The sequence below is a fragment of the Platichthys flesus genome, chromosome 18 (genome assembly GCF_949316205.1).
Source record: "Platichthys flesus chromosome 18, fPlaFle2.1, whole genome shotgun sequence".
In the NCBI taxonomy this organism is placed as follows: domain Eukaryota; kingdom Metazoa; phylum Chordata; class Actinopteri; order Pleuronectiformes; family Pleuronectidae; genus Platichthys; species Platichthys flesus.
The window spans coordinates 10,239,366-10,340,764 of NC_084962.1; the positions used below are offsets into that span (position 1 = coordinate 10,239,366).

The following is a 101,399-nucleotide window of genomic DNA, read 5'->3' on the forward strand; positions in this document are numbered from 1 at the left end:
AACAGTGGTGCATAAGAGGAAGCAATTACTGACATAATTACTGTTCTGTGCACAGTGATTAGGATTACCCTATGGAAAATCACAGCGCTGGCAGTAGCATCTCCGCTTAGCTGAACTGAGAGAGAAGCTCAATGTTGTGCATCTAACAGACGTGAAAAGTTGATATCGAACACATGTTTTGAACTTTCAATTGAGCATTGAATAAATTTGGATGAGTCTCTTTTTGTGTTTGAGTCGGCTAAACCTGAAATTACCCGAATGACCGCAAACGGCGCTTCGTAGTACAGGATAACAAGTGGTCAGCGGGAAGTTCTCTGGTCATACCTGGATTTAAAATGGGTCCTGAATCCGTCTCCTGCTTTGCGGCTACAATTTAAATAAAACACTATATTTGAGAATGAAAGTGAGGCTTAGTTTTCAATGGGCACCATCTAGAACACAGTGCTCAGCAAAGGATGAAAGAGAGTTAGTCAGGGCTCCATCATGTCAGAGCTACAGAGCAATTTCTGTGACTGTAAAGCCTTTAAAATTCACTTTGAAGTCTCCTGCAGCGTGTGTGAGTGTGCGTGTGTGTTTGTGTGGACTTCATCCTCATCTTCATCACTGAGGAGTGGAAAACAGCCCTGTCCTCATTCATCCTCTGATGCTGTAGGTGTAGAGGCCGAAAGCTGCCAAAGGACAAGTTGTACATAAGGATCAATAGAAATTGCTGAATTGCAGGGCAGAGATTTCCTGTGTTTATTATTGAGTGTTAAGTCAGATACAGAAACAGTGGAGAATCATCATTTTTGTCACTCACCAATTCCCCTTCCCCCCAAAAAAAATGAAATGATAAAACTTTATGACTGTGAGCAATTTGGTTACGATCCAAATACAACTCTGCATCTAGTATCTAACGATCTAAGTGTTAAATTAATTGTTTAACAATTAATTGTTAAATTAAGTTAATAATTTAACTTAGGTTCAGGAGCTGGACCACGCCTCGACCACTCCAATTACCCATCAGCCCTTCCTATACCTGGTCAACCCCTCCTGCTCCGTTTGTCTCAGATCTCTCGACCCACCTTCCCTTCCCCTCATCCAATTACATCCCTCCCTCATCCTCCCCTACTTCATCCCTTTATCCTCCCGACTATATTCTCATCCCTTCCAATTCAATCTGGTGCATATGTCTCTTGTGTCTCTCCGTAGCTCCTGAGGGGGGGTCAGACATCAGCCCCACACTGAGTCGCCATCCGCCCAGTCCGTGACACATCCTCCCAGACCAGCCTGACAGAGACTTCCTTCATCCATCTTCATCCTTTCCCTTCACATCCATTCATCCCTCCGCAAAAAATCCTATACAGCCTGGATTTCCATTCAAACGATGCAGTGATGTGGTCCATGCTGGTAAATGTGGTTTCATAAGAGGCTTGTTGGGCGTTGTGGGAGGTATGAGCTCACTCATGTACCCACACACACACACTCACAGACGGGCCTGGTCAATAACACGACGCACTCTGAGAACGTTCACGGAGCCATTTGCTGGTGACATTTCCCTGCTGTGTAAATAGCGGTGGTTATTAACACACAGACACGACATGAATGGGAGTTTGAGGCAGGTGGGACCGAGACCAGGCAGACACACACACTAACAACAGTGCAAAGTGCATCGTCAATAAATCTTTTTCTTTTCACGGTGTTTGTATGTCACCGTGCACATCTGCACGACCCCATGTTTAAAAAACGCACACAACAAAATGCTGCTGTCGTCTGCACCCATTGGCTTTGAATAATTTTCAATTAAAAAACACTTGTTTACATTTCTGACACTTATTTTTCCAAAGCATGCAGCAGCTTTTTAATGAGTTTTCCACCTTCGGGGTAACAGCATTAAAAATTACCATTTACAACCTCCTTCAAATATTAACATACATCATCTTGAGTATTCTGGCAGTGTTGCATAACCGTGATTAGATGACGTAGCTACAGGGACTGTTTCCAAACTTGGTTGTGGTGGATACACTTGGAAGTCGGCCAAACACGTTTTTAGGTTTGTTTGATATCTTTATAAACAATGTCTCCTCTAGTCGAGTGCCCTATAAACCGGTGTCTGTAAAGAGGCCCACAACCGATGGGTTACTTTGGAATCCGAGCTGTTGTCCTGCTTTGCCCTCCTGAGGGAGTTAACCAAAATTAGATAATTCATTTGTTTTGCAGACTTAGAATTAGTCATCCGAGCTTTGATCTCATGACTGCAATGTACTTAACTTTGGTATTAGTGAGGGACACATACAAATATTACATCCCACATACAAAACCCTGCTGCCAGGCATTTAACACCCTGAGGCTCCTGCCTATATCTGGGATCTGCGAACCCCCCTGTGAGCCTGATCGGGTAAATTAAGCGTCTTCTTTCAGATATCTTCCTTTTCTTTTTTGAATCGTGTATTCTTAACTACAGTATTTGAATGGTTCAAACTATTTTAGTTGAGTTGGTATTGTTATTTTTCCCGAAGATGAAAGGATTTAGCCACCTACCTCTTGAAACGTGAATGTCAGAGCTGAACACGGCACCAGGGAAGTACATTTTAAAGTAAAACTAAATATTCTCTTTAATGGATGATCCCGAACACGACTCAAGTGTCTGCAAGTTGAGAATGTATCGCCGCCGTGAGCTGAAGCCAACGCTGCCCTAAGGATAGAAAAGCAATGAAGTGATGTTAAGTGTTCTCCGTTTGTAGTTAATGGACTAAAACAATGGCTCCATTATGGGCCTTTAATCTGTCTCGGTGTGTTCACATATTCTCCAATTAACCAGTCGTCATTGGAAAAAGCTAATAAAAAAGCCGTAATGGTGGCATTTGCCTATTGTCTTAGTCCAACTCGGTGTGGTTGGTGGAGCTGAGGCAGTGAGTCAGGTGACTCTGTCCTGGTTCCATTCTGCTTTCAGAGAGCACTTCCACAAAGGTCAGGCTGTCTCAGATTATTTATTAACAGCAGCTGCATGAGCACACTACAGTTTCTGCTGCTTTCAGGGACAGAGAACAAGCATCTCTGCTTTTATTCAAATGTGCAAAGAAAACTTCTCCTTTAAGAAACCACCAAACCTATTAATAGTGAATATAAACAATGAATATTTGTCTTGTTGCTAACCACATTTTGGCGGCGTAGATGAGTGTGATGATTGTGATGAGTTCACAGGCAGAGTGCCTGCAGGTTAGGGTTAATGAATTGAGTGGATGAGCTTTTTACATCCAGCTCCATCACATTGGCTCCTTCTGCACTGGTCAAAAACCCACTAACTTATATTGGTCTGCAATGGGAAGCCATACAATTCATCCCAGAGGCAAATGACTCGGCAGTCCCCTCAGGTTTTCATTCGGCACTGATTGAATTATGACACCCAGGGGAATGCGATCATTTCTTCTTTATTTTGGCAGTAGATCCTCATGCCTCAGTTTCTCTCACCGTCGTTAAGATGTGTATTGAACTTCTGGGCCTTGGTGCATAAACCGACACGAACGTTTGTGTACTTCTTGTTTTTTACATCTTGGGAAAACGTTTAACAGCATTGTTTTTCTTCACAGTGTGCAACACTGTTGTTTTCGGCACATTCATGACGTTGAACATGACTCACACCAGCGGATAAGAAATAGAAAAGCAAACTCACTAATACTGGCAATGTGTAAGGCGTCAATTACCATACAGACCCTTGACCCTACGGCGAGTCAGTCTCAGCTGTAAATCAAGACACTTCACCTTTTTAATATCAAACAAAACAAAACCTTGAACATACAACAGAAATACCTAAAAGTGTGTGTTGACGTGTACTTTCACTTTTTAGTTTGGCCCATGTCCCGTCTTCTAACATGGAAGAGGCAGGGTTTATGAGCTATACTACAGCCAGCCACCAGGGGGCGATCAAGATGATTTGGCGTCACTTTGGGGAGCCGTCGTGTCTTTCATCTTTACATTTATTTCAAAGTTTTCTGTGCTGGTTGATTCGGTTACTCTTGTGGTTACTGGTTTTAAATGGTTTTTTAATCATTACAGGTTGTAAAGTTCAGTTGCTAATTAACTGTTAGTTGCAACTGGGGGAAATAGAGACACTCCCTGGGAGGCTTTAATATAAAATGTGCAACACAAGAGCAACTGTGTCTGTGCAACTATTTCAATTGTGCACATATAAAGAAACCAAACACCATCTATCCACAGAAACACAAATTAACCACTGACACAAAATGACCGTCACAGACACCAGACTCTCCTCACACAAACCTCCTCCTCCTCCTCCTCCTCCTCCTCCTCCTCCTCCTCCTCCTCCTCCTCCTCCTCCTCCGGTGTTTCCGTCACTGGGAGCAGCCTCGCGTCCTCTGAAAGGGTTGAACACAGGAGCAGACTCACTCCTGACCCCTGTCCCCCTGTCCCCCTGTCCCCCTGTCCCCCTGTCCCCCTGTCCCCCTGTCCCCCTGTCCTCCTGTCCTCCTGTCCTCCTGCTCACACCTCCATGTGCACCTCCCTCAGCCCACACACACAACCTGCTCCACACAAACAGCCCTCACCACAGTTCATTCAAACCAAAGCTGCCTGTCAATACCCACAGTAACACTTAATTGACAGTGTGTGTGTTGGACTGCTAGTGTGTATCAGGTGTTTGTGTGATGGAAGTTGAGCACCAGAAAATGGCACCAGCTGCTGTGCGTAGAGACAAAATGCTGAGACTGTGGTTTGTCCCCTAACCAGAAGGTCGGTGGTTTGATCCCCAAGGGTGGAAATGTCCTTAGGCAAGATACTGATCCCCTCGAAGAAGGAAAGAGAGAGAAAGTGCTGCACTTAGGTGCTAGGATGCACTGCATGAATGGGTGAATGGTAATGTGCTGAATAACAGACCACTTACAAAACCCAAGCGTAGACTGTGATGCTGATTACAAAGACAAGGAACACTGAGGTCTGGATTATAAAATGTGTACTTGCATCCGAGGGGAACATTTGCAGATAAACAAAATACACTCCTCTGCTGTGATGAGAAAACCACAGAGTGCAAAGCAGCCGCAGTTGCAGAGCTCACGTGGACGTGCACAGAGATTAATGTTTTCAAAACCGGAGCAGCACCACGCTCACTGTTCACATACAGTCATTTGTTTAGCTTTGTTCCCAAAACATCACCCGAAGCATGAACTCCCAACCATGAATCAGCGTCGGTGCGTTACGCCCACGGGCAGCAGGTGTTTGTCACGGCGAACCATCAGAACGTGGCATGTGAGGTCATTTACAGAGTGTTATTACGGATGGAGCTGACAGCAGTGGATCACAGGCTGTGGGAAAACAACTCGGGCTGTAAATCAACTGTAAAAATGTAAAAACATGTTAACATCCTGCATTTAAAATGTCAGTCAGGTCAAAATACATAAGAACTGACCTTTATTCAGTGTATGCAGGGTGCTGATTGTGCAGCAGAATGAGTCGTGGTGAGGTAAATACATATTGATCATTACATTCATGTGTGAGGAGTGTTTTAATTATGATGATGATCAATATTATCATATACCAACACTGCATACTCTTAAACCAATAAGTTGCATATTGACATATTCACTCTCTTAGAACAAAGTCTAGCTGCTCATCAAAGATATTAACTAATGAACGTGTAACTATAGATGTTGGAAATGAATGATTAAAACAAGTATACAACTATAAACCTCTGAAATTGAGTAGCGCCATAACATGGAAATACTCACTTGCAAATTACACATTAAATATATATGTATATTCATGTTTAAAAACAGTGGGCTGAAGAAATGATGAAACAAGACGATGTAGCACATTAAAGTAAAGTTGGTCTTTTTTTTTTATCTATTTATAACTATTTATGCATGTCCAGTCTATTACTGCTTCTTTGTGTTCACTTCAGTGTTCGAATTGGATTTCCGGAGCCACGCTTTTTCTATAAACTTTCCTCCAGGGAGAAAAGCCCATTACTCAGATAAATGGTTTTAAGGCCAGGATACATAAACAAAAATGTGAGTCTCACTCAAGCAGTGATTACCTTGTTATATTATTATACCAGCCGTGTGTGCAGGTGTCGGTGCGAGGAGGAAATATCGTGTTCCTGCCGGCGTTAAAACGAGCTGTAATTTGTATTTTTCTTGGTGTATGACAGGGAGAGGGAGAGTGAGTGTGTGTTGGTGATTATCACTAAAAGATTGTGTAGCTGTATGTGTGTGAGTCAGAGGGAGAAAAGGGAGGGGGGGGGGGTAGCTTCTTCATTTTCCAGTGGTGTTTGAGTCACCTGGCAGTCGAGGCTCTTCATCACAAACACGCTGCTCCTCCTCCCACCCTCCACCTGCCCCTTCGCTTTCTTCAAATTATTGTTGTGCTAATTGGCCTCTTTCAGCCCACTGCCCCTGAGAGAGGGTTTTTCTATTCTCATTATTCTATTAATTATATATTTATGTATGTGTATGTGAGTGTGTGAGTGTGTGAGTGGATTTAGCTCTCGCTGTGTCCTGTGGGGTGATGTGTAGAGTGAAGCTGGAACATACAGTCGAGTCAACTTACGCAAACACTCTTTCTGCACTCTTCAGACTTCAGAGCACATAATATTGTCTTACATTACAATCCTACTGTAACTAACATACTGTCTTTCTAACCACAGCATAAACCTTAACCTAACTTTATCTCAACCTTAACACATTAAAGGTTACTGGTAAACATAAATTGGTTGATTGAAACTGAGAATGCCCCTATTATGATGTCCGGCTGGACCTGCAGGGATCTGGATGTGGAGCTTATTAAGTTATCCATTATAATGAACAAAAAAAAAATAATATTGTATTTTCTATATTTAAATGTATTAGTATATATATGCATGTCAATTATTTATTCAAATTGCCATCTTGACCAGGGACCGAACAGGGGGAAGGGGGTAGATAATGATGAAGTGTTAATAACAGGATATATGTATCTTTATTTCAATATGTCTTTAAAAATAATCCTTTATTAGTCCCATCATGTGAACATTTGCTTAAAATAAGTAAAAAATAAACATGTCTTCATCGTAGAATGATGATTAATGCTCTGCGTTTTGTAGGAGGCGTATTGTCAATGGAATTCTGTCCTCACAACAAGAGAAATACCTGGATCACACACACACACGCGCACACACAAACACAAAAATGCATGTGTTTTAGGCAGCTGGAGCCATGAACTGAGATTAAAATAGAAAAAGATGGCATTTTTTTCTATGAGAGCTAAAGTAAAGAACAAACCTGTGGGCTTCAAAGCACACACAAACACACAACACACACACACATACAGACACACAAACACATAAGAAACACACTGTTGTGTGTGGACGCCGGCCAAGTTTTGTTTTGGTCATTCTTTTATGCTAGAACTCCCACAATGTTTAAAATAATCCCATCCCGTTAGCCTGATTCTTGACAACGAGCCAGTGTGTATTCCTGTCTGTCTATTTTCTGTCAGATGAAAGTGTGTGTTCGATACATAGTGGTTGTGTTGTGTTATCAGCTGCCATGAGTGTGTCCCTACTTACCGGAGAATACAAAAATAAAGACGTGTAAACTAAAGAAGAAGAAAGTTCTGGCAATGCCTGAACATGTGACTGTGTGCAAAATAAAAAATGTCCTTTTATGGGTCACGTGCCAAAACCTCCCACAATGCAACTCTCTAGTATCTCCCTGCCTGGTAAAGAGAGAGAGAGAGGACCATGAAAAATGCTAAAAGGTCGCTGATGCTTTCATATATTATTTATCATAGTATTACGTTATTTTTTAGAAGTTTTATATATTTGGGGTTTTCGAATAAGTCAGTGGAGATAATAGCGACAAGCAACCTTCATTCCTTTTTGACATTTTCTGAACAGTCACTTTATTTAAGAAAATAATTCAGAGTCAGATATATTGAGAGAGAATCCTCTGTAATGGACTACTAGTGCTCGGCCTGAGATTTCCTGTGTGTTCATGCGACATAAATACATAAATTAAAACACAACTTTAAAAAAGGCATTCTCAGTTCAAACTAAAGTAATGAAACCCCTAAACTGTTGCCAGTCATCACCACAAGGCTTCAAGATCACTAACGTCTTACTATAACTGATATTATACAAACAACTGATATATTCTACTTTCATAAACATGAGCAGGTTCTTATTCACAGTATTAATGTGAAGGGATGACAGCTTGCATAAGATGCCCTTCTTGACCTTGTGTATGGTGATGAGTCATAATGTGAAACATAAGACCAACAGCCCATAGAAACAAACAAACCTATAGAACAAACCTCAACAGTCGTGAAATCGTGGATCATATGGTGAAAAATGTAACATGATTGATTTCGGAGGCCGGGAATGATTCTCTGAGTTGCTTTGATGTCCTCTGTCTCCGTTAAGCTGCTTTCAGACAAGCCCTGATACTCCCACGTGTGAGATAAACTCCAGAAAACTGTCCCCGACCAAATTGTCAATTGCGTTCATGTCTGAAAACGGCTTTAGTCTCCTGTTGACGCGATTAACATGCAGATGATTCCTGTCAGGATTTGAGATTCCGACCGGGGCCGAGTGTTTGTCATGAAGCCGTCACGGTGCTGAGTCACACGCAGGTCGGCCTGTGGCTCAATCCCAGCATCAGACATGCAGCGTTACTCCCGGTGATTCAATAGCTTCCCACATTAGGAGGAGAGCTGTGAAATAAAAGAGCTCGGTAACTCCCCAGTGACCCCGTTTCACAGAGCTGCCTTTTCATTAAAGAATAATCTTGGTATGAGAAACAAAGGTAAAAACAGCTGATATAAAGGCTGTGTGCTCCACCGCTGTTTGTTTACTTCTCAGTGCAGCAGGTATGAGGCTGCGGTCTTCACTTCCGCTGTTTACCTGGCAAATGTCAAACAGAAGGACGATGCAGGTCATTACTGTTTTTCAAAGGGCTCATTATACTGGATGCCACCATCTTGCACAGTCTGGGTACTAGTGAAGCCACGATAATGAAGTCCCACCGAAAGAACCTCTCAACCAATCACGAGTCATCCCCCCCCCCCCCCCCCCGTTTTTATCGCACTAAACAAATAATTGTCAACAAACTACTGCACATTGTTGCTAAGTGGTGCAGGTATAAAAACATTCATGCAGTCGAGGAAAATTGTTTATTTTTTTTAAATACTGCCTCGTCAATTCAATGTACTGCTGTAGCCTCATAATGGATATGACATTTAGGAAACAAGCGCTTCCTGGAAAATGTCTATTTTTCGTTTTGGCTTTTGAATCCGTGGAAAAAGAAGAAGACATGGCCACTTTACAGTATGAGTCACACCGTCTACGATGCTGTGTTAGGAGGCGTGTGGAGGCAACACCGTCCTTTAAATACATGGCAGCCTGGATTTGTGTGTCGTTGTAAACACACTGTGGATATACAACACACATACTGTACATGTATAATCTGTAACCACTGTGAATGTCCACATCGGGGCTAAAATCAACAGACAGGGAGACAAGGATATTGGTTTTGAATCTCATATCCTGTTTTATTGTTCACTGTGGCAGAACATGATAAACCACACGGCATAAACAACACGCCCTCGCACTCAGACGTACACACGAGGACGAAAGGGGAAGACAAACAGAGAAGACAAATTTGTAGAGGCGTTCACACACTCGGCTCCGAGTTGTCATGACTTATAGTGACAAGGTTTTTCTCTAGGGAACCACTGATCAAACAACCAACAGCCACACACACACACACACACACACACAAGGACTTACACACACACATGTGCTCAGAGACAGATGAACAGTGTAATCACACAGAAAAACAGGACAAGTTGTGTATTAAAGGGGATTTTTAAGGAGATTAAGGATCTGGTGACAATAGTAAGATCAAAACAAGAACGATCAAAGTCCACCTTAAGACAGAATTCACCTTCTTCATCGATGGTTCAGTGGAGACAGGATTGAAGTGGATTTCAGGGATGAGAGAACACCTGTTTGCGGTGGAGGGAACTAAACCTCAGATGGCTGAGTCTCTCTGTCTGTGTGTCCCTGTGTCTGCACACACACAAATTGATAAATCCGACAATAGAAACAATGTGAATTCTGTCTTTTGGCTGATAAACATTTATCATCAATGTGTTGAATGACATTTTACCGACGCGTTATCACCTTAAGCACGTACAGTCAAACAAAAATTCACATTGATTAGTTTCAGTGACTAAAGGCCACTTTGAACAGGATCTCTATATCCGCCCCCCATCTGGAAACCAGATGATGTAAAACAGATGATCTGTATAAATGTTGTGCTTTTTTTTTTTTTTTTTTTTTTTTTCTTCTTCTTTTAAACCTTCAAATGCAAACTGGGTGCAATTTTTTTTACAAATCAGCTCTTTTCATTTACTTACTTGCGAATCATTCTTCTTACAGCAAAGAAAATAAATAAAACATAAAAAAAAAAAAAAAAAAAATAGATTACATTTAACGTCTTAGTCAACCACCTTTTATCGCCGTTATCGTGTCTGCATCAGCACCACACTGCTGTCAGTGGAAAACCATCTCCTTTGAGAGTTTCCTAATGGATTTCATGAGCTGTGGGGTGGACCGCTTAACACGAAAGGCAAATATATGCGTATATATGTACGGATGGAAGACACTGGAATTAAGAGCCGGAGGGTTTTTCAGCTGACAGCAGCGATTGACAACCACCTAAAACTGTTTGGCTGCAATCGAGGACAAAAGCTCCTCAGATCAGCGCAAATACACCGAGACTCAAGGAGCCCGGTGTCCATCTGTGGCGCACACCGGCACAAACAATTCATAGATGGATTTAAAAGACTAAACTGAAAAAACAAGTCATCTGTACGCTCTTTCGTCAGAATCATTCGACAGAAGAAAAAATTATTAATATTTATATATGATGATGAGAAAAGAAGTGGTGCTATGAAATGAATGCCAGTGTCTAATAGGAATAATGACAGCCTGTTACATAGAGGTCATTCATGTAATGAGAACAAATGCATTCTTGGCAGCTTGTAGTGTGTCTTTACGTAGTGGTAATTATTTTTTAAGCAAATCCCCAATTTAGTGTCTCCCACTGGACCTCACGTGATTTGAAAAGGTAGCATCATTAGAGGAGATTATTGTGATTGAGAGATCACAGATTTATTCTGTTTGTGCAGACTGTAAACGGACCGGTCCAGATTTTTTTTAAATCGAGCCGCTATCACTTTAGCGGAATTTATCTCAACCCGATGATTGTCTTAGTGTCGCCTCGGCAGGAGGGTAGTCGTGTGTAATACTTAGAGCTGAGCTGGGGCCACATTCCATAAACAACTTAGAGTGAAGACAGAACTGCACTTCGGTTTTGCAGATACACTCCTGAAGTGAAACGTAAAATAAGATGCTGGAAGTTTAAAGGAGATCCGTTCCTGAAGTGGATACAGAGAAAGTGCTTTGAACCGAGGCTCGCTGCAGAACACTACAAAAGGAACTCGCCTGGTCCAACATACATCTCACACTTAACGCTGGAAAGATCCAACCAGTCACAACTTCGTCCATCGCTGATTTTTTTTTAAAGAAAATTATGCTCAAAGAAAAGTAGAATCCTTTTTCTTCCACCTGAAGCGATCCAGTGAAGGGTAAAGGAGGGGTTGTCGTCAGAGGGGAGGAACGCATACGGAGTGTTTTACATTTTTTTCTAAGTGCAGGTGCGATTCATCCTCTTCTACCAGGAGGTTGAGCGAGTGAGCGAGAGGTCACCGTGAACCCAACACATGTCTCTCTAGACGAGGAGAGCTTCACATTTGTGTTGACGTGCAAACGCGGAACCTCAGATGAGTGCGGGTCGAGGGGCAGCATCCTCACCGCTGTGGTGTGATCAGACCAAACGTGGAGCAAAGATTAGCCTAGTGTGCGATTATGGCCTCTGGAATGTTTTGGAGTGACTGGATAACTAACTAACTAACTAGCAGGTGGCCGTAGTTAGTTCGTGCTCTATTTCTTATTCAAACATTTTGAACTTGCATGGACTCATATTGTCGTCTCTTTGTGTTGTGTAGTGCAATTTTGTTGGTGCTTGTTTCCTTTCATTGATTTAGTATGTAATCACATTGTAATATTTGCCCCATGTTTGGTCTAAACACATAAATAGATAGTAGGACACCAGAGATAGAGTTCATTACCAGGCTTAGCTAGACGACCTGTTGTGATGGTCACCTAGTAGCACTGATCTTAAGCTACATTATCTATTTAACTAGCGCTGTGTCGAGCTAGATCAGGTGGGCAGGTAGCTAGCATGACTGGCTAGCCATCGTGGCTGTCTAGCTGGTTTGGTTGGTCAGCAAACTGGGCTGACTGGTTGGCTGGTTCAGGCGTTCCTCACCAGGGCTTCCTGACGCTTCTCCTCGTTAGCCAGACCCGGCTAATGTTTTGTGGGCGGCTGGTTTTTCAGTCTGTGTACCTTGGCCCCGATGATGTCACTTCCTGTTGTCTGCGGTGGAGTTGGATGTAGTGTCCGTCTTTGTAGCAGCTTCCTCAGTGTTCCCAGGGACCTGCGTGGCCGTGGCATTAGGCCCGCCCCCATTTTGAAGTGTTTCCTGTTTGTACTGTTGCAAGGCACGATTGACGGCGTCCTCGACCAACTTCCTGCTGACCCTCAGAAGCTCTGCCTCGTCAGGCTCAGACCGGCGACGCCCACCTGGGGAGAACAAGCACGCCAAACATTACATCCAGTTTTTTCATCAGTCACTTACTTAAAACAACCTTATGGTGGGAGATTAGTCACTTTCTATTAGATCTCGCTTTCTCACAAACACAATGTGGTCCTTAAACCTGCATCCTTTGCATTTTCAACAGCTCGGAGCCAGTGAAATGTTTAAATCTCAACATTGACATATTATCCCATTAAAAAACAATATAACAAACACAACCAGCAGACATAGAGCAATGTTTTTATTTGGAGATGAGTCTATGGTCTGTATGGATTAGAAATAAAACCTGATATATATACTATAGACAGCACACTTACTAAAAAGGCTATTTTGAGTGTTGATCTTTTGAAGTTGTACTTAAAGTAAACCAATGTACATTTTCATTTTCGAGAGCCATCATCCACCACCACCAACTGTTGTTTATCTACTGAAGTCCTGCCACCCGCTGGTAGTCTACTCTACTGTGGGTGATAGGAATGACATATCCAGATTCTTAGCTACTGTGACATTTAACGGTATGAACTCTACACTAGATTCGATTCCAGCTCTAATCTGCTTCCTGTGGCGTTGAGTGTCTTTTCATATAACGGAGACAATTTCATTCCCATTCCACTTTGCTCAGAATGAAAGAAGAGAGTTTCAAGCTGACAATAGTGATTGACTATACAATCACTCATCGTGGGGTGAAGACAGCCAAAGTATATTGGATATGACAACAATAGAAAACATACGAGATAAGATAATGACGGATGAGGTAAACTGCAGGCAGGCAGGCAGGGGACCAAGCGGCATAGTGGCGCAGTGGTGAGCACCTGCTGTGTTTTTCTGTTTGGAGTTTGCATGATCTCAGGATGTCTGCATGTGTTTATACCATACTTTGCTCCCACCGGCCACAGACTTGCAGCGCAGGTTAAATGGAGCCTCTACAAAGCCTGTAGGCGTGAATGGAGCATAGATGGTAATTTGTCTCTATGGCGACCTGCCCAGGGTCCTGTCCACGCCTCCCGCCCCGCGTCTGCCGGGATTAGCCCCAGCTCCCAGTCGACCTTCAAGGATAAGTGGCATTTTTGATGGACTGCTGCAAAACCGTGATCTATCAACGCTTCCATATGCATGATGATATTTAATCTACCTCCTGAGGCATCATGAAAAGATAATTCATCAACAAGTAAAGCTCTTTAGCACGCTGCTGATTCTGCTTGTGCTATGGACAAGATGGCAGACAAAAATCGGACAGACATAGAGCCAGAGAGATAAAGAAAAGAAAAAAATGAACGACAGGAAGAGAGTCAATAATTCTTGTAGGAAGACGGGCAGGCAGGCAAGCTGTAAGATGGACAGAAAGTCATTCAGAAAGTAATAGAAACTCACTGAAGCATCCAGTCTAACAAACAAACACTCACACACACACACTCACACACATACACTAACAGTGAAAACATACAGTAACCACCTAAATGGTTGAATTCAAAGGCAAACATAAAATCCCCAGAGCTAATCTTCTATACCACACTGTCCAACTGGGACCAATGGTTTGTTTGTATTTGAAAACATTGTGGTGCTCATTATATATTCATTACAGAAACAAGTCGCTTTAGGGCTGACTTGAGTCGACGGTCAGAATCTCATCCATACGTGAATATGTAGATAGATCTTCCGTTCTCTTGTAAATCCTCTTCCAACCTGGTGTGACTGCAAATGTTTGCCCTTTATTTTTATATTGCTTTTGCATAACCCCACGTAGCACTCCACAGCGATGTGTCAGAGCTGGGTCTATGTTTGACTTGCACAAGCACACGGGAAAAGGACAGACATTCCTGTAGCAACACACGCCAAGTGATTCGGTGACTAGCACAGAGTATAAACACATCAAATTTGAAGGTATTTTGGCAAATTAACTCTTAAACTAGAACGTAGAGCACATACAACTGTCCCTGGCCCAACAGGTCCATTAAATGCAATCAAGACAGATAGATATCGTCGCCTACATTTTTCAAGATCCATGAGTAATTCCCTAAGAAATCAATAAAAATGCCCCAAAAAAAAAAAGAAACAATGTGAAAAAAAAGTCCTGTTTGTCTGGATCCATGCCAAAATTTGTAAGCCCCCTATCCCGTCTTTCCACCAGTTGTGACAAACACACAAACCAAGCAACAAACAAACAAACACGGGTGAAAACCTCCTTGTCGAAGGTAGATTAGAATCCCCATGGTTATAAAGTTAAAAAAATAAAGCATAGGATCATTCTTCACTGTATGCATTTGTATTTACGTCAGCCAAGGACATTATATTTTCCTTGCCGTATCTTTACGTCGGTAAGAGGGATGACCCAACAGCAACTCAACTGATTTACATGAAACCTTGTGGAGCTGTGGGACATGACCCTCGGATGAACCCATTCACAGGTTATTCAAAACACGGTGGTAAATTGTCCAGGTAGCCTTCGCAGAGGCATGCTCTCTCTCTGAATTGAATAGGCTGAAATAAAACTGTTCTGCAGGTGTCTCAGTCCAAGACATCTTGCTCTCCTCTCACCAGCCCACCCCTGTCTTCCTCCTCTGGTTGTTCTGCTGGGCTGACACCAGCTGAGCAGACCACGGGCTTCATCATTATCATCATTATTAATCAAAATCACTGTCGTATGCGTGTCGCTGCACCGTTTCACCACCGCTGCCAGCTTGTTGTGTGCTGTGATGCATTATGCATCCATGGATTTGTGTTGTTTATGCAAAATATTCCGCCTGCAACCACAGCTTGACAAACAGGAATCAGCCCTCACCAGACCAGGGCACATGTAAACACTCATTCAGTGACGTTCACCATGTGCTCACATCATCTTATTTTTGCTAAATTGATTTGTATCTAAAACAATGTTCTGTTGTAGGTGGTTTATTGAGTTGCTCTGCCTGTGAAGCCCCGCTGTGCTATTCCATTAGCCGTGGCCGGTGTCAGTTTAGGACAACCACACGTCTAGCTGCTCTCTGATAGAGTATTTTACCCTCACCACTTCAGGTTCAGACCGAATTCATTCTCACTCTGCGTTTCTCAGTAAAGTGCAGACACTCACATGTGGGGCTCCTCACATGCTGGCCATTTCTGAGTAACTGGAGATATTGATCAGATGTTCGGTCACATGACTTAAATCAAGTGAGCAGACCATTATACAGGCTTGGCATTGTTTGTTCACCGGTCTTAAAAAAAGTCTGTCTCGTCTGCAGGCACTAACCTTCATACCAGCTCTTAACTGGTGACTATTCCCAAACAGTCATCAGTCGGTGGTTGTCTTTTATGCAAACATAATCCTCCCATTAACTAACTTCAATATTTGCAGAGGCATTTTTTTCCACACCTGCAGGGATGTATGTGCAGACTAGATTTCATATTATGAATCAACTGTAAAATAAATACTTTTATCTACAGCAAAATGCCTGAGTGCAACAGCAGCTGAAATAAAGACTGTGTGGTGGAGGAAGTTATCACAGCATCAGTACTAAAACTTTGGTTTGCAAATACTAAAAGGTAAATAAAAGCAAGTACAACTTCTGGGGCTGTGGTCACAAGCTCATTAGTTCAACATAAAATGTATAAAGGAGATACTTAATGTTTGTAATAAACTTCTTGTAATTCACAGTCAATAATCAGCTACTGAAAAAGCCCCCTATGGTGTGCCTTGCTCAAGGAGTCTACAGCGGCGGGGGGGCTGGTTGCTAACACAAGGGCGCCATGCATCCAGGCAGTGCGGCTAATGGACACTCTTGTTCATTACTTCCTGCTCTAATGCCTTTAACCGGACAGAAGCAGATTTTTGTCAAGCAAGCAAAGCTTAATTTGTAAAGCACATGTCATTCCAGGTGGAAGCACAATGTGCTTCACGAAGCACGAGCTACCACAGCAGTTGTAACCACGCATACAGTATATGCGGAAGGTGTAAAGATAAACATAGGACGCAGATGGAAACGAACAAAGAAATTAAAAGCATGAATAAAATGTGATTAAACAAAACAAGAATTATGCCAATGAAATATCCACGGTGAGTAAAGACCTCCTACATTGTTAATATATTATTTATTTTAGGTCCAAATCCGACTCTGCCCTTACCTGGACCGCAAACACTACACATGCAAAGTGTGAAGCTGATAAGATGAATGGTTCTGGAGATATGCGAAACCACAATCAGAGAGACAGACAAATTATGGAATTACTAGATAGATTTGATAGATGAATTTGAACTGAGGTACATGAAGCGATCGCACATGAGAAACCTGATATCGGCAGAAAGAAGATAAAAGCAGATTTTACTTTTCTCCGAGTGTTGATTAACAATTCATGGATTCACGATTAAACGTGTACTGAGTAAAAAAACGTACAATGATTCATCTTTAATTATACATGCTCTAAGAGGTCATTAAGAAGGAGATTACACTGTGTTGTGTTTTCAATATGATTAGAGGTAGTTGTGGAAGTTCCTGAACTCAATCACATCATGACTCATCCTGAACCTGATTGGTCAAGGCGGGGCTCATATTATGGAGAGCAATTTCAGCCCATAATCAGATGGAGATTAGGTGTCAAATGAACCTTCCTGACTCTCATACATACTTGAGCGTTTGGCATGGAGCGGACTCTGAACCAAATCTGCAAGACAAACACAAATATTAAAAATAAACAAACACAAAAACACACACAAACACCTCCTTACTTTAGTGTCTCGTGGATTTCACGCACTAATGAAGCAGTAAAGTTCATGAAAGCCTGTTTGTCTCACTTACACAAGGGAGATACTTTTTTTGCATTTTGATTTTAGAAGATTGGTTTCGACCCCCGGGCTACTTGACGGCTTAAATGGATCCGCAAATATTCTGAAGAATTATTGTTGTCTGAACTCACTGACTCTCATGCTGCCAGGAGCTGCAAGACCCCGTGGCGCTGAAAATAGGGTACAAGAACCTTTTATTTCAAGCAGGGTAAGAAACTTAAGGGAAAAGCACCATCCAATGTGTGTTTTTCAGATGAGGCAACAGAGAGTAAGCTCTCAGTTGATTTTAAAATGAGAAGATTAATGGCATATGTGGACTAAATTAAATCCCTCATCTCATCTCCTCTCTTCATCAGATCAGTTCCTGCCTAGAAAATGATTAACATGTAATTCCGGGCCAAAATCCACAGACTTCTCCTCGGTATATAACCTTGTGTGTTTCTGACTGTGAGAAAAGCCTTTCTATCCGCCTGTTTGATGCCTTTATGATCGCAGTAAAGCCGCCCTCTGTAACTATAGCACACACACACACACACACAAAAACACACACAGATAAGCCTTTCTCACTGTGGACTGACAGAATCCACAGCAACAAGGTTGACAGACACAAAGGTATCTCGTACTTATTTCAGCATTTATCTCTGTCACACACTCACAAACACACAAATCTGCAATCTTACAAACACTTCCATACAACCACACATTTTTCAAAGCCAATGTCCTCAAACTCATTTATCTCTCCTCTGTTCTTCCTTCATACTCCTTCCATCTCTACCACTCTCTTCTACTCTTTACTTTTCCAAACCTCTCTCACTCTCTTTTTCTAAATATTCGTCTCCTTTCCGTCTATCTCTCTCTACCTTTTTTTTCTTCTTTGCTGACTAATGTTGTCATGGTTACAGGACGAGAACCACTTCAACTTTTACCAACACAGGAGGCTGAGCCGAATTCCATCGAATTTTTGGCAGGTTTAGTCCTCTCTGGTCTCTGAGTATCCTCTTCTTTCAACTTTTTTCATCCTTCTCTCTTCTTTCTCTTTGTAGCTCATGTTTACCCTGATTTATCCAATGTCACGTCTTTGGACCTGTTACCAAACACGGTTTTTGAAGTTTGTCTGTCGACTGACTTGTTCATTTATGATAACTCATAAACAGACAGATTAAATCTCTTAGCCCATTTGCAGTAAACCAAGCCAATTACTCTCCCTAACTGGTAAGTAGTGGTAATGAGGACAGCTTAACGTGGAAACTGGTATCTTGCCCAAGAGATTCTGGTTAAACCTTTAATGAAATGAGATTAGTTCAGGAGGCTGTTGTCCGTCGGACGGTAAATGCCGTCCAGGTTGTGTTGACATGACTTTCTTACAGTTGTGGCCATGCTGAAGAAATTTCCAGGAAACTTGGTTGAGGGATGGCATCGGGGCCTCTGAGGAACCCACAAGATGTAGGTGTGTAACCAGGAGTTTTCATCGTTACGGTTATCAAACTGCCTTTTTTCTTTTACATTTCTTCTGCTTTCAGACATGCACTGAATTCCAGATAATCTCCCGAAACTATCCTGAGGGGCTTTATGACAGAATGCGAAAGTCCTAAGCCTATGTCATCCTATGTGAGCGAACACAAGGAGATTATCTAGAAGATTCAGCGCTAGCAGTTTGGCGCTTTGATGAGGTTTCTAACATTGGACAGATGCAAATCTGAGAAAATATAAAAACATTTTAGCATTAAAAAGAGGCGCCATACATGAAGAGGATGTCACAGAAGATGTTAACTTAGAAAGACAACGGGATGGGAAAGCATTTGGTGATAAATAAGAAAAACGCACGATCTCCGCAGTGGAATGAATACTCTACGTCCTGCCTATCGCATGCTGTGCCACCACCCTCCCGAACACAGGATATTTTTGTTTTAGGCTTCTTCATATTATGCGAACACTCTCTGAATTTCATTTCTGTAAAGAGGTTTAGGATTGTTCCGTGCAATTACTTTCTAGATTTATCAGATTGCTTGGTCCTCGGTTTTCTTGAAATCGAAGGGATGTAATCTGATCCAAGAACTGAAGACATTACATTATTAATGAAAACTGAAAAAAGCAACAAACTCCCTAAAGTGAAACTGAAGCTGGAAGAAGAGACCAGTTGAAAGTTACCAAAGACATCTATAATTAAAATAGCATGAACATTTTTTATTTTAGCTTTTTATCTACCACTGAACATTTTACTTTGTCCTGTGCTTTGGTTGATAATTAGCAAATGTTGGCATGCTATCTGCTAAACAAAGATGGCAAACATTAAAGTCAGCAAAATAGCACTGTAATTGTGACCACGATGTGGAAGTTGACATAACTCAGAGCACAGCTGTGGCCTAATTTTGAAAATAGACTCAGACTACAAGTTAATAATCGTAAGTCAAAACCCTAATTCTAAAGAGTTACATTCATCAATAATTTCCCATTGTTCACTATATCTCATAGTTACGCTGCTGTGAGACATACGTGTCATATTTAAGCTCAAAGTGCAACAGCTGCTTTGTTCCTGTTTCACACGTCCCTTCTTGCCGGTTTGTAGTCATTCAGAAACGTTAAAAGGCTGTCGATGAACCTATGCTGTGTTTTGCATGATGAATTTACGCTGTTACCGAGCTGCCAGTCTGCACAACTTCAAGTGAAAGCTACCGCGTGTCTGCTTTGCTTTCATTTCATTCCCAGCATCACCGCTGTGCCCTGTGCTTTCTGTTGTTTCTCCCGGGCGCCACTCTGCTGTGATTACTTTTGTGCTGTGTGAGAACCTCTTAACACCATAACTTCAAACTTCCCTGTCCACCGATTTGACTTGTTCTGTCACAACACCTTCCTCCAAATAACTCTGAGGCACTTTTGATATACACCGCACTTTCTGTGATGGAGGGAGGACTTTCTGTTCCATGCTGATAGCAGTTTCTCCGGTGATATGACCCATTCACAAGAGCTTCACATCTTCATGCATTATCGAAGGGATTCAAAATAATCCCATAAAAAGGCCTGAATCAAATTCACTGGACAGAGCAGCCAAACTGATTATGTTTAAATCCAGCCTAATAATCTGCTGCTATGACAAATTTTTTCTTGTTCAAAATCAAAAGAATCCCTGAAAGCTCTCAGAGAGGCCTGAGCAGAATTCACTGCAGCATATCTGGTGAGAGGAAGAGGATAAATGAAGAGAGAGCAACGGGCAGATGAGGAGGAGGAGGGACAGAGAAGGACAAAGAGGAAGAGGACTACAGTACGTGATGTGAGGAAGAAGAGGGTTGAGGATGTTTGTGTTTCGCAAGAACCTCCTTAATGGTAATGCGAATGAGGAACGAAAACACAAAGAAAGGAGCGAGAAAAGAAAGGAGCGGGTGCATACGAGGACAGCAGAGGAGGAGGAGGAGGAGTGGGAACTGGGTAAGGACAAGCCTTGAAAAAGGAGAAGCGGACGAGGACAACGGGGGTAAATCTGAGGCTGTGGAGCTGCGGGGTAGGTGGGAGTAAAACCCTGATGGTGGAATGGTTTCCTCAGGAAATACCAGAGACTCTCTCAGACATGAGAGACTGACTGCAGTGCAAATTCACTTTACAGGACAATAAATACGCCTGTATTTGACTTATTGATAGACCTGTTTATGGATTATTAATGTTCAACACCACATAGACAATGCTAATACATACGCACGCCATGAATAAATGAAGAACGTTGGGGGTTTGTGCTGAAAAGTGAACTCAATGAAGATTATTCCAGTAAATTAAACATTCGGCTGGATGTAGGGAAATTAAATCAATAAACCAAAGCTGGTTACTCTTGAAGACTGGCCGAGAGACACTAAAGTGCCTTATGTCTTCATCAAACGGCCTTTAAGTAAAGCACTTACGCCATAAATTCACTTAAACACTGCATTGAACTGTATTTAAAGTAAAATAAGACATTTGAAGCATAAGATAAACACTCAACGAAGATTCTAGGATTAAAATCCTGCAGCTCTGTTATCTCCGATACTCAACATTTCCCAAAGTGTGGCTTAATTCACCTGCATTCCAGTTAATTCAGCAATCAATGAAGAATAATATCATTTCTGACAAGCTCTCCCATGTTCCGCAGCAATGAACCACAGCATGTTGGTGCCCACAAGTGTTGTGAGTCTCATTCTCTCTTCCAGTGCACTGAGTGACAATTTCATGGCTGATAAATTCCCTCCAATGAGACGGGGAACGCCATCAGAGCTCTATTTTCCCACCTTTTCAAAACGACACAGTGAGGACGGACGGAGGCTGGATGTGAAATAGCGAGCGGTGGCGAGGGTGACCCTGACGCTGTGACTCCACAGACTGGCAACAACAACAGGGTAAACTAATTTGATAATAACGAAAATTGCAGATGGAAAGAGTTCATTTTCATTTTCTCTCCCTAAATTGAACAGGATGACAAAAAGCTGAACATTTCAGGCATAGAGAAACAGCTTTAGGCAGATTGTGTGCAATTTGGTGCAGCTTGATTGAATTGTAAGGGGACTTTGGGGAAGATACACATTCTATTCATTGTCATTCTGGTTCAGTCTGGATTTAATGCCATTGACATCCAGACAGCCAAGTGGATGGAATGGCTAAAAATAAGTCATTATTGATTTTCATAGCAATCAGTGGTACAGCATCTCTATGGATTTGGTCCACAGGTGTGAAAGGGGACACAGACATTACAGCCGTACAGCCGGACGTGGGTGTGGCGCCCTGTGAACGCTGCTTGACCGTAGATCTAACAAACAGCCTGGTCTTGCTAGCGTGGCGGTACTTTGCTTCGATACGACACCTTTCATTTCCGCAGCCTGGTGTCAAAGCACAACTGATCACAACCCGCTCTGGTCGCCCAACACACCACATCATAAACACACCGTGACGGGGCTCTATCAGCTCAGCACGGCCCCATCATGACCGAATGTGATTTAGTGTGGTTCCTGCGGGGGGGGGGGGGGGGGGGCAGTTTATAAATCACAACAGTTTCTTAAGGCATATGACACAGGGGCATATGACACAGGGACACAGGGTAAAGCAAGAACTCATTGGCTGGGAAACCAACGTGATGGATTTTTATCAATTAAATCCATAAATGTTGCCGACTGCTGCTTTTATAATGTTTTCTAATATTGACATAAAGAGCAGTGACAGATTTAGCCTCTTCCTGCTTAAACAGACTGTGAACCAGTGAGACCCAGACACAATCAGACAGCGGGGAGACAGAGCAATGAGGATGTTAACATCTCTTATTGATTGCACCTTAAAAAAAAGCAGACACTGATCTGTTTCTATTTGCCTTCACAGAACAAAAGCTCCGTGGCTTATTCCCTCGGGCGTAGCTTCAGAGCATGTGTGCGTTGAAACGTGAACCCAGCTGTGCCTTCCCCTCCCCGCTGTGTCACAACCCGGGTGTGCGCAAAAATCACTCAGTCACTGTTTTCAGGGATGTCTTTTTCTGCTCGCTGACCCGGCTCACTGAGCTGTCGTTGGCTGTCAGGCTCATTCTGATGCAAAGAAGGTGCACGGTGGCGGAGCGAGAAAGAGTTAACACGGAGAGGCACTGGAAGGAAAAGAAGAAAACTTGGCAGAGAGTAATGAATGGGAGGCAGAAAAAAAAAAAGAAGGAATCAAGCACTGCTGCATGCATCCCTTCCGCTCTCTCTCCCTGCGCCTTCTAATCCCCCGCCCGGTTCTCCTCTCATCTTGCTCCCCCTCTTCCTCACATGTGGTCTCTGCTGTCTTCAGCAGCACTCCCTTTCCTCTATGTGAGAGGCTCATGACAACAACCGCATGGCAGAATTTGTAACCATTTTGTGTTGGCAAACCTTGACAGCTATCAAGAGCAGAAAGGATGCAGGTGATCAGCTCATGCAGTGGCCGACTAGAGGCTTGTGTCCCTCTGTGAGGAGGAATGCTGCCTTTATTACCTCAATCCAGGAGGTTACATTTTGATCTGTGTTTGTACGTCAGGGAGCAGCATTGCTAGAATTCAGATTGGGTGAATGGGTGAGAAAAGAAGGCATTCAATTTGGTGCAGAGCCAGGATTTGTTTTCACTTTCTTTAGAATTGAAAGATAGGGAATTTTTTAATAGCTAGATTGATTTCTCAGAGAATAATTCATGGATCTTGATTCAAAAAATAATCAGCCACTGATATCTATGAGTGTGTACAACTGGGTGTAGCTTGATTGAATATGGGACTTCGCCGATTCGTGCCTTGTTCTTGTTCGACATCATTTTCATTTCCCTACTAATGCTGAATCAGAAGAAGTGTGATAAGAGAAATAAACCTGAAGGAAGTTTGTGATTTGAGCCATTTTATGTATTTGTCTGACTTTCAGCAATATGTCTACAGGTATATCTCTCAATGGTATATTACTGTATCTCAGAGGTTATAAAAGTTAATGCAATACATTTTGTTCAAGAAAGATACACACGCACTTTCCTCCAGTTTCATTGTCTGCACGTTTAGGACACTTATATATATGAGTGTGGGTGCGATTTTGTGCAAATGCAATTATCCAGAAAATCCAGATCTAGTGAATTTAAATGTGGTTTCCTAAGGGGTCTGTTGGGCCTTGGTGGAGGTCTATACGGTCTGGCTGCCATTCAAGTCTGGCTGTGAAGTACAAACCAAACCAAAGCTATGAGGGCAGTGGTGCTGTTTGTGCTTAAAATATCACATGTGTGCAAACTTAAGAAAAAAGACAGGAAATATTTAATTTGTTCAGTGACCTCCAGCTCAATAAGTAAATATGAGGAGAGCTTAACAAGAAAAGAGAGGCGGCAAAAACAAGCATCACCTACTTATTATTGTACCAATTATAGACTCTACTTTCTAATGCAGCTTCATGCTGGAACAGAATAACTATCATGCGTTGAGTCCTGTTTGTCACTTTGTCTGACGGTTGCCAGGAAATCTTAAAAAAACATTTAATCACTTCAATGGAATCTGGTGGAAACTTGGACAAATGCCTATAGGGAGGACTGACTCGATGCAGATCACATCCCCATGTGGCCATTTGGAAAGTACGCTATAGTTTCCTATTTAACAGATTGACTTGGCCGACAGAAAATCAATCAGGAGAAAGTTTTTAAGTGGGATCAATCATTACAGCTGATAGATCAAGCATAACAGCAAATATCCCCTCAAATATGATAAATGTTGCATTAACAGGCTCTTTATTTAACAATAACTGAATGTTTGTGGGTTTTTCAGCTTCTGGTGGGACAAAATAAGACAACTGAAGACAGAATATTGTCCTCAGAGCTTTTGATCAACTTTAAAGACAATGTTTCTGGAATTTTACAGATGTAATATTACCTGGAACAATCAACACAAAATAATCAATTATGGAAATAGGTGTTACTTCCTTTCGGGTGGGTTTAGACCTTGGTCAAACCCCGCTGTCATCTAAACTGTGAAATATCTATAGATCTATGTCCAACAGCTAATTATTTATTTCTGAATTCATTTATTTTCTCTTTAACACATTCTGGTTGACTTGAAAACTTTTGTCATAGTTTCAATAAAGGTACCGAACTGTTACATATTTAGATTTCAGATTTTGATGGTCAAAGATCAAAAGTCACTCTCGCTGTCACTCATTAAGCTTAATGAGCTTAATATTATGGTGTTAATATGATGAAATGATGATATTTTAACAACACTGTGTGACGCCTTGTCATATTAGTCAAGGTTGATTCACACGTAGGCGCACTGCAAGCTCACATGCGCACGCACACGCACACACACACAGTACACACACAGGGAATGCACGTGTCTTGCTGTGCTCACGAGGGAGACTGTCACCACATCACAGGGGTAGCATCTGACCTACAGTGCACACACCCCCTCTGCCTTTGTCTCAATATCACGATTTCTCTTAAAAGTCCGTTCCGTGCTTTTCCCCTCATTAGTCTTCATTCCCTGCATCACTCTTTCCCCCTCTCCCAGCATCCCTCTCTCTCTGCTCAGAAGTAGGGCACAGTGGCCTCGACTGTTTATAGCAAAGCAGCTGCAAGCGTGGAGAGAGAGAGAGAGAGAGAGAGAGAGAGAGAGAGAGAGAGAGAGAGAGAGAGAGAGAGAGAGAGAGAGAGAGAGAGAGAGAGAGAGAGAGAGAGAGAGAGAGAGAGAGAGAGACACAGGGGGGGAACACTGGAGAGGATGAGAAAGACAAGCTGGAACAGAGAGCATGCAGTTAAGTGTGTAGATGACGCCACAATATTCTTTATCTGTGCTGCAAAATACGTATGCACACACACACACACACATGCACAAACATTATCTTTATGAAATTGCCATTTCAGCCACAGTATCAAAGTCTGCATTTATGACAGGATCATCAGCAGGATCAAGATCTTACACAAAGTTCACACACACACAGTTTATGACTTTGTACCGCAATTTATATAATCATTAATCCAACCAACATGTTGGCAGCAATATAAATAAATGTAATTTCCACTATCCACATCATCCATCTGTTATCTATACCATGAGGATTGCATGGGGAGCTGGAGCCAATCATAGCTGGGCGAGAGGCAAGGTACATTTTAGTTTGTAGCTAAAAAACTGCAAAAGTGTTTGTTTGCCGACAGAATCTTTTTTAAATAAGTATCCAAATAATCAATTTCTTGCACTAGACTGAAAACGGGAACAACAAAGTAATCAATCCAAATTACCGCTCTGGATATCCAAAGCTCCTTTAGTCAATCCCTATTTCAAGATGTATTCATTTTGTTTGTAAGCGAAATCGGCTATTTATAAATAGCTTCCTGTTACTAGTCTGTTTATTCCACATGATGACCTTTCACCTGTGATCATCTGTAACCTGCCCTGAGGTTGCATCTGGACGTTCAGGGAAATGTTGGGATTTTGTTTCACACACTGACTTTTCAGAAAATATTTTGAGTATCGGAGTTGAGCTTGAGACTTTTCAATGAAGGAGAATGTGTAAATTGAAGATTTTTTTTTTTCTCTGTCACTAAAAGATGACCAGAGGAATGCTAATGATGGTGACAAATACAATGTAGAAACTACTACTACTATCATACACACAGTCAGACTAAGAAAATGCACAACACTGGATAGAAAGCTGCTTGTCAACGTCCCTTGAAACCAATTGGACATGTCCACTGTGTCCACTGATGAGTGATTTAGTTACCATCTGGATTTTTCGGCCACTAGTGGTTCTGCAAAAGTGATTATATACACGAGCGGCTTTGTAACGTTCACACGGGACAGTTGGTGGCAGTAATGCACACAGAGGCATAGCGATGTATCCAAAACAGCCGAAGAAGAAAACTGCAGAGCTAGCATATATTGGTTAAGAACGTCTAAAATGATTGGGTCTGCAAATGTCTCACGAGAAACCATCCGGTTATTTAGACCTCCAGGCTGCCCAGTGTGTTTTTGTGATTAACACTGAATAATGACACCCAAGAAAACTCCACACAGCGCCTTTAAGTTTCTATTCTCTGCAGGAATAAACCAAATCTAATCAGTGCAAAGTGTGAGAACATACTGTAACTTTTGTTGCTCTCAGTAGATGTTTGCACGTTGTACTTTCTTATCAGTATAGCTTAACTGTATAATCTTGTTGCAGAAGCCTTTAAATCTCCAGACCATTACTCCACAAACACCCAATACCAGACTGCACACAATGGGAATTGCACGGTCACGCTCTCTTACACACACATGTACTCCTTGTCCATCTCTAGGTTAAACACAATTGATGTAACCGTGTGCACAGACACACACACACTCACACAGTGTATATGATATTCAAACACTACAGGCACACAGTATCTGCCACAACACACACCCACGCATGGAGCCAGGAGACACTTACTGATTTTCTCCTCGGCTTGGGAGAAAGGGAAGCAGCACAGTTGACCCATGGCGCCTCCTTCCCTCTCCTCCTGTTCCCCTCTCCCTGCAGTTATCCCTCTTTCTCTTGTTCTGAGATAGATAGAAGGAACGAGGGTCCTGCTTCTTCCCGTCTTTCCCCACTGTTTATCTCCCTGGCTGTTCCCTTCTTTGTCACTCTTTATCCCCTCTCGATCACTCAGACGTTCTCGGTGAGGATGGAGGTAACAAAAAAAAAAAGAGACACCCTCCCTTTCCCTCTGTGCCGCCCCGGTGAAGACGGCGCAAGGCAGGAGACGATGGGGAAAAAAATGAACGAGTGGCTCCTTGCTCTCGCTCTACTTTGCACTGACACAGGGAGGAGGGGTGTGTGAGTGTGTGCAGCAGAGAGGGACAGAAGGAGAGGGAGAAGAGTGGGAGAGGGAGGGAGGAAAGAGAGAATGGGAGGGTGTGTGCCTGCAGGAGACAATAAGATAATTTTTTAACACGTGTAAATGTGTGCAGAGTGGAGGACTGCATGTGTGTAAGATAAAAAGTGTGTGTCTGAGATCGGATGCAGACCCAGGAGGAGGGGTGTGTGAGCGAGCTTGAAAAAATGATATATGTTCAGGAGAACAGACAGTGAGCCCCCCTTAGAAGTGTGGCAAGTGTACGGATGGGGAAAAGCCAGCGGTGCACATGAGGAGACAGTAGACTCTACTGTGCGTGTGTGTGTGTGTGTGTGTGTGTATGTGGAGGGGGAGGGGGCTACAGGCTCCACCTACACTTGTCACTGTAGCTTGAATAATGGTTGTCGAGTAGCTGGCCCGCTGCAGCCTCCTACTGCATGCATCTGTGTTATTTATGGGACCTTATGGTTTTTTAAGGGGCTTAACATCTTCCCAAATAAGGAGAAGAAAATATTTTAAATCATCGTTTAAAAATAGGTCAGTTCCAAGGTCAAGAATGGATTACAGTAAATGATCAGTAGCAAAGACAGTGTCACAGGAATATGGGAAAGGGATGAGCAGATTATCGGCTATCTGCCGTATATATTACAATTATTTCATATCATCTTTGCTGCAGTCCTTCAAAATGAGGGCTCATGTGACGTACAACAGCCTGGATTTCTTTGAACCAATTTAAGCAGGACCTGATTGAGTCAGATGAAGTTATTTCTTTAATACCACATGCCTTAGATGAGCTAACACTTTCTTTTACTCACTTACTTACTGTGCTTTTTAAACTACTGAAACTGAATTTAAGGAGCATGAAATCACATTGCAATGTATACATATATCTATATCTATGAGAGGCTGTATGCATCGATTTTCATTTTTATAACGTCAAAACAAACGTCTCACAGAAGGTATTTTACAGTATTTTTAAACTACTGAATACAAAACACATATTTTAATAGCGAAAATATGCATAAATTATAATCAAACCTATCAAATACAGCATATGCTAATTTGTATCATAAGTACTGCCCATCCCTGCACCAAAGGTCGTCTCTAGAGTCAGTGTTTGTTTTTTCTGTTCTGGGCAACTGTAGAAACATGGCAGTGCAGCAAGGTGAACTCAACCCAGCTAAAGGTGGCCCAGAACAAGGGTGGGTCTGACACACTGCGAAACAGCAATAGAGTGCAAGCTTTAAAAGGGAGAGTGAGGGAGTCCCTCTCTATCGGTTTGTACAAGTAATCCAACTTTGTATTATGGTCTGTCCTTGATATCTTGATGGCCTGTAGTACATTCTACCATAAGCCCCAAAGGCCTAATCCACACAAGTCCCTGAGGGTTTTCTATTGGCTATCCCAACTACGGGTTTGCCCACAGAAAACCCTCATAGGGGTCCCAAATTATCCACAAAAACAGTAACCATGTTGGTTTTCTGCATTACAACCAGAAAAGCAACAAAAAAAGAGGAAAAAGGAAAAGTTTCTTGGCCACACAGTGGTACAAAGAGAAGGAGAATGACTTGGACTGGCTGCACAAAGCCTGCTGGTCATCCTCCAACAAACCAGCACGTCATCACCTGCAGCTCAAACTCCGGTAGCTCCTCAACATACTAAATGTGGTCAGTCATTTTCCCAGTGTTGAATTTGACCGAAACCCCCCTTACTGTCAGTCTCCCTCAACACAGAGAGGGGTCATGCCAAGCAGCAGCCGACTCGGGCAGGACTTCCCCAACAAATGCTACGTTTACTACGTAATCCCATTGCACAAGATTTGCATTGCCTGAAAAGTTGCATAATTCTAAAACCAGCTGAGGAAGTTAAAGGTAATATATATGTTGTGGAGCCTAAAAGGCAGAAATTCCTGCTCTCACAAAGCTCAGCCTGTCACTGATGGAATGATCTCAAACAAGCACTCACAGCCAGAGGTAAGAATAGTTCAGCAGCATGATTTACAGAAATCCTGATTCTGCTGCTGCCATCACCATTATTCTCTATTGATGAAATTACAATTCAGTTAGATGAGTGCTAGCTGCCAATGAAGAAGCGGCAGACAATCAGCCTCTGCATGAATTAAAGAATGATGTAAAACTTAGCTAGATAAATCTAAAGGAAAGAAAAGTTTCCTAACCATGTATCTGAATGTTTATCCATGTCCAATTTGTAGCAGGTGTGAGGACGCAGGTAGTGAGGTAATAAGCCTTTCAACCACAAGGCCTCAGTTCAAGCCCTTTCAGCATCCCCTCCATCAGCTCTGCTGATGCGTCCTTAAGTAGAACAATGAATCTTAACCAGTCTCAGGGCTGCTTCTTTCTGTTGCTCCCCGAGCGAAAACCCACACGCAGGGTCAAGTCAAAAGCACATCTCCACTCTGAAGGATTAACAGTGGGATTACAAACAAAAAGAGGATGTTAAATAACCAAACACACTCACACACATGCATACTACTGCATTGTAGTGCATGGTGCACTGAGCTCAGCAGTGTGAATAGACAGAGGAGCCCAGTCTTTAACAGTAGCATTCAGCTCACAGCTGCCACTTAACACACAACACAGGCATGCACACACGCACGCACGCACGCACACACACAATACATTTACATGCAAAGCGATTGTATTTGATTTGAAAGAGTAAACCAAAAACTAACTTCTGCTTCAAATTATTTTATCACGATATCCTGATCGAGTATTAATTAATCAATTATTTAATATTAGGCATCTACTAATATTTAAGATCCATGTCCGTTAGCTAGAAGTTAAGTGAAATTGCTCATAAAATATGAATGAAAGTTCAGTCGGGAGAATACGACCTCTGAGAATGATGTTACACGACTGACTAGAAGAAAAGGTGTCTCACTTTGTTGGAACTGCAGAAACACTCAGTTCACGCGTGGTTGTCCACCAGTGTCACAAAGTGGCAGCTCTTCTCTCACAAACTATCTTCGACAAGAACTGACAACAGCCAAGTTCATTTAGTGAGAGCTGATATGAAGTACCGCCGGCAACATTTGTTATTTTAACCCGAGACATCTTCATTGGAACTCGTTGAACTTGTGAATCTTTCCAACCTCGGGCTCTGAAATCAGTCAAATACCACTATGCCGAAACAATATGTCACGGTTACGCTCATTTTCAGTGGAGTGTGCAGAATATTCTGTATAAACAGTATGAACAGCAATATAATAAAGTTATTGTTGTTTCTTAACACCAAAAAGTCTGCTCAGACCGAAGAAAGGTCTTCTTGTTTGTTTTGAGCTCAGCCAGAGTCCACGTGAAAACGAATGATTGCGGGTTCAACGGATAATGGTAGATTGCAGTGACTGTGTCATCATCAACACCGTGTTATCAACTTTCTGTGGAATAATAAAAGATGTGGTGCCTCAGTACTTAGTCAGCCGTGCTACCAGGTGAGGTAGAGTCCTGCAGCAGCCACAGGTTCGGCTCCGACCCGGAGCTTTGCTGTGGGTCTCGCCTGCTCTCTTTCCCCATTTCACATTCATTGTCCAAAAGGCAAAACGCTCAAAAATACCTGGGGGAAAAAAGTAGCGTCTTAAATTTTTAATACATGTTATTCGCACACAAGCTCCTAAGTACATGTTACATTCTGCGAGAGCTCTCACTGTCGAGCCCTGGGTCAGGTTCAGAATGTGTTCGCGGAGAGGTCAACTACACAACAGCTTTGAGATTATATGAGTACCTGTTTAAATGCCACAATAAATATGCTTCCTATTATGCCTTCCAGTGCAGAGAGAGAGAGAGAGAGAGAGAGAGACAGAGAGTGCAAAAGAACACACAGCAACAGTGCTGACTTTGTTAAGCTGAGGGTTGGCTCATGGTGCCTCAGTGCTCAGTCACAAGACGGGTTAGACACACAGAGAAAACCACTGCTTGCTGCAGATAACAGGGACTCTGTGAAAATGGCTGCTTACTGTTTATCTTAACACTTATTTGAACAATTAACGCAAGACAAGCTTACTTGAACAGACAAAAAGTAAAATCCAGCAACAACTGGACGACCTGGTGTGGGACAACAAAAACAAGCACGTGCTGAGAATACTGTCGAGCTTGTGTGTGACATGTCTGGTATTTTTGCGTTTCCACGAGAAATTCTCTTCAGACATGACACGGTGCGAGGGCCAATTTAATCAGGTGTAGCCACAGAGTACTGCAAGTCCAAAGGTCGTCTGTTATGTTTGCTACATTAAATGTACTTAGTGCTTTTATAAACATCTGGTTATATATTTCAGCGGAAGTGTTGGATGAGGGCTGAAGAAGAACCTATCACCTACTGCAGCAGATTTGATTAAAGGGCTGAATCCTGGCCATTTCTTTAACTTTATCATTGTGAGATGATACATGGAGTCCAATCGATGAAAGAAGAGTGTAGGTGTGGGTTATATTTATGAGAAGAAAAAAAAAATTGAACATTTTCCGTTGATTAGTCACAAGAGAAACCAACGAAAAAAAGATCTCAGTGGATTTAAGAGGCTGATTTGCATAAAGCTGAAAAGAGTTAAAGAGGCATAAGAAAGACTTTAAATATTCATCAGTCCACAGCTGGACCATCCATCTCTAAATGGAGACAATTTTGTTCTGTGGGCATAGAGCTAAGAGGACTCCAGAGGCATAATGGAGATACTCAGTGAGGTAAATAAAACAAGCCTGGAGTAACAGATAGCAGCGTAGAGGAATAAAAGGAGCTCATGAGCATTATACTGTATTACTGGTTGCATGGAGGGGCCCCTTAGGACTCCAAGAGATGCGAGAACACAAATGTCAGAGTCAGTTGATTTTATGACATTGTCTGGAACTTTTCCAGCCAGACCCCAAGTAAAATATCTGGAGGAAAAAGTCTGAGTGAGCTGAAGCAGCTCTGCAGCCGGTTTGGACTCTTAAACATTGTGCAGGCCTGAGCCATGGCTACCACAAGTGCTTATTTGATGTAATAGATGCCAATATCATTAAATCCAAGGGCCACAAATGATTGCTATTTGAAGTGTTGACCTTAATGAGGCAATCATTTCTAGAAAGTTTGGATTTAAATAGTTAATTTTATTCTGCTTAAAAAATTGGTCGAGCATGTGTTTTGGCAGGACCTCAAAGCCCTGTCATCATAATTACTACTGTGCAGACTCTCATCCAAATAAAGTCAAAATGGCAACCTGTCGTCAACCATATCTTGATGATTTATCTTTGTTTTTGTGCAAAAGGAGGAAATGGAAAGGTGTCGTACATATTTATATACAGTCTTGATCTAAAGTAATTCTGCAGGTGGTGCTTTCACAAACAAACTGAAAAGGTACGTGGTGTGGTGCAGTATATTTAGTGTGTGAGAACCTGTTTAACTACCAGATTAAATACGGTTTCTTTAGAGCCTTTCAATACGCAGAGAGATCGTGACGGCAAAAGAAAAACACTGCAACAGTGTTGACTTTGTGTCGCTCAAGGTCGACACGTTGCCTCAGTCACAAAAGCCAACAAAGCGATGAAGACAACTGCATGCTACGACTAACTCTGTGATATTGCTGTCTATCACAGTGCGTCTGTGAATAATGAACATACGACATGTTAACATGCATTGCCTGTGTGCTGTCAGTGAAGTGTCATGCTGAAAACCCCAGGCTCACCAACTTAACGTGTCGAATCCGTTCGGTGAAGTTAATGTAAAGCTGCATTTGTCACATGCACTCCTGCTACTTTAGCATTCCCTCACGCTCCAATAAAAAAATGACCAGTCAGCCACTTTGGGTTGAAAATGGCTGCTCTCTGGTAATTTTAGTAGCCCAATCAGACTGTTGAGGTTGTCCAAGATTTTCTGACTTACTCACATCTTAAATGGCGATGGGATTTTTCAGGTACTTTCTTTGCATTGCATAATTTACAAAACCTACTTAGATTTGTTTGCTATTAAAACTTGATGCTATCAAGTGTGGCAGTTTGGTTTGTTATTATTATATTTTAACTATTTTGCAGGACTAAAACAACAGATTTTTAAAAATGCAGTGATCTTCTGAACTCAAAAAATGTATGTTACATAAACAGATGGAATATTTTAATTGGTTGTAGCTGACCCATCACATCTGATCATATCTGATGCAGAAATCTTAAGGCACTCCATTAATATCTAACTCTAGCTTGCACATCTGTTTCATGTCACCTTCATGACTTGTTTCTTCTTCCTCTTCTCCTCATCATTCATTATTCTGGTTAAATCTCCTTTATTCCTTGCTTCATCCTCTTTTATCAGCCACACATGTCCTTCTGTCCGCCTGTCTACTACACTCACTGCTTTTATTTGCCTCCTTTCTCCTCGGTTTCCAGACCACCTCTATCTCTGCTTAATCTCACTCAATCCCGTCTTCTATCCTCTTAACATTCACTACAGCAAGCTCTAGGTTTCAGGTCCTGATTGTTTGGTGCACTCAATCCAGATTTAGATACCAAGGTGAGATATTATGTACAAGCTTTAATGTTCTTGCTTTACCAAGATTTGAAAAGCACTAGCAGAGTATTGAGTGTAAAAAAAATGATGACGTGATTGTTACTAGGCAATCCACATCAGACCCTCCCGTACCACTCGTGAGAGGCCTTTTGTTACAATGCACATTTAATCAAGGATTTTTTATTTTGGTCTATAAATAGCTTTCTTGCTGATGGATAACCATTATCATCACCTCCCCACAAAGAATATTTTGTAAAGTGTATTATTGGGTCCTGTGGTGCCTTTCAGTGCATGAAATTACTAGAGCCTCAGACGTGTGAGAATGAAACGCGGCTATGGTCAAACAACTTTGGCAATGCTGAGATGGAAAGACAAAACACAACACTTATTCAGATGCTTTCTCATTCTGATGAATCGGAGGGGAGGGATATGTGTGAGAGAGCGATGATAGATAACGTGTTCATGGTTTTTAGTTTTTACTCGTTATGTTCTGATGTGAATGAGCTTCCTGCTGCTAGAAAAATTGGTACAAAATCCGTATGAGCTGCTGAGTCTCAAGAAACAATTAACTGTGACACCACAAGTGCCTGAAGTTAAAATGGTCTCATAAAAATATTATTTCCCCCACTGACTGGTTAATTTACTTTTATTTCAATTTTCTGCTGTTGTGGGGGAAAAGATGTGAAATGCATTCCAATCTAAGGGATTGTCATTTTTTCTATGATTAAGAACGGAGCAAATCTATTTAGTTGCGGCCTGGAAGGTGGACACTGCTGTTCCGATTCAAGACATCAAATATCCCAGACTACAGTTTAACAAAGGCTGAACTCATCATTCAAATCTTGCTCTTCCCTGATTCAGTATTTCTGCAGAGACATTAGCCCACTTACATGCAAATTAGCAAACTCCATCATCTGGCACACATGGCTGGCAAATGAGCACAGCCAGTGACTCCCTTTATTGGAACACAGTAGCAGCAAAGACTGAAGAGTGAGGTACCTCATCTCAATGAAATGCCAGAAGGTCACAGAGCAATGATCCACCGTCACGTGTCCATGAGCATGTGCTGTTTTGAGTGCTTTGCATTTTTGATTACGCATAATTGTGTCCGAGGGCATCTCTAAATTGATGTATTTACATACTGCAAATGTGTTTCTGGATGCAAAGCTGTTGCTGTAAAACTGTAAACACGAACAGGTCGAGGCAGGAGCTGCAGACAAGTCGCCTGAAAGAATTATTTTTCACTTCACACGTCACACTGAGCATATGTGTGTGCACATAAGAACGTTAACATGTAAAGATCTGTTTCTAAGAGCACAACGGTTTGGAATTTCACCCATGCAAAACTATTTCCAGGCAAACTAAAAGGAAAAAGATTTAAGCGTTCCTCACGATGTTCCAAAGAAATATCTTCTGAAGTGATGATGTGAGTGATGACAATCGTCCATCTTGCACACTTCTTGAACTGTCGACGTTCCTATGCAAACATCTATGTCAGATTCCAAAAGGGCTGAGAGAGACTCAAATATATGTGTGTGTTTGACAACTGTTTTGGAATCACTGAACTTTCGCCCCAAAAAATAATTTTAGTATATCAAACCACAATAACCATAGAACTAAATGTGTTGCACATGGTGCACCTGCACCTGAATCCGCAGCTCCCCTTGACTTTATGGAGATTTGTGAGTTTTTAGATTTGCAGATTTGAGCTGCTCTCACTGTGTCACCGCCGGTGCAGCTGTTTTCATCCCTGCTGAGCACGCAGCAGCACACAGACCCAGTTAACAAAGAGCTGGCAGACATAATGGAGTTTTTAATCAGCTACAGAACAAGATCTTTTTCAATAGAGTTGGCTGGGACATAAAAAATAAGCTATAAGAGAATAACAATTTAACTTTCTCGGTATGGTTACTTGTAAATAATAATTATGTCAATATATTGCGAACAACCGAGCCCCTCTACTGTCTGTATTTTCTGGCCTCCCTCCTCATCTTCACACACAATCTCCCCCGTATTGGGTTGTGTATCATTGGGTTGTGTATCAGTGGGGATTATGTTGTGCTGTGGATTAAGGGATTATCGTATACAACCAGACAATCACTGACCAACACGGAGCACACTGTAGCTCAGCTGCACCATGTGTTTGTGTAGCAGGGATGTAGACGATCATAAACAAGCCGCCAATGTTTTCTCTGGTGTAACTTACACAGCAGGACAGGATGGTGTCATGTGAACAGCAGCATTACAAATCGGAGGTGAAAAATATGACTTTCCCAACCACAATTGGTCTTGGCGAGGAAATGGCCGACATGTGATGTGAATTAGGTGTCGGAACACATGGAAATTGAACATCATGTGATCAAACCACTTACTAATTTCAATGATTTATTTGATTTCTATGTCAGAACTGGTCAAATTACAGAAACTACAGCTGGGTCGATGACGACAGGAGTTTCGGGCCCATTTACCTCAACCTCGATCAGCATCAGTGTTTGATTCAGGTTACTTTCCGAGCAGAACTACAACAGCTAATAAGAGAGACAGAGAGGCCAGAGCAGCTGGTGGTGCTATAAAGCAATGGTTAAGGTCAGCTCGCCTGCCACTGTTGACAGTTATTAGAACTGACTGTTAAAAAATCTCACCTGAAGAATGGATAACCTGTGACTGCATCTCTCTGACTTGTTAAGTCTTTTGCTTCTCTTCAGGAACATTGGAGCAAGTGATCTAAACTACAAGGTTTCAAGAAGAAGAGAAGAATATCTTGACGATTATCCTTATTTATGTGATACAACATAAATATCGCCTTGACGAAAACATAAGCTTCTTGATGATGAGAAGTGTGAGGTGAACATCCCCCTGCTCCGTCTCTGACTCCCACACACACTGTCACTCTTTGTCTCTCTCAGAGGACTCAGTGACATTGTGACAGTCGAGTTCAACTCGAGCTGACAGCTCACACACACACACACACACACACACACACACACACACACACACACACACACACACACACACACACACACACACACACACACACACACACACACACACACACACACACACACACACACACACACACACACACACACACACACACACACACACACACACGCACACGCACACACACAAGCTGCTTCACAGTGGGACTAGGGGAGTCCCCGTCAATCCATTATATACTGCATACTGTAAATGTGCCTATGAGTACCACATATCGTTATCCTGTCATTGTAACAATGTCACTGTTGTCATTGACTGTTTCTATGGTTGTTATCTTTATAACACTGGTTTAGATATAACCACAGACTGCACTAGTTAGTAGTTCGAAGCAGGAATTCAGAAAGTTGGAGGTTTTGTTTTGAGCCTAGACACATCTACTGAAGTCACGCCATTACATTCATTTTAAATAGACGGCATGGTTTCTATTAAATAACTGCCAATCATTTTTGGCTCATGAAGCTTAATAACTGTTGCTTCTCTAATCTGTGGTGGCACATCTGAATCTGATCACAGACAGAGAAATATGATTACGAAAATCAGTTGTATCTGTGGACTACAAAATGGATGCGATCGTAAAATAATCCTCCAAACCTTTGTTTGCTTTAAGATATCCAATTCCCTGTTAGCTTCGGGCATGTTGCTTTGAGGCCCCACCCTTAGTTAGACACTGGCAGAACACATTTATTGCTACATCTCGAGTCCGACAATATTCAACAGCGCCAACTATGGTCCACATGGGGACATGCAGTAAACTTCTCAACGACAAGGCAGCGCAAAAGACACAACACAAAAATCTGCTGATCTAATTATGCAACATATACTGACCTGATCTAGGACATGTTTTAAACCACTGTAAACTGACGATTGCTTTGTTCATTTAGAAAAAATCGACTGTATCAACCTCATGCGAGGAAATGTATTCTGTGTACATGTATGCATGTGTTCCACTTAAATCAACGGTTAAACATGTCAGCCCATTACTGTGACCTCTCATCTATCATCAGTGTGTTTACTCAGAAGCCATTCGTGCTGCCTTTCCAGCGTTTCAGAGAGCTGCCACAGTGTTTAAATCTAAAATGGAAATGAGCTCTCGAGAGTTCATAGAGTGTTTTATTAATTTTTCTCTTTAGCTCCTGCGAAGCACATTAAGTTAGATGGTGTTACATGAACCTGCATAAAAAAAATGAACTCTCAGTTACCAAACCTGCAATCCAATCTTTTTAACTGGTATAAAATATACCATTTATACCAATATACACGAAAGGAAACAGCCCAGCGAATGTCCCTTGTAAATCCACATTGGTTTCAGACATCCTACAACATAACAAAGACTCAAAGTAGTGGAATGAATACATGACTCTGCCACAACTTCAACAACAAAGACTAAAAATGCAGTTATTTCAATTTATTTCCATAAAATTAAGATTGCTGCCCATTTGCCAAACTGCTTAAGTAAAACTCATTATCCTGTGTGCAGACAGCTCCCCCTAGTGGCTCGATATTGTTTGTGTGTGTGTGTGTGTGCGCTAACCAAGTTGTAGTGATGTCTCGGTGTGGTAATATCCGTCTTGCTGCTTCTTTTGCAACATGGAGCAAAGGTCCACCCGTTCCACCGTCTGATCTCCGAAAAACCTGAGTGTGGCATTGACACGGACAAAGTAAGTGAGGATGAGAAAAGTATAAGACAAAAAACAGATGGTTGATGAGAGGAATTAGAGGATTAATATGGATTTAATTATAAATCTATAAGTTCATGTTCAATTTCAAAACACAGGTGAAGCAAAATTTTAGAAAGAATTTGATTTGTAGTATTGTAATTTTATTATGCATACATTATATTGGTTAAAGTCTTGTGCTTACATCTTTATGAAGCCTGAGGTGTGGATACACATTACAGCCTGTGTCACTGCGCTTATTGTAAAGTACTGACACTGAAACATTTGTCACTGTCAGTCAGTTGCTAAAATACTTTATGAAAACCAAGCACCTACTTGTTATTGTAGTTGGAGTAAAGGGTGGGGTCCACACGCTTGATACCCTAAGAGACACAGGAAAGATGCTGTTTATGTCACATACACACACACACACACACACACACAGACACACACACACTCACAGACTGGGGGACAAGAATGCCGCCCAGCAGGCACCAGGCAGGATCCTGTCAGGTGTTGAAAAAAATAAAGACAGATGCTCTCCTTCCTCTGACTATCCCCTCCTGACGTCTACTCTTCTCTCCTTATCTCCTCTCCACCCTTCACCCCCACTTCCCTCTTATTCATATATTCTATACTATTACTTATACAGGCGCTGGGGACAGAGGAGCAACACTGCAGCTCTCTGGGATTTTTCTCAAGTCATTTTGCAATGAGAAAACAAACTAAAGTTAAACTGTGTATGAGAACAAAAATATACACAATATATATACTTCAGCAAAGAATAAAATTGTGATATTTGAGAAAATGAAACTTCTGAAACTTTGTTTGTTAAAAGCAAAATGGATATTAACTACTTAAGATAGTCACAAATAGTGAAAATTATGTCAGTGTGAGACATTTCTTCATACTTGTGTCTGTACAATGCAGAGGCCTGATGTCAGTGTATATTCCTGACATTAGTTTGGAGTCACATACTGTTTTTTTCTTTACACAGGAAATCTGGAGCTCTGAAGAACGTTAGCACTCAGCAGTCTTAGTACAAATGACAGTAATGCATGGGTTAAGATATTTTATAAAACTATATTTTGGGCGCTGATGCAGAATGATACTATATCTTTGCCCATATATACATAAGAAAATTAGACTTCTAGACTAGGATGTCATTATCACACCCTTATGACAAAGAGATGCAATTGGGGATCGATGTTAAACAGTTTAAGCATAAACTTTATGATAAATAGCTATAAATACAAATATATGTAACTTGAATTAAGAAAATTAATATCTGTGAAAGGCTCGTATTGGCTGATATTATGGGCCAACTGATAAATACTACCATTCTCTATAAACCTTTTCACAACATAGCTGTACGGATAATGTGTTAAAACCTGAGCTCGTAGTTTTGATGCTCTGGACAGCTTCATAATGGTGAGGTGAGGTTCAAACCCACGACTGTCTCCTTGCAGCAGTCCCTGCTCTTCGAAACGTCTGCGCAGCAACCCTGCAACAAACATACACAATGATAAGCACTAATGGAAAAAGCCAAAGAGGAAGGCTGTAAGTTGACATAATGTAAAGTGCTATCATACATAGGAAGTGGCTGCATTAGATTGATTCAAACCCACAACAGCATGAGTATCCTGTAAATCCAGCCCTACTTCCTCCCAATCAACCATCTCAATCTGCTTGATGCACTTTTTCTTAAAAGCCGTAATGGACGACACAGACAGTTTGACGCAGATGGACGAGAATCTGCGTCAGAGAAACGGAAAAAGGCCTTTTGCTGGTGTATCATTTGACCCTGCAGACAGAGACTGACACACAAAAACGAATACACAGCCGAGCTCCAGGGACAGACACGCATGGACGGAGACGCACACATCCAGCGATGAGGTTCAGTGGGAAACAATAGAGGTATTTTTAGAAGAGGAGCTGAACAGGGAGGGAAAGGTTAGAAGATAATCAATAACAGTGACAGAGAGCCCAGACGAGAGGACCCGAGAGTAGGACTCCAGGCCTCTTGTTATTTCACTCTTACAACAACAACAACAAGTGGATTTCCTTGCGATCTTCAGATTTTGATTGTAAATGGAAAATTGATGAATCATCAGTGATGAAGGATTAACTGTCTCGACAATAGCAGTTGATTATGATACTAATATTGGAAATGTTAAGACTTCATATGATCTTCTTGAAAGCCACAATTGTCATTTATTTTATATAACTAAATTAGGAGTATGTAATCCTCTAAAGTGTTTAAGATAAATACATTTAACAAGAATGGATCTCAGTAGAGAGCATACTTCTGCCAAGACACAACATTCCCTTTTTGAAGCAACATTCCAATTTAATTTTAATTTGTACCTCATTTCACACACTCACATTACTTTTTATATTAGATCAAATTAAGGAATTTTTATCTAACAAATTAAAAGGAAAATGTCGACAAAAGCCCTATCTGTTCATAACATTTGGATCTGCTCCCTGATCCAGATCAAATTATATTGGAGTCCTCCCAGATCAATACCAGACACTTCCACCAAGTTTTGTGGAAATCCGTTCAGCTGTTTATGTGTTATCTTGAAAACAAACAAACATATAAATGAATGGACAGGGTTGAAAATATAATATTAAAAATAAGGTCATAAATTGAAGTAGTAGTCCTCAAATCTGTTTAAGTGCCATATTAAAAAGGTGAAAACTAAACATCACAGTTAGGAATATGTGTTTGATTAAATATTGTATTATGTAAGAGCAGGTAAATACATTTTATACTGAAGTACACAGACATGATATGTCATGGGACGTATTTTGTAGTTTGAAGTAGTAGTTTGGATAAGTGAGCTTCATTTTTTTTTTCAAACACCCATATTGCCAGTTCCCTGTTGCATGTGTTCAGCTGTTCAGAGAGGTGTTCAGACCAAACAGATTTGCCATTTTTTAAATGAGCACCTGAGCAAACAGTATAACAGTTTCTATTAATACTCTCCGCACACACTTAATCACTCCAGGGGGAAGCTTTGTTATGTCTGACTGCGCTAATTATGGAGGGTCTGCCTCTTATGCCTGCTGAGGGGCATGGGAAGTTCGATGTTGGAATTGAAATCTAATCAGATGCTGCAAAAAATCCTTGTCTTTAAGTGGGAGTACCTACCCACCTCTACTTCAGCCCTCTCTGGCAATTTGAAATGAAAAGTTAATAACAGTCATGATAGCAGACGGAACATTTCCATGCCGCTGATGACTTTAAGATATTTCCAAGAGAAAGACCGGATGGGATTAAAAACAAAACCGTCCAACTCCGATTACAGACATCTTTGTGTAGAACCTCAGGGCTTACATCTCAATTTCTCTGAAAGATTAATTCATTGCATGTTGCGTCAAACAGAAATGAAATGTGTTTTGGGATTTGTCTCAGCTTGTCGGTTACTAATATGCCAAATGTAGAATTTGCTTGGATCTGAACGGTTAATACAGTGGATGAGCAGCTAGGATATCTGCACTAAACCAAGCCTGCTGCTCCAAATTCTGAGAATTGAATTAATATTTATGAACAACCTTCCAACACCTTGCGGATCAGAAGCATATTAATGAAGCCCCTTAAATCCTGATGTGGTTGTCTGCACGGGTGCATATTTTCGGATTTAGGAACATTTTCATCTGCAGATGGACACTATTGAAGGTTCACTGTGTAGATTGTAGAAATTAGTGGTGAATTTGCATGTTGCACCTGAACACCCCTCACCTCACCCTCCCCTTCCAGACATAAAAGAGGGTTAGGGTTAGGGTTAGGTTTAATGACAACCTTCAGTTGTCATAAAGACTCAGAGGTGTTTAGTTTGTCCAGTCTGGGCTACTGTAAAGGAAAAAACATGGTGGTTTAATTACTGCCAATAGATAATTTTCACCTAAATCTTACACACTGGACCTTTAAGCAAATGCAAGCTCATTTTCTGTCAATGTGTGTGTGCTTGTTTGTGCGTGTGTGTTGGTGTCACAAGAGCAACGAGGGCGAGAATCCTCTTTGAAATGTTGGCTTAATGTTGTTGCCTGAGGGGACAACACCAGAACATACACGCAAACGCGTGTATGTGATGTAAAGAGACAAAGTACACAAATCTCTCTTGCATGCACGCACAGACAGACAGACAGACAGACAGACACACACACAAACACACCTAGATACACACACATACGTGAAGTGAAAATAAATTGAATGCAGTGACAGAGAGAGAGACTGCATATACCACATTATTTCAGCAAATCCACTTTACCTGGTTTAAAAAAGATAGTGTACTTGCACAGAATAACAAATTAGTGCATGTTGTTGACTTACTTACATAAATGTGTTTTTAAATAAACTCTTCAACTAGTTGCTTGTTTCAAGACTTCTACTGTTAAACCTGATCTACAGGCCACTCCAGGACAAGAGTCAGACTTAGGTCACCTATTGACCATGAATGGGAAAGCGTCTGGAAGTTCACCTCACAGTTTAAAGGTTTCTAATCTTTGACCACCCGTAGCAAAGCCCCCCCCCCCTCCCACACACACACACACACAAACAGTAAGCATCCACCCAGTTCAAGTGTCCTAAAGAAAGATACTACACACTCCTACCAGCTGTGGGTCTCCTGAGCTTCAACTCAAACTTCCCTCAAACAGACAAATACGGCACATTAATAAATGTCCATAACATTATTTATCTTAAAACCAAAACATAGCACGATAACAACCAATTAATTAATTTAACGGACTTACAGATGCAGTTGAGTTCAAAACATTTGTCACTGACCTGCCAGGCTATCCAGTGTGTGTCTGTGTTGTCCCGGGGCCAGCCCAACAAACACCACCTCCTTCCTGAAGTGACCGATGCCTGAGAAGGGCAGCACCAGATCCCGCCCATCCAGCAGCTCAGCCAATGACGGCTTGACCCGGGCCAGCACGGTTGTGGCTCTGAAAGGAAATATACACAACACACATCCACAGGCACACACACACACACACACACACACACACACACACACACACACACACACACACACACACACACACACACACACACACACACACACACACACACACACACACACACACACACACACACACACACACACACACACACACACACACACACACACACACACACACACACACACACACACCAAGTCACAATTTAATCCTCTTCCTCCCTCCCACTCATATTACATAACGAGAGAATCAAGTGATTACTAATGACACAATCTTTTACTTCATGTAGATTAAGCATCTATCATCAAATGAATAACACACAATAATGTCTGCGTCATTTTCAGCACTCCATTAGGAAAAGTAATAACTGCACTCACTGAGATGTGAGTTTTACTGCAGCATGTATTAGCACTCAGTGTAGATACTGTTTATTTCAGTTGCCTTAAACCACAGATATTAGAGGGATTTTCCCACTTAGCTGGCACCAGTTTCGTTAGAGATGTGTGGGGAAATTAGAGAAATTACAACAACACTCTGATTAATTCAAATGGAACAAGTGTAAATAATCCAGATCATGAATTTAGATGAAAAAACGTTTTTTGAGTCAAATGTGAACAGAAATGTGCATCTCTTCTACATTGTTTATCATAGAAAATAAAAGTTTTTCATAATTGTGCATATTGACAAACATAAACACGCCAACGATTTAATGCGTCAGCTATAGTGTGCATCACTTATCATCTGCATCCTATTGGATAATAGTTAGTATCAGGTTGTGGTTAATGGCTCACATGACTTCACAATATAGGAAAGAAGCAATCATTGGTGTCACACGTGTGCTTTTCACTCATTTATTGTTTTGTGGCTTGTAACGCTTGAACTTTCTCCACTTTGCTTCACAAATGTTGAGACTACATCACTATCTGCAGTCATTGTCCTGTTCTGCATTTATACAGTAGCACAGTCAACATGGGACTGACCTGTGTATATAACACACTATATGTCTGCTGGGTTAGTTTGTATGTTTGTGTTTATGCTTGCATGTGCATCCACTCACAGGTCTATTTGCTCCTGATTGGCGAGATGCATGACCAACAGCGTGATGTGCAGAGTTGGGACAGGGATCATGGCTTTGGCTAATAGGGGCTCCTGCTGAAGCACTGCCTCTTGGACCTCTGCCACAGCTGAGCTTATCTGTCATTGGACACGTTTACTTTCAATCGTCAGCAGTTACAAAGAGGTAGATATTGTCATATATGATAATAACTCATTCCCACTATATTCCTCTCTGATACAGCTTGTTTAGCTTCTCTAATACTGCTAACCAAAGAGGAGAGTCCGCTTCTCAAGGATAAGGACAGAAATTGGTTTCATTAGCTTAAAAAAAACATCATCTCTCACTCATATTATTTCTGGAAAAATGCAGGAACTAGATGACGATTTATACAAGTTAAAAAAAATGTAGTCTTGATCAGTTTTTAATATACCTCGTGTACACTCCAACATGATCTTCAAACACTTAAGTATGTAAACAATACAGTAAATCCTTACCTGTGTGTTAGTAATGGGGATGGAGACAAAGTAGTTGGGTCGTTGATTCTCCTTCTTCTTTTTCTTCTTGTCTCCATCCTCCTCACTGTCCACTCGCCCTCCAATGCCTCCTCCTCTCTTCCTCTTATTCTTGGTTGACTCTGGGTTGGGGACTACAGACGATGTGCATGAATTGAAACTGAGCAAAGTCAGGGAGTCAATAATACAAGCAGCACAACTTTTGTTGGTCAGTAAGTCAGACTTACTAGCCTATATCCTTGTATTGGTTAAAAAAAAAAAAAAAAACGTAGCTTTTTAATCAAAGATAAATAAATAAATAATATTCATGATGTACATACATGCTAGCTCTTTCCACGTGGTGGGACTGGACAAAGCAAATGGGAGCTCCGACATTGGATTGTCCACAGTATGGGCGGGCTTGAGTTTTTTCTTCATGAACTTCTTCTTCTCCCTCTTTATCTTCCCCTTTGTATTCTTCTCATTTGATTTAGTAGCAGCTGCCAAGAAAATATTCAATAACAATATGACAAACACAACTACTGTATATGTATAAACATGAATATAAAAAGACTAGTCTAACCGGTGCTGTCTGACAACCATGATGGGATTTTTTTATTTAAATATGATTTTTTTTTTTTCCTATGGCAGTGGGGCTCACAAACAAGCCCCCTGCATCACACTCTGCTGACCCCCCCCCCCCGCACATCATTTATAACTATATATCATTGACACTATCACCAATCTCTGCACCTTAGAACCGCACGTGCCCATAACTCTCTTACTGTATATATTGTTGTTCTATATTGTTGTTGTCATATTGTTGTTTTATGTACAGTGAACCAACCACACCAAGGCAATCTCCTGTATGTGCAAATATACATGGCAATAAAAAGAATTCTGATTCTGATTCCGATTATTACAGATTCTTATATTATATAAATATTTTAGTTGTTTGCTCACATTAGTTTTATTTCTTTTAAACATTTATAATTTGTTGTTGAGCCTTGCTAAAAGCCTTATAAATACATCAATAATAATTGTTGTCGTTGTTATATTATCTCAGACAGTCACGTCTACTCACCAGACACAGTGGAGGCTCCAGTGTAAGGCGTCCCTACTTTCTCCTGGACTCCTGCGGTCATCAATACTTTGATCGATCCCTCATCTCCTCTCCCACTCTGCTGTCCCACCACCCCTTCATCGCCTCCCTCATCATCATCACCACCATTTGAGCCAATCGCAGGGGCCTCTTTGCCACAGGAGACACCGACTACCGGCTGCATGTCGCACACTGTGAGCGGACACAGGCAGGTGTGTGGCAGCGGGGTCTTGACCAGAGATGGGAAAGACGTCCCGTTATATGTCCTGGGCACTCAGGTGAGAACCGATGTCACTTATCTCATGACCTTACCTCAGCGCTTCCCAGCCGCGGGGCAGAGGATCGAAACCCGCCGACGCGTTGACAGTGAGCGGAGGAGACGCGATGCAACTCCTCATTGACGAAACTCCTCAGCAAATCGACACTTAGTGAACACGTCCACCTGAGGCTCAGCGGGACGCGGCCGAGGAGCATGACACGCGTCACAAACTTTGGCTAACGAGCAAAACTGACGTTAACAGACATGACGAGCTAACACAGGCCCACACACATTAGCTAGTATCATTGACTCTCTCCGGGACAGTTGCCGATGGAGACACTTTCTCTGCCCGTGGCTGACACCTGTTGAGATGAGTCAAACTGTCATGCTGCATGAACTGCGCTGTTGGGCTAGCTAACTATAAGCTAACGGAGTTCTGCTGCCAATTAGCTAGACTTACCGAAACATAATCAAATAACTAAGCCTAATGTTGCTGATGTACCAAGCTCGCTAGTGGACATATTTATCAGAAAGAAAAGTCCAAACAAGCGACTACATTACACATTTAGGAGTTCAGCGCTAATTTGGAATCCCAACCGGAAGCAGCATGTTAGTAAACAATGTCAACTTCCGGTATGGTTTTTCAGGGTAAAAAAAAAGTATTCTCTTTTCGCAATAAAAGCACATGGCGCTGGAGTTATTGATTTAGTGTAAATGAATTGTTTTGTATCATCATTATTATAATTATAATGCTGTATTGTTGCATTGTACTCTGCTGATGTATTCTGACTCATTTGTAAAGCGTCTGCTTTTGCAACTTTGCAGTAAATGTGCCAGATAAATATAGTCTGGTTTGATTGGCTGAAATGAACGATAGATTTATATATTATTTAAATTGAGTGAATTAGAAATTCAACATGATACACTTCACAAAAGCTATCCTGATGTACTGATTGGCTTCATTTAAGGGCACTGCTGTAAATTTCTGTGTCACTGTTTTTTGTGTCTAATTGCTCCCATATAGTTCTATTTTATTATTATTATTACCTCTATTTATTTTGTACTTGTGCTGCCAAATAACTGATAATTTTATATTTTTCTTGCACTGTTTTCATTTTTTTTTTAACTACACTTCCATCTGCTGTACCATAATTTGACAGGCTGTTAGTCTAAAGCACAACTTTGTATAGCTTTAGTTATTAATCTTGAAATCTGTATTTATATTTTACTTAATACTCTGCCTTGGTTACTTGTGTCTTTCAATCACCTTTTACATAAAATATTTGTATTGTCAGTATCTCCATTAGCACTTACTTCCTACAGTGACAGCTTTGTAGTAGTTCTGGTGGAGAGACTTTCATCTCACCACAGTGGACCTATTCTTGACTCATTTTGAACTTTTATTATTCTTATGCTCTTGTGTGTATTGACATACACCACATATATTTATTGACATACGCCGCATACATTCCTTATACCTTATTATTATAGTCTGCAGAACAGTCAACACTTTATATCACACATCCCAGCTCCCGGTTTCAATTCACACAACAACGGATTTCACGTACGATATCTTCATCACGCGACATTCCAAGAGGATGAGGCACTGCCCCGTCTAGATGCACCGGCTTCCGTCTAATCTCGACCAATCCAAGAACCTCTGTCACGCCCAGTATATCGATATATAAACGATGTGCGCACTTTGTCTCAGCGCCTTTTTCTTCCGTGTAGCCTTCTGCATAGAATTAGAGGCCCATGCATGTTCAATTGCTGGACACCGCAGTTTCCTGACCTGTGACCTCTGAATAAACCTGCTTAATTTTAACTTGAGAACGACGACTCCTGCCTTTGATTTCCACCCGCAACATGTGCTACTGGATGACTAAATTTCCCTCGGGATCAACAAAGCATCCATCGATCCTTATATAATCTAATCTAACCTTATATAATTTAGAGCCTAGTGGTGTAAATCCAATTGAAGGCACTAGTAATCCCCAATACAGAAAAATTTGCTACGCATGCATATTACCACACAGTAATGCAAGTATGCATGTCTTTTAGTACATTTATTAAACATTATGTCAGGTGAACATCAAAGCCTTAAATGAGTTGCACGTAATACGAAACAAATACATTCTTGTACAGTAATTACACATGTATTCTGAAGCATTCCATTGTAAGCAGTTACAGCAAAATGTACATTAACACAAACTTTATTTGCGTATCTATTCATTGTTTTGTCTCTTGTAGGTCAACACACAAAGTTGTCTGATTACTGAATGTGTAGCCTCTTACTTCAAATCCATGACTGGTACAAAGACACAACACATTAAATTATGGCAGCTTTAGAAAATTAACAGCAGACATGGAAAAAAAACTTTTAATATCATAATATCATCTTCTCCTCTGAGATTTTACATACCAATGTTTAACATACTGTTAATATATATTTGGTTATTATACATTTTCTCTGTTTGTTTCTGATGTTGGAGCTGATACCATAATTTACCTCCATCAAAGTGGTTATGTATTCACCTTGTTGTTTGTAAACAAGATTGTTATCTTAACCCAGTGGTTCTCAAACTTTCATGCCAAACTTTGGAGCTAGAATTTGTTTCATGCATTCAATTATAATCACTTTGTTACAAAGATGATAAAGCTCAGCCAAAAAGAACACATGCACGTGACTGGGGTGTTATGTTTCTAAGGGTCTTCATAATTTGTTGGGTCATGTAGAGTTTTCAGACATAAAATACACACTGGTCTCTCCTCATGTCCTACCGCATTGACTGTGATTTGTTCACTGCTCCCTAAAGTGATAGGGCCGCTCGACCCACCTGTTGTGCCTCCAAGCCCCAGCTATTTTGCCCCCAAGCTCCACGACCAGGTACGAGGGTCAGAAATTTGCCAACTTGAAGGACCCTGACCAGAAGTACTTGCCCTGGTATCTGTACTTCTATGATCACTGAGCTTCAGTAATTCTTGTTTGATATCGTAGACAGCCGTGTCATTTAATTCGCACTGCAGTAACCCACGTAAGCTCTCATGGTAGAAAACATTGACCTGCAACACAATATTCCTGTCATCAATCGATGTATTTAAACACAGTGAGGACTTGGACTCACATACATGGTGCATTTTCACCAGAATGACGGGTTTGTCACCTGTGGTGGGGGGGGGGGGGAAGGATACATATTTTATTCACACAGTATATAATCAAGACATTTATATTTCTTTGAATTCTGAATTAAAAAGGCTGTGTTAGTAATATATACATATCTTAGCAACTAAATGTTGATTGCGTACATCTCACATTTCAAACAAATTATATTGAGCTTCTTGAAAAAAGGCCCTTACCTGGGACACCAGTCATCGCTGCCTTCACGTCTGACTCAACGCGTGACGTGATTGGACAGAAGACAATAATAATCTGGCTGTCCTGAGAGTTTTCCAAAAGCCGAACGTCGCCCTTAGTGGCGCACTTCACTTGATCCATCAGCTGTGTATGGGCGCCAAAGGTTTCACCTCGCACAACCATCTTGTACTTCACTGTGGCTATAGGAAGAAAAAAGGTTGTGAAGCTCACACATGTACAATGACAAGAATCAAGTGATCTTGCTATGAGAGAAGTATAAATTGTAAGCTCCCATTTTTATAAATAAGACCCAGTTAATCAGACCTTTTTACTGCTTCTACTACAAGTAGTACTGTGCTGCTACTGCTGATTGTTTAATTATTCAACTTACCTTCCTGATAGTAGTGTGGTGACATCCCGGCATTTGTGTCTCCTAATTGGAAAGACAGAACCACAGTTGGTTGTATTCTTTTTACCAATTGTACTAAGGTTTGTTTATATTAAACAAATGCTCCCAAGATGTTGAATTTTTAGGTTCTGAAATAATACCACACACACACACACACACACACAAACAAACACACACTTTAACCCCATTTTGTCGCCTATTCACTTTCTTGAATTCTCCATATTTGGCCACAAGTGAAGGAGTTTAATTATCTCAGGATCTGGTTCAGGAGTGAGGGTAAAGTGGGGCATGAGATTGACAGGTGGGTCGGTGTAGCATCAGCAGTAGTGCATCCGGTGTACAGGTGTAGAAGGAGCTGAGCCGCAGGGCAAAGCTTTTGATTTGAACAGTCGATCTACATTCCATCCTTCACCTGCGCTCACAAGCTCTGAGCAGTGATTGAAAAATGTAGGTTGTGAATACAACACGCCACAATTAGTTTCCCCGGTAGGTTAGCTGCGGTTCAGCCATAGAGATATAGGATGAAGAGTTTAGACATCTGAAGCTCAGAGTTGAACTGCAGCTGCAGAGGACAGTTGAGGTGGTTCAGACATCTGGTCAGGATGCCTACTGGGCACCTTCCACTGAAGGTTTACTAGGCACAGCCAACTGGGAGTATAACCTAGGGTAGATCCAGAACTCACTGTGTCACACCGCGGTGAGATCATGTCTTATTTTTTGTCTCGTCATTTCCGGTTTTATTTTGAAAAGGTAACTCCTCTCGTTTCAGGTCACTTGCCCTTCCTCATGTATCACCGGTCTGATCGGCTCCCCTGATTACTGATTGTGTCCACCTGTTCCCTTTTCCCCCATGTGTCCATATAGTCTGTGTCTCCCTTTGTCTTGTGCCAGTGTGTCGTCTTTTGTCGTCATTCAAGCCCGAGCCATAGATACCAGAATCATAGTTTAAGTTTTGCTTAGCCTCGTGCTTATAGTTTTACCTCAGTAGAGTGATTATTCTTTGTAGCCTTTTTTGTTTCGGTGTTTAGTCTTAGTTAGGTTCATTTGAATGAAGCCTGGTTTTTCCTCCCTTTGGAGCGCTTTGTTTTTGTACCATAGTTTACTCTGTGTGGAAGATAAATAAAACATTCTCCGAACACATCCGCTCTGCGTCTGTGTCCTGTCCTTCGCCCGGCCTGACACACTGGAGGAATTGCATGTCCCATCTGACCCGGGAGCATCTTGGGATCCCTCCAATTGAGGGCTAGAATCCCTGGTTGGGGAGGGGGACGTCTGGGGGGGCCTCAACTTTTTGCAATTCTTCTATAAGCTAAAGACATTGGATGGATGGATGAATTCATAGTATCAACAAGTCAGTCAGACAACTGCAGTGATCAATCAAATGACGCACATCACCTAGGTGTGCCTGCACCACTCATTTAAACATCACAAGAGTGGGTCACGAAATAAACAGAGATGTACCTTGTTCTCCTTGTGGATGGTCTTCTCTAGTTAGCAAAGAACGTATTGGTTACAAACTTATCTGTTATATATTAATAACTATATCACAGTGGGTAGAGACGGTGGACTAGTGGCAGAATAATTGGACTATGGGCAGAAAGTTACGGACATCAGACTGGAAGGTTGCTGGTTTGACTCCTCGCGGTGACAATACAACATACCTGCCAGGACAACACCTGGATCTGTTCCAAAGTCCAAAGAGCACTCTCCCTACCCCCACTGTCTAAGTGCCCCTGAGCAAGGCACCTTACTCCCCCAACATCTGCTCCCCGGGCCAAAAGATGGGACAAAAGCAGAGGACAAATTTCCCTTATCTGAGGACAAATTTCTCAAATTTGCCTAATCTGCATGTCGTGTGACTGTGCATGTGTTTGGGATCAATAAATATATCTTATAAATATAATACAATGTTCAAAATACTTAATATGAAAACGAAATATTGCTGCTTCCTGTTGATGATGAGTTTTCTCACGCACTTAAGATACAATGACAACAAAATAAAACAGAAGTATTACCTTTGTCAGCTTTTGAGTCCAGCTGACTTGTGCTGATGGTCTTCAGTAGGTAAACATTATCATTAAGGAGGAGCTGCACATTTACCAATTGTTCATTAATGAAACGGATGTGGTCCATAGAGACCCCAGGGGCAATTTGGGCAGCTGGAGGGAGAGTAACAGGTTGAGGGTGTTAGAATTTGAAAGGCAACATAGTTACTTTACACACCACACAGGCCAAAACAAAAGTGAAAGTGTTAGAAATGCAATGTATACTTACAGATGGCCAAATTACTTTGCAGCTCTTCCAGTTCTTTTAGCGGCATAATTGGTGGCCTCTGAAACGCGAACAATATAACAGAAATTATACTAATCGAGCATTCTACTCTTCATTATTATTCCTGGTTACTAGTTCCATAGTCATGTATCTCTACTTAGCTGTTCTTAATCACAACTTCTTATAACCTGTTAACTCACCGATTTTTGAATCATCTCAAACACGTTCTTTCTCAGTCTGAGATCCTTGCGTCCGGGTAACAGCTCGTTAAGGTCCAGTCGATTCAGTGACTGGATGTCACTGTCGGTTTTAAAACCTGCTTCTATATATAAATACAGTACGCAGGTGTTGAGCAGGTTGTTTTGTTGATTATGTTACAAAATCAGTCCATTTGAATTTCCCTTGCAGGTGTTCAAGTGTCTCTGAGGGAGGACTAAACCCTGACTGGTGCTTGTACAATAAAGCTAAAGTGAGGGAGCTACTTCCAGCTTCACTATATATTGTGGTCAAGTCCTGACTATAAGGTGGAGCTGTTCTACCTTTAATTACCATGATTGCTGTGGCAACCTGTATTAGTTTTGTGTCTTAGAAATGTGGCAGAAGAAGCAGCAGACTATTTAATGTACTGTCTTCATCATTAGCATAATCTTCAGAAGTGACTTCGTTAGCAAGCTCAAGTCTACACTATTAAATATTATTTAGCACGTGTGTTGTTATATGGTGCTATGTCACTTTTACTTCTAATAAATATATTGGGTTACTTGCATCTGCTACAATTTCTGGACTTATTAACAAAATATTGATAATATCATTTTGGTCAGTATGGTGGTGGTGTGTGTGTTTCCTGTGGATATGCATGTTTGAAAAGTTCACGCACGTTTCAGGGCGTCTGCTGCCTCTGGGGACATGTTCTTTATTTCCTTCAGTAAATCTCCCATGACTGCACCTGAAGGAAAAACAACAAAAAACAAACGGATAAATAACAAGAACAGGACTTTTAGAATAATGAACCTCTCTGTTCACGTTTTCCACCCCCATCTCTTCCTCCCTCCCTATTTCTCTCTGACTTTCTCTTTCTACCTCAACCTACACCATCTCTTCCTCCCTCCCCCTAACCCCTCCCTTTTGCTCTCTTTTCCTCCCTCCTTCTCTCTCTCCCTCTTTCCTTACTTTCTCCCCCTCTTCCTCCCTTCATTAATTCCCCCTCTGTCTTCCCCCCTTTCTCTTTCTCCCTCTTTCCCCCTTCTCCAACCCTCTTCCTCTCTCTTTTTCTCTCCCCCTGTATCTTTCTCTCTCTGTCTTTCTTCCCCCTCTACCCCCCCTACCGTTCCTCCCTGTTTTTCTGTCCCGCTTACCCATCTGCCTCTCTCTTTGACTTGATGTTTTTTTATAACATATTACAAAAAAAAAGACATAAACCAGTTGTGATGACATCCCATCTGACCTGGGAACACATTGGGATCCCGAACAGTAAGATCTAGAGACCGTGGCTGGGGAGAGGGACGTCTGGAATGCCTCAATTGCGACCCAACCTCCCATAAGGTAAAGACATTGGATGGATGGATGAATTCATAGTATCAAAAAGTCAACCAGACAACTACAGTGCTCAATCAAATGACGCACATCGACTAGTTGTGCCTGCACGACTCATTTACCACGTCACAAGAGTGGGTCACGGAATAAATAGATGTACCTTGTGCTCCTTGTTGATGGCCACCTCTTGTTTCTGACAAATAAAATACTGGGTACAAACTTAACTGTGATGTAGTAATAACTACACATTCTATATTAAATACATAATGTTTAAAAACATGAAACTGAAATATTGCTTCTTCCTGTTAATGATGAGGTTTCTCACGAACTTGAGATACAAAGACACCAAAATAAAACGGAGAATGACCTTGTCAGGTTTTGAGTCCGGCTGCCTTCTATTTTTGCTCTTCAGTGGGTCAACATTATCATTAGGGAGGATCTCCCAACATTTCAAATGTGACTTCAAAACAAAAGTGAAAGTGTTAGAAATGCCATGTATACTTACAGCTGGCCAAATCATTTTGCTGATCTCCGAGTTCTTTTAGCAGCATATTTGGTGGCCTCTGAAACGCAAACAATACAACAGATATAGTACTAATCGAGCATTCTACTCATTATTATTATTCCTGGTTACTAGTTCCCAAGTCATGTATCTCTACTTAGCTCTTCTTCATCACAACTTCTTATAACCTGTTAACTCACCGATTTTTGAATCATCTCAAACACGTTCTTTCTCAGTTTGAAATCCCCGGCTCTGGGTAACAGCTGGGTCAGATCCTCTCGAGTCAGTGACTGGATTTCACTGTCGGTTTCATAACCTGCTTCTACATATAAATACAGTACGCAGGTGTTGAGCAGGTAGTTTTGTTGATAATGTTACAAAATCAGTCCATTTGAATTTCCCTTTCAAGTGTTCAAGTGTCTCTGAGGGAGGACTAAACCCTTACTGGTGCTTGAACAATAAAGCTACAGCGGGGGAGCTGCTTCCAGCTTCACTATATACTGTGGTCAAGTTCTGACTATAAGGTGGAGCTGTTCTACCTTTAATTATCATGATTGCCGTGGCAACCTGTATTAGTTTTGTGTCTTAGAAATGTGGCAGAAGAAGCAGCAGGCTATTTAATGTACCGTCTTCAGCATTAGCATAATCTTCAGAAGTGACTTCCTTAGCAAGCTCAAGTCTACACTATTAAATGTTAATTTAGCATGTGTGCTGTTAAATGGTGCTATGTTATTTTTACTTCTAATAAATATATTGGGTTACTTGCATCTTCTACTTTTTCTTGACTTATTAACAAAATGTTGATAATATCATTTTGGTCAGTCTGGTGGTGGTGCATGTGTTTCCTGTGGATATGCATGTTAGAAAGGTTCACTCACGTTTCAGGACGTCTGCTGCCTCTGGGGACATGATCTGTATTTCCTTCAGTAAATCTCCCATGACTGCACCTGAAGAAAAAACAAACAAAAAACAAACGGATAATAACAAGAACACTTTTAGAAAAATGAACCTCTCTGTTCACGTCTTCCTCCCCCATCTCTTCCTCCCTCCCTCTTTCTCTCTGACTTTCTCTTTCTACCTCAACCTACCCCATCTCTTCTTCCCTCCCCCTAACTCCTCCCTTTCGCTCTCCTTTCTTCCCTCCTTCTCTCTCTCCCTCTTCCTCTCTCCTTACTTTCTCCTCCTCTTCCTCCCTTCGTTAATCGCCTCTCTCTCTTTCTACCCCCTTCTCTTTCTCCCTCCCCCTCCCCCCCCCTCCAACCCTCTCTCCCCCTGTATCTTTCCCCTCTACCCCCCCACCCCTTTCTCCCTGTCCTTCTGCCCCCCTTCCCCCCCTGCCTCTCTCTTTGACTTGATGATTTTGATAACATATCACAAAAACAAGACATAAACCAGTTGTGACGACAGAATGAACCTCACGACGTTAAACTGGAGAAAATGATGGACGGAAAATAAAATAAAAATAAACACTGACCTTTTTTATCCGAGTCACGCGACAGATTATTGACTCTAATAATCAATATATATTTAATATAAGAATAATCAATGACTGTCCAATAATTTTAAGGCATCAAGGTTCGTCTCGTTGGCGATCAAGTGAGTCCGACCATGAAAGTCAAGACAGAAGAGAAAGTGAAAGTTAGAATGTCGACTTGCGTCATGTGTTAACGACGCTGCGAACGATCATTGGTCAATGGGGGTGCGTTCACTTCATGGTGAACCTCCGTTGACGTATTATTATCATTATAACTAATCATTAATTCATTTGATTATTATGATTATTATTGTTATTATAAACACTGTCATGGTTTACCCAGATATATATCATCTTCAGTAACATGTTTATGTTCCCATGTCGAGTTTAACCAGCAGAGGGCGGCATTGTACAACTTTTCAAGGCAGAGGCCAAGTCAACTTTACTGTCAATTCTGCCAAATGTACATGATGTATATACCGCATATTACAACAAAGTATGCAGTCATACGGCACATTGTGGATTATAGGATAAGAGAAGTGCAAACAGGAATAGTCCAAAAACTGAAAAAAGACTTCATGTAAAGTAATGTAATATTATTCATAATATTGCACTGCTGCATTTTGTTAGGCTTTTGGAAATGATATCCTTCTTTCTCTTAACAGACTCATAGTGTGAGGATGCAGTGACAAAACAAGACATAAACCAGTTGTGACGACAGAATGAACCTCACAACGTTACACTGGAGAAAATGGTGGACGGAAAAGAAAAGGAAAAAGAAACACTGACCTTTTTGATCCGAGTCACGCGACAGATGATTGACCTCAATAATCAATATATATATATATATATAACTATAATCAATAACTGTCCAATAATTTTAAAGCATCAAGGGTTCGTCTCGTTGGCGATCAAGTGAGTCTGATCATGACAGGCAAGACAGAAGAGAAAGTGAAAGTTATAATGTCGACTTACGTCATGTGTTAACGACGCTGCGAACGATCATTGGTCAATGGGGCAGAGATCAGCTGCGTCCACTCTCTTTATGACTTCGATGTGTGTGTGTGTGTGTGTATGTGTGTGTGTGTGTGTGTGTGTGTACGTGATGACATACACCACTGAACATGTGCGACTGCTCCTTCAACGGCTTAGCGTTGTTCCTGTGCAGCTCACATGCTTTTGATATTTCGCTTCAGTCTTTGTACCCTCTCTACATTGGAACAAAACTCAAACGTTAATTGTGTCAAAAGAAGAGATTAATGCTTCATTTACAACGAGAACAACAGAAGCTCTTTGATATTCTCCGTCCTTTTGGGAAAACATGCATACAAAAAGAAAGTCACTTAGTCAAACATTTCACTGCAAAGCTTGTTCAGCAGAGTGGTTTCTTTTTTAAAAGCAGTGGCAATCTTTGGCTGGAAGATGATAATTGGGTACCAGGAGTCTATGTGTTTGATCCAGTGGGCAGGAATCTTAACAGGCTGGTTTGGCCTCCATTCTAACTGTTCACTGCAGATTGAAGGCTGGAGTCAGGATTTCAAACAAACATGTTTCATTCTTACTTGCTGGTCGTGTTTATGAGTGACAGGATCACATGACTGGTTGGGCAGCATGGTGAAGTGGTGGCTGGCACTGTTGCCTCACAGCTAGATGGTTCCTGGTCCGAATCCCAGTGTCTTATTCTTTGTGGAGTTTGCATGTTCTCCTTGAGTCTGAGTGGAATTTCTCCATCTTCATCCCACAGTTCAAAGGTGTGAATGTTAATAATTATTAAAATTTTGTGAATTAGAAATTCAACATGATACTTCATTTAAGGGCACTGCTGTGAATGTCTGTGTCATTGTTTTTTTGTGTACAATTGCTCCAATATAGTTCTGTCATTATATGTTATTTTGTACTTGTGCTGCCAAATACTTCAAATAATCTTTTTTTTAAATACACTTCTATCTGCTGTACCATAATTTTACAGGCTGTTAGTCTAATGCACAACTTTGTATAGCTGTCGTTATTTATCTTGAAATCTGTATTTATATTTTACTTAATACTCTGCCTTGGTTACTTGTGTCTTTCAATCACCTTTTACTTAAAATATTTGTATTGTCAGTATCTCCATTAGCACGTACTTCTCTACAGTGAAAGCTTTGTAGTAGTTCTGGTTGCGAGACTTTCATCTCACCGCAGTAAACCTATTCTTGACTCATTTTCAACTTTTATTATTCTTATGCTCTTGTGTGTGCTACTGGATGACAACATTTCCCTCGGGATCAACAAAGCATCCATCCATCCTTATTTTATCTTATCTTATCTAATTTGATATAATTCTGAGCCTAGTGGTTTAAATCCAATAGAAGGTCCTAATAATCACCAATTCTTAAAAACATTAGCTACACATATGCATATTGTCACACAGTAATAGAGTATGCATGTATTTAAGTACATTTATTAAACATGATGTAAGGTGAACTTCTCAAAGTCTTAAATGAGTTGCACGTAATACGAAACAAATACATTCTGAAGATAAACACTAAAGAATCATTCAGCCATTATGGTCACACCCATACTTGAAGTTTATTTTTGTTATCATGTACAGTAATTACACATCATGCATTCTGAGGCATTCCATTGTAAGCAGTCACCGCAAAATGTACATTAAAACACACTTTATTTGCGAATCTATTCATTGTTTTGTCTCTCGTAGGTCAATACACAAAGTTGTCTGATTACTGGTTGTGCAGCCTCTGCATTGTTAAATCTCTTACTTAAAAACCATGACTGGTACAAAGACACAACACATTCAAATTATGGCAGCTTTAGAAAATGAACAGTAGACATGGAAAAAAAACTCAATTAATGTCATCTCCTTCTCTGTGATTTTATAGTTATTCCAATGTTTAACATACTTATAATATATATTTAGCTCAAGATCAATTAATAATATTTTTTTTAATTTTGTTTCTGATTTTGGAGCTAATACCATCCAGTGCTTTTTTTGCCTGATTTTCAGGAACCTGACCAGAAGTACATCGGCTGGTATCTCTACTTCTATGATCTCTGTGCTTCAGTAATTCTTGTTTGATCTCAGAGACAGCTGTGCCATTTAGTCGGCACTGCAGTAACCCACGTAAGCTCTCATGATAGAAAACATTGACCTGCAACACGTCATTCCTGTCATCAATCGATGTATTGAAACAGAGTGAGGACTTGGACTCACATACATGGTGCATTTTCACCAGAATGATGGGTTTGTCACCTGTTGGGGAGGGGGTGGGGGGGAAAGATGCATATTTTATGTACACAGTACATAATCAAGACATTTATATCTATTTGAATTCTGAATTAAAAGACTATGTTAGTAATATATCCATATCTTAGCAACTAAATGTTAAATGCGTACATCTCACATTTCAAACAAATTATATTGAGCTTCTTGTTCAAATGAATTTGGCTGCAAAAAGGCCCTTACCTGGGACACCAGTCATCGCTGCCTTCACGTCTGACTCAACGCGTGACGTGATTGGACAGAAGACAATAATAATCTGGCTGTCCTGAGAGTTTTCCAAAAGCCGAACGTCGCCCTTAGTGGCGCACTTCACTTGATCCATCAGCTGTGTATGGGCGCCAAAGGTTTCACCTCGCACAACCATCTTGTACTTCACTGTGGCTATAGGAAGAAAAAAGGTTGTGAAGCTCACACATGTACAATTACAAGAATCGAGTGATCTTGCTATGAGAGAAGTATAAATTCTTAGCTCCCATTTTTATAAATAAGACCCAGTTAATCAGACCTTTTTACTGCTTCTACTACAAGTAGTACTGTGCTGCTACTGCTGATTGTTTAATTATTCAACTTACCTTCCTGATGGTAGTGTGGTGACATCCCGGCAATTGAGTCTCCTAATTGGAAAGACAGAACCACAGTTGGTTGTATTCTTTTTACCAATTGTACTAAGGTTTGTTTATATTAAACAAATGCTCCTAAGATGTTGAATTTGAGGTTCTGAAATAATACCACACACACACACACACACAAACAAACACACACTTTAACCCCATTTTGTCGCCTATTCACTTTCTTGAATTCTCCATATTTGGCCACAAGTGAAGGAGTTTAATTATCTCAGGGTCTGGTTCAGGAGTGAGGGTAAGGTGGGGCATGAGATTGACAGGTGGGTCGGTGTAGCATCAGCAGTAGTGCAGCCGGTGTACAGGTGAAGAAGGAGCTGAGCTGCAGGGCAAAGCTCTTGATTTACCAGTCGATCTACATTCCAACCTAACCTGCGCTCACAAGCTCTGAGCAGTGATTGAAAAATTTAGGTTGTGAATACAACACGCCACAATTAGTTTCCCCGGTAGGTTAGCTGCGGTTCAGCCATAGAGATGAAGAGTTTAGACATCTGGAGCTCGGAGTAGAACTGCAGCTGCAGGGGACAGTTGATGTGGTTCACACATCTGGTCAGGAGGCCTACTGGACACCTTCCGCTGGAGGTTTACTGGGCACAGCCAACTGGGAGTATAACCTAGAGTAGATCCAGAACTCACTGGAGGGATTGCATGTCCCATGTGACTTGGGATCACTTTGGTGTCCATCCAAACCAGGTCTAGAGCCCATGGCAGGGGAGGGGGACGTCTCCGATTTCTCAATTAGGACAAAATCTCTTATAAGGTAAAGATATGGGATGGATGGATGAATTCATACTATCAAAAAGTCAGTCAGACAACTGCAGTGCTCAATCAATCAAATGACGCACATCGACTAGTTGGGCCTGCACGACTCATTTACAACACCACAAGAGTGGGTCACGAAATAGACAGAGATGTACCTTGTGCTCCTTGTGGATGGTCCTCTCTTGTTGAAAAAGAACCTTTTGGGTACAAACTTAACTGTGATATAGTAATAACTATAATACACATTATATATTAAAAAAATAATGTTTATAAACATGAAACGGAAATAATGCTTCTTCCTGTTAATGATGAGGTTTCTCACGCACTTAAGATACAATGACACCAAAATAAAACAGAAGTATTACCTTTGTCAGCTTTTGAGTCCAGCTGCATTTTTACCAATAGTTCAATAATTAAATTGAGTTTGTCCATTAAGACCTCAGGGTCAAATTGGGCAGCTGGAGGGAGAGTAACAGGTTGAGGGCGTTAGAAATTGAAAGGCAACATAGTTACTTTACACAACACACAGGCCAACAAAATAGTGAGAGTGTTAGAAATGCCATGTATACTTACAGCTGGCCAATTTTTTTTGCAGCTCGCTCAGTTCTTCTAGCGGCATATTTGGTGGCCTCTGAAACACAAACAATATAACAGAAATAATATTAATCCAGCATTCTACTCATCATTATTATTCCTGGTTTATATTTCCCAAGTAATGTATCTCTACTTAGCTCTTCTTCATCACAACTTCTTATAACCTGTTAACTCACCGATTTTTGAATCATCTCAAACACGTCCTTTCTCAGTCTGAGATCCTCAACTCCGGGTAACAGCTCGTTCAGATCCTCTCGATTCAGTGACTGGATGTCACTGTCGGTTACAAAACCTGCTTCTATATATAAATACAGTATGCAGGTGTTGAGCAGGTAGTTTTGTTGATAATGTTACAAAATCAGTCCATTTGAATTTCCCTTTCAGGTGTTCAAGTGTCTCTGAGGGAGGACTAAACCCTGACTGGTGCTTGTACAATAAAGCTAAAGTGAGGGAGCTGCTTCCAGCTTCACTATATACTGTGGTCAAGTTCTGACTATAAGGTGGAGCTGTTCTACCTTTAATTACCATGATTGCCGTGGCAACCTGTATTAGTTTTGTGTCTTAAAAATGTGGCAGAAGAAGCAGCAGGCTATTTAATGTACTGTCTTCATCATTAGCATAATCCTGAGAAGTGACTTCCTTAGCAAGCTCAAGTCTACACTCTTAAATGTTAATTTAGCACGTGTGTTGTTATATGGTGCTATCTTATTTGTACTTCTAATAAATATATTGGGTTACTTGCATCTGCTACATTTTCTGTACTTATTAACAAAATATTGATCATATCATTTTGGTCAGTATGGTGGTGGTGCGTGTGTTTCCTGTGGATATGCATATTAGAAAAGGTCTCTCACGTTTCAGGGCGTCTGCTGCCTCTGGGAACTTGATCTGTATTTCCTTCAGTAAATCTCCTATGACTGCACCTGAAGGAAAAACAAACAAAAAACAAATAGATAAATAACAAGAACAGGACTTTTAGAACAATGAACCAGCTGTTCACGTCTTCCTCCCTCTCTCTTTCTCTCTCCCTCACCCCTCCCTTTCTCTCTCTCTTCCTCCCTTCTTCTCTATCTCCCTCCCCCTCACCCCTCCCTTTCTCTCTCCCTCTTCCTCCCTTCTTACTTTCTCCCCTACTTCCTCCCTTCATTAATCCCCCCTCTCTCTTTCCCACCCCCCTTTCACTTTCTCCATCTTTCCCCCTTCTCCAACCCTCTTCCTCTCTCATTTTCTCTCCCCCTGTATCTTTCTCTCTCTACGTCTTTCTGAAAAAATACCTTAGTACACACACAAACACACACACACTCTTCAACCCCATTTTTGTCGCCTATTCACTTTCTTGAATTCTCCAGACTTGGCCACAAGTGAAGGAGTTTAAGTATCTCAGGGTCTCGTTCAGTGAGGGTGAGGTGGAGCATGAGATTGACAGGTGGGTCGGTGTAGCATCAGCAGTAGTGCAGCCGGTGTACCGGACTGTTTGTGGTGAAGAAGGAACTGAGCCGCAGGGCAAAGCTTTTGATTTACCAGTCGATCTACATTCCAACCTTCACCTGCGCTCACAAGCTCTGAGCAGTGACTGAAAAAATTAGGTTGTGAATACAAGAAAAAATGAGTTTCCCCGGTAGGTTAGCTGTGGTTCAGCCATAGAGATATAGGATGAAGAGTTTAGACATCTTGAGCTCAGAGCAGAACTGCAGCCGCAGGGGACAGTGGAGGTGGTTCAGACAACTGGTCAGGATGCCTCCTGGGCACCTTCCACTGGAGGTTTACTGGGCACAGCTAACTGGGAGTATAACCTAGAGTAGATCCAGAACTCACTGGAGGAATTGCATATCCCATTTGACCCGGGAGCATCTTGGGATCCCTCCAGGTGAGGGTTAGAGTCCATTGCTGTGGAGGGGGACGTCTGGGGTGCCTCAACTGTTTCCCAATCTCCTATAAGGTAAAGACATTGGATGGATGGATGAATTCGTAGTATCAACAAGTCAATCAGACAACTGCAGAGCTATAGTTGGGCTAGTTGGGTCTGCACGACTCATTTACCACATCACAAGAGTGGGTCACGGAATAAATAGATGTACCTTGTTCTCCTTGTGGATGGTCTTCTCTTGTTGACAAAGATCTTATTGGGTACAAACTAAACTGTGATATAGTAATAAATATAATACACATTATATATTAAAAACATATCTGCCTCTCTATTTGACTTGATGATTTTGATAAAATATCACAAAAAGAAATAAACCAGTTGTGACGACAGAGTGAACCTCAAGACGTTACACTGGAGAAAATGGTGGACGGAAAAGAAAAGGAAAAGAAACACTTACCTTTTTGATCCAAGTCACGAGACAGATGATTGACTCTAATAATCAATATACATTTAATATAAGAATAATCAATAACTGTCCAATAATTTTAAAGCATCAAGGGTTCGTCTCGTTGGCGATCAAGTGTTTCAGCAGAATGTGAGTCTGACCACGACAGTCAAGACAGAAGAGAAAGTGAAAGTTAGAATGTCGACTTGCGTCATGTGTTAACGACGCTGCGAACGATCATTGGTCAATGGGGCAGAGATCAGCTGCGTTCACTCTCTTTATGACTTCGATGTGTGTGTGTGTGTGTGCGTGTGTTTTTTGTGCGTGTATCATATAGTGAACCTCCGGGTGACATATTAGTATCATTATTACTACTAATTTATTATTGTTATTATTATTATTATTATTATTATTTGTATTATTATCATCATTATTATTATTATAAACACTGTCATTGTTTACCAAGATGTGCGTCCCAGACTTAATGTGGCCTCATATATCATCTTCAGTAACACGTTTATGTTCCCATGTCGAGTGTAACCAGCAGAGGGCAGCACTGCACAACTTTTCAAGTAAACTTTATTGTCAATTCTGCCAAATGTACACGATGTATATACCGCCTCTCTCTGATCCCCGGTGTACAGAACATATAAGCTAGTACATAGTACAACAATGTATGCAGTCATACAGCACATGATAGATTATAGGATGAGAGAAGTGCAAACAGGAATAGTGAAAAAACTGAAAAAATACTTCATGGGAAGTAACGTAGTATTATTAATAATATTGCACTGCTGCATTTTGTTAGGCTTTTGGAAAAATATATCCTTTTTTCTCTTAACAGGCGTGTGAATGAATATTGATAAACTGCTGCAAGACTTAATATTTATATTATATACTATGTATCATAATAAATAATGACTTACTCTCCACTCTATTAACTTTGTGCTGCTTTAAAATGTGATTATATGATTGCTTGTAAAAATCAAGATCATAAATGGGAGCATGACAAAGACCAAACTGTGTGTTGGAGACATTTTCCGCAAAGGGATCACATGCTGGTTTTACTGGTTAGTACAGATTAAAGCTTCTGGTTCCAAACCTGCTGGCCGATCAGGGTCTTTGGGGAGTGCAGACATGGGGAGAACATCCATTAATTGGAGATCCAAAATTGCCCATAGGTGTGAATCTGAGTTTGTCTCATATGTCTGTCCTGTCATGGGTGTACCCTGTCTCTTGTGTGTGCACTGTGTGTATTTATCTGTTTCTCCCTGAAATGAGTGAGTCTATAGTTCAGTCAGTTTATCTTCTAAGACGAGCTTTCTGTTCTTTCCAAACACACAGCATCGCAGATGACGATGCTGAAGAATAAAGAAAAGCGAGGAGCGATGTAGAATCCAAGTCTAATGTCACTCAGCAGTTTGTCTGCAAGTGTTGGAAGCTGAGTGTTTTTCCCCTCGAAGCTGTGACACTGTCAGTGAGTGAAGGGCTTTTCTCTCCTGTGTCAGACTTTCCTCAGGGGGCCCGACAGCTCCCGGTGGTGCTTCTTAGTCTCCGTCATGTATGTTGATGGAATATGAGACAGTTTTGTGCAGATCGCTCTGCGTCGCTTGCTCTGTACGTGATGACATGCACCACTGAACATGTGCTACTGCTCCTTCAACGGCTTAGCGTTGGTCCTGTGCAGCTCACATGCTTTTGATATTTCACTTCAGTCTTTGAACCCTCTACAGTGGAACAAAACACAAACGTTAATTGTGTCAAAAGAAGAGATTAATGCTTTATTTACAACGAAAACAACAGAAGCTCTTTGATATTCTCCGTCCTTTTTGGGAATACATACATACAAAAAGAAAGTTACTTAGTCAAACATTTCACTGCAAAGCTTGTTCAGCAGAGTGGTTTCTTTTTTACAAGCAGTGGCAATGTTTGGCTGGAAGATGATAATTGGGTACCAGGAGTCTATGTGTTTGATCCAGTCGGCAGGAATCTCAACAGGCTGGTTTGGCCTCCAGTCTAACTGTTCACTGCAGATTTAAGGCTGGACCCAGGATTTAAAACAAACATGTTTCATTCTTACTTGCTGGTCGTGTTTATGAGTGACAGGATCACATGACTGGTTGGGCAGCATGGTGAAGTGGTGGCTGGCGCTGTTGCCTCACAGCTAGATGGTTCCTGGTCCAAATCCCAGTGTCTTATACTTTGTGGAGTTTGCATGTTCACCTTGAGTCTGAGTGGAATTTCTCCCAGTACACTAGCTTCATCCCACAGTTCAAAGGTGTGAATGTGATGGTAGTTTGTTGGACTAGCAACCTGCTCAGGGTGATTTATTTATCGAGTACAAATGTCACATTTATAATAATTTAGAAATGTATCATAATACATTTCAAAAAAGCTATCCTGCACTCTGATGTACTGATTGGCTTCATTTAAGGGCACTGCTGTACATTTCTGTGTCATTGTTCTTTTGTGTCTAATTGTTCCAATATATTTCTGTCATTATATTTTATTTTGTACTTGTGCTGCCAAATACTCGAATAACTGACAATTTTATATTTTTCTTGCAGTTTTCACTTTTCATTTTAAAAACACTTCTATCTGCTGTACCACAATTTTACAGGCTTTTAGTCTAATGCACAACTTTGTATAGCTGTCGTTATTTATCTTGAAATCTGTATTTATATTTTACTTAATACTCTGCCTTGGTTACTTGTGTCTTTCAATCACCTTTTACTTAAAATATTTGTATTGTCAGTATCTCCATTAGCACGTACTTCTCTACAGTGAAGGCTTTTTAGTAATTCTGTTGGCGAGACTTTCATCTCACCGCAGTGAACCTATTCTTGACTCATTTTCAACTTTTATTATTCTTATGCTCTTGTGTGTGCTACTGGATGACAACATTTCTCTCGGGATCAACAAAGCATGCATCCATCCTCATTTTATCTTATCTTATCTAATCTGATATAATTTGGACCCTAGTGTTTAAATCCAATTGAAGGCCTTAATAATCCACAATTCTTAAAAACATTCGCTACACATATGCATATAACCACACAGTAATGCAAGTATGCATGTATTTAAGTACATTTATTAAACATTAAACATTCAAAGTCTTAAATGAGTTGCACGTAATACGAAACAAATACATTCTGAAGATAAACACTGTAGAATCATTCAAGCCATTATGGTCATACCCATACTTGAAGTTTATTTGTGTTATCATGTACAGTAATTACACATCATGCATTCTGAGGCATTTCATTGTAAGCAGTTACAGCTAAATGTACACATTAAATTATGGCAGCTTTAGAAAATGAACAGCAGACATGGAAAAAAAACTGATCAATTAATGTCATCTTCTCCTCTGTGATTTTAAAGTTATACCAATGTTTAACATACTTATAATATATATTTAGCTCAAGATCCAATAATAATAATATTTTTCATTTTGTTTCTGATGTTGGAGCTGATACCATCCATTGCATTGTTTATTTTTTTACCTCCATAAAAGGGGTTATGTATTCACCCTGTTGTTTGTTTGTGAACAAGATTGTTGTCCTTGTCCAAAAAAGTCCATTACGCATTTTTTTTAGCTTTTTTTGCCTGATTTTCAGGAACCTGACCAGAAGTACTTCGGCTGGTAACTTTACTTCTATGAACACTGTGCTTCAGTAATTCTTGTTGGATCTCATAGACAGCATTTTCATTTAGTTGGCACTTCAATAACCCAGGAAAGTTCTCATGGTAGAAAACATTGACCTGCAACACGTCATTCCTGTCATCAATCGATGTATTGAAACACAGTGAGGACTTGGACTCACATACATGGTGCATTTTCACCAGAATGATGGGTCTGTCACCTGTTGGGGGGGAAGATACATATTTTATGTACACAGTATATAATCAAGACATTTATATTTCTTTGAATTCTGAATTAAAAAGACTATGTTAGTAATATATCAATATCTTAGCAGCTAAATGTTGATTGCGTACATCTCACATTTCAAACAAATTATATTGAGCTTTTTGTTCAAATGAATTTGGCTGCAAAAAGGCCCTTACCTGGGACACCAGTCATTGCTGCCTTCACGTCGGACTCAACGCGTGACGTGATTGGACAGAAGACAATAATAATCTGGCTGTCCTGAGAGTTTTCCAAAAGCTCAACGTTGCCCTTAGTGGCGCGATTCACTTGATCCATCAGCTGTGTATGGGCGCCAAAGGTTTGACCTGCGACAACCATCTTGTACTTCACTGTGACTATAGGAAGAAAAAAGGTTGTGAAGCTCACAAGTGTACAATTACAAGAATCGAGTGATCTTGCTATGAGTGAAGGACAAAATTGTAAGCTCCCATTTTGATAAATAAAGCCCGGTTAATCAGACCTTTTTACTGCTTCTACTACGAGTAGTACTGTGCTGCTACTGCTGATTGTTTAATTATTCAACTTACCTTCCTGAGAGTAGTGTGCTGACGTCCTGGCATTTGAGTCTCCTAATTGGAAAGACAGAACCACAGTTGGTTGTATTCTTTTTATCAATTGGAGTCTTTATATTAAACAAATGCTCCCAAGATGTTGAATTTGAGGTTCTGAAATAATACCATAGTACACAAACACACACACACACACACACACGCACACAGAGACACACATACTTTAACACCATTTTGTCGCCTATTCACTTTCTTGAATTCTCCAGATTTGGCCACAAGTGATGAAGTTTAAGTATCTCAGGGTCTTGTTCACATGTGAGAGTAAGGTGGGGCATGAGATTTACAGGTGGGTGGTGTAGCATCAGCAGTAGTGCAGCCGGTGTACCGGAATGTTTGTGGTGAAGAAGAAGCTGAGCCACAGGGCAAAGCTTTTGATTTACCAGTCGATCTACATTCCAACCTTCACCTGCGCTCAAAAGCTCTTGAGTCTGATTTATAACCGTTGCGTACGCCACTTCTCACTCAAACGTTGGGATTTATAAAAGCTATTTGTTGCGTATTTCCACTCAAACTCTGACCCATGCATACTAACGTTTTGAAGAGGGGAAAGTGGCAGACGTGAGGTGGTGAACTGCAGCCAGATTATTGATCCAGTTCATCATTTGCATTAAAACCAACAGCTTAGTTTTGCTCGCGCGACATTTTAAATATAGAAAACAACTTACAGCAAATTACGTTCAGATTCGATTTAACAGCGGAGTTAAAGAGCCGAGTCATTAATAGGTTTTATTAATAATATCTTCTAGCACTGTGCGTGTATCATTAAATCACTGCAGTGAACTTGACTGTGTCATCATGCGCACAGAGCACAGAGCGCACAAGAGATCACTTACAATAAAGGAAGAAACTTTCCAAATAATATCCCGGATTGGAGCTGAGGATCCACTGATATGAGGGAATCGGTCCGATGCTCTAAATAAATAAATACTGCCTCGACAGTGGTGCGGGGTTCTGCGTGATGTGTGCATGCGAATGGAAGGACGAGGAGGAAGCGAGGGTTCAGCGATTTCTGATCTCACACATTGTGTTATCCACAGCAGCAGCGGCAGAGTACCAGTGTATTTTCTTTATAAGTGACATCACTGCTGTCCAATAAAGTCGCTCATCACCTCCACCTCAATAACAAACACTTCGATGTCGGTGTCAGAAAGTTTCACATCCTCTTCACATCGCTTGATGCCGTGACCCCGTCAGGACTCACGGTGGAAACCCATTGGTCAGCAGCATAATTTGATATTCACGCCGTGCTTTGCATTGACCATTTATGGTTGAAAGTGGGTGTGTGGAGGACGGATATGGAGGCAGATCCACGTACGAACGTCATCAGGTGGACTGAACTATCTTTTGTGTAAGCCATTTCCGGCTTTTGTACGTACGTACATTTTTAAGTATGAATCCTGCGGAATCTTTTATAAATGAGACCACTGAGCAGTGACTGAAAAATGTAGGTTGTGAATGCAAGAAGCCAAAATTAGTTTCCCTGGTAGGTTAGCTGCGGTTCAGCCATAGAGATATAGTATGAAGAGTTTAGACATCTGGAGCTCAGAGTAGAACTGCAGCTGCAGGGGACAGTTGAGGTGGTTCAGACATCTGGTCAGGATGCCTCATGGGCACCTTCCACTGGAGGTTTACTGGGCACAGCCAACTGGGAGGATAAGCTAGGGTAGATCCATAATTCACTTGAGGAATTGCATAGCCCATCTGGCCTGGGAAAACCTTTGGATCCCCGTCAGTAAGAGCTAGAGACCGTGGCTTGAGACGGGGACGTCTGGAATGCCCCATTACCGGCCCAACCTCCAATAAGGTAAAGACATTGGATGGATGGATGAATTCAAAGTATCAAAAAGTCAGTCAGACAACTGCAGTGATCGATCAAATGACGCACATCGACCAGTTTAGGATACAATGACACCAAAATAAAGCAGAAGTATGACCTTTTTCAGCTTTTGAGTCCAGCTTCCTTTTGTTGTTGTTCTTCGGTGGGTCAACATTATCATTAGGGAGGATCTCTGAACTTGTCAATTGTGACTGCAAAACAAAAGTGAAAGTGTTAGAAATGCCATGTTTACTTACAGATGGCCAAATTATTTTGCAGCTCTCCCAGTTCTTTTAGCGACATAACTGCTGGCCTCTGAAACACAAACAATACAACAGATATAATACTAATTGAGCATTCTACTCATTATTATTATTCCTGGTTACTAGTTCCCAAGTTATGTATCTCTACTTAGCTCTTCTTCATCACAACTTCTTATAACCTGTTAACTCACCGATTTTTTTATCTTATCAAGCAAGTCTTTTCTCAGTCTGAGATCCTTGCGTCCGGGTAACAGCTCATGCAGGTCCAGTCGAGTCAGTGACTGGATGTCACTGTCGGTTACAAAACCTGCTTCTATAAATAAATACAGTACGCAGGTGTTGAGCAGGTAGTTTTGTTGATAATGTTACAAAATCAGTCCATTTGAATTTCCCTTTCAGGTGTTCAAGTGTCTCTGAGGGAGGACTAAGCCCTGACTGGTGCTTGTACAATAAAGCTACAGCGGGGGAGCTGCTTCCAGCTTCACTATATACTGTGGTCAAGTTCTGACTATAAGGTGGAGCTGTTCTACCTTTAATTACCATGATTGCCGTGGCAACCTGTATTAATTTTGTGTCTTAAAATGTGTCAGAAGAAGCAGCAGACAATTTAATGTACCGTCTTCAGCATTAGCATAATCCTCAGAAGTGACTTCCTTAGCAAGCTCAAGTCTACACTCTTAAATGTTAATTTAGCAAGTGTGTTGTTATATGGTGCTATGTTATTTCTACTTCTAATAAATATATTGAGTTACTTGCATCTGCTAAATTTACTGGACTTATTAACAAAATATTGATCATATCATTTTGGTCAGTATGGTGGTGGTGTGTGTGTTTCCTGTGGATATGTGTGTCAGAAAAGTTCACTCACGTTTCAGGGCGTCTGCTGCCTCTGGGGACATGATCTGTATTTCCTTCAGTAAATCTCCCATGACTGCACCTGAAGAAAAAACAAACAAAAAACAAACAGATAAATAACTACAAGAGGACTTTTAGAACAATGAACCTCTCTGTTCATGTCTTCCTCCTTCTTTCTTTCTGACTTTCTCTTTCTACCTCCACCTACCCCATCTCTTCCTCCCTCCCCCTAACCCCTCTCTTTCTCTCACCCTCTTCCTCCCTCCTTCTCTCTCTCCCTCTTCCTCCCTCCTTACTTCTCTCCCCCAGTATCTTTCCCCTCTACCCCTCTACCCCCCCCCGCCCCCGTTTCTCCCTGTTTTTCTGTCCCCCCTCCCCCTCTGCCTCTCTCTTTGACTTGATGATTTTGATAACATATCACAAAAACAAGACATAAACCCGTTGTGACGACAGAATGAACCTCAAGACGTTACACTGGAGAAAATGGTGGAAGGAAAAGAAAAGTAAAAAGAAACACTGACCTTTTTGATCCGAGTCACGCGATAGATGATTGACTCTAATAATCAATATATATTTAATATAAGAATAATCAATAACTGTCCAAAATTTTAAGGCATCAAGGGTTCGTCTCGTTGGCGATCAAGTGCGTCTGACCATAACAGTCAAGACAGAAGAGAAAGTGAAAGTTAGAATGTCATCTGTTAACGACACTGCGAACATGGGTCAACGGGGGTGCGTCCATTTCATGCTGGTCCTCCGGCGACATATTATGTAATTATTACTAACAATTTATTATTTTGATTATTATGATTATTATTGTTATTATAAGCACTGTCATCGTTTAGCCAGATATATATCATCTTCAGTAACATGTTTATGTTCCCATGTCGAGTGTAACCAGCAGAGGGTAGCACTGCACAAGCTTTCAAGTAAAAGGGAAAGTTAACTTTATTGTCATTTCTTCAAATGCACACGATGTGTATACCGCCTCTCTCTGATTCCCGGTGTACAGAACATATATGCATGTACCTAGTACAACAATTTATGCAGTCATACGGCACATGGTGGATTATAGGATGAGAGAAGTGCAAACAGGAATAGTGCAACAACTGAAAAAATACCTCATGGGAAGTAATGTAATATTATGATAATATTGCGCTGCGGCATTTTGTTAGGCTTTTGGAAATAATATCCTTCTTTCTCTTAACAGACTCTGTGTGTGGATGCAGTGATAAACTACTGCAAGACTTAATATTTATGTTATATTTTATTTATCATATTATCTAATGACTTACTCTCAAATCTATTAACTTTGTTCTGCTTTAAAATGTGACTAAATGATTGCTTGTAAAAATCAAGATAAATGGGAGCATGACAAAGACCAAACTGTGTGTTGGAGACATTTTCTGCAAAGGGATCACATGCTGGTTTTACTGGTTAGTACAGATTAAAGCTTCTGGTTCCAAACCTGCTGGCCGATCAGGGTCTTTGGGGAGTGCAGACATGGGGAGGACATCCATTAATTGGAGACACAAAATTGCCCATAGCTGTGAATCTGAGTTTGTCTCATATGTCTGTCCTGTCATGGGTGTACCCTGTCTCTTGTGTGTGCACTGTGTGTATTTATCTGTTTCTCCATGAAATGAGTGAGTCGAGCTTTCTGTTCTTTCCAACAAACACACAGCATTGCAGATGACGGTGCTGAAGAATAAAGAAAAGCGAGGAGCGATGTAGAATCCAAGTCTAATGTCACTCAGCAGTTTGTCTGCAAGTGTTGGAAGCTGAGTGTTTTTCCCCTCGAAGCTGTGACACTGTCAGTGAGTGAAGGGCTTTTCTCTCCTGTGTCAGACTTTCCTCAGGGGGCCCGACAGCTCCCGGTGGTGCTTCTTAGTCTCCGTCATGTATGTTGATGGAATATGAGACAGTTTTGTGCAGATCGCTCTGTGTCGCTTGCTCTGTACGTGATGACATGCACCACTGAACATGTGCTACTGCTCCTTCAACGGCTTGGCGTTGTTCCTATCCTGTGCAGCTCACATGCTTTTAATATTTCACTTCAGGCTTTGAAACCTCTACAGTGGAACCCAACACAAACGTTAATTGTGTCAAAAGAAGAGATTAATGCTTTATTTACAACGAAAACAACAGAAGCTCTTTGATATTCTCCGTCCTTTTGGGAAAACATGCATACAAAAAGAAAGTTACTTAGTCAAACATTTCACTGCAAAGCTTGTTCAGCAGAGTGGTTTCTTTTTTACAAGCAGTGGCAATCTTTGGCTGGAAGATGATAATTGAGTACAAGGAGTCTATGTGTTTGATCCAGTCGGCAGGAATCTCAACAGGATGGTTTGGCCTCCAGTCTAACTGTTCACTGCAGATTTAAGGCTGGAGCCAGGATTTACAACAAACATGTGTCATTCTTACTTGCTGGTCTTGTTTATGAGTGACAGGATTTCATGACTGGTTGGGCAGCATGGTGAAGTGATGGCTGGCACTGTTGCCTCTCAGCTAGATGGTTCCTGGTTCGAATCCCATTGTCTTATACTTTGTGGAGTTTGCATTTTCTCCAATGTGATTATGTTTGTAGTTTGCTTTTCTGGCAACATGCTCAGGGTACTTTATTTATCGAGTACAAATGTCTTTTACAATAAATACACCCAGCACAAATTATTAAGTGAGCAGGATGGCAACACAAATCATTTCAATCAGTGGAGATGTACAGAGAAACTCACGAGAACGATTAAATAAGAAGGAAAATTAATTTCTTGCTCACAAAGAAATCTGGCGTTTCGACTCTTACAGGAAGTAGACCACCATTGCACAATTCCTGTGAATGAAGAGTTTCTCTTCCCCAGGGCCCAGAAACTGGTGGCGGTTGGGGGGTGAAGCACGAAGTTGGGACCTGAATGAGGTTGCCTCTGCTCGGACGGTTTGAGCGGATGACCGGGACACCAGAGTTGAGGTGGTGCAAGGTGCATGGGGAGAGTGTGGCCTAGGGGATAGAGCGGGTGTTCTGCAACAAGAAGGTTGCCAGTTCGAATCCCACTCTATCCCATCTGCATGCCTAAGTGTCCTTGGCACGATACTGAACCCCTAAAAATGGCCCCTCATAAATGCTGAGTGCTCTAACGATGTAAATTGCTCTGGACAAAAGCGTCAGCATGTGACATATGAAGCTTTTCTGATTCATTTAAATTGGATTATAGTGTAACTTTATTTTTATAAACCACATGATTACAACATGACAACAAACCACATGACAGCCACAGACTGTGATTCTGGTTTAAAAAGCCTCCCTGTTGACTTGTGTAAGATCTAGAACCAATCAATAGCTCTTTGCTTCAGACGGTTAATAAAGGCTGTTGCAGTAATCAAGAGATAAAAGCATGTTAAACATTCTCTGTGTCTTTATAACTTAAGTAGATTTATTTTCATTAATGTTGTTCCCAAAAGGCATAAAGATACATTTCTATATTCTGCCCACAACTTCAATTACTATTGAGCAAAACACAGAATAACCAATTTCCTGAAGGGCAAAGACACCGACTGTGCAATCTGTCTTCATTTTAATCCAAGCTCTGGGATCATCCAGTAAACACCAAGGTTCTATGAGATGCGGCCAAAAAGCAGGAATGCATGGAGCCTCCCTGAGGAGCTGGTTAGTTCATCATTAAGATGATCAAGACTCACGTTGGCTCAAATCTGCTCAAACTCTCTAATTGCCTCAGAGAGCACAGTTCTCCGAGCACAAAGTCCTCTGGTCTTAGGTGTTTGCTCGGTTGACGATGAACCCTCTGTCTGCTCCATCATCTCTCGCCTCAGGATTAACTCCAGATGCTGGAACACGAAAAGGTGAACTCAAAGCAGACTGACATCAGTGGACATGTTTGCAAATGAGCTCAGACTTCTTATGTTGTATCTGACCTGTTGAGTTCTCATTGAGTTATGATCACAGGATGACGTGCATCCAGAAGCCCCTTGTATGCACTTCAGTTACTTTTTGCAGTGATGTGAAAGCATGTACCTCCAGTCATTTGGAAACAACAGATGGGTTGACAAGCTGGAGTAATGTCTTCCTGATAATATTCCTTCAGGGAGGTGGAATTGACTCACATGTATCGAACCAGTTGCTTTGATGGAAGAAGTCTTATATTTCCGTGCATAAAATCCATATACTTTTGTAAAGTAGCAGAAGAAAACGCTGCCACTCGGGTACTGTCACTAAAAACCAAAGGATAATCAAAAATGGGACATACAGCCCATAATTGTTGTCACTGTCCACAGAGAACGCCTCGCATGTTCTTCTGCACAGCTGCCACAAAGAGAGGAAACACCTTGAAGCACCGGTTACAGACACAAATCCTCTTAATATCCGTGTATACCGGATAGAGCAGATGTCAACCTTTCTTCAGACAAAGTCTTCATTCAGAAACTGTGAATGCCTACAAAACGAACTATGTCAAGTGGAGAGAGGACATCCTTCGGTGTCCAGTGCTTTCAAACAAACGGCCGCAAGATAAGGAAAGATGAGAGGCTGCTGTAAAAACGCGGAACCGATGATGCAACTGGCTGTGCGCCTTCACGACTCTGATCTTTCCTTTTTAACACGGTCAATTATTGTAAGAATGTGATTTTTCTCTCATCTCGGCAGAAGCAACATGTTCGATTAAAAGTCAAGGCTTCGTTGACGCAGACAGACACACACACAAAAACACACACACACACACAAACACACACACACACACACACACACACACACACACACACAAATACACTCACTCTCTCTCTCACAGTCACAGACATTGCCCTCAGTTATTATGCATTCATAAATCAAAGGGTTGTGACGGGAATTAATCTAAAACGATGGCGAGTGTAAGTCACAGGATGCAAATATGACAGCTTTATTAGAAAACTAGATTGCTTAAATTTGTCTGAATTAATGTGACACTCTTTTTTGATTAAACAGCCCCCCCCCCCCCCCCCACCACACATTTTCTCCGGGCACTGACTGAATTGGGCTGATGGGGGTGGCTTACGTAACAGCAGTAAAATAGATGTGGCTCATTCCCACTCAAATTTGTCCCCGTTTCTATCCATTCACAGGGTGATGCACAATGCGACAAAACATTTTAATTATGTTAAACTATTTTTAAAGAATGAGTAAGAATGTGAAACCCAAACCCCACACAATGTCAATAAGAAGATCGCGCCGAGAAAAGTTCCTAACAAGCTCATTTTAGCGTTCTAATCAGTAAAGCTAATGTCAATGCGAATAATGTCAATAATGAGCTTTAAATACATGAACATTTTAGTTAATAAAGATTAGACTGCAGTTTTGAATTTGGGGCAGTTTGGACGCACATAATGCAGCTGTACGAGCAGCGGCTGGGACTCATCAATGTAAGTGAAATTGGCAATCACAACAACAGTGTGTTTGCGACAAAACAACAACTCATTATAGTAAAAGCTTCAGCTCGAGTAAAGCTTCAATGAACTTTGAATAAAAAGATGAACAGCTCTTTGTGCAGCAGCTGTGGTGCAGCTTTAGGTTCTGTGGACTGAGTCCTACTGCCTGATTCACCCACGGCTCAATTGCTGCAAGTCACTTTTACAGTTACAAAAGAAAGTGGCAACCGGCATCACCACAAGACAAGCAAATGGCACATTCCAACCACACATGTTAAGAACAAGTCACAATTGACACAAAATACCCTACGGATTGGATTGTAACTTACAGAGGTATTTATAAAATTATATAAAATGTTTTAAATTTGAATTGACTTAAAATCATATAAAATTGTAATGATTTATCCCAAGAGAACCAACAATACCTTCACAACTTATCATAGCAACCCAATCAGTGCATTTCTAGACATTTCAGTCTGGACCAAAGCAGTGACTGACACCAAAAATGTTAACTATTGTGTTTCTCCTTGACTCAACCTGTTGATTTCTTCATTTTGTATGACTGAACATTTAAAATTCTCCACCTTGGGCTGTGGGAAACAGTGATGGACATTTTTTATTTCAATTAAAATTGATTTAAAAACACATAGTAACAGAAAACTTAGTTGCCGTCCTAACTCATCCCTGACACGAGAGGATTTGTTTCATTTACATATCTTGAATCTTAATTTATTGAATATATATACAATGAGTGTTTTACCTGACGACGTCTACCAGCTTCTATGTGAGCTGTTCGGGCGCCGAGTTGCTGAGACGGAACACCAAGCTGCTCGGTCTGTACAGTTCTGGCAATTTATCTTACTCAATGTCTTCTCCACTGTCTCAGTGTTGCCCCTCCTCATTATCTCTCTCTCCCTCTCGTGCTTTTCCCCCCGTTCTCTTTGGTGCTCGCTCGCTCGCCCTGTAGCATCCTCTGACTGAAGTCCCCAGGAAGGAAGGAAAAAACAAAGAATGTTTTTTTAGATGAATAGTTAAATCACTTCAATCTTACCTGTCACTGCATTGCATCTCTTTGTTTAACAGTTAGTACAACCTGTACTCTCCCAAATGCACTCACTGAGGAGGCAGAAGAGGGAAGAAGTAATATATATATACATATATGAAAAAATATGAGATGTATCTCGGAGGTGACGTGATGTATTTATTGAAGCGACAGGTCTTTGGGTTATACATTGGAAAATGGGGAATGACTAAGCTGATCTGTCTCGAGTCAAGTCATTCCACCTTTAGAGAGGAGGAGGTGGGGGTAGAGGCAGGGGGGGGGCTGGGGGGTAGCCATCCTGCCGCAGGGAGAGGAAAGCTAAGTGGCAGGTAACGAAAGAATGCAGATCACAGAGGCTGACGTGCACAACCAGACTCGAGGCCCGGAGGTTTGAGCGCCGCGGTTTTGTATTCGATACAAACAGCCGGGTGGAACCGGCGGTGGGACTGCGGGCTGTGTTTGTGTGTGTGTCTGCTGGATGTAAGGGCTAAAGAGTGCTTTGGGAGTTGAGCCAGGAGGAATGTTGCTGCAGTCCTGGCGGGGTGACTAAAGCATGAAAGGAGGGCTGGTTAGAGTCCCTCTTGAGGAAGGCCGGTGGGGGTTTGGTACAGTGGATGTTGTGGGCTGCAATGACGATTGATGTCGGTATACTGCACGTTTTTAAAAACACTAATGTGTGCATTAAGGTAGGAAATGACATTTACCAGCCGCTCAAAAACAAGTGCCTCCTGAACTGGGCTGGGATTTGTTTAATTTCAGACGGTCATCTGTGCACGTTCTGAAACCATTAGGGAGCCAGAGCATGAGCCACGTCTTTATTTATTTCAAACAAAACCCCTGAGAAGCTGAAATGATAGAAAATAAAATAAATTTTCCTTTTCGGTCCAACTTGAATTGATCTCTTGTTAGATTCTGTTTTGCAGCTGCTTTGAGAGACTTTGCGTGCGTGTGCGTGTGCGTGCGAGGGTCATTGTGTATTTGCACGTGTGTATGTCCTGTTAAGTCTGTGTGAGTGCACTCGTATTTGTGTCTGTGGGTTATACCTTTGCATTGTTTGAGTGTGTGTTTAAATGTAAGTCGCGATGTTAGGTTTTACTCCTTTTGAATGCATTTGTAATGTATTTGTGTCTGTGTGTTGTGCCTTTACTGTGCATATGTGTGTGTGTGTGCGTGCCTCATTGTGTCTGTGTGTCTATGTGTGTGGGTGTGTGTGTGTGTGTATGTGCGTGCCACATTATGACTTTGCTTGTGTGTGTGTGTATGTATGTCGAGCCTCATTGTGTCTGTGTGGGTTGTTGTGTGTGATAGTCATGGGAGTGTGAGTTCTTTGATCACAACAGTAGCATGGAGAACCAGATTACCTTTCAGTGCCGTGATGACAGAACAGGGCTCTCAGGTTGACAAACCTCAGCCGCGAATTAACCATCCTCCTCATTTCTCTGACAAACACTGGCCTGCAGGACTCGTATCTGAATTCTGTTTGTGAACATAATGCTAAATAATGCGACAACATACGTCTTATTATTTTGTTTCTGTAAAACAGAGAATACACTAATGTTGTGGCGCGCTGCAGAGGGCTGGGTTGTGCTTTCAAAAAGATTGCACCACGATGCCAAATGAATCCGTGAGAAGATTAAAATGGATCTCCAAAGTATCGATATAGAACAAGGATTGCTGACTGGAAAATTATAATTTACATCAAAGATGCTATGATACAGCTAAAGCACGACCAATCCCTTCTATTTAAAACAACATGCAAAGGAACTGATGAAGAGAAACGGAGCCAGTTGGATCTATGAAAACCTATATACTGCATTGCATTTTCTGTGCTTCTACCGTAAACTGTAAATAAAGATGGACGACATGACAGCTCCCCAAAACTGAAGACAAATCCTCCCCTTTGCCCCCTGGAGGCTGGCTAGAGTATAAGACATAAATTCAACCTTCTCCATGTTAGTGGATGGTACATGGATCAAACTAAAATAAGGACACATCTGTCATTTTGAGAAGTTCTTAAAACTGAGACTGACACCCGGTCGCTTGCTGTGGTGACTCGGTCTACAAATGTGAAAGACGGCCGCGCTCGCATCCGGGATATTTTCCGTCTTCACAACTCAGGTTGGGACTTGGTTTTTAAGTTGTTGTTTTGGGTGAAACGTTATACAATGACAACTGAGACTGACTCTGAATTGGTCGAGCACATGCAGGAACCCAATGCTGTGGCCCCGTCACTACGGTGCAGTCTCTGGCTCAAAATTATGTCAACAGCTCAAAATGTCGGCTCCCATATTCAGACTATTATCGTCCCTCTTAAAAAACAATATATGGCTGCTACTCTGTGCATGTTTAGTACACTGTCTGCAAAGCTCGGCTCTTTTGGACTCTTTCATTCATTGTCATATTCATTGCATTCCCAGGCTGGGCAGTATTTTACACCACAGTCATTCATTTACCAAACACACACACACATCAGCACGTGATTAAAAGTATTAGAAGTTGTGTCCACCCGTGAAATAGCTTCCCTCAGGTTGACCTCACATCACCCTTTTCACTGTCAGGCTCCATTAAAACATCAACTCTCCGTCCCTTTAAAGACGCAGTTTGACATTTCGTGGAAATATGCTTAGTTGCTTTCATGCTGAGAGTCAGATAAGAAGATTGTTACTCATCTCATATTCCTCCAGTAAAAACAGAGGTGGAGCCAGCTGGTTGCCTTAGCTTTGCATAAAGATTAGAGGAGGGGAAACAGTCAGCCACAGGTTTATTTGGAAGAAACAAACCTGGTCAACCAGTGAATCCACAACTCACCAATTATCAATTTTAGTTTGATATGTGAAAAAACCACAATGTACAGCGGCCATGTTGTGAGAATTTAGACGGACCCTGTGTATTTCTTGGCTGCTTGCGGTAACTTCCTGGAGTCTCGTCTTCACTGTCACAATCAACCAATTCAATTTAGAGATATTGTGTTACTTCTCTCCAACTATTCTATTAGTAATTGAGACACATTTCAGTTCCTTTAACAACAATAATTACTGATTCATAACCTTTGACACATAATAATGTAAGAATATTGTGAGGTAACTCAAAAGAGCTGCAAGAGAAAAAAGCAAAAAAATTCTCACCTGACCCTTTGGCTCCGCAGCTAAGGAATATACTGAAATCTTTGAGAAAACAACCTGTCCTTCAATGTTAAAGAAAGTAAAAAAAAATAGAGTCTTGGATTCATCCAATTATTCAGAGATCCACGCCCAAATTTCACCAAAACTCCTGGAAATCGTCCAGTGGTTTTTATGTGGCCTTGCTTACAAACAATTTAACAAACCAATAAACGACATGCATTGATAAAAACTCTCTCAAGAATCAAAGAAATTCAAGAATCCTATCAAAGGGTTAAATGTTTTTTGTGCAATAACTTGGAAATAAGGTCGTTCATCTTTGGAAAAGTCCACAAATCTCCTGCTGGAACATTAATAACAGAAGCAGGAGTCTGCTTCTGCAACACCGGCCAGAGTTCAGCCTCCTGCAAACTCATCATGCAGCCAAATGTTGGCTTTTGTGCTTATAGCGCCGTGTTCTGTGCAATATTACCATCCGAGGAATTATTAATGATGGGGATATGAAGATGCATGTACAGTAAACAGCTTATTGTGCGTAAGAACTCAGTGGGATCAGGGGGCGGCTAACCGGAGAGCTGTAAACACTGTGTGTAAACACACTCCAGACTTTTGGCAACATGAATCTCATCACGGGGTGAGTGTGATCAAAGGCTGGTGGCACCGCTGATCCTGAAATCTGTTTTGGATTTAAAAGATGCCCCGGAGTGGAAGAAATCGCACATTAAAAACGCTGCTGTGTCAAAACCAAAACATCAATAGAGATTGAGACCTGTGCTTCTACATGGTGTGTACAAACTGTATTATATATGTGTGTGTGAACCGGAAGGAAAAACATGAATAATATATCACCAAGCAGCACGAGGGCTTGACAGTTGTGTTGCTGGGTGTCTGGTAGGCAAGTTCAGAGTTCAGTGATGACCTTGCCACACACACACACACACACACACACACACACACACACACACTCACACAAACACACACACACATACTCGTTCTTGTCTTTCCATAGTTGCAAGGACACTCATTAACATATTGCTATACCACCTGACCCTAACCATCACAACAGACTGCATAACCTCAAAGGTTAATTCATACTTCCTGTAGGTAAGAAAAGAGATAGACTGTTTCAATTATGTAACTGATACTATGAATATACTTCCATCTTTATGTTGGCATCATTGTCAAGCAATGCATCCACTAGAGGGCAGTACAGAGTTGAGACTTTCTGACAGCAAACATGGCGACAGTGGAGGAGGTTGTGATTCGTAAGAATGAGCCTAAAGCAAGTTTTTGCCACTGTTGAAATTTCTTCCTCGTGTCAGATGATCACATGAACTATTGGCTGCAACGCCCCCTATAATTCCCTGTGGTACTGCTCCGTTTAGTCTCTTTCCTCGGTATAATTAGGTTTTCAGAAGATGTGCACATAAACGCCCAAAATGTCCACACAATTATTGAAAGAAAAGTACACACACACACACAAACACACACACACACACACACACACACACACACACACATACACATACACACACCATCAGAAGCTATACCTACCTCCTGTTACGACAGCTGTAACGACAGTTATAACCTGGCAACCCGACACAGCCTCCAACAGCTGCTGATGTCTGAACTTGTCGCCACAGGGACGGGGTTAAGAACTAAATGTGCAACAGAAGAAGAAAGAACGCTCCACATCATTGGATCATTAGTTCAGCTTTCGTAAGTTTGTAACTTTTTCTTCCTGCAGCTGCCAAGAAAAATCCTGACTTACATAGTATTACTTCAGTGTGGTGGTATTTTGGTTTCTTGTCAAACACTGGGAATTAATACAAATTATTAGACACAAAATTAGTTGTAATCAGACACTAATACTGTGGTAGATGTTATTACAGATGTGTTCCCCTGTGTGATGATGTCATGATAACTTTTACACTTTATGTTAAGCAGTATAATTCCCTGGTGGTTCAAATGTGCTATGAAGACAATCTTGGTTTGCCTTTGAACTGTGGTTTCTTGGGAAAATGTTGACAAGTTGTACATGCTGCTGTCAGCTTGTGAGAGGTTGTGATCAGAGGGTTGCTGGTTCTTGGAGAGTTAGCAAGAGCTGGCTCCACTTTGAAAAAACATTGTAACATTGTAAGAGGTCTCTCTCTTTCCAAGATATCTCTTTATATAAATGTAAAAATATATAGAAAAGTATTGTGGAAAAAAAACAATAGTAGCAGCATCGGCCTCAGTCCCTGAGGGTGGAGTGGGTCTGGGTTGTTCAAAATATAATTGAATTCCCTCCGAATGCAGCCCACTTTATCTGTTGATGGACGTGAAGATGAGTTCAACAAATCAGATTACAAAGTTTCAGAAACAACTTAACAACACTAACTGTAACATCTCATGTTGCTATTACTGTGTGTGTCTGTTTGTTATCTTAACTACTATCTTTACCTACTTAACTAGACTGTTGCTGGGCAAAGAAATGATTCCACATTCAATTTAAGCAGATAGATTTTTAAGATATGATTACATTGAGGTTAACAATTAACCTCCATGAATATACTTCAGGGACGCAGATAGTTTCAGCAGACTGATGGTGGCATCTGTCATATTCACACTTTCATTGAATATTTAACACTAACACTTTGTGAATGCGCGAGACAGACAGCTTGTGATTAACTTGCACATACGTGCATGTCTCATTCCTGGCGTAGATGTGTGTGTGTGTGTGTGTGTCAAGTGCATTTTATCTGTGTGTGTGGTTGCCCACACCTCATCCGTGTGTTTCAGTTGTGTGTAAAGCACCTAGCCCGAGGGTGAGGGTAGCCAGGTTGTGTAAATAAATTAAAGCAACAAATTATGTTTAAAAGCTTCTCCCTCAGGCCAGGAAAAACTAAGATCCATTATTCATGGCTCCTACTGCCGGGAATCTAAAGGCAGGTGTGTGTCTATGTGTGTGTGTTTTTTATATATTTTTTGTCAATTATTCCAAGATAAATGTCCGTACTCCATTAAATGATCTTGTTGATGAAATCGAGTACCATTTACATTTTGATGCCAGTAATGAAATTCACAACAATGGATGTTGATCTTCAGTTAGTTCAGTAAAAAGGTAGATTCCAGGCACAACTTTAACAGCTGACACAGCAGTTTTTCTTTTGTCTCTTTTCAGTAGACAGGTTGAAGAATCCTGCTTATAAAAATGAGCTATCACAGAATGTGTGCTGATATATACATTTTTCTGAAGGTTAAACACTTTGCTGGAGTTGTGGGTTAGACGTGTATGTGTATTTGAGACATATAACCATGGAGCAGCTCTACACAGGGAAGCTGCAGGAGTCTCTTCCAGGTTAGATGAGTTATAATTCTGCCAGCACGTCCTGGCTGGTACAAGGATACAGCCCAGCATGTTGTCTGGACAGAGACCTTCTCTAACAGGAGCCTTCTTCACACGTCACCACACCTTTTTATTCTGTAGTCTGTAGTGCACTAAATACAGAAAGAAAGAGTTTCTATATATATATAGAATGTGTACTTATGAGTTGTCATATTACTTTATATAAATATAATGTATATTAAGTTTACTGGAGATTATTATTATTTTCTAATAGCTTATTAGATTTTGATTCCACCAGCCTGAATTAAGCATAATTTCTATGTAGCCACAACCATCATCATTTTATACATTTTTAACTCCCACACATTTAAATGTTATTTATACCAATATTATACTTTCCACATCTAGTTATCGATGTATGGGCTGAGTGAAATATAAAGGAATTTGTATTGGTTAGTTTATTTTAACGTTTTTATGTTTTAGGAGAGGAGGTAGACTTTCAGTCACCTGATAGATATAATATTCTAGGTATAATATTTATTTGTAAATTCTTTTTAACATGCACGTAAAGTTTTCATTTGTGTACACATATATTTTTGGTTTTGTTTTTAACAAGGACACCATGAGAGAAGCCAATCCCTGTCTCATTGTGTGTATATATTCTTGTGTGGTTTTTCTGCTGTGTTAAGGTGAGAGTGAGTGGAATGAGTTAGAATTGTGTTGTGCAGTTTGCTCCCATCTCAATTTTATTGTGACCTGCATTATTAGATCTAGATAAGCTTTTTATTTCATGCCTTGAAAATAACATCTGTGTATATTTTGATTCAGCAGTCTCTGGTTCCAGTTTATTCTGGATGGGGGGCATCGAGTCATTTATAACATGTTAGTCAGTGAGTCACTGATTTACATCTGGACAGAGCCTGGGCTGTTACCATCTGTTGTCATTCTTTATGCTAAGCTAAGCTAACTGGTGTCACATTTACTTTACAGACATGACGTAATTCAACTGTGTGTGAGTATTAGAGCATGTTGTGTTGTTTCCAATTCTAATCTTATCAAGCTTATGTAGGAGATTTACATGACCATGTTGCTGTATATCTTTATTCAAGGTTTTTGCTCTTGATCCCTCCTGACTGTATCGGGACATATAAAGAATCCCGCGTAACCTGATCTTCAACAGGCAGCAGACATCTTGTGTTATAAGAAAAACTGCCTGGTATGACTTCAATTAAAAGCTCTTGCTAAGCAGCGTGCTCAACAGATGATACTGTATAATGTGATGTGATGTAATTTACTGATCAACTCCCTGTGCAGTCCCAGAGATGTTCTGCCACACTGGTGTCATCACTACAATGTGGTTAAAACCCATTAGAGCCGTAATAAAGTTATGATTGCATTGTAATTTAATTTTAATTTCACGATAATGTCGTTACGCCAACGACACAGTCCCACAATACTGATTGCAAGCCGGCTCGTTTTAATTAGGAATGAATCTACCTTATTTACATTTAGTAAATTATACGATTCAATCTGTTTGAGCCCGAGGAAAACAATAATCAGAGAGGACAGGTAGAAGAGAGTCTGTCTGTAGGCGTGAGGATGATGTTCAACATTCAGTGGGATCCAGGTTTTAACTTGGACTTTTACAAACGTTGTCTCATACACTGACGATGGTGGAAGACATTAAATTAAAAACTTAGCGTGTACTTTATGGGGGAGCAAAGGTCATGAGGTAGACGTCAGGAAGGCTTTGTCATTTGATTTGATATCATTGTACCTCCATTACGCAAAACATAATCATCTGAATTTAAGACTTTGTAATATGTCAAGGCTACAGATATATCATGATGTAATACAACTACGAACAAGACCAACATTTAACTGAACTAACCTTATCTTAGCTTAGGCAAAGACTCACATCTACAATCTCTGCCTGTAGTTTGAGAGAAAACCTGATGTTTCCAGGGTTATTTTCGGGTAAGGGTTAGGGTTAGCATAACACACGCTGCATCTTTTCAGGCTAATTTTGTTCAACTACATTTTTCTCCAGTGCTTCGAGTTGAACCTTATTGTAATTATCTTTAATTTCCACTTCCCACTTCTACTCCACTTCTGCATTGAGGGGAAGAACTGTTTCCGTCCACTGAAACAACACTGCACCTTCACCAGCTACAGCGTTCATCTTAAATGTTAATGCAGCAATAATAATTTGTATTCGATAACATTGACAGCGGCTATTTTGCAAGGTGAGCACATTTTGCAGATTCTACATCTGAGCAGAATTTCAGGAAAATTTGAAATGTAAGCGATGCAGTTTTATTTTGATATGTAAATGACCCCAGTGACCCCAGAATGTCCCAGCTCATTTGTATTTCTTATTGGTTGCATGAGTGCTCTGCCTATGTGAGCCTGTATGACAAACTCATATATCTGGCTGGTGATCTTAGGCCTAGGCTCCATTTATTCAGCCCTGTATTTCTTACTGCAAGTATTACATTGCTTCTTATCTCGATATGAAATTGTGCTATACTGTTTTCTCTCTGTCACCCACAGCTAACAGCCTACAAGATTTCCATCAGTCGGAGAAGAAACCAAAGCCAGGAGGTTAAATTGAATTGGCAGTTTTTAATTCATCAAATCATCCAGTTAACGACAGACAGAGAGAATTATTGCTGTGAAATATTTTACATCCTGATCCTCCTCTCCAGCTCTCCACTTTCTGTCTTCGATCTGGGTCGGAGACACTGCCCCTTTTCGCCGTCTCGTCCTCGCTCCAAACTCGTCTGTCTCTGCCCTCTCTTGGCACTCCTCTCTTTTAGAGCTCCTCAGAGTGGAAAGCTGAGAAAAGGAGGAAACATTCATCAGTCCCTGTAGTTCATCAATCACTGTGGCCGCAGGTATTAATGTGAGTGGAGGAAGAATGATACACATGCAAACTACTGATTGTAAATGTCTCACAGAGAAAATACACAATCTTTACATAAAGAAAACCACAAAAGACATTTTTCTTTGCTGATATTACTGAACCACACAAGTGATAAATGCCAGGCTGCCTGTGTTTGGGGATGATTCTCTCATTTCTTTGTTTGTTTTGGCCCTGAACCTTTTCACTGGGAATTAAGTACTTCTCTGTCCCTTGCAGTAAGTATCAATCTGTGACTCACTGTCAGTCTGAATGAGAGCTAGTGTTGTGAAACGCATAAGGGCCCGAGGTCAAGTTTTTGTTGCAGTTAACACCTTTTATGGAATTCTGCTTATGAAAATTGAATAAAGAAGCTCATGTTAAATGCTTATTTTTTAACTACAGTATTTCTAAAATTCTACGGGTTAAAAGGGCAAAGTCCTCATTCTAACTCAGTTAGTCAGTGAGTGATTATATTCTGGCAGCTCCAGCGTCACTGTTATCTGCACAGCCTGCGTTATCCTGAAGAGAATCTGCTATAGAAAAATCTGGTTATAGAATATAGGAGGAGTTTGATAAAAGGATGAATAGACTTCCTTATATACATACAAACATTAACATGCTGATTACTTTTTCAGAATATTAGAAAATGTGTCTCTTAGGATTTGTTGCGTGTAAATGTCCTGACGAGGTGTTTGGTCGGATAAACACGGACGGATTATTGAACAGCAGGACCCTGACCAGACATTTTTAAATTGACTGAAGCTGCTTTCAGACTTGCAATGAAATCCAGACATTTTTGAGAGAATACTTGTGAGAATACAGCACAAAAATGCCAAAAAAATCAAACAAGTGGGCATATTGATAACATTTCTAACACATAACTGGATGAAAACAAATATCTAAGGATAATTAAAGAGGTGTCCTACATGTATAAAATGTCATCAATGAGATTTGAGAGAATTTGAGGAGGAGGGTCAATGCTGGTGTAAATGTGTCGTAAACAAAACACAATTTTTACTCAGACGCCACCCATCGCTGGAACAGTAACGAAATGTTCCAGTTTTTTTTACGTGTGATTTTTACTCTATACTCAATACGATAAGCTTGGCTGCGATTTGCCAAACCTAAGTGACTATAAAGGATCTTGTAGTTTTGATGTAATTTTTCATGTCTAAACAGAAGAACTCTCAACACCTTCATCCACTGACCCCTGATAGAAGAATCCATCCATGAGTTAAAACATCTTATTCAAGATATTTAGTATTAATCATTTGCGTTGTTGGATGGTTTAATGGTGTGAGGTGATGTCTTCTTACATGTGAGGGTTTCAGTTAGCTGGTGAATACCTTCCTCCTCCTCATCAGGAGCGACCAGACTGGCCACAAACGTCCATATCAACTCCAACCAATCCGTTCGTTCCTGAGCGGGGGTGGATCTGAGTGGACGAAGACCACCTGATCAGAATAGAATAAAAAAACAAATGAATACAATATAGAAGAAAGACAAATAAGTATAGTAAATAAAGAGGTATTTAGACTCAAGATATTTTAATCATAAAACAGTTCAACATTTAGGGTGGACAAAATATCAGAAGCTCTTTTCTGCAAAATGATAAACGATAAAAAGTTAAATCACACATTGAAACACAAGAAGTTTTACAAAGTTTTCTTATCATCAAAGTTAGTAATTGTGATTTAAAATGAGTGAATATAAAAGGATTGAGTAGTTGGGCTTGCCTCTGGCTTTCAAACCTCTCTTAGCGATGGCAGAAGGAGGAGGGAGACCTGATGGGAAGAGAAACACAAGCATTAACAGAGGCAGCGTTTCTGCAGGTCACAGGTTGAGGAGAGGAAAAGAAAAAAGGAAGAAGAAGAGAAAGTAGATTGAGATAAAAAGGTCAAACAGAGGAACAATGAGCAGTTTATAATGCAATGAGCATGCTCAAAAGTAGAAACTATATCACACACAAAACATGCAGAAGGTGTTTGGACTCATGCAGAGGACAACATGCTGAATGAGCCCAACACAAGCAGCTCGTCTCAAACATCACACGTTCAGCGTCTTTAAAACTTTAAATCTCCTCCTCCCCAATTACCTCCAGTCTTCATATCCTCATCTCATTCAGATCTCTACATCCTCTAGATCCCTTCTACCACCAGTGTCTCAAATAAAAAAATGACTATTGGCTTATTAGACAGAAACGTGTGATCACACTTTTTACCCCTGCACTTGTTTCATGTTGTATATAAGTATTAATAAATGCATACAGAATTAAAAACATAAATAAATACATGTAGAAATGTATAAATTAATGCAGACATGTACAATGAATTGAAAAATAAATAAATGTAGAAATAAAGAAACAAGTTACCTTGAATGGAATCGCGGTTTACTGCGGGTTTGAACATTGTTGGAAACATTTTGGATAATGTAAGTACACAAGTCAACAACATATATAACATAGGTTTAATCATTTACAGACATTATAATGAAGAATTCCTACATATTATATTTGTATCTGTTATATATGACTTGCTGCATTGCTCAAATATTTACCATTCAATATTTAAACTTTGACAAAAGCTGCTCGGGCCTTAAAAATCTCGCCTGTTGTCAGAGTCAAGTCCCGGCTCAGGGTGTTAAAACAAACTGTGATCATATAGCAGCCGATGCAGCGATGGCGTTTTGCATCTGTTTCTCCGAGGAGCGCGTAAATTAGCACATTCATTGTTCCTCCGTGAGCATTGTGTTAACTCTGGGCTCAGAAGTGCTAAATGTATTGTTTTGGTCGTCTCTGCGGATCCCTCTCATTTCCCAGCATCCTCTGCCTGTTTGTTGCCTAGTGTGCAGGAGTCATAATGAAGCCTCATAAACAGCTGATTAATGCACTGACATTTCTGTGATTGGCACCGCCGTCTTCAGCGCCACAGACTCCAGGAATAGAACACACCCCTGCCCCTCAATTCCCCGACTCCTCCACCCGCCGTCTCTCTATGCTTCTATCTCTAATTCATCCCGTGTCCCTTTTCATCTCTCTTATCTCTTCACATCCATTTTCTCCCATCGTCTGACTTTAATGTTCCCGTCCCATGTCTTCTCTTCATGTTTCTTCCTCTCATGTCTTTACGCCCGCCCCCCCTACCTCTCTGCCGTTGTTTCTTTTTTGATTTTGCGTAGTTGAGCAGCCACATCAAAACCGTACGACGCAAAGAAAAGAGATGAGAGATACAAATTGAGGAGCTCAGATAAGAAAAGAAAAAAAGACCAAATGGACTCTGAAGAACCTGCTGGAATAAGAGCTGGAGGAAAAACATCTGAGCCGAGGATTAGAGAAGCTAAATTATACACTGCTTTCTCTCTTTATGTCTTTCTTCCCTCTTTCTTGACTTCTTTACTTGCACTCTCCGCTCCTTCTTCCCTATCCACTTTTCTTTCCTTCCTCCTCCTTGTATTTCTCTCTTTTTTTTCGGCTTTCTTTTTCTTATTTCCATCCTTACTCATTAGTCACTTCCTTTCCTTTCCTCTTGTATCCCTCCTTTCCTTACTGTTGTTTTTTTCTTTTTGTATTTCTCTTCTAATTTCCTTCCTCATTTCTTACTCACTTCCTTCCTTTCATGTTCTCTTTTCTTCCTCCTTCCTGTATTTCTCTCTTTTTTCTTCCTGTTGCTCCTTCTCCCCTTATGTGCTTCCAAACTCATTGCTCACTTTCACCCTTGCCTTCACCCTCTCCTTCCTCCTTCCCTAATGTCTGTTTTTCGTTCGTTCCTTACTTCCTTGCTCACTTCTTTCCTTCCTTAGTGTCCTCCCTCTCCTTTTTCTATCTTTACTAATGCAGCTCACAGGAGAATAATATTGTGAACATGTGGTATTATACAGTTTAATGTCTGAACTAGAAAAATAATCCTGTTGGTTTTCTCTAACATTTCCAACTCTCTAAGTCGGAGTAATTTATCACCTCTGGGTCTCTGAAAGAGGAAGAGAGAACAAGGCTTTGATGAGGTGACAGAGTAAACTCATTCTCTTCTTCTCTCAACCACCTCTTTTCTTTCTCTGAAAACACCACTTCTTAATTACTGTATTTTTCCAAACATTATGTCTCCACATTTCTTTTACTGTATCCTTCTCTCCACACACACAAACACACACACACAAACACACACTCTATCTGTGCTTTTTCACAACAGCGGGAATTGTATTTCTTCTTAATTGTCCAGAAATGTCTCCTTGCTGTTTCATTTACACAGACTGGCCTTTATTGAAATGTCATGGCGGGAGAAAAGCCTCTGATTAAAAATGCAGCGCAGCATTTTGTCATTGTCAACTTGCAAATATTTGCCCCAGGAAACGGAAGATAACGACAATGTACAGGGGCCATTTGCTCTTTTATGTGCATCCACACCTCGGGTCATAACGATTCCCAGCCTCCGGGGAAGAAAGGGTTCCAGGACTTAGAGGAAGTACTTGTCGCTTTTATTGATCGCTCTGAATGATATGTGGCTGATATGAAGCAATCTCATGCAGAAAAAGCTGTATTCAATTTTATCTCTAGGTTTCAACATATTTGTGACTGTCAGTGAACATAAAGTCCCCATAAAGACAAGTCCCCAAAAAGTGTAGGTCCCCACAACATGAGTAAAACAGACACGCTTTCACACACACATGCATTTCCACACCCGTAATGCAGCACACATGTTGAGGTATCAAGCACTATAAGAATGAGAATATACACACGGCTGACAAATTTAAATGAAAACCCCTATAAGAGTGAACTATAACAAATGTAGATTTATTCCATACAGGGCACAAATGGTCACTGAGCGTGTTTTTCCGTTTCATTAAATTGATATGAATCATATGCAAAGCTTTCCCAGTCACCAGATCTCAATTAACCCATTTGTACACCTCAGGGATGCTTTGAAGCGATGTGCTGTACAGCGCTCTCCACTTATCATGTAAAAATGAAATGAGGGAAAAATACTGTGCATCCATTATATCTGCTTAAGGTTTTTTCATTAATTTGTCAACTATCTGTAGATCAAAGCTTGACAAACAGCCTGTTTGCATCTGACACCAGAACAAGAAAACGGTCTGGTGAAAAGGTAAATTAACAATAATAAAGGCTAATCAACTCTGAATCACTTTGGCTGGTGCAGCTATTAAGCTAATCACTCCAAGGTCAAGAATGTCCTTTCTATGCTCAAATGTCTCCTTTCAGGAATAACCAGAGCAAAAAATGTCAGTCTTTGCAACTGAATCCCTCGAGGCCCAGCTTGAACCCGTGAATTTTGGTTGATGACCAATATCAAGTCTTGACAGTGTTGCCCTTTACATTAGTTGGGTCCCAAATCAGGAGTCGTCTCCTTTCCGAGGCTACAGTTGAAGACAGATTGCGTCACAGCAATGCAACTAAGCTGTCCGATATCAAAGGCTCCTTCAAATGAGGCTGCTACATGCATCTTTTCATCGCTGAGCAATGTAGATTCCAACAGGTGAATCCTAGTTTTTCAAAGAGATAATGGCAGAAGCAAGTGACATGATCAAAACGTCCGATACTTTCACTTTTAAATGTAAGAATTAGGCTTCAACTCAACCGAACAGCTAACGGTAGACTAAAGCTTTCTCGTCATGCCCATGGCTGGGCAGGAGCAGTAAGAGCAGGACAAGCTGTCAAGGCAAAAATGACTGAAATCGTTCATGGACCAAAACATCTAATTTTGGTTTGACCTTGGTGGTTTATGCGGCACACAAAGGTCACGAAGAAGGCGGCTTTTATAGAGTGTTTGCTTTGTTAAATAAATCACTATTCACACTGAAATTCAAACTTAGTTGTGGATGGTTTTCTTTCCGAACCATAAAATGTTTAAAACTGTCCACACTTAGGTAAAAAACCTGTAACTTGGCTGCTCTGTGTCTAACTTTCAAGCACCGCGGCTCCACCCAAATAAGTGGTGTGAGGGGTCAGAGCAGATGTTAAGCTTTTGACAGTTGCTGTAAACATGCTGGTGGAATGTTTCATGGAATGGAGACTGATTTAGAGTTGATTTACGCTTGAAAAGGTCAAACACAGAGCTTCCCAGTTTGAAACCATGCCCCACACTGGGCCACGTCACCCTGATTTCCACTGCTCTGTCACAGGCATCGTTCTAGTGCAAGCGAGCCGGGCAGTTAGTAGGGTGTTTCGTTGTTGTTTCTTTTACCAGGAGATAAACACACGGGGTCGTCACAGTATGATGTGTACTCTTTGGATGGGATGGCAGGTGATTGTCAGCATGAGGATGGAGGAGAAGGTGGAGGGGTGAGGGTCGGGGGGATGAAGAAAGGAGGAAAATGAGGAGAGGCGTTTAAGATGGGCGTGTCAGATGTGTGAGGCAGGACCATCCTCTGCACTACAGGATGGTCCGAATTCACGGGGATGTGTGGTAGGTGTGGGAGTGATGAAGAACTGATGTGAGAGGAAGTGACAGAAAGGTTATTGTTACAGTAAATTTACTGGGCACTGAAATACACCTCAACTTCGTGACAAAATCTGAAGTGATTGATTTTCTGTTGTGAGGTTGGCAGATCGGAGGCAGTTTGATTTGTGTATCTGATCTTTATAGATCACTTCAGATGTATTTTGCTTTATTTATTTCTCGGATATAAAGTATTAAAGAAAAGGTTGCGATTCCAGAAGTCTTCTGGTAAGAACATTATGATTTATTACAAGATACAGGAACGCTATAGTATTGTCTTGAAAGAAAAGCTAAATTTGGACTGCAATAGCATATATTTTACGTATTTTTACTGTGTGTTCCTTGCCAAATTCTACATTTTAACCATTTCTATGACCTTCTGACTAAACCTGACCAAAACACTGACTAACACCCTGTTCACATTAATGGGGATGTTTGGTATAACAAACTTTTTTAGTCCCTCAAATGATTTCTTTACAAATGCCTTCTAAAGTGCAGATTTTTTACAAACAGTACTTTATTATATTGATTCTGAATTGTATTGTGCTGCAGCTGTGAAACCAATAACCGTGCATGCATGGGGGGAGATTTCTCAAAGTAAGCTGGAAAATGTGACTTTAAATCCTTTAATTTCCTACCATAGTTACCCAACAGTTATCGGGTAATATAGTAATAATCCCATTGTAATTGAATTACTTAAAAGCTGCAGTGGAGTCACATAAGAAAAGCTTCCTTTTTCTTGGGAGATCAACAAAGAAGCTATGCTTTCAAAAGTAAAACAATATTCTCTAGTACAGCATGAAGGAATCTGCCAGAGCTGCCATCGCTCTTTATTCTTCGTCCTATTATGCCGCAATCAGACGCGTCTCATTATCTCAGGATACAACTTAATGGGTTTGCAGCGCCTGATCATGGCGCCAGAGAGCGGGCGGTCTTAAGCAGATCTGCAAACGTTTGAAGGTGATATCTCCGCTGCCGCATTCGATGGAATCAATCAGTGACCTGGCTGTGATCTCAGCGAAATTCCTTTCCCGCTTATCTCGTGACAACAACGTAATTAAAGCGTGATCACAGAAACTGACATTTGTACAAACAAAGTATTGCGATAGAGGGATTTAACCCATGTGACAAAACACAGAAACACTCTCAGCGTCTTTTGAGCAGCAGCAGCAATGTGTTAAGAGACATTATTTAATTTTTAATTTTTATGCTTTAATCAAAATGACTAATTACCTCCTGAGTGTGTTATTAGCATTTTAAAACCAGGAAAGTGTCCTTTCAGTCCTTTCTGTCAGTGTGTGAGTCGGAGATTTGAGTGAGAATGAAGAGTGTGTTAGACCTCAGTATGTACTCATCCGTATCACTACGCCGGTACATAAACTGTCAAATGTTAGAGCCTGTGTGAGTGTGGGAAAACGCTCTCCTTAATACCGCTGTGTCATTTTCAATACACGTGTCTGTCAAGCGACTGGAAAAACGCACCACGTGTTGCCTTCAAGACAAAGCCGTGTTCCGGACGCACGGATGGCGAGACGTGATGTTATTGACACGTGTTGTAATGGTGTCTGTCTCGTCGTTTGACAAGTGGACGTTGTTGAAAATGACAAAAGAGCGCGTCCACTTTTGAAGTCTGCTTCAAAAATGTCTGAAGGGCCGTTGAAGGGTGAAGTATGGACGTGTGAATGAAGTGTGAAAAATGGGTAAATGCATGGAAGGAAAGTGTAATAAGGTCAAAAACAAATGTACAAGAAAACAGGCATTTTATAATCACTTGTTTTGGAATTGAAATAATTGCAATATAGTGAAAATTATAGTATAAAACGTTTATAGATGTGCAAAATATCAGAAAATATTAAATGGAATTACCTGCTAGAGTCCTAAAATCAAGCAGATCAAACAGAACGATGGCTACAGCCGACCATGTGATGACCAGAGCCACGACCAGCAGCCAAGCCATCGGCGAGCTAAAGGTTAAAATGACGTCATCCAAAAACGTCCTCTGATTGGTGCGAGCTGAAGGGGCCACCACCCCGCCGTTGGACTGACTGCTCATTGGTGCAGAGCTGGGAGAGGGAGGGCTGGAGAGAGGAAGTAGAACAAGGAAGAGAGACAAAAAATTTAGAGAAAGAGTCGAAGGTTCAGTGGAAATCGCTTCCAATCTTAAACAAAATAAAAAGCAACACTGGGACGGAACAATCACAAATATCTTAACACTGATATCAGAAAGTTTGGGTCATTTGAATCATCCCGGCTGATTATTAAAATCAGATTTCAAGTTTTACTCCATCGAACATCTTCAAGCCTGAGCCGAGAATAACCTGACGTCATCATCAAAATCTCCTCCAGCGACCAACTCCCAGGAACCATGTTTGTATAACACTAATCTGCAGAAGCAAATATGATTTGAAGGAAAAATAATTCTGCCAAAATTATGTTTTTTTTTTTATCCCACATTGAGGAAATCTTGTTAAATAACATATCTGGTAGGTCACCAAATGTTGATTTTGAGCAAATCAGCAATATGTTTGATCGTTTCATTTCCTGTTTGCATTTCAACAGTTCATTCTAAACTTCAATGACATCGCTATCATGTCCCTGTTGACAAGAAATGACAGTTTGCATCACAGTGTAAAATATTTGTACTATTATTGTATTTTTATTATTCATATTTTTGTTCGTAGAATTTCTGACATTGTGAATACAAATAAATAGTTTTGGTTGTTCTGAGTTGTAAAACAGTACCTGACAGTAACAAACACTTCTCGCCATACACGAATGGGTTACATGACTACTCCCCAAAAGTGAAGCCAAAGTGTCTTGATCGCCAACTAGTGGCCGACTGTAGTGTAGGTGATCAATCCAGGTTTGTGGATCACACTGACTCGTGTATCAGTAGGTTATTTTGGCATTCATTTCTTGATTGAGGAAGTGGAGCCATGTCGTCCATCTTTATTTACAGTCTATTTTATAGGTGCCGTTGATATTTTAAGTAACAGATACGTAATGACCAACAGGTGCGTCGTTTGTGCTCAGGATGCCAGTTTATTAATGAGGAAGTCGGTGAGTCATTCAAGAATTTGTTTTGTTCCAGGAGGAGAATGAGGGATACGAGGAAGAGAGATGAGAACGCGTGGGAGAGAACGAGGATTACCCGAGGTGATGGCGAGATTAAATTCCACCTCACTTTGAAAAATCTGCTCCATAAGACAAACGACTTCTCCAAGGAAAGTTTTCATCATGGCCTGGCGGTGGGGCCGTGCGCCGCAATATGATTACGTGCCCGCGATGGCTTGTTCCTGTTCATTACGCGCGTGCTGCGCTGAACGCCTGAGATGATTCATTATTTTCCTTCCGATTCTACGCCTGCCTCGCACGCGGCAAATGTAAAGTAATAGTTACTCCGGTGTGGCGTTTTGAATTAAAACAGGAATGATTCATTTGGAAGAGATATGTCCTTCTTAAGATTATTAATGATGCCCTGAGGGACGCAGGTCCACGAGAGGTGTGCTGGTCCAGCTGCTGTTACACACCATTCATTATCACAGACTGGTGGAGAGAATTAGGTTTGTGGTTTGGACAATGATCCTCATTATACCTCAAGGTACGATGCAGGCCACAGTCTTCCACACCATATGCTCCTGCTTCTGCAAATTGGTCGCATTATACTCTAATAGTGCAGCCTGTGCACTCAAGAAGATGCATTCGACGGTAGAGACTATTAAACTGTGAATGTAGCAACAAGTAATTTAATTCAATTTCTGCAGCAAGAGCACTGTGGCACTGAAGCATATTGTTGCCACAGCAGAGAAAATACACATCAGACCAGAACAGTATCACGTCATAATGCGAAAGGCTTGTATGTTTTGTTTTTGTGTGATAATAACTTGTTATGATATAACCTGAAACTCATTGTGTTTGTGGTAAAGTGAGGAATATGACAAAATTATACTATTTGATTAGTGATTAGGTCATACTGAAGCAGAGATGGATTAACCTGTTACAACATATTGCTGTCTTTCCCTCTCTCTCTCTCTCTCTCTCTCTCTCTCTCTCTCTCCATCTGTATTTGTGTACATGGGACCCATGCTGTATATACAAATGGAAGAATTAATGTGTATCTATCCATCTCTCCATCTGTATCTGTACACCTAGGACCCAGGATGTGTGTATAATGGGAAGAATTGATGTGTTTGGATCCAGGAGCTGCTCTCACGCTGACCTTTGTGTTGCTGCGTTCATAACAAACTACAAAATCAATTTAACATAATTCGGTCCGTACACACACCTGATGGTGCAGTTGCGCGTGTGTGTGTGCGTCAGATTTTAGAAAGCTAATCATTGATCTGATGAGAAACAACAACAACCGGCGTGTGTGTGTTTGTTGGTGTGTGTGAGTGTGTGTCATTTCAGAATCGGAGCCAAGCATTGCCTCAGAGCCTGTGTGTGTGTGTGTGTGTGTGTGTGTGTGTGTGCGATATATAAAAGCCATTGATCTATACTGAGGCCCTGGCAACAGCTGGCCAGGCCAGTGTATTGATCTGCAGCAGGTAAAACAGTCACGCTGTTACAATGACAGAGGGCTGGCGTACAGTGAAAACATCCCACTGCAGATAGAAGAGAAAAAGCTGCACAGTCCAATCTCCCCCAAACCGGGTAATTACAGTTTCCTTCTCTTAAGAAGCCCATTTTTAATCAGAGCCAGTCACACTCTGCAGGAAACTAGGCCTCATGTGTGCGTCCTCTCCTCAAACCCAAATGACCCAGTCCACCTGTTGTTGCCCTCAAGTGTTGAGCTGATCTTAACACGCACACGCACACACACACACACACACACACACACACACACACACACACACACACACACACACACACACACACAAGGACACAGGTCGCTGCTGCTGCCTCCTCCACACCAGAGGAATGAATAGAATTAGAACAATGTGGGTGCAGGCTATTAACTGGCCTTTGAGGGCAAATGGAAGAGGCTTAGTCATCAGATGCCTGCACCTTTTGTCAGGAGTGCACAAACCGTCTGATAAACAACACGGCTTTTATGAGCCGGTCTTAAAGAGCAACCGAGGACATTTAGTAAAAGACTGATCTCACCCTGTGGTTCTCACATTAAGATAGGAGGCACTTCAGTGAGTGAGCACATGCTTATTTTAATCCTTACTAAGTAGCACCCTGTGGCAGACACAGACAATTTTAGAAGAAAAATCCAGCTTTAGCTAAGAAAGTAATTTTTGATTCAGCAATTTCTCCTTTGTAGTTAAACTCATCAAAACGTAAATTATGTTCATTGTGTGATATCTTTGTTTCAAGTTTCCTTAGCCAATGTTTTAGCTGTGACAGCTGTGATATGCTTAGATAGGTCACGGCTACAAGAAAAATGGTACAAAACAAACACACACACTCACACACACACGTCCTTAACACCAGTATATATCGTAATGTTACATTTTACCTAACCCAGAATATGACTTTTCAATGTGTCTGAGACTAAAGCGTGATTTTCTGTAAAGCTTTCAATGACAACGTACATTTATCTGACAGCTACTTACCCATAAGATGGGAACTTTCCATTTATAATTGCACAACCTGTCTTAGGTTGGGAACGACTGGATTTAACTGCAGTACATTAATGTCTAGTAGTTAAAACTAGGAGAATCTCCACCTTTAACAATAAAAATCTGTTATATGGCCCACTTTCATTGCAAGTACTTTTCACTTTTGTTCCATCAAATATAGTTGGCTGATATAACCTATGTGCTCCTGCAAACACCGCCCAAAAATCTGATCTGATCAGTGTTTTACATTTCAGCTATTCTTCTCGGCTATATTTTTTAGCAGTAACCCCATGACACTGTCAGACGTGAAAAGACAAAAGAGGGATCATCTCAACTATACCGCACATATTTTCATTAACTTCATACCTCTTACAGTATATCGCTACTTCTGTGTGAAAGACTGGATATGTTTGGCTCTTCAGGCTTCTGAACATCACAAGGGACAAATAGATATGGCTTCATTTGAGTGGATCAGAGGCCGTGGAAGATGCGAGTCAGTGGTTTAACAGATGCGTAACAGAATGAGGAGTGAATCATCAGGTCCAGGCGGGAGAAGATGTTGCTTTTTCAATAAATGTAGTGCTTGGAGTGTGCTGAAATTTAAGCAACATCATAAAAAAAAGCACATTCAAGCTATGGTTTGCTGATTTTATGTAAAATGTTGAGATATCAGCAGTATTTATAATATTTCCTGGTTTCATGTTTGTGTGTTTAACTTTTGTAACGGATATGGGGATAACACTTCAAAACAACAGAAGAGAAATAATCACATACTACTAATGCCTAATGGCTGTTACTCGTATGTAATGTAGATAACAGCACAACATTATCAATTTTAAATTACTCGAAGTAAACATCAAATACACAATATAAACAAGTTGCAGTTGAAGTCGTATTAAATGACAGTAAGTAAGAACAACTGCTTTGGCTTTGCATTGACCTCCAGCGTTAAGCAACCCAGTATCAGATCATTATTATTAAGTTAAGCCAGAGTGAAATGGATTTTTAACTGTACCTCAGACTTGCTGGATGTTCAGTGATAACCTTCAGTCCCTCAAAGGCCTCGGGGAATGCAGTGTTACCATAGAAACTAACACAACTCCTTCCTCAAACCTTCCTTGGCCCAAGTCGAACGTGAGAACAGATGATGGAGGCAACACTCAAATCCGGCAGCAAAAAAAACAGCGCACAGCAATTGTGTTAAGCTGGATCACACAAGGGTCTAAAAATACACCACAGGAGAAAATGGAAGGAAAATCCAGAGAACAATCTTTCAGCCTATATTGTGTTCTCTGTGTTTTCCAAAGTTGTTCCTCAAAGGCTTCAATTTGTGTTCAAGAAGTTCTTGAGTCAAAGTGTCTGGAGAGAGTGAGACGGAAAGAGAGAGAGAGAGACGGATAGAGAGAAGCAGGGAGAAGGGGTCGACCCACAGAGCTTCACCCTGCCCCCTCAGAGGATCCAAAATAGATAGATAAGGAATTGGAGGAAGGGAGGGTGCGATCTCAAAAGAAGAGAGGGAGTAAAGGGAAAACGGAGAGAGGGATCGCGGGGGGTAAAGGAGCAAAGTTCAAGGGATGGAGAGGAGGAAGAAAAAGGAGGAAGGAATGAAATAAGGAGGTAAAGGTCGAGAAGTCTCCCGCGCTGTGTCTCAGAAACACTGAGCTTATTAATCATGTTATGACGAGGGAAGGAAGTCTTTCCTCACCTCTACTGACCCCTTCAAATTATCAAGACAATTCTTCTGGAGCTCCAATGTGAATCAACCGGCACTTTCATTTATTTATTTTTGGTTTAATGATGTTTTTTTTCAATATCAAATGACTGGTGGGACATCCACAGCACTTTATCTAGAGACACTCACTTTGTGCCCTTGACAACAACTTAAGGAACAAACTCCTGAGAACTTTAAACGTCTTCTGTTCCTTCCCGTCCTTCCTCCCGGGGAAACATATATCCTCCTCAGTGCCCTACCTTGTCAAACGGAGGTCAAAGTCGGGGCTAAATAAGTAAATAAAATATCTAATTGAGCCCCTTGCGAGTTTTTAAGCCTTGCCACAACCTGTTTTTGAGGCCTAGTTTAAAGGAGAGTGTGTGTGTGTGTGTGTGTGTCAATGTGGCGGAGCAGTGGGAAGGAGTAACCTGATCCCCCAGTCTTGCCCTGGGAGCCTGCGCTGTACAGGCTATAATTAGAGGTACAGACAACAGCTGGTGTTAGCATAGGACTGAACTGCTTTATATGTAGGGCGCACAGAGGGGGCTGAGGGCCGGGGGACACAACACGTA

The 101,399-nt window shown here is 41.0% G+C and overlaps 4 protein-coding genes across 17 annotated transcripts; all 4 read right to left on the reverse strand.

The window, feature by feature from the left end:
- Positions 1-9,494: 9,494 nt before the first annotated feature.
- On the reverse strand, positions 9,495-47,354 carry LOC133973757 (A-kinase anchor protein 7-like). 3 transcript variants are annotated; one of them, XM_062411792.1, is made up of 11 exons: positions 46,805-47,354; positions 46,475-46,721; positions 45,732-45,890; positions 45,394-45,545; positions 44,900-45,036; positions 43,667-43,827; positions 40,263-40,375; positions 39,208-39,254; positions 38,748-38,848; positions 17,293-17,328; positions 9,495-12,680 (listed from the first exon to the last, which is right to left on the reverse strand). In XM_062411792.1, exons 1-11 carry the CDS (start codon positions 46,964-46,966, stop codon positions 12,460-12,462), a joined length of 1,536 nt encoding a protein of 511 aa, XP_062267776.1. In that variant the 5' UTR covers positions 46,967-47,354; the 3' UTR covers positions 9,495-12,459. The 3 variants fall into 3 exon arrangements, with proteins under 3 accessions (XP_062267776.1, XP_062267779.1, XP_062267777.1); XM_062411795.1 differs by having other exon boundaries at positions 46,475-46,684; positions 46,805-46,908; XM_062411793.1 differs by lacking the exon at positions 17,293-17,328.
- A 1,448-nt stretch (positions 47,355-48,802) lies between these two features.
- Positions 48,803-64,060, reverse strand: LOC133973758 (uncharacterized). 7 transcript variants are annotated; one of them, XM_062411799.1, is made up of 13 exons: positions 63,879-64,060; positions 63,633-63,673; positions 63,370-63,486; positions 55,700-55,768; positions 55,022-55,143; positions 54,825-54,882; positions 53,664-53,732; positions 52,987-53,108; positions 52,790-52,847; positions 52,531-52,674; positions 50,498-50,539; positions 50,109-50,306; positions 48,803-49,915 (listed from the first exon to the last, which is right to left on the reverse strand). In XM_062411799.1, exons 3-13 carry the CDS (start codon positions 63,437-63,439, stop codon positions 49,611-49,613), a joined length of 1,257 nt encoding a protein of 418 aa, XP_062267783.1. In that variant the 5' UTR covers positions 63,440-63,486; positions 63,633-63,673; positions 63,879-64,060; the 3' UTR covers positions 48,803-49,610. The 7 variants fall into 7 exon arrangements, with proteins under 7 accessions (XP_062267783.1, XP_062267780.1, XP_062267781.1 ...); XM_062411796.1 differs by lacking the exon at positions 63,633-63,673; XM_062411797.1 differs by lacking the exons at positions 55,700-55,768; positions 63,633-63,673 and adding an exon at positions 62,409-62,477.
- A 2,978-nt stretch (positions 64,061-67,038) lies between these two features.
- LOC133973759 (uncharacterized) lies at positions 67,039-71,958 on the reverse strand. 2 transcript variants are annotated; one of them, XM_062411803.1, is made up of 7 exons: positions 71,819-71,958; positions 71,311-71,379; positions 70,634-70,755; positions 70,298-70,391; positions 68,322-68,363; positions 67,932-68,129; positions 67,039-67,729 (listed from the first exon to the last, which is right to left on the reverse strand). In XM_062411803.1, the coding sequence occupies exons 2-7, from the start codon at positions 71,369-71,371 to the stop codon at positions 67,446-67,448; spliced, it is 801 nt and encodes a 266-aa protein (XP_062267787.1). In that variant the 5' UTR covers positions 71,372-71,379; positions 71,819-71,958; the 3' UTR covers positions 67,039-67,445. The 2 variants fall into 2 exon arrangements, with proteins under 2 accessions (XP_062267787.1, XP_062267788.1); XM_062411804.1 differs by lacking the exon at positions 68,322-68,363.
- A 14,844-nt stretch (positions 71,959-86,802) lies between these two features.
- Positions 86,803-100,552, reverse strand: LOC133973094 (triadin-like). 5 transcript variants are annotated; one of them, XM_062410742.1, is made up of 7 exons: positions 100,132-100,552; positions 95,416-95,627; positions 93,295-93,336; positions 89,469-89,489; positions 88,834-88,881; positions 88,444-88,551; positions 86,803-87,030 (listed from the first exon to the last, which is right to left on the reverse strand). In XM_062410742.1, exons 2-7 carry the CDS (start codon positions 95,600-95,602, stop codon positions 87,008-87,010), a joined length of 429 nt encoding a protein of 142 aa, XP_062266726.1. In that variant the 5' UTR covers positions 95,603-95,627; positions 100,132-100,552; the 3' UTR covers positions 86,803-87,007. The 5 variants fall into 5 exon arrangements, with proteins under 5 accessions (XP_062266726.1, XP_062266724.1, XP_062266727.1 ...); XM_062410740.1 differs by having other exon boundaries at positions 88,414-88,551; positions 100,132-100,544; XM_062410743.1 differs by lacking the exon at positions 93,295-93,336 and having other exon boundaries at positions 88,414-88,551; positions 100,132-100,543.
- Positions 100,553-101,399: the final 847 nt, after the last annotated feature.

Coding starts and splice junctions, on each gene's coding strand:
- LOC133973757 (XM_062411792.1), bottom strand. CDS start 46,966: ATGCTCCTCGGCCGCGTCCCGCTGAGCCTCAGGTGGACGTGTTCACTA. Junction 40,376..43,666: donor CACACTGGATAGCCTGGCAG/GTCAGTGACAAA, acceptor TGTTTGTTGCAG/GGTTGCTGCGCAGACGTTTC. Junction 38,849..39,207: donor TACTCCAACTACAATAACAA/GTAGGTGCTTGG, acceptor TGCCACACTCAG/GTTTTTCGGAGATCAGACGG.
- LOC133973758 (XM_062411796.1), bottom strand. CDS start 63,439: ATGGACTCTAACCCTCACCTGGAGGGATCCCAAGATGCTCCCGGGTCA. Junction 53,733..54,824: donor GCAAAATGATTTGGCCAGCT/GTAAGTATACAT, acceptor TTTTTCCTTCAG/GTGCAGTCATGGGAGATTTA. Junction 49,916..50,108: donor AGCGATGACTGGTGTCCCAG/GTAAGGGCCTTT, acceptor CCCCCACCACAG/GTGACAAACCCGTCATTCTG.
- LOC133973759 (XM_062411803.1), bottom strand. CDS start 71,371: ATGGGAGATTTACTGAAGGAAATACAGATCATGTCCCCAGAGGCAGCA. Junction 70,756..71,310: donor GGCAGCAGACGCCCTGAAAC/GTGAGTGAACTT, acceptor ATTTATTTATAG/AAGCAGGTTTTGTAACCGAC. Junction 68,130..68,321: donor AGCACACTACTCTCAGGAAG/GTAAGTTGAATA, acceptor TTCTTCCTATAG/TCACAGTGAAGTACAAGATG.
- LOC133973094 (XM_062410740.1), bottom strand. CDS start 95,602: ATGAGCAGTCAGTCCAACGGCGGGGTGGTGGCCCCTTCAGCTCGCACC. Junction 89,490..93,294: donor CCCCGTGTGTTTATCTCCTG/GTAAAAGAAACA, acceptor TCAAACCCGCAG/TAAACCGCGATTCCATTCAA. Junction 88,552..88,833: donor GAGAGGTTTGAAAGCCAGAG/GCAAGCCCAACT, acceptor TATTCTGATCAG/GTGGTCTTCGTCCACTCAGA.